This window comes from Aythya fuligula, chromosome 15, assembly GCF_009819795.1.
Source record: "Aythya fuligula isolate bAytFul2 chromosome 15, bAytFul2.pri, whole genome shotgun sequence".
NCBI lineage: Eukaryota > Metazoa > Chordata > Aves > Anseriformes > Anatidae > Aythya > Aythya fuligula.
In genome coordinates, this window is record NC_045573.1 from 387363 (window position 1) to 529975 (window position 142613).

Below are 142613 nucleotides of genomic sequence, written 5' to 3' on the forward strand. Positions count from 1 at the left end.
TCTATTCTTCAGGGCTTTACTAATACAAGTTAACTGAAAAGGAAATGCTTGCTGCCAAACCATCTTTGCTTCCAACCTCTTTTATCATCAGATTTGCTGTTTATCTCACAGGCAGCAATCATGCAAGTTCTTTTTCCATCTTAGATTAATTTAATGAGCTTTTTATTATTGTTTTTTTTTTTTTTTTTTTTTTTTTTTTTTTCTTTTCCAATAGCATCCACTTGTCTGCTAAGAGAACTTTGACTCTATTACCTCATGGCTTACATGCTGGGATGACTTCAATAGCTGTAAGCCACAAATATGGATCTTACTTTGACCTGTGCACCTGGTAGGTGACAGTATGCTTCTGGATTCCAGGAGCAGGCAAACCAGTTCCCCAGTTCCTTGCAACTTAGCAGAGGAACACCAGGGGCATTGTGTGTGTAGGGTGCTTTTTTTTTTTTTTTTTTTTTTTTTTTTTTTTTTTTTTTTTTTTAGAAAAGAAAATTGAGCAATAAACATCCAGAGAAATGAGACATTTAAACATTCAAAGTAATTGATATCAGGAAAAAAATATGATGGGATGAAATCTATTCCTGCAATAAACTGTCCATTAGTTGGGCCATCAGCATAACCCTAATCTAAAGTTACGAGGATCCATTACAGATATAATCAAATACAATTTTCTATATTCCATGAATCAAAAGCACCATATGTATTAAGAGCCTAGTTTGTCTTTTTGTTCCTGCTTTCTCCTGGAACAGCATATATCTGATTTCTTGTGTTATATTGCTCTGATGTCTGCTAAGGGCACCATGCCCTAGAAATTCACATTAAATAACTGAGAGCGAGCACTAGAAATGAAAAAAGTGAAATACTATCTAGACAGCTGGAAGTAAAAATATGAAAAGTGTTGCACTTACAGAAGGAAAAAAAGCCTATTTTTATGACTTGAATAGACAGTTTGGTATAAAGAGAAATTCCTCACCCAAGATCAGACATACAGCTGAGCTGCAGCAGGCAGACTGAAATCTTGTAATCCACAATATGCCAAGATACAGTAGAGATCTTGACTTCAAAGAGCAGGCTAGAATGTGGCACAGTTGTATGGCATGCAGAAGCACAGAGGTTTCCTTGCTTGCTGGGCTGATGACTGCTGCCAACCCAGGATGAGTTTTGGCTTCAGAGGCGGGCAGATGGGGTGAGAGGCTGCAGCCAGACGTGGTCTGCAGGCTGTGGACACATGCTCACTGACACCAAGGGATGCTCCTTTCACTCTTGACGGCCTGGCTTCCAACTTTTCCTTTCCCTCCCTTTGTTTTGTAAATTTTTGCTTTCTGTAAGGGCTCACACTTTCCATCTGGAAGCTCACCATGTCTTCATGTGGGCCCTAACACAGAGTGTTAGGGATGGGCAGCAGTCAGCAGGAGCCTGTGGTATGGAGCAGTCTTCCTGTCTTCGCTACCACATCAATTCTCCATTTTTTAATTGCATCTGGGAATAATATAGCTCTTCTACCTTCCTGACCTATCCTACCAATGTATCTCTGACTCAGTTCTTCCCAAGGGCTGTCTGTCTGCGAGAAGAGATGCTTTAACTGATTCATTACACAGGACTTTTGCACTATTTCCACCAGTATTATACACGTATTTCCACCACTGACCTGCGTTATTTAGCTCTATAGAACATCTTGGGCAGCCGCCAGCAGGGCAGCCACTCTCCAGAGGAGCAGTCTGACACGATGTTACTGCTGGAGCTTGGTGGGGTTTTCAGCGAGCTTCGGCTCCATCCATTTGGCTGACTCCAAAGGGTGTGGGTCGCTGTCCTTGCTCCGGGGAGCTGCCTCACGCCTGACTCGGCTCTTGCCCTCTGCTGTGCTTCGCCTTGCAGCATGCTGCCAGTGGCCGCGGGCTCCCTGAGGCGGGTGCCCCTTTACACTGGCCTGGCCTCGCCCTGAGTGCAGCCCGTGGGGCGTTCTCTCAAGTCAGGCAGGAGCAGCAGCAGTGGGTCTTGCAAGCCAGTGCAGGGATCAGCTTTCAGGGCTTGTTGCGGGCTTGCTGCTAAGTTCTAGGGAGAGGAGCAAAAGGTTATAAGAGGATAATATTCTGCTGTTAATTAGGGCACGTGTTAGTGGCCCTGTAATCAGCACGAGTAATGGATGTGAGATGCTGTGAGAGTCCCACTGTGCTCAGTGCAGGGGAAGGAAAGTGAAAGCCTGCTGAGGGCATTGGGTGGGAGACGGATCCTGTCTCTTGACTGAGCAGGATGATATGAGCAGCAAAGATGAGAAATACAGAAGTAAAAAAGAATGAAATCTGGTTTTGGGTTTCCTTCCTCAGAGATGGGGATCAGCCAGATAATGAGGCAGCAAGTTCTGAGGGCAAAGGAAGAGCTCAGGACATGGTTAGCTGCTCATTAGCGGCTAGAGACATGTTAGCTCTCAACACAGTTGGTAACTCTTTGGTCTGGCCAAGTCTTTGAATGTCCCTGGAAGGAGGGCTTGCACAGTGCGCCCTGCTGCAGCTGCTTCCAGCAGCACCGGCTGCTCACAAGCAGGCAGAACAGCAGCTCTGATGATGCTGTGCTAAAGGCTTGAGAAATTAATTTTGCCTGTCAGAGATTCAGGTGTAAGTGCGTGAACTGAGGTTCAGCAAGGTAAGCTGACCCACCTGGCTGCGGTCCAGGCCCAGGAATGCTGCTCACAACAGGGAAGGGAAGACAAGCAGTACCTGCCTGTGTAAACTGGTATTGTCTTCCACATAAAACATGCCCTTAATTAATAGCTAGGATGAACCTAAGCCACTATCTCTGTTATCAATTTGTGGATGTGGTTGGATTGTCTGTCTCCCAGGACAGTAATATCCCTTCATCTTATTGCAAATTGCTCGCAGCATCCTTCTATTACACAGGCTTAATGCTTGAAAAATAGAGATTTAATACTCCACCATATCAGACTAAGTGAGGTCAAAGCAATTCATATTCACGATCCCACAGAGCTCCCTGATAGTGTTTCCTCTGAGAAATATGTATGTGGAGGAAACAAACTAGGGAAGACCTGCCCTCTGCTTCACGCTGTCCCACACCAACAAGCACTGCACCAGTCACCCTGTGGCTGAAACCTTTGGATACTTCTCTTGGACAGACAGCAGGCAGCTCTGGGTGCTCCCAGAGGATGGGGAGTAGTTGTGGGCCCTGTGGTGAGGCTCTGCCATCCACACCAGTGCTCCTCTTTTCACCTCCTGGCCCAGCAGCTCCTGCATTACAGTGGTAGCTTTCAAAGCGTTGTCATTCTGCAGTGGTTTGCTAGATCAGAGTGGCACCAGCATGCGTGTTTTGTGTGTGATGTTATCATAGTGCACTGTGCATGTTTCTAGGGTGCTAACTCTTCCCAGGTGCTGGATGTTTTATGTGTGTTTAATAAGTGGCTTGCAAGGAAGTTGGGTGCAAGTTTTTCAGGAACTGTAAGTTGTCTGTTGCTTCCTGACCAGAAAGTAATAGCACGTCATGTATTTACATGTTTGTTTGTGTCCTGAAATGTATGTGTTTTGAGAGAAATTCATAGCAGGTGTGTATGAGCCTTGAGGATTTCCTCCCCAGCAAAGACAGATTTGTCTCCAGGAATGATACCTTATATAGCTGGGACATGTTCCTTCTGCATTGCTTTTATGTGGATGCCAGGACATGGATTTCACCTGCGACTCACGAGGAAGTATCTAAGCTCGTAAAATAAATGGGAGGTTTAAGTTTGGAGGGATTTATGTGCAGAAATTAAAACATGGGTTAGAAGAAATATTCCTTTGCTTTGCACAAAAACAATGTAACATGTAATTCTCCTGTTGTGAGCTGAATAGACCTGGAGCTACCTCCTTCCCCAAACTGCAAGAAAATAGTGGGCTGATAAACAGCCTTGCTGGCTGTATCTCACCATTATGAGGATCTTGCCTGGAGGCATAGTTACAAAAAACAGCCTTTGATGGCACAAAACGGGGTGGTCTGTGAAACGTGTGGAGGCTTTGTATGACCGTTCGGACCATACAGAAAGACTTGACACAGATAAAGTAGGATTTGGGAATCTCAGAAATAATGAGACTCTTTGTAATAGAGCTGGAGGACTGTCATGAAAAGAAGAGACCTGAACATCTGTCAGGAATGTGCCAGACAGGCAGCGTGGCTCTCTCCATTCTGTCCACAAAGGAATGGGTCCTATTGGGAAGCATCAGTGCTGCCATGCCAGAGCAAGCAGTGGGCTTATGCATGGACAGTGCTCAGCAGCAGCACTATCAGGAAAAAAAAAAAAAAAGGCAGTGATTGTAAAAAAAAAAAAAAAAAAAAAAAAAAAAAAAAAAAAAAGGATTTCATTTATTTCCAGTTTTGCAGAATTCTTAAATTGGAACCACTGGACTAAAATTAACTGGGTTAGTTTGCTTGTGAGGTCTATGAAAATACCTTAATTACAGAAGGAGAGGTGGCTACAGAGAGCAACTGAGGTTTTTCCTGCTGGGAGCATTCTGCTGGTGGCAGCAGGTTACACCAACATGATTGCGAATGGCACCTATGCAGCAAATGCTTCCAGTAAGGGAACTGTCAGGAATGTGTGGTGTCTTCTGTAGCACCATGACACATTGATGAGCTCTGACGGATGGCTAATTGCTCAGGGTACTCTGACATAATGGAGCAGTTCCGAGAGCACCTCAGCTGCAGAGGTCAGTAGTGACTCAGAAGGCATAATTTTTCATAGCGTGCTCCTTGTATCCTAGAACTCCTCCTGTAATGGACTAGCAAATTACCACACTATTTAAAAGGTAACAATTTATAACATTTTGATAACTGCATGCTCCTGAGGCTATATTATCTGTGCCTGGGGAGAGAATGAATGAGATAGCTGCCCTTCCTACAACATGGATGCTTGCATTTAGAAATACAAACATGTGTGCCTCTCTGCCATCCCAGCACCTTCCCTCCAGCACAGACCCAAGGATGATCAGGCAGGATCCTGCGGAAGACCTCTCCCTCTTTGGCACATTTGTCTCTCTTCCATTCCTGCTCCTTTCAATATATGTCTGGTTTGGTGAAGAGGGTAAGGTTCCAATGCCTACCTAGTCTTACCATATTCTAGCTCAACTCCCCGGAGTTCACGTGGGCTATACTCATCTAGGTGCATTTGGCAGCTCTCCTGTATGCAGTCTTACATCAAAAGATAATTTAATTCCCAAGAGGTGTCAAGGTAACTGCTCCCATAGAGAAACTGGAATCGTGACAAAGTGGCAGGGCTCATTGAACCATGAGAACCCTATTCACAAAGCCCCAGAGCCAGCAAGCAAATTTTTTTAAGATCTTTTCTTAGCTGTTTCTTAGCTGTTGTTGGGAACATACCTTGGGGCTCCATCCCATGCACAGCAGCCGTGGTATCTGTGTGCTGACTGCAAATGCACTGTGACCACCATGCACACATTGAGATGTCCCTTTCACCATATTTTACATATACGCTGCCCTTCTACTGCTGCTGCTCATCACCGATGTCTCCTTTGCTGCATGGGAAGCATCACTCTTCATTTCTTGTCGAGAAGAATCTGAAGAACTGAGTGCCTGAAGAATTTGCATGGAAGCATTCATCCCTCTCAAGTAAATAAAATCTCACCCCCAGGTCATGGCAGCAGGTCAGCTCTTTCTGCACAAATTGGGCCCTGTGCAGTTTCCTTCACTGAAGCCTTTGCTTTCAGCAGAACTGCCAGGCTCTGTACCCAAGGAGGAAGGGAAGCAGAAGGATCAGAGCCCACTGGTGTGACGTCCAGGCAACTGGCAAGTTGCCCTGTCACACAGTGGTAATTAGCAGAGCACAGGGACAAGACATCCAGCCACACAAAGGCAGCAGTGCTTGGTGTGTGTGATGGAATGCCCGTTTGTTGGCTCCAGTCAGTGCAAGGGCTTTGTTACCCCGTGCAGAGCTGCCTGGGAGTTGTGGGGCAAGGGACTAAAGTCCCAGGAAGCAAAGAAAATTGGATGATAGCACTGGACTTGAAGGACTTCTTCTGGAGTTGTTGATGCTGCAAAACATGCAAGCCTGCAGCAATTCATCCTTTCCAAGAACGGATATGTGTTTGCCTGCTAGGTGTGCTTAACTACGTGTGTGTAGGTAAAACCATGCATCTGTGCTTGAGTAGACAATTCGTAATAAACGTGCATGTAAGCGTACGTGCTTGATAGCAAAGTGTTCCTGCATTAGTACCACAACAACACTTTTTATTAACTGTCTGCTTTCCCTCTGGAGTGATGTAATTCTGTTCAATGCAGTAGAGAGGGGTCCAATTAATCGGATGGATAAAAGCGGTTAATGCACCTTGGAGAAACGTAATTTAATTGAAATGGTTATTACGTGCTGCTCCAATGTAAAGAATATGAGAATCGGCACAAATGACTCTGTTATGAACATGACTTTTAATTGCTGTATGGTTCTGTGATTTAAGTCTTTCTCTGGATACGCTTTTGTTTCCCAGAGATTTCAGTTGGGATGCTGATTGCAATGACACGCTGGGGACAAGCAAGACACATTCCAGCGAGTTGGGGCTGTCAATCCTGTTTGTGCTGATTCTCAGATGGAAGTAGAATTGCTGATTTGCCTTTGAAATCTGCAGAGGTTGGCTCTGCACTGTGCCAAGAACTCCTCAGAAGCAGTGTTCTTGGCTAGTGGCATGAGCCCACACCCTGCCTCCTTGCTGACTGCTGATTCCCTAGTTCCCCCTTTGCCCGAGGTGTGCTTTCTAGCAGTTCTGCCCACTGGGGCAAAAGCTGCTCTCTGCTGCGCTGTTTGCCTTGTGGGTTGGCATTGCCTTTCACACCACGTCTCTGATGATTCAAATGTAATCTGTAGGACAGTGCTCCTTCCCACACTGTGTGCAAACTGTGTTACAGCAGCATGAGCAGTTAGGCTGTGCCGAGTTGAACATGCGCTAGAGGCAGTTGTCTGTTACTCTCCCATGGGTTGTGGTTGCCATGAGATTAAAGCTGGTGAAGTTGGTAGTATTAACCAAACTCCTGTACCTCCCCTTGCCATAGTACAAATTGTGTGCAGGAACATTCACCCATGGAGCCAATAAGCAACAACTGGATGAAAGATGGAAAATTAAGCCTGTCTAACCTGCAAAGAACATAGCAAGCCAAAGAAGGGGAACTTTCTTCCCCACAGAACTGTGAAATGTTCCCAGTTCACAAGTCACTTGTGTCTTTTACAGCCCCTCAGATTTTGCTGCAGCACATGAATGGTGCTTACATGGATGGTGAAGATATGTTTTTGTGAAGGCATAGAAAATGTCTATGAGTAGGCAAGATATCAGGCTGTCATCAGCACAAAGGTACTGTGCATTGTTTTCCTGTTTTTCCAGGCTCCCAGACAAATGCCACTACAACTAACAATTTTCCTGGCTTTTTTTCCCTTGCCCCTCTTTCCCAGCAGGAACAGAATGCACCACTGGGTATAGAGCTAATAAAATTGTGATTTGGGATCTCTGTTGGATTTAGTGAATGCCCACTGAGATCTCTGCGTTCCCCCTTCCCTGTGCCCAGGGGCTGGGGAGGAGCTCAGCAGCATGAGGAGTTAGGGCGCTGTGCACAGCCACCTGCTCCCCTGCTCCACTGCATCAAGTCCTGGGCAAAGGTGGGGAAAGCAACGCGTGTCTGGGACAGCCCTCGCTTTCCTTTCTCGGCTGCCTGGGATGGAGTCCCATACAGGGATTAAAACTAGCACCAAGTGCTGCAGGCTGAGCCTGGGTCATAGTAGGAGCACGCAGCCAGTACTGGGAACCACTGTCCAGTGGCTTTGTCTTTCCATTTTGTCCTCCCATGTGGAACAAAGAAGAGGTAAATGTAAAGGGGGGGTAAGAACATGCCATTGCAGGTTTTCCTTGTAGGAAAGTTCTACAATTTTCTATAGAATTGTTTTATTCACTAGAGTAAAACACACATTTTAGAGAGAGAAGAGACATTCATTTTTTTCTGCATCGGGGCAGGCAGAGGGAAGAGGCAGCAGGGGAGCACAGAGGTGACCAGGCTGGTGCGGCTGCCCCCTGGGACGTGGGTGCCTCAGCGGAACTGCTGGGAATCTTGCATGTTGCCTGGCGTGCTTATATCCAGTGCTTTTAGGCTCTGTTTAGGAGCACTACATTTGTTCATAGATCTGAAAGGAAACAAGAGGTGCTCCTTTAAAATAAAAATGCCATTCACGGGTTCTACACTACTTACTCTATTTGAACCCATTTTAAAAAGTGACCTTTAGGTGTTTAGTTCACTCACTCAGAAGTTAGATAAAGTTCTCTCAAATAAATCTTATTTTAGCTGTTGCTTTAAATTAAGAAAATTTTACACCTTCAGGGCTGCTGGCCAGTGGACACATCTTGCAGAGATTCCTGAATTGTTCAGTGGAAGTGTGATGTGCTGATCTGTGAATTTCAGCCACCAGCTCTGAGCTTAGCTGTGAGATGAACCCTGACATCCTGGCGTGTTTGCTTTGTTATTCAAACTCAGATCCATCTTCCATGGGAAGGTGATTTGCTTTGGCCATGTGAGAAGTGTTCTGCATTATCTCCTAAATATGTGCAGGTCTTCCCACAGAGCTTTAATTGATTTTGCTTTAATCACTTTAATTGATTTCAAATTGTTAAAAAATCATAATCAATAGTGGAGCTGCGGTCCTTATAAACATGATGTAGGCAAGCAGGTAGTGGTTTTGCTACTGAATCCAGAAACATCAAGGCTTTGCAAGAAGTGTTTCTTAATTGTTTCTTCTATATTATTTCTTAAAGATGGAGTTGTATATTGCTGAAGAGACAAAGGACATAGCTCATCTGTTCCTGTACCTAAAAAGTGACAAACATGACATATGGAGAGCCAGTGCTTCCAAAGTGCAATGAGACTTGGTCAAAAGGACTGCACTTGGAAAGGTACTCGGGAGAGGAACATGCCACAGCTGAAATAAAATCAGGAACATGGGATTTGTCTAAGCAGAAGGTGGAGAGGCTCCATCTGGAGGCAGTTGCAGACCTCAAGGCCAGGGCACTTCAGAATCGTGCTCCTGGATGCTCACCCCTTGAGCTTGCTGGGTTCCTCTGGAATCTCCTGATTGTCATCCCAAGGGCTTGTTTCTTGTCCTTTGGCAGCACAGTAAAGGCAAGAAACTTATTAGCTCTGATTCAGGGTCCCTTCTTTGACTCTTAAGATGCTCGGGGCAGCCCTTTCCCTTGGCCAGGCTCCCAGCTGTTGACATTATCCTCTTTGCTGGGCTGATGTAATTATGCCCACATCTGTTGATGAATGCACAGTGATGATCAGTGAAGAAAGAACATGCTGAGATGCATGAACACCCGTTATCACCCAGCATGGGGTGGCAGCACCAGGCAAAGGGAGAAGGAGGCTGCTGCTCCTGGGAAAGAAGAGGAAGGGCTCTCCTTGTCCGTATGTCACAGTGGCACATGTGCTGCGGCACTAATGCTGCCACTTGCAAACAGGCTCTGCCCACGCAAGGCAGGAGTAATAAGTAACAGGTAACGACCTAAGGAGAAGGTTGCACCAGCAGGGTACTTCTGTGCTTACATTTCAGATTTGTGCATTGCGAATGGTTCAGTACAGAGGGGAGAGGGAAGGACAGAGAGATGCCCAGAGATGGTGTATCTGAACTGGTCCCTGGCTTTGTATTCGTGCCCCCTCTCCTGCCATTCCCTGTCTGGCATGTTCTCTGAGAAAGGACCTGTGCAGAGGAATTATGGAAGACACAGCCCATAAATAAGAAAGCACAGGGTGTCCTGCATGGATTTAAGCACAAGATGGAAAAAGTCAGTGTGGGCTCACCATTTGCCTTGACAGTCTCTGCTCTGCACCTTGAATTTCATAAGCCATTTTTTTTCCTCACTAGTACTGATGTACAACAGAGGCAGAACAAGCAGGCTCCTTGGGATCACAGGCAGCTCTCAAAGCAGCATCTTTGCCATGCATAATCAAAACCCAGCTCTTGTTATTTATTCACCACAAAGAAAAAAGACTTCTGAACCACTGTGAGGAAAAAAGCATGTGCATGCCTGCGTGTTCGTGCCTGTACGTGCATGACTGCATGCAACCACCTGTGCGTGCACAAGAGCTGGGAGCCATCTGCAGCCGTAGTCCCTGTGCTGCCCAGCAGAGCCTCCAAACACGTGCGGAGCCCCCAGCACTGACAGGGAGCCCAGGCAGCTCCAGGAGCTGTGGCTTACTGTCCTCTGTGCAGCCCGGCTCCAGCCCGAGGAGCTGGTTATTTATTTAAGTGCATTTGAAATGTGCACAGGAGTTGTCTGCCCAGAGCCCTGCCAGGCGGTGCCTGTGGGGGGGCAGCCGAGCACGGTGCAGGCTCTGCCCCTCCATGACATGCTGGGGCTGAGGCTCTAGGGCTGCTCGTCCAGCACAGGACACATGACAGTGTTGGGGGTGGCTGTGCCCCCCCCGCAGGGCACTGCTCTCCCCTGCTCCTGCTGGGTGCCCAGGTGATGCTGTGGTGGGCTCATCCCCCTGCCTGCTGGGCAGTGCTCCCTCCCGGCGGGCTCCAGAAGGCTGTGGTCTGGGCTGCTCTGTGATGCCACTAACACCTCCTCTGTCCCTTTATTTCCATATTTTTGCTTTTGGCTTAAATTAAAGCTAGAAACTGATGATAGATGTGTAAACTAAGCAAGCCAGCCTGCAAAGACACTGCAGCCCCTGCTGGAGGTTTAACTTAAGCGCAACAGATCTGATCTTCCAAGCCTTCCCTCTAATTGCGCTCTCCACCTGCTGTCCATGGTGCAACAACTTCTGAAGCCACCCTCAGCATAAGAGAAAGCTTTGGGCTCTTGCACCTCGGTGGTGACAGGAGACTCAAATGCAGCTGGCCCATGGCTCTGGCTGCAGGCTGAGGCTTGCAGATGCTTGGTTTCCTCTTGCCTCTCAAAATCACAGGCTGGGCAGCAGGAGGCCCGTTCTGTGCAGCCCGTTTTGTTTCCAGCATTAGGTGAGAGTGAGTGCCAGGCACCTGGCTGCAGTGACAGCATCGATCGCTGCCCTTGGGACCACGTGCAAATAAAGACAGAGGGGAAGGAGGCAGCTGCAGAGCATGTTTTCATTCTGCTCTCGTGGACGCTGAGGGAGGAAGGTGGACAGGCTAGACAGTCACAGCGGTGTGGGGTTTACAGAGGGACACAGCTAATTGTGTCTCCAGGTCTGCCTCTTTCCCAGTGGGCGCCCGGAGCTTTCCTGCTGCACTCCCTCTCAACACAAAATCCTTTTAAAACCTGTTTCAGGAGCCCATGCAGGGAAGCTGTAACCTCGGGCAGTGCAAGCCAGCTAGCGTGAAAAGTCTTTGGTCCTGCAGCTAGGGGAGGCATCAGGAGGCTGGCTGGGGCTGGGGCAGGGGCAGGAGAAACGCAGCTGTGGCTCCTCCAGACCTGCCAGCAAAGGGTGCAGGGCAGCAGCGATGCTCCTCTGAGTACACTTGTGAACTGAGCTGATTTAATAAACAACAGGAGTGTTTTCCCAGACCACATGCTGAGCTGTATTCAAAATACATTTGTACGAACATCAATTTTTAATGCAATTTATGCCAAATGTTGTTGCAAAAGGCAGCCGTTAACATGACATTAATTCAATCACTGGAAATACAGTACGTGCTGCTAAATGAAAACATGTTATTAGTCAATTAAATTAACTAGATGTAACTCTTCCAAATGCAATGTATTATGGTTTGTATATGGTTAATTACGTTGTACAAATTACATGGCAATAAGGGTTAGCACCGGACACACATGCAATTAATACATATGCAGAAAAAAAACAGCTTGCAATTCGCAGTTGAGATCTGTCAAAATTATATAAAATATAAATATAGTGCAAGCTTGAAATAAAGAGGTAGAATTATTCTGGTATTATAAAGTGAACAGGGCAATTTCTATAAGAGCCAGGAAAATCTTTGCTGTGAGATCACAGCTGTTCACGGTTGCTTTCATAATGAGTTTTAATCTGCTTTAAAAAGACCATTTTAATTTTAAACAGAAATTCTCCTGGCCCTGGTGTAGTCCCTCCCTATGCAGGAATCTCTCGGTGCCCACACAAGCGATGACTGCGCTACCTCCTCCTTTGTTTGTGTTTTAGGATGAATTTGTGCCCACTTGCAAGGAATCGTGCCAGACTTTGGCACCAAGAACGGGCATTGAGCCTGACAACAGTGCGACACGCCGCAGGCACTACAAACCCACTGCACAGCATATGTGCCACCGTAAACACTGCCGGGGGCGGCGGCAGGCGGGCAGGCTCTGGCTCGGGCTCTTGGCTGTTTACAGCGCCCTGCAGCTCTGGAGCCGCTCGTTCCAGAAGTGCCCCACGCTGAGGCCCCTGGAGACAGGAGGCTGTTTTCCTGGGGAGGATGTGCTCTCCAGGGGCTTGACGGGCTGGGTGGTTGGGCTGTGCCAGGAGCTGGGGGCTGGCTCCTGGGGGACTGCACGCCCCAGCTGGGCAGCCCAGAGCAGAGCTGGGAGTCCTCAGCCTGGTCGGGGTGCTGGGTGGCTGCAGCTCTGTGAGAGCACCAGTGAGAACAAGGGCAGAGCAGAGTGAGGCTCTTGGAAAACAGAAACACAGCACGGAGCACTATGGAATGAGAAAAACACCACTCTAGCTCCTGCTTGATGGCAAGAGTCACCCATAGCTGCTTGAGTATCTCCACTGGTCAGGGAGTGGGCCCTGATTTTCTTGGACAGGGCAGGGATAAGCCTCGCCTCGCCTCCCCTCCCCAAGCTGGCAGCCTGAGTCACAGCAGTCCCTTTGCAGAGGCCACCAGCAGTGGTCGGTCCCATCCCAAATGAGTGTGAACATGCAGCTCGTGGCACTCTGGAGATGTATTTTTATTGCTATTGTTGCAATAATTACCACAGTTCATGTAAATACAATTTTTTCTCTGATATTTAGTCCATAATCTCAACAGTGCAGCAGGCAGGTGCTCCAAAGGGCGGGAGAGCAGCAGTCGAGCAGGCTGCATGTGGGGTGTGCTCTGCCCAGGCATTGGTGCCTGTCGCTGAAACACCCCTCTGCTGCTGGGCCGGTGAGGATGGGTAAATGTAAGTAAGGGGAAGAAAGGAGAAGTAGAGTGATGGGTAAATAAAATATGAGGTACAACACGTGGCTGTTTCCAGTTTGTAAGAGGTGTGCAGCACTACATGAGAAGGATGGAGCAATCCTCATTGTCTCCGGGTACCTTTGTGGCAGTGAGTCTCTTGAGCAAAACCAGAGGCGCTGCACAGAGCAGAGTGTCAGGTGAGACGCTTGGGTGCCCCTAGGTGTGATGGGCAGCAGTTCAGTGGTGCCTGTCCCAGATCAGCCTGTGCCAAGAGTGCAGTTCTTGTGTTAGGCAGGCATGCCGTGGCACAAAGGGGTGGCTGAGGCAGAGGTGTGCGCTCACCTGGACAGGGTGTGAGAAACCTCCTCACCCCCAGAAGAGCACATTCACTTCCACGCAAACAGCTCCCACGGGCAGAAGCGCCGGTGGGCTCGGACCCCTACAGCCATGCTGGAGGGAGGTGGCTGCAGGCAGACGATGGGCAGCGCCCTGTGGGCCGCGGCTCCCCGTGGCTCCACTGGGCCGGCAGCTGCAGCCCCCTGCAGCTCCCCACCGCCTCCTGCCAGGCCTGTGCCCCCCCGTGCCCTCCCTGGGGGGCAGAGGCTTTGCTTCAGTATTGGAAGGCTGCTGGTGAGGGGGTGAGATTTAATTTGACATAACCACAGGGCACGGCTGGGGAGCCGAGGCGAGGCAGTGGAGTATGGCTTATTGGTTTCACCGGGAGCGGAGAACGATTTGAGCAACCTCTGTGCTCTCCGGTCCAGACACACACCACCGCACTGTTGACTTAGCAGCAGCCGCTGACAGAGAGAAGTGATAAAGCTCTTTGAGATATTCCTGTCTCATCTGTCTCGTGTAAATCAGAGGAAGGCTGGAGACATCAGAACAGACAAAATGCAAAAGCAATAAAAACCTCCTGACTCTGACCGAAGGCAGAATCTGGTCTGACATGACCACTGGCAACAGAAAGATTTCATATGAGCAGGGAGTTGCTTACTTGAGGAATTGTTGATTATTTAGTGGCTGCTTAAGGGGCTGGGAAAAAAAAAATAAAATCAAAGCTCCTGCTGCTTGCAGGTTGATGGAAGGACTGCATGCTGCCCCTCTGTAGCCCTTGTTTACCACCAGCTTTACCTGCTTAAAGTAGTCAGAGAGATTTCTGACTGCTTGCTCAGAAATAAAAGGAGTCCAAGAATCAATCGTTTGTTTACATTGTATAACTTGTTGAAAATCAATTGGCTCCACATGTTGCAGATCTGATTGCATTTTGTTAGTGGTCACAGGGAATGGTTTTCCCTTGACATGCCTATATTCGTGGTTTCTTCAATGCATCAGTTGTACCCAGCTTTTAGGATAATTGAGACTGAGCAACAATCCCCTTTATAAATATTAACTCTGATATGCTTGGGAAACTCTGCCTCTCTTGGATGAATTTTTAACTAGCTTTTTAATCTATTGCTTCTTGTTAGAAAAGCAATAACACTTCTTGGTGCTTGTTTGTGCACCTCCAGCTCCCATGTCCCTGCCCTCCCATGGGCACACTTAGGCACTGCTGCATGGGGATGTGTCTCCCCTGCCACCAGCAGGGAGGTGGCTACAGGCGGTCGGAGATGCTCAGCAATCCCCGTCCCTGCCGACTGGCTTCTCCTAGAGATGGCTGGAGGCAGGGACAAGTACCCCTGCAGTTCTTTGGAAAATGCCTTAGGTGGTTCGTGGGGAAAGCAGCGTCCAGCAGACCGGGAAATCTTTGGGAAGGGGCTGACAAAATCTGTAGTCACCTGTCTCTTTGTTCCTTTCCCAGGCCCATTGCAACTGAGCCTTGTGAGCAGTGTAACCTCACTGCCTGTATCAGCAGTGTAGCTGTGCCCAGCGCTGGATGTGACAACAGCTGATTTCTGAGCACGGAGTAGGGGGGTCCAGCTGGCAGAGCCCACCCCACATGCCTGCTGCTGCCCTCCTCTTGTGCTGCTTTTTCTGCAAAGCATCACAGTCCTTTTGCAACCTCATGTGTCTGTATTTCCGTATCTGACTTCAGCAGACAACTGCGCTGTGTTGCTCAGTGGTTGGTGATCTTCCTGCATGCTGGACATCAGCTCAGACTTGGGGAAGCACTGCCAGCCCCTGCCCCTGTCTGCCCTTCTCAAGGGACACATCCCAGCGCACCGCAGCACCCTGACCTGGGCCTGGTGGCAGGCCTTCTGCAGAACCATGGCTGTGGAGGGGACAAGGGTTCGTGCTGCTGCAGGCTTCAGTGGGGAAGCTGGAAGTACCTCCCCCTATTGGAAAAATGTGAAAAACTCTGCTGCAACCATTGGACACCGTGGGGACACCCCTCGGAGCCAGAGGAGGGGTGTCCACTGGGAACACAAGCTGCTGGTGGTCAGTGGGAACTGGCCCAGCGCCACAGGCAGGGGGTGTTCTGCAGACCTGCGGGCAAAAGGAGAGCAGCGGGAAGCATCCTGGAGCACCCAGCCCCAACCGAGTTTGGGAAGTGTGGGGAGGGCTGTGGTGGTTTTGTGCCTCTCTGGCAGAGGATGCAGCTGCAGCGCAGCACCATCGGTCTTTGCATAACCACCTGCCTTCGTCTGCTGGCTTCTACAAAGCAGCAGGTCGGGGTCAAACAGTGCTAGCCCGGCTCAATTAAACTGTTTCTTTTCCCACACAATCAGATTATGCCTTCTTTAATATCATCTGAACGTCTGTCAAACTGTGTATTTTCTTGTGAAACCTCTCTATAGAAAAAGACAAAAGGAATAAGGGATGCTGTTAAAATGAAAGCCCTGCTTTACATTTCAAATACTTTAAAAGATTTTTCTCTCTCTCTCTCTTTTTTTTTTTTTTTTTTTTTCTTGGATCTTTAATAAAAGCTTTTAAAAGAACTTTATTATTATTATTATTATTATTATTATTATTATTATTATTATTATTATTATTATTATTATTATTATTATTATTATTATTATTATTATTATTTTCGTGGTGATTGCTTGCCAAGGGATGAGTCTATGAGGACATGGGGAAGACATTGCAGTCAGAGGTCGCACAAGTCACTGCCCCAAACTGCTCAACTTTCCGGGCTGGTGCTTGCCTGTTCCAGCCCAGCGGCTGCACATGTGCTTGTGGGGGAGGCCAGAGGAATTGCCTGGAGAACCGAGGCACTGCGGCTGCAAGCATTTGCCTAATAGGCGCCTCAGGAGTGCATCCTGGGAGCTGTGCCTCTTTCCTGAGCGGCAGCTGTTTCTCTCCAGTAACTACGCAAATCCCAGCACTTTCCCAAATTCCTTGAGGTTTCTTTCAGGCTCTGGAGGCTGCACACTGCATGGAGGCTGGGAGACCCCAGAGTAAAGTGGTGCACCACAGTGTGAGCAGCACTGGGTGAAATAACTGTTCCTGGCATTAACCCGTATTTTAAATAAACTGTATCATGCTATGAATATTATTAAAAATGTTCTACCAATCAGTAAAATCACAGCTTACTCTGAACAGTATGCAGAAGTTTAAGAGCCAGCAAAACATTTAATGTTATTGTGGACTATGCTGGGGAAAGTGGGTGTTCACCGGACGGAGAGACAGACTCCTGCACAGCTCTGCTGCAGGCTGTGCTCTGCCATGCTGCTGGGAACACAAGCGGCTGCTAGGGCCGGAAAGATGCTGTGTGAAGGTGCTGGCACACACCCTGCTGCATTTGATCAATTCCTGATGTGGTGTGAAGACATCTGCGTGGAGGTGGGTGCCAGCCGTGCACATGGTGCCGTGGCTGTAGCTGGAGGGCTGGCGCTGGCAGGAGCGGTGTGGTGGCTGCGTGCTGCTGCCGGGTGCTGCTGCCCAGCTTGCGGCAGGGAGGAGGGGGCACTGCAGCTCTGCAGCAGCCATAACTCTTGGAGCTCCAGAGCCCTGGGGCTGGGGCTGCTGGTGGCTCCATGGATGGGCTGCGGAGGTTGTGCTGTCAGCAAGGGGACTGAGAAGCAGCCCTCATGTGCTGCAAGGCGGCTTATATAGACCACTCTCCCAGAGGGTCTCCAACTCCACAAAACATGTATGGGACCATGTGCAGGAGAGGGGCTGTGGTCCGAGCAGGTGCTGTGGCTCTGGGGTGCAGCCTGAGCCTGCAAGCTTGGCTGGGAGGGGATTGTTCAGCTCGGCTGGACAAAGCCTGGCTGCACTGCACAGCTGCCCCACATGCGCTGCCTGCTGGAAACCTCTCCTGCTCCACAGGGATGCTCCCAGCCCTCTGCCATGCCCCTGCGTGGAGACTGGGGAGGGGGCATCTCCTGTGAGGGGATGGAGAGGTGCAGGGGGAAATGTCATTCCTGACCAAATGAGGGCTGAAGGCCGGTCTGTGTGCTGTTCCTCAGCTCAGCTGCAGCCAGGCAGGACAGACAAGCTGCTCTCCGGCTGCCACCTAGGCCAGTCCGATCCATATTTCAGCATTTGGGAGGGCAGGTTATTTCCTGGCTGCTTGACATGGTTGCAAAATTTACTGGAAAAGCTAAAACAAACAGACTGTAGAGTGTCACATTCTGTTAGCGCTGCATGGAGAAGGGTTGTCAAACCAGCAAACAAGACATGGGAGAAGCCTGAAATCAACACAAACACCAATGTCTATCTCCATTGAAATTGTTCTGCAGTGAGCGGGAGTCAAAGCAGGCACTGGAACACCTTTGCTTGCTGCCAAACATAATGCTAAAGTCTGGAGCACTAACCAAAGCTGATGTAAGTGTATTTATATAAATTGTCAAGATAAATTAACTTTTAAAGCCACAATGAAAAAGTCTTAAAACTCTGTACTGCAAATCAGGGGCATGAATATTCAGGCACATGCACTGATTGAATTAGTTTGTTGCAAACATATTTGGAGGCAGCTGTTCATTTAATAATCAGGGATAATCACAGAAATAGACGACCAGTTACTCCATCTAAATTGCATGGTTAAAATTATAATTTTATAACTATATCTCAGCAATTAGATTTAATAGCCATGAAAATCCTGCAAAACCCAGTTAAAGGAAAGCTGTTATTCTTTTAATGCAGAAAAGCCAAGGTCAGATTTGGGCTGCTGCTACATGTAACCAGCAGCGGACTCCCCAATGTCTCCTCTGTTTCCTGCACAGCTCTGAAGTTCTGGACCAAACAGCCTAATGCTAACACTGGTCCAGGCAAGGGTTACTTTTTTGTTTGGCATTTCCTGTCTTCATTACAATATTTGTCCCAAGAACAGATTAATTCCTCTCATTCTTCCTGCCTTTCCAGCCTTTTGTCACGGGAATGCATTTCACAGGACTGTAATGTTTGATACTTGCTCTGAGTTATAGCTGTGCCGTATGCTGTAAAAATTTGACTCTCTCAGTATTGTACATTTTGATTCTACCCCTGCAGGCTATAAACAACCCAAATTACCTCTTTCTTTAGCTTCCAAGAGGACTAATCCTCTGTCTAGTGCTTTATCAGTCAGTTGAGAAAGAGTGAGACCAACCTGCCAATCCAAACAGAATATATTGAAAAAATCATATTACCACAATGCAGAACCTTGCTGTAATTCACCTAACAGCTCAGCTGGTGAAAGCCTAGCACTGTGTCCACCTCTTTTACTGTAATGAGATGAGCAACAGATGCAATATCCCTCCATCCATCCACCCACCCTTTACGCACTGTTAACCTCTTCTAAAACACTGTACTGAGCAAGGAGGGTCTGTGGATGGCATGAGCGGCTGCAGACTGCCACCTGGGACCCCTTTTAGCATGGCAAACCCTGTTCTGATGATGGACGCTGTGCTGCTAGTGGCTCTTGCAGTGCAGCCTGCCCACATCTTGCAGCCACTGCATGCCACAGGAGTGCGGGCTGGTGCAGGCGACGGGGCTGCACAGGGATGTGCCGGGGGGAGCATGCAGCTCTCTGAGCTGCTTCACACCCTCTGTTTTACTCAGCTTGCTTTTGGTTCCCCTGCCCTGGTGAGCTGGACAAAGTGAGCCCCTTGCTGAGCAGGAATGCCTCAGCACTCGGCCTGGTTTTCTCTACCTTGCCAGCCTGAGCCTCCCCAGCAGCCCAGCTGAGGGATGGGGACAGGGGCAGCTGCCACCTGGGTATGGGGCTCTCCTTGGACAGGGAATTAGAACTAATCATTGCTGTGCTGGGAGGGCGGTGCTGGCCCAGAAAGGTGTGCTCCAGCCAGCGGCAAGTGGCTCATCAGCTCGGCTGAAACTCAAGCACCACAGCCAGTGTGGCTTGCTTCAAGGTTTAACGCTTTATTAGAAAATGAGAGGTTAGCGCATGTTCCAGAGGAGAAGGAAATTTATTGTTGCCCTGGCCCTGCAGCAAAGCAGAACTCAAATAACCCAGGCGCAGGAAGGGCTATAAATCCCCCAATGGCAATCGTGCTGTGAAAAGGACGGTGACAGCAACAGCAAAGTTTGGCCAGTTAATATTTCTCTCATCTGAGTGAGAAAATAGCAACATTTAAAATGAAATCTCTGCTGAATTATGCAAGGAGAGAAAAAGTGAAAGCTGTGAGCCCTTTGCAGACTCCTCAGTTGACATGGTGCAGCAGGAGGCGCAGGTCTGCAGAGGTGCTCCCCATGAGCAGCCAGGGCTCTCCTGGGCTTCCTACACATCACACTCCTCTCTTGCAGGATGCCAAGGTGCCTCCAAGCAGTTCTGGGCAGGTAGAGGCTTTCTGTCCAGCCTGCCCTCACGAGATTTCCTGCCTTGCACAGGGTGAAGCAACTCAGCCTACTCTGCATGCTTTGTGAACGTGAAAAACAAAGGGAGAGTGGGCTTAGGAGTGGAACAGAGGAAGAGGGAGCTCTCTGACAAACCCCAGGCAGGTGGTTAAAGCTCTCGAAGGGTGTGAGAAGATGCCAACACCCCGGTGTGAGCGAGGCAGCTGAGCTCTCAGAGCAGCACGAGCTGGAGCCTTCCTCACCACCCAGGTCTGTCCTGGCAAGCACTCTTGTGCTGCCACGGGAGCTGCCTGCAGGCACCTTTCTTTCCAGTACTGCCACTACCTCTGCAGCAGGATGGAGAGGTTCGCTCTCATCCTGAGAGCTCTGCCTAGCTCTTTTTCCATTTAAAGACCAATTAATTGTGAAAAACTTTTGTTAATTTTTATTTTTTGGTAGTAGTAGTTTTGAATTTATACTTGCCCTCACATTAAAATTAAAGGTTCTTGTCTGATAGTCCTGGGAACTGTAGGGAACACGTAGCACAAGGAAACATTTCAGCTCAAAGGACCCTGTAAATTTCCAGAATATATTTTTGTTTTAAGCTTCAGGTGAAGGGAGCAGGAGTAATCAATTCTCCCTCCTGGCTGGCCCTGAACTGCTGATGCTGTGGGCAGACTAGGCAGCATCTACGCATGACACTGCTGGTGGTACTGGAGGTCAGTTAGACATCCTGGGCCATTTTGGTCTGACAGGTTTGCCCTTAAAAACTGATTTTTCATGGGCACAAAATACAAGCCAGTGGGAGCATACCAAGGGGAGAAATCTAGATCTTTCTGGTCTGGCATCTGAAATGACTAGCTGTTAACCTTTGAAATGTGGCCAGTGCTGGGGATGGGGATGGTTCACATGCCCCTGTTACTCCCTGTGCCTGCCTGCTCCGTGTAGCAGCAGCACAATTTAAAAGCCTTCACATCTGTGTCATTAGCCCGTTAATCCAACACCTTCCTCCAGCCTGGTACCACAGTGAGGATTTATGGTTCTTACAGACCAATTTTGCTATCCCAGGGGGAAAATCAGCATCTTGTTATGGATAAAATGACAATAAATGAAACGGCCATTAATTTACGATCTTGCCACACAGTGGCACTCAAACAGATTCCTATTAATGGTTTGTTATTACCACCATCCCATACAGGGCTAATAGCAGCTCGTGGGAAAAACTGTGTCTGAGTCCAGAGACAGCGCTGGCAGCTGGGGCTGCGCAGGGCATAGCCACGTCCCCTGGGATGGCCCCAGCAGGAGCTGGGAAGGGGCTCGGTATCCAAGGGCAGGCTGGAGCTGGCCACTGTGCTACAGGCCCAGGGGCTCCCCTGACCCCTCCGGACACCTCCTGGGGGGCGACCTGGGGGTGGCAGGGTCCCAGGGCTGCCCGGGCTCTGCCCCATTTCCTAGTGCTCAGGGCCTGGCCTTGGCAAGGACCCCTTTGCTTTCTCAGGGAAGAAACACCTCAGCACAGCTCATGAAGCTGTCCTTCCCTACACAATTTGTAATTCAGAATCTTCCTTATGCAAAGGCAAAGCAAAAAGAAGCTGAGCCAGCTGCATCCTCCCCAGGGGCAAATGGAGCCAGAAATGCACTTGTAAAGATGCGTGGTGGACCGGCAGGGAAACCTCGTACCTCTCTGCTCTGCTTCCCTTCACACCGTAGACAATCCCAGGGGATTACTGCCTGCTAACAAGTAGCTCTGTTGGGCAGCAGCTTGATTTCTGATGCATTTTATCCCACTCATGGTAAATGAATTTGTGGAATGTTGCAGGCGGACAGGAGTGATTCCTGCCCAGTGGAAAGACGAGGCCCGGGGCTCCTCCTGCCAGCCCTGTTGTTGCGAGCCTGGCCTCCTGCACATTCAGTGATGGTGCTGTTAGCATTGGGGCAGTCTAAGTGGAGCTGGAAGCCACACTTCGGTGGATGCAGAGCTGAGGAACTGCTCTAACAAAGATCAATAGGCCAAGGATGGAGGCTGCCATATAGAAAGCAGAGGAAAAGAGGGCTGGCTGCTGGCTGGGAGTGTTCCAGAGGAGCAGCGCAAGCAGCTGATTTTTCTGTTTGCTTGCAGCTCAAAAAGCCCAGGAACATTGGCTTGGCATTAAAGAACTGTTCAAAAACTTCAGCAAAGAAAAAGCATTGTAAAAAACTCAAAGGCTAACCTTTCTATGTGGTCAAAGTGCTTAATTTGGTCCAGAATAAAGAACAAAGTTTCCTCACTGAATGTACTTTTTAAGAACATTAAGTTGCTTCAGATGGACACCCCCTCAAAACTTCTGCCTAGAATACTGTCCTTTTTAAAGGCAAATGAATTGTCAAAACCAGACTCAATCTGTGAGAAGTTTCACTTCATTTCTTTGCCAGAAAATACTTCATTTGAAGACCATCTCCCGGCTGTTTTCTTGTGCCTGTATGGCTCCCTGTAGTAAGAGCTTGCCCGGACAGAAAGGTGCCAGCTGGACTCGGAGCTGCAGAGCTGCCCCCTGCTTCCCACAGGGCCCCGAAGGCAATGGGGGGGGCCTGGTGCTGGGCTGGGCTGAGGTCCCCGACTCAGGACCCCTGCACCATGGCGGGGCTCGGCGTGTGCCCCTGGGGCCGAGGCAGAGCTGTGCTGTGCTGGTGGCAGTGGCTTTGCACCCCCAGCCCAAATCCAGTGCTCCTGCTCCTGCTGCGTTATGTTTAATGCTCAGTTTGCCAACCAGCTTTCTTCACGACAAGGAAACGTGCTAGGAACTGGTCTTCATAAACACACTTTTGCAGTAATAGAATGGAATAAATAAATGCTCCACTATATCTCCCACTGCCACCTTTATTTACATTTTAAGTGACCTGTTATTGCTGACCCCTCTGCCATAAACGCCTAATTGAGAGGAGGCCACTGAGCAAGCAGGGCCGATGTGAAAGTGCATTATGCTAAATAATTCATAACGAGCCCTGTGGTTGTTTCAGTGATATATGTAAATAGGGGAACCTTATTTTTTAACTCACCGTCTATGTTGGTTTATGAATTTTAAAAGGAGGAAATCTTAATTCTGTAGTTCAGTACTGAAGAGTTTCTTTCTCCCTGAAGTTGCGTCCCCAGTAGCCAGCTCCCAGCTGTGAGACAGGAAAAATGTGCTCACAGACCTCTTTCTGCTTGAGCACATTTTAAATCTATTTATTCCTGTGTTTTATCTGTGACTCAGTGACAGTCCCTGCGGGTGCCACCAGCAGATCCAGAGGATAGAAACTGGCACCTGGGCTGGGAACACAGCATCTACACGCTGGGGCACCTGCAGAACACCCTTCCCTGGCTTCTGGCTGCAGAGATCACAGCCCTAAAATCCCGAGTACAGGTTTCTCTCTGGTTCAGGATGGATGCCTTTCCTGCAGAAAGGGGGCCATAAATGAGCTCAACGTGAAAGAAAAAGAAATGCCAGCCACTCCAGAAGCAGACAAGGTTAAGCACCTCTCTGCCATGATGGAGGACCTGAGTCAGGTCCCCAGACGCCCTTCACTATGTCCTGGGCCTGCAGACCATGTGGGAGCACCTGCTGCACGGTCAAAGGATACGCAGAATACTGCTGGAATTAGTTTTGTCTCCTGACATCAATGCCTGTGTTGGACAGGCCTGAACACGTGCGAGTGGACCCCCCCAAATATACCAGCCTCAGTTGTTGCAGTTCCCTTCTCCACACAGGAAAGTTTCTTTCCTTACAGGGGACACTGTCCTGGTGTCCCCAAGCTTAGAGCTCTCTGGCTGCATAGTGCAGCTTGTTCAGATGCCTCTACAGGATTGTGCAGGTGATCAGGGCAGAGACACAACACTAACACAATGCTTTTGGATAAGCAGCCCAAAAAGAGGCGATTGCTGATGTGCCAGAGTCTGCTGTGCCTTGCTTCCCTGCCCTGCTCTGCTCCCTGCTGTGTCTAACAGGGAAACCACAGCACAATGGCTGGTGCGTGCCGCTGTGCTTTACAGACAAGCAATCCCACCTGCCAAGGCAGCCAGCAGCATATTGCCTACACAAGGTGAAAGTCAAACCAGTTCGGAGGCTGGACAAAAGCCACGTGAGGTTCCCTTGTTCTCCCCCAACAGCCCCCAGGTGGGGAAGCACTCTGCACATTTTGGGCAATGCAGAGCAGCCCCATGGAGCACACCTGGGCTTTGCACTGGGACCTTGTGCAGTGCTGAGACCTACCCACTTGTTACAGCTCACATAAGAAAAGTAATTCCCTTTTATCACCCTTTTATTCCACCTTTTAATTCAAAATCATGTTTCCTCTTCGTTATGTGAATGGGATAAGAGGAGCTCCCAGACTGTCTTTTCAAGACCATTCATTATTTATTCATTCTTTTTACATTGTTTTTCTGTCTGTCCTTATTTGATTTTTTTTTTTTAACCCTTGGTATTATTCTTGTCCCTCTCTAGTTGTCATCTATTCCTACAATACCCTCTAGAGATAGAGTAATCACTCCAAGAAAATTGACTTACATTCAAAGGCAAAAAAAAAAAAAAAAAACACAAAAACAGTTAAGGTTCCCAAAGGTACCTTCCATTCCTCAAAAATATTCAGCAAAACTGGTACTTTCCACAACACGAACTGAGGAGTAATGGTGCCACCCAGGCAGGGCTGCAATAGCCCTGTGCAGGTGGACACAGTCCCTGAACCCGACCGCTCTGCAAAGCACGTGGCTGGTAACTTTATTCCAGCAGCGCAGGATGCTGCGCACAAGCCTGGCAGCTCCATGGCCCTCGGGGCCGTCCAGCCAGGCAGCTGCAGGGAGAAGCGCTGCCTCCTGGCCAGGGCTGAAGGGTGCTGTCCCGGGGAGGCTGTGCTCACCCCTGTGGGGCTGCTCTGCTACTGCCAGCCTCGACTGGTGTCTGCACGTTTTGTACATTGCTGCTCGCCCTCCCTGCCCTTTACAGCTCATTAACACGTTTGTTAACAAACAAGACCAACTGCAGAGCTGACACCACAGCTGCCAACACTCAGCGAGGTGTGGATGGATGCTGCCTCCTGCCGCAGCTGCTCCATGGCCAGCTAGGGCTGCTGGTGGGAAGCCTTGTGCCTGCCCGTGCAGAGCGGGGCAGGAGGGCTGGGCCGGGGCTGCCGGCCCCCAGCACCGCTCAGCCTTCAGGGCTGAGCAGTGCTTGTGCTTGGCACAGGGAAGCAGAGGTGCAGAAGCACTTATCCACAGCCCTGAAAGAGGCTGCAGGCACAGTGAGCGTGGATCTGGTGCTTGGCCTTGTGCGGCAACCTCTTGTGCTGGCCTCGTTTTCAGCAAAACCCCCTCTGGGCTGGGAGGCAGCTGCCTGTGGTGCAGAGGGTGGGAGCCACAGCTGGCTGGGACCCTGGGGCAGCGTGATGCTGCTGCACAGGAGACAGAGAGGGGCAACTGGGAAGGGAACTACCCCCCTGCTTCTGCTGTCTGGAAGTTTTCCTCGGCTTAAAGTAACACCAGACCATCACCAGATCATGTCTCTGTGCCAGTAGTGAAGTGCTCCCCTCCCTGCAAGCATGGCAAAAAAAAAAAAAAAAAAAAAAAAAAAAAAAGTGGTGACAATCAGGCTGTGCATCATTTAGATACAACAAATGCTTTTATAAATGTCAATAACAGCATAATCGAAGTGTCCAGCCTGGCCTTGCCACTTCTGCTTGCCTTACTGGAGGCAGAGGCCGCTTGTCTGGCAGGGGAGCAGCTCCAGAGGGGCCGCAGCTGCTGCCTGGCAGGGCTCAGGGGCTGCAGCTGCTGGGCAGCTCACAAAGGGAAGGGGCCAGGGCCGGGTGCTGCTGAGGGTTGTGCCCTGCCCGTTCTGGAGGCTAATGGTGCTGGGGCTTGTTCTCCAGGTGGGTGCTGAGGGTGTGCTGCCATGGGTCCTTCCCTGGCATGGGGTGGGGGTCCTGCTCGTGGTACACACTGAGAGCGGTGCTACCAGCTACCTCTGATTGCTGTTGGTGGCACTGGACTGTGCAGCTTGCTTGCCTTGCTCCAAAACAGAGCAAAAACTGATATTACGTAAGTGGTGTGGGCTCTGCAATTGATGCTTTGCACACTCTGAAATGAGGATGCACTGGGAAGAAAAGAGTGTCTGTGTGTAGTGTGGCCCAGGAATGGTGAGGCAGGAAAACTTACCTTAAAATAACTTAGAAAGTCAGTCTCTTTCCTCCTACGGCAGAGGAGTAATTACTACTTTGTAAAGCTTTTAATTTTTTTTTAACACTGCATATAAATACTGCTGCTCAAGAGTTCAGAGGCAGGCATTTTAAATCTAATCCACATTTAACAAGGCTATTAAAGAAAATGTTTAAGCTGCCAGAACTTAACTGATTACAATATTTAATAAATCTTACAAAAAAAAAAAAAAAAAAGTCTTTTTAAAAAAAAGGCAGCAAGGAGCCAAGATCACATGGCTTTTATATATGCACTACTGAGAATGCTTTAATGGGAAATGGAAACCCAAAAGATGCAATAATCCTGCCAAAAAGGCCCGCAAATGTATTATAAAAATGTTTAAAGCTCCATTTAAGTTTTTCTAATTAACTTGATAATGACACCAGCATCCCCTCTCTATCAGCCTCCTGGCAGATCAGATGCATCTTGATTGTTAGAGCAATCTTAAGAGTGTGAGAAAAGTGAGATTTTTTTCCCCTTTCCTCCAGGAGCCTAGGGCAATGCTTGCAGCTGTCCTGCGGCACTCGGATTGTGTTGGCTGCAGTTGCTTGGCTCAGGGTGGGAAGGTTTGCTCTGGGGAGCAGCTGGTGCCCTGGGCAGGGGGTGCCCTGCTTGCCTGCTGCCTCCAGCAGCTGAGGTCTTTCTGCTGGTAGTCAGCAGAAGGCAATGGCCAAAAGCTGCTGCTGTCGGGTGCTCAGGGCAGGGGCTGCGGAGCTCCGTACAGCTCTGGTCTCCAGAGGGCTGCAGGGCTCTGCTTCCTGGGGATCTCAGGTGGAGCAGGACTCCGCCAGGCAGCCACCCGTCCGCCGGAGTTCTTGGCCCACTTCTGTAGGCCATGCCCCATTCTCATGGACAGCAGGGGCCCTGAGGGGTCACTGCCACTGTCCTCAGAGAATCAGGCATAGGCTTTAACAGCATCTGTGCCTGGTTGGGCTGCTGGGGTCAACCCAGCATGTGGATGGGGCAAGGGGAATCTGGTCTCTGTCAAGAGGTGTCAGCCCCAGGGGAGCTTTGCTGCTGCCCTTGCCAGAGCAAGCCTGTTTCTGGTCTTGGTGCTGAGAGAGGGGAAAGGTATTTGAGAAAGGCATCCCAGTGAATTAGTGTAGGCATGTTTTGAGACTGCATTTCTTGTTGGCTGAGTCAGAGAAATGGCCCTGAGCTGCAGTATATATTCTGCAGGAGATATTAACTGTAGAAAATCAGAGGTCAAGGCAGAGTCATATAATTTCATGGTTGAAGACTCGTCTGTAGCAGAAACCTTGCTGATCAGGTGTTCGGTGTTGTGGGGGAGTGCCCCTGAAGGAGCACTGACTGCATTTGGGGCTGGGGTGTGGTACCAAACACCCAGTGAGCTCTGACCCTGGCAGGAGCTGAGGGCGGGGGGCATACCTGCTGCCCTGCAAATCCCATTTCAGGCCTCCCAGATCCCCGCATCTGGGCATAGATGTGCATTGCTGCTGCTCCTGGTGCCTGTGCCAGGGGAGGTGTGCTCTTGCTCTCAGCCCGGGCAGAAAATGAGGGTACAGAAGCAGTGCTGAATCTCTTCAGATGCGCCCTGGAATGGACCTGAGGTCAATAGCTGACTTCCAGGGCTCCTGCTGCCATTTGCTGCCTGGGGCCAGTCTGATCCAGGCTTTTCAGTAGCAGGTGTTCTCCTGAGCTTTTCATCTATATTCTTTGTCTCTCGTTCCCTCTCTGCAGCTTTCACATCTCAGGGCAGCACAGGAGAACAGCTGTGGTATCCTGCGGAGTCCCCCCAGAGCTGCAGGGGGAAATCCTCCTCTGCTGGTGACGGTGCCTCTGTTTGCACACCAGCCTGCCTGGCCGCCACCTCACGCTGGGACCTGCTGCCATGCTGCTTGTCACCGTGTCCCAGGTGCTTTTTCAGGCTGCTGCCCGGCAGGCGCAGCTTCTGGAGGAGCTGTGTGTGCCCGGGCCCTGCTGCCTCTTGCCCCACGCCTGCTGCAGCCGCCGGCCCCAGCAGCGCCCTGGGGAGCAGCACCCTGGTGGGGATTCCTCACCGACAGGAGATTCGGCCGCTGCTGCATCTGTTCAGTGCGGGCTCTTGCAGAGCACGGTATTTCGATTGGAATGGCACGTGATATGGAGCCAAACAACTCGCGAAGTCTGTTACATCAATGTAATTGCCTTAATCAGCCAAACTTGTGATCTCTGCAGAAGGAGGTAGGGACTGCTTGACAAGACCTATTTTCTATTGCTCCGTGTGAACTGGACTTATCCCCACCTGTTAAATCTTTATGGGTCCCCCCCCCCAGATTTTCCTATTATTTTTCCCTTGAGACTGTGGTTACTCCCCAGTAGTTTATAAAATATCTCTGACTCCCCTAAGGGCAGATCTTCTGTTCATCCTTTCTAAATATCAAGGTCCTTGTTAGTCTCCTTATTTTCCAAAACACTAATTTATTTCCCCTTGACTCCAAACCTGAATAGAAACAAGCAATGGGGCTAGGCGCTTTGCTTCTACCTCTTCCAACGTTTCATGGAAGTGAATTTTTCAGGCACGGGATATTGTAAAAATTATCACTATTTCTGTGACAGCCTCAGCTAGTAACTGATTGCACGCACTTATCTGGGTGTGATAAATGAGCATAATGGTTCTGAGTACTGACAAAAGTAACTGCTGGATGTGTGGAGGAGGTGCACACAAATCATGTATGTACATTTGCTGTGCCACTGGAAATAAGACGTGCCATCGCTGGAGTTCTTGTCACCAAAAGTCTGTAATCTCCTTTTCTTGAACCCTATGAGGATATGTTCTGCTATCCTATACCCTTTGTCTGCTTCCTAGATCTCATCTGCTTCCTAGATTTCCTGTCTTTGCTTGCACAGGTGGTGATTTCTTTCCCTCCCATCTGTGTATACACCTCTATACCCAGTTGCACTCTCCGCATCCCTGTGAGACACACACTGTGTCTCAGTTGCACTGTGAGAGTGCAACTGGGTATAGAGGTGTACACACCTTTCAACCAATGTTATTGTTTTCTGCCTCTCCAGCCACCTGCTAGCCAGCCCAAGCACAACTGGACCAGGGCTGTGAAGGGGAGAGAATATGTATGGGGTGTTGGGACTGCATGTCCTCACTGCATGCTCTGTGGTGACAGCAGCACGTTGCTTGTGTGCCTTCGCTATTTACATAGCTTGCCTGCAGAAAGTGATGGATGTGCTTGTAATAGATGTGGGGCCTGCCAGATGCGTGGTCACAGCACTCCTGTATGCCTTTAGAGTGACAAGTACTCAGATGCTTTCTCGTACTGTACAAATTGTCTAACACTTAGATCTGTCAGACACAAATTCATTAGCCAGGTATGTTCTGAAGATATGATCTCCAGGGCTGACCCACGCTGTCTGTAGACTCTCAGGCAGTGATGATGCTGGCCTGTGGGATTCTGCTGCTCTCATGTGCTGCTGCTGAGCACAAGCTCACCCAGCCTGCCTGTTGCCTCCTGATGGGGTTTTATTTCTTCTTTCTCCTCCAGCTCAGCACAATTCGATTTGCTCTGCCACACCTCACAGCAATGTTAATCTGCGTTATTTAAACTGAGATTTACTACTACTTCAAGTTTTAATTTGGAAACTCTTTCTAGGACTATAGATTTGTTTTCTTGCTATTTTTCAACACTTCATTCCAGCAGCGATATCTTACAGTGCCGTGTGCTCATCTTAGGCTTCATGCAACAGCTCTTTGCAGTGTGGTGTGCCTGTGCCCTGGGCTTGGCTGCATGAGCTTGGAGAGCAGGGGTAGGTTTGGTCCTATTCAATCTCTCATTGCTCAGCATACTCTTCCTCAAAAGACAACTTTGTGTGTGATGAGCAGGATGGCTTGGTTTTGTGTTGTGAAGGGTTTGCTGGCTCCACAGCCATCCAGACTCTGGGTGTTTCTAAAGTGGCTTTGGAGGCACCTTTGCAACATCTCTGCAGCCACTTGAATGTACCTTCAAAAAGCCCAGAAAAATGAATGTGGGTCTGCAGCATGTGTTGCTGTAGGCTTTGGGTGAGATGCTGTCAGTGCAGGATTAGTGCTGAAAAGAGGGGAGAAAATGACTGCTGTTTATGAGTATCTGCTGTCCCTGGTCTGGGCAATGTAAAGCAGCTCTGACAGCACGTGGCTGACTTGACAACCATTGAGGTATTCGCCTAATGCAGCAATTCCACAACTTCAGTGGAATTCATAAAATGTGCCTCAACAGATTCCCTGAATCATCGCAGCAGGATGCCTAACCCCCATGGAGAGCGGGAGCGCAGGCATTCCCGTTACAATAATAATTGTATTGCTGAAGCATGTCTCTCCTGCCAAGGGCCTAGCAGAGGCGATTTTGGAAGGAGGACCTAAGGAGGAGATGCTGCAGCCAGACCGGGTGGCGTGGGGGAGTGCCCTGCTGCAGCTGCACCCCTGCTGCTTCTGGAGGGGGGCTGCTGGGTCGAGGTGCTGAGGGGACTAGGAGCTGAGGGGATCACTGTTCTGGTGTATGGGGAACTGGGGGCATCCTGCTCAACAGCCCTGCCCCAAACGCCTGTTGGAGCTGCAGCTGGGAACGAGTCAGTGCCCCACGGAGCCTGGGGAGCACCAGGGCTGTGGTCACAGGGGCCGGTCGGATGTCTCTGTGTGTTCTCAGGCACTGGCCTCACATGGAGGAAAGCTCCGTTAGCCACTTCTCCGGGAAGAGAAATAAGCCTTCTTAGAGATCTACAAAATGCTGTCAGTTTATACAGAGTGGATGGTGATGTGGCTGTGCACATCTCCCCATGCTGATACTGATGCTCTGGAAGTGGCAGCTCATGACACAGAAGGGTTTTTCCTGCTGGGATCAACCCACAAGCTGGGGAATGAGTACGTTTATTTCATGGGCATCCATGAGATCCACTGCTGCTGATTTTCCCGCTACTGCTACAGGTTAATCATTTTGCAGAAGCAACTTGCTGCTCTGAGACAAAGATTTTTTGCTGAAAACCAATAGAAGACCAAAAGAGGAAAAAATCTTTTTATTTTAACTAAGTTCTGATGCCAGGCTGCACTTGCTTGTTGACCAGCATCTCTGTGGGGCTGGCTCCTCTGGATGAGCCCTGTGGCACTGGGGTCTGGGCACCCCCAGGGCTTCCCGCTGCTCCCTGTGCTGCTGTGCAGTCTACACCCCCAGGCCTCCTGCACCTGCAGGGGCACTTGTGCTGCTCAGGCTTTGTTAGTGGCACTTCTAGTCTCGGTATGACCTGGGTGGTGGTGATGGGGTTCCAGCCATGCCTACATTTGTTAAAGAGGCTTCATGTATCATATGGGGTAGATACTTCGAAAAACAAGAGATCAATGTGAGTGTTGAGCTACTTTATTGGCTCGTTCACTTATTAGTGAATGTGGCTCCCTCCTTGCTGTTTGTGCTCAGAATGGATTTTTATTGCTTAATTCTCTGTAAGTGAAGTGCTAGCAAATTGTAAAATCCTATTGCTTAACATGTAGCATTAAGTATTGAACTAGCAAAAGAATCAATTACAGGTTCGGTCACTGATTAGCTTGACTTTTTATGGAATTTAACGTCAAGTCTCATTATAATTCTGCTCTTTAATTCAGCAAATACAGCACGTGTTGGAGGGATAATGGCTCGGAGTGGCTCTGCTCCAGCTCTCCTGCTGCAGTGTGCCAGCGAGATGCTCAGCACCCAGCTTCAGAGCAGCCCTGTGAAGCCCCAGGTGGGGAGACAGCAGCTGAGCCGTGCTGCTGGGCCGCCTGCTCGGGGCTCTCTGTAAGGACAGGGCTGACCCTGAGCCAGCAGCTGCTCCCTGCCCCTGGGGGCTTGCAGGTTCCCCAGCCCTGCAGGAGACACGTCCCAGCCTGAGTCTTGTTCTCCATTTCTCTGCCCTTATTTTCTTGTCTGTGGAGGAACCAGGGTCTGTCTGCAGGGTTCAGGCTGCTTGCACCATGCGCCCTCCTGCACACTTCTCCTGCTCACTCGACTCCTGGTTCCCTGCAAGCTGGTGAGAGGGGGAGCTGCTGAGTGAGCAGCTTCTTCGCTGAGGCTTTGTAGTGTGCTCTGCAAGCATGGACCAGCACCCTGCCACACGCACCGGAGAAGAGCCCACATGGTGTACTCTGCTGCAGTCAGACTTGTGGGTATTGCATTATGGTCAAAGGCTGGATACAAAGTAATGTACATTTGGAATCTGAAATACTGATGAGCCCCCTGAGCTTCTTGTCCTTTGGGAAATGTGCAAGGAATGGCTGTGAGTAGTTTACAGGAACCTTTCAACAAAGGGCAGGGCTGGTGCCATGTGGCAGGAGACACGGGCACATCTGCAGAGTCCATCAAAGACCTTAAATCTGTCTGGCTGCTGGTAAAATATCAGCGTAATGACTCAGGGCAAGCGAGGTATGAGGAGGTATCTGAGTCCAAATTAAAAATCCTAGCAGAAACATTTGAATCAATTGTAATCGGAGTGCAGTCTCTGCTAGAAGAACTCCAAGGAGGGAGCTGCAGGAATGCTGCGGTGCGCTCTGGCACAGGGGGCTCGTTGCAGCTGCCCAGCAGAGGGCTGAGCCATGAGGGGACAGCCCCCTCGTCCCTCTGCAGCCCTCAAGCTGCAGGTGGAGGTGACGGAGAGCTGCTCTGCCCTGCACACTGCTTGTCCTGTGTACAGCTCCTGCCCTGCTGCCACTTTGGGAACGTGTCCCTGTCCTAGGGCTCCTTCTGGCCCTGCAGGTCGGGGCCCCCTGGGGCCAAGACACCCCTCCCCCTGTGCTGCCCTTGTAGAGGGACAAGTGCAATTGGATTTCCAAATTACACCAGCTCTGATTAGATTCAATATCCCTTTTCTCTAGCCAGACAGCCCTTTAATTCCTTTTCTTTCGATTGTGCAGGGACCCTTCTACACACCTCAGACCCTTCGGCAGGAAATCTTTGCTGTGCAGAGGCTGCTGCGTGCTGCCGCTGCAATAAACGGGAGACACGGCTCCAGCACAAGCAGAGGAACAGAAGCAGGTTTTCCCTTCCAGCACTGAGGTTTTTGGAGGCTCCTTCTCGTCTGGATGAGCTTATCCCCCTTCCAGGAGAAGCTCCTCTAGCATACTAATTTATATCGTACTCATGCAATCCCCTTGCATCCTGAATGAGGATGGTTTGGGAAATTAAATTTTGTATGAAATGCATCAAAAATCCGATGTCCTCAAGCAAGACATCTGTTTTTTCATCCACCAAAAGGGAAGGCATAACCAACCGGAGCAGCTCTGGGGTCAGCAGAGGGAGAAGGAAGCACCCCTTTGCTGCAGGTGCAGGGGCCGTGGTGCTCACGTCCCAGCGAGGACAAGGTTTGGTCGGTGTCCAGCATCCATCGGAGCACGGCGCCTGCCCGGGAGCAGTGGTGGCCTGTGGCCATGTTGCACAGTGCCTGCGCGGTGCTTGGCACGTTCGTGGTTCTCGGCAAGTAATAAATAACAATAATGATTATGAAAGCATTGTGCATGTGCCCCTAGGGCTCTGCAAAAAAAAAAAAAAAAAAAAAAAAAAAAAAAAAAAACTTTTACATTGAAAGCCAAATGTAACATTTTCCCCCTTGTCTAATTCACAAAATATGCCCATAAAAACAATAATTTATATGTACAAGGGCAATTCCCTAGGTATTAAACCAAAGATTGATAGCTCTTGACTACCCTGTACTAGTAGAGAGTGAGACCCAGTGGAATTCCCTGGAACTTCGCATGAGTGCAGAAGCTTTTGGTGTTTGCATACACAAAAATCATTAAATGCAATGGTATTTCCTGCCTGGGATTAAACTCTGGGACAGGTCTGGTGCCACACCCAGCTGCATTCTCCGAGCGTGTTCATGTCTTCCCCAGGCTCAGGGACTGTCTTACCCCCAGATTTTCAGGAAAGAGCTGAGAGCAATCGCTTCTTCCTTTCTTCAGGCTTGACTTTCACATCATAGCTTTTCAATGTACTTAAATCCGTGTGGTGTTTAAAATTCAGCTATGTTTGTCGGAATTCAATTACCCCTGAAGATTACACAAAGATTATCAAAGTTGTAAACAGCAGAATATGCTCAGAGATCAATGAAGCGCAACAAAGACCATATTTAACAGGAGAAATAAAAGTAAGGGCATGCTGGCAAACTCTGACAGTGGAGTGTAATGTTGCATCATCGCGCTGAAGGTTGGAAAGTAATTGAAATCTATGTTATAGCACAATATATCCCTGCACAGATTTGCAGTCATGGAGCACAATTTCAGCTCTAATATTCAAGCAATTCATTTGGTTTAAGCAGACACAGGATCTGAGTTGTTCTTGTTAAGTGTCGGCGTGGAACATCCGTGCAGGTTGCTCGGCGGCAGCAGTGCTGCTGCCCACACGCATCCCGAATTTCCCTTCGGCCTGGCAGCCACCCCAGGGCACAGCGGGTGCCTCTGATCCCACACAGGCAGCTCCCCTGCCCTGGGTGCTGCCCTGCTGCTGCCACAGGAGCTGCTGCCAGAGGAGCCTGCCGTGGCTGTGAAGCAGCAGGTGGATGTGATGCAGGAGCCTGGCTGCCAGCCCCTCTTCCCGGCAACGCTGCGCTCTCGTAAGAGGGATTTGTTTGCTCCAGGGGCCGTGGCCCTGCTCCATGGGGACTCCTTCCTTGTCAGCACCCTTCCTGGCCACGCCAGCTGCCTCGGAGCCCCCCGCAGAGATCTCCTCCAGCCAGCCGCACCTCCTTTGTGTTCTGTGGCTTTCCATTGTCATTCTGGATGCAACGCGGCCAGCTGATTTTTCTTCGCCTTAATATATTGCCACTATAATACCAAGTCTAGCAGAACAATGAACTCTAGAGGATGGAGATACCTTCCTCCTGTTTTGCAAACTAAACATAATTTTTATTTGTGCTCAGATTTGTGGCTCCTGCAGGCGGAGCACGTGGGGCAGGAGGAGGGACCCACAGGGCAGGGAGCTGGGGCCGAACCACTGCTGCCGCCTGTCCCCGTGGTCCTCAGCAGCATTGACATTCAGAGGAGGATGCATCCTTTTGTCAAACACTACGGGGGGTTCAGAAGAAACCCTTCAACCCAGATTAATTACTGTTATCTGTACCCGCTGGGGCCCGGTCCACCTGCCTTCCTCTCGTCTGCTGCAGCCAGAACATACCGAAATTCTCATTCCCTTTCTGCTTTTCTTTCTCTCTCTCTCTCTTTCTCTCCCTCTCTCTCTCTCTTTTTTTTTCCTATTTACTTCTGCTTTAATCTGCATATTATCATCAGTGCAAAGACCTCTGAAATAACATCTGACAAATGATGCCTATTAAAAAAACCTCTGCACTGTCCTCTTTCACCGCCTTCCAATTTGGACTAGCACTATAACTATGCATCAATAGACAAGCAATATTATGTTAAGAACATGATAAAATACCAGCAGCTTCATAATGGCAGCAGCCAAATGGTAATTTCTGCTTCAGAAATTGGTCATTTATTTTGCTGGTCTGTTCTTACGTTCAAATTAGATGAAGTTTAATATACTGTAAAATTGAATGTATTCTATCCTTTTCAACAAATATGACATGTATGAAATGATTTATGGGTCTTACAAACCTTAAAATGTTAAATAATCTCCTTTTTCCTGTGCCTTAAGTCAGTGATGCCAAATACTTTAAGTACAGAGAAGCAAAACTTTATTAGCTCCCATCCTGATCATCACTTTATTTTGCTGCATTTACAGAGGCAGGAACAGTATTTAACATATTAGACTGAGTTTAGAAGCAGCCATATTAATTGGTACATTAATTTTACCCCATTAACTGTAATTGGTAGGAAAGCGATTCTTCCTGGGTGAATGTTGTAATTTTTGTTCTAAATTTTTAATAAAGTCACGATGGCTCTGCAGATGCCTAAGTGAGGCTGCTCCATGGACCCAACCCTTGCGCACCGTCGGCCTCTCCCCGGGAGGCACGGGGCTGCCCCCACGGTGCTGGCATCTCCCCAGGGTGGGAAGTTTGTCCTAGTCTGAGCTGAATTTAATCTCTGAGTTGCTTGCAGCACAGACAGGAGTAGGGGCTCCTTAAAAGCATGAAGGAGAAGGGAGACAAACACACCCTGGCTGGCAACACCCTCCACAGGTCCGTCCGGTGTCCCTGGTGCCGTGTGGGAGCCTGCAGCAAGGTCCCTGCAGCACTGCAGAGTCTGAACGAGCCCGGCTCTGACCCCCTTGGCCCACCAGTGAGCTGCTCCCCCAGCAGGTGTGAAACCAGGGTTAACTGTCTGGATGGCTTCTGTAGAAAATTACTGACAATATACAAATCCCACCTTGATTTGAAAATAGGCATTTATACCTGTTAAACTTGGTGTGTTCAAGTGTCTCGTGGTGTCCGAGGCTTGTGGCATTCAGCTTCAGACAAGGCTGGTGACAGCAGCTTCTCCAAAACATGGGGAGGCTGGTTAGATGGAGGCAGCCCTGCCCTGCCGGGTGTCTTAGCTACAGGGCAGGGAGCAATTCACCCTCTGCAGCCTGCAGCACATTAAACCTTCTCCTAAGGTCTGGCCCCAGATCCCAGGGAAGCTGCCGGGGCGGCTGCCCTGGCTGTGCGGTGGGGTGACGGAGGATGTAGGAGCAGCTGAAGGGCAGGATGAGGGTGACATCCTCCTGGCTTACAGGAATTTAGAAGCAACTTGTCTCCTTGCCCTTAGCCCCTTCTTTTTTTCCTGATCAGCAGTTTGTCCCTGAGTGTAAGCCCAGAGCAATACAGGCTCCTGCAGTCCGTTGGAGCTGCAGCCCTGTGCACCAGGATAATAGAGAAGCCTTTTATTCTGTTTATTTGCTCTATATAATTTTTCCTGCTCTTGCTGACCCTTCTGGGAAGCGTTCCACCCTTCAGTCTCTCTGCTGGGTGCCAGAATTGTTCAGCTTAGGCTATATTTGCATTTCATATCCTATTTAAACCAACATCATCAAGGTCAGAGCATACTGTCGAATCAGAATAGGCTAGAAGACAGCAGTACCTCTCCATGGCACTCGCAGGTTTCCAGGAGCAGTACAGAAACACCACTGCCTGGAGAGTGCTGTGCCTTTACCACAGCTGCTGTCTGCAAAGAGTCTGAGCCAAGCACTGCACACACACACACACACACACCACACCCGTGCCCTGGGGCTAGAGAACACACAACAGGCTCTTCCTTGCCTTACATCCCCTTGTGCTATGACAAGGCTCACTCCCAGCCAGACCCTTGACAGAGACACTGGCCCAGCCCTGGCAGCTTGCTGTTTGGCTCCTAGGTCCAAGAGCAGAGCCCTTCAGCCAGCCACCTGCTTCCTGGGCAAGATGTGGGGATTTTAAGGCAGCGACAGGGACAGACTGCCCGGTGCTCTCCTTGGAAAGGCTGGCAGCTCCGGGAGCAGCTGCTCTGCAGGATGCTGGGTGGCCTGGTCGGATGGCTGCTGGGGACAGCAGGCCAGAGGGCACACGGCACGGCCGGGCCTGGCAGCCAGCCGGGCAGGGAGGCTCACCCGTGCTGCACCCAACCCGTCCCACACGGCGCCAGTGCTGCCAAGTGGGTGCTGCACATCACGCCTGGCCCTGGCCACAGGGGGCTGTGCCCACAGAGGGGGCACAGAGCCCATGTTTGACTCCTCTGTTAAAGTGTCAGGGGAAATTGAATGACAGAGGGAATTCCAAAAAATGGAGTAACCCACCTGCCCCCAGAAGGCAGCTGCATTTATGCCCCATCTCAGAGCATTACCTCAATGCAGAGGCGAATGTGCATCTCCATGTGTGCATGTGTGTTTGTACAAGCATACAGCAGTATGCTGTACAGAGAGCTAAAATATAATGATTTTTGCATCCATGCACAAACAGACTGCTTTTCCTTTCATTAAGGAACATTTCAGATGGAAAAGTAGCTGGATTTCTCATGTGAAAAAACAATTCTGCTGAAGACTGAGAGCTGTTTAGAATAAACGCCAGACACTGTGTGATGGAGACATTGCATGGAGACTTAATGCTGGTCACATCTCTCTTCTCTGCCAGTAAGTCAAGGATGTGTCTTTGCTATTGTATTTGGTGACTCATCTTTCAAATAATCATCTCTAGGAGAATTTTGTGCCAAGATGAAAAAATGCCAGGATCCCAGAAGCATGTGTGTGTGTGTGTGCGCGTTTTCCTCTGAGCACACCCTAGGAGGGAGCTATGGGGCAGCTCTGCTCTTTCTTCCCCACTGCAGGCAAGGTGGAGGGGGCATTGTCCAGTTGCTGGGCAGCCCCTGGTTTGGGCACAGGATGGGGAGCAAACAAACACAAATTCTGGCAGAATGCATTGCTGCTTCTCAGTGGTCCCACTTACCAAGGTTTGAATCAAAAAGGGGGTCAGGCAGCCCAGGGCACCTGCAGAGCCCGTGGGCATGGGGCAGCTGGTGACACACCTGCCATGTGTGTGCATGCCCACCTGCCTCAGGGCTGGAGCTGTGACTGCAGCGAGCATCCAGCAGCACCTGGAGGCTTCCCTCAGCTGAGGAGCAAAATATGCAGATTAGCTGAGTAAGTGAAGTGCAGTATGCTAATTAATTCAACAGACTCACTGTTCCATAACATCAAACCTACACAAGGAGGATGTGCTTGAATTAGCTTCCCCTGGAAAACATTTGCTTGCTGCTTAACAAAAAGTTACACAAACTTATTAAACACTTAACAAGAATGTGAATATGAAAGAAACTGTAGGTGCTGTGTGGGCTAAATCCAAGCAGCTGTCCCCAGAGGCAGAGCAGGATTCCTCAGTGGTACCGCAAAGGCTTCAGCAGCAGAGATGTGCCTGTGATCCTGAGATGTGCCAATAGCGTTTTGTTTGTGACCTGGAAGAAACCCGTAGTGTAAATGGCCAGGAAAACAGAAGCCGGGCACCACGGGCTGCGAGCACCACCTCTGTCCTCTCCCTGTCTCACCGGAGTGGTAGCCGCATGCAAAGGTCACAGGGGTGCCAGACACGTCCTTCTCCAGGAAGCTTTAGAAGCTAGTGCACAACCTGCTTCTCCTAAAGTACACGTGTGAAGTGCACTCACATCTAAAATGAAAACCAGCCCCGAATCACACCTGCTTGGGCTGCTCTGTGATTTATCAGAGATAAAGCAGACCTTAATGTGAGACGAGATAAGGGTGTGTATCCATGGTGGCAGTGCACTCAAACACAGCTGTGTGTGAGCACCACCCTGGGGCACTGCTTCTCTCCACGGCCTTCCAGCCATGCAGCCTCTTCCTCCTGTTCCATCTCTGCTGGGCTACCAGCTGACACTTCCATAGCACACAGTCTGGGTCTGTCTGGACCCAGACTGTTCAATGCTTGCCCAGAGAATACAAAGAGAACTGCAGATATCACCTGAGAGCACTACCAAAATGACTGATGGGGCTTTCCAGAGCACAAAACAGTAAAGCCCCGCAGCAGGAGCATTTGCTATCACCTGGGTACAGCCGAGAAGAGTGGATGGAAGAGACAGCTTCAAAAACAGGAAGAAAAAAGCTTTAGCAGAAAGGATTTGACAGCTGCAATCAGACCGGGAACTTAAGGAGCTGAGGAAAGAAAGATGCAGTTGGGCAGAGGAGGAAGGGGAGAAAGCAGTGCACCACTTCCAAAGGCATCCTCTGCACAAGCACATAAATCTATATCTCCAGAAGACCCGTGCTCCAACAGCGACCACTGGAGCACCGTGAGCATGGAGTCGTGAGTCCGTTATTTGGTATGACTCTTGGTATTTCTCAGAGGGACCAGCATCAAAGGAATTGTCACGTGAACCTGGTAAGGCCAGGCTGGATGGGGCTTTGAGCAAACTGGTCTAGTGGACGGTGACCCCCTCGTAGCAGGGGGGTGAAATTAGATGATCTTTAAAGTTCCTTCCAACCCAAACTATTCTATGGTTCTATGATTCTGTGATTCTATGATTCTGTAATTCTGCGATCGTATGAATGGAAAGATTCCCTGAAAAAAATGAATGTCTCAGAGGACTTGCTCTTAGCTGCTTATTCTGCTCAGACAAAATCTTTCAAGAGGGGAGCATGGTCACCCTCAGTGACCTGCATATTCCTTGCTCCTTTCATTAGCTGCAACTTATTCTGAGGATAGATTTCTGAGATAAAAGTGAAATTCACCCATTAGCTTTTCCTCATTAAACCAGAGTCAAGCCTCTGCTGCCTGGACCGTGCAAGGTCCTGGAAGTGCCACGAGGCCGGGGGCTGAGCACAGTCCTCAGGGAGGGCCTGGCCTGGCTGGGGATGGTGTTGGACATGGGCAGGGACGGTCACAGCCAGCACGGTCCCCCACTGGGGCCAGGCCGGCAGCTTCCACGGGCAGCGGAGCCGCAGAGCTGAGCTGAAGCCCTTGCGGGGCCATCAGAACCACCCTGGAGGTGCAGCCCCGCACGTGTACGGCTTTGCAGCGCCTTGTATCCTCTGGGAAATGACTCCTGCTGCCCCTGCCGTGCATGGCTTTGCCTCTGCCAGTGCCGGGAGGCAGGCCTGACTGCTCTGTGCTACCTGCTGCTGGGGCGCCCAGCCAGAGCCCCTGCGTGCTCGCTGCGTGGCTGGCCCCATGAGCCCTGCAGACGGGCTTTGAAGGATGCTTACCTTATTAATGGGGTATTTTTATAACTGTTTATCTCTGTCCGTTGGGTGGAAAATTGCCAGATGTGTTGCTTGCCTTCATTACACAGACATCTCTCTTGTTGTCTGGATCAGTGCTTTTGAGCAGTGTGTTACCACAGAAAAGCGCATTTCTTCTGTACGACATTGATATTTGTAGGATCTGCCTTACAGCAGTATGGAAAGCAACACCCATGGAGACAAGTCCCCATAAAGTACAAATCTCTGTCCCCTGCTACTCTGGTTATTAATCTGGTGGGAGGAAAAGTGAGTAGCAGAGCTGAGAGCTTCCCAATTGGGGGTGCAGCAGGGTTGTTGTCATGGTCTGTAGCCCTGCCAGCCTCGTGCAGGGCCCCAGGGGGCTGGAATCAAGGAGCCCCCAGGACCCAGGATGCACTGACCCGAGGGAGCGTCTGCGGCTGCCTCGGCCCAGGGCCCAGGAGCACTCCAACACCGCCTTGGGGCCTCACACACAGCTTGTAACGCCTGTTGTGGCTTAGTGTTATAGGATTCATTATGCTCTGGGACAGCTGTAAATCTGAAATGGATGTAACTGCATATAGCAGCAATATGACAGCTCCTGTAATTGTTTCCTGGAAGCTAATACCATATCCCTGCTTTGGAAGTGTCAGGAAAACCCACTGTCAGGAAAACCCTCCATCAGAAAAACCCACCATGCTGGCAGAGCACGGCTCACTGGCTGGCCTCAGGATTGGGTTGGGACCTCCAGGCTGACTGCAATGTCCTGGGAAGCACAGAAACCCCACATGCAGAAGAGGCTCGAGAGTCCTGCAGACGTCCCTTCTCATGCAGAACCAAGGAGAATGGCAAAGAATGGATTTAATAGAAAAAAAAAAAAAAAAAAAAACACGTCTCTAAGTAAAATGTTTTTCCTTGTTTCCCATGAAGCAGTGAAATTTCTTTATGGACAAATAGTCAGAGTGGAGTCCATTACACTCCATGCTTTTTGCCTTGAAACATAAATAGCTGCATATCATATAAGTGTTTGTTATGAGGAAATGTGTATTCTAGTATGCTAGAAAAAGTTGGACATTAAACCATTATCTCATGCAGAAAGCTATTGCTAAAGGGAGAGGATTACTTACTATATTAATTCTGTCCTTCACACTCCCATACATCTCTCTGCACATAATGACTTCAGTCACAAAGCGTTGTGTTGCAGGATCTGTGTTCTCTTCAGCTCCTGGTCCTTGGGAGTGGTGCGTGGCACCCCCTCCAGCCCTGCTGCCGGGCCCAGCCCAGGGGCAGTGGCTGTCGGGGGGTTCTTTGTGAAAAGGCTGCCTGTTCCCTCAGAGGGCGTAACTGCATCCTTGCTTGCAACTGCTGCTCTTTGAATTCAGTTTGCTTGGTGGCCAAACGTTCACACCAAAGGTTTGCTGGTGCCAGAAGCCCATCTGCAAAGTCTTCGTCTCTGATGAAAACCTTGTCCCAGGGTGAGCCTGCAGTCACATTTGCATTTTGCTATAGCTGTGCTGTGCTACAATGGCCCAGTATCTTTCTCTTCCACCATCCTAGTGCATCACCAGGTTATAGCAGAAATTTCTGTTAATTTGTATGTAAACCTTTATATGGAAAAGCCTTCTGATCTGGCAGTCTCTATCTCTGTACAAGGTGCCTATGGGAATGCCTGTGGGAAATGCTCGTATCTATTTGGCTAGTAGACCTTGTGTTGCAACTAACACTACACAAATATTCCTGTTAGTGTTTTAAAGCAACAGTGAAGTGATTCTCAGGTTACCTGAAGTTGGAAGAGCTTCTTAAAAGGCAGCAAGAATTTTCTAATCAGATTTTTTTTTTTTTTTTTTTTTTCAGTGAGTATCTCATAGGGGGATAGTTTCGGAGGTCAGCAAAAAGGGGAAAAAAAAGCAAGCAGAAAGCACTGTGAAAGCTGTGGAAGTGAGAACATCAGTTTACTTCAATGTGTCTGCCTGGAAGAAGCAGGGAGTGAACCCAGTTGGCACAGGGTGCCGGGATGCCTTCATGCCAGACCTGCTGTGCTGCACAGGTGTGGAGGTTACAGGCACCTGGCAGCCATGCCAAGCAGGCAGCGGCACAGGGCAGGGGGCTGGAAAAAGCAGTTTATTCATGCCAGCAAAGTTATAACAGGTCATTTCTGGCTTGCAACCTGGCTATCAAAATAACCCTTGCATTGCTCTCTTCCCAGGCTCGGTTATTAGAGAAAAGCTCTGTTCCAGTATGTGAGAGCTAAAGGGTGGAGTGCTTGCCTGATGCTCTGATTTTGTCTGGTTGCTGATGTAAGTGCAGAAACCTCAGTGCTACACACAGGATAGAGTAAAGCAGTAAGCAACAGGGTCTTATATCATCATCTTGTATGTTATCCTTATTCAAAGGGCTCTGTTTGAAACCTGGCACCGACATATACAGAACATGTTGCATCTTTGCTGGTACCTCTTCAATCTGGTTTGCAAGACATCCTGGAGGATGTGACCTTGGAAGGCAGGCAGAATATCGAACCTGCATAATAAGAGCATCTCTGCATCAGTGGCAGCCTGTTGGGTACAGGGCAGTTAATAAATAATGAGGATGTCAAAGATAACAGCAGGAAAGTGGGATCAGGTAGCAGCTTTGCAGCCAGCTTTCTGACAGCCTCCTGGCAACGTCCAATTAAGAGGCACGCCTGCACTCAGCCCAGTGCAGAGCTCGTCCGGTGCGGGCTTTGGGGCACGGGGATGCCGGCACGCAGCGCACCCTGCAGCAGGCTGTTTTGCAGCACGTGCCCAAGGAAGGTGGCAGGGAGCGTCCAAACCCTTTGCAGAGCTATGTAGGTCTCCCACGAGCCTCTCCCTCAGGGAAGTGAAGGTCTGGGCTCACCTTCTCGGGGCTTGTGGAGAGAAGCAGCAGGTGGCTCCTGGGCCCGTGCCGAGGCGTGGAGCCGCCTGCTCGGGATTGCCGCCCACGGGCAAGCAGGTGTTTGTTTCAAGGGGTGGGTTTTATGGACCCACAATTCAGATATTAGGAATCTGGCTACACTTCAGGTGTAATTGATCTACTGATGGCTTTTTAGACATCTGGTAAGATGGGACTGGCTTCCAAACATCAAAATCTGCACCAAAATGATCTTGATTTGAATAATAAGTATTCCATCATTGTTTGGTAAATATACCCAGTGTTAATGGTGCTTAATGGTGCCTGTAATTGGTGTCTAAAGTTATTTAAAAGTAAATTTACTAGAAAATAATTAGCAATTTTATAGTTCACTACTTCCTAATTTTGTTGATAAAAGTTTTTCAGTGGTTTTATCAGATGACACAATAAGACCATGCTGTCAAATAGCTTTTTGCAAGCTAACAGGAAATTGTGCACACAAAATAAGATAAAAAAATTTTCCCCCTAATTTATTTGCCTGGCAGCCAGCCCTCTCTCTGCCTTTATTATAAACTGATTTATCCTTAAGCAGTGGCGAGCAGAACTTCACAGGCACTGCTGGGGCATCTGTTCCTTGTGACCTTGGCAATGAACCCTGAGCTGCGAGGCCAGCGAGTAGGGCTGCCCTCCTCTTACCCCTCACAGGACACGTCCTGCTGTCCCCAGCTGAGGCTGCACACTTTGGGGCCATCTCCCTTCCCAGGTGTCTCCTGCGGCAGTGAGAGCAGTGGCTGGCACCGTGCCTGGCCTGACCCTAACGCCCCATGGTGCCTTTCCCATGGCCTGTTTGGCATCAGGGATCCACATCCCCAGGGGTGGGGTCATGGCTGGCATCCCCCTGGGCTCTGCCACCCACGCTGGGCTTGTGCTGCTGCGGGGCCAAGGAGGGACGGAGCAGAGAAATGCAGCTGCTACAACGTTTTATTGTTTAGAGTTGTGGGTTCAAGTGTGAGGTTCAAGATGTTCATATTGTTCAGGTACAGAATGACACAGACAGACAGAGACGTATTTGGGACGAGGTGACAGCACAGCAGTGGGGTTTCAGAAAAGACTAACTCTCCATTTTCAGTCTCTGAACCATAAAGTACCAGCTTTTCCAGAACAATGAATCACCCAGTCTGTGTATAAAATTAAATATAATTTATGCTTTGCTAATTGAAATCAAATACAAAATTCAATTTCCTGTGTATTATAATGCTGACATTTGAATAGTTGAAAAAAAAAAAAAAAAAAAAAAAGGAAGTATTATTAACCCGACTCTCTCTTTTGGCAGGCCACTCTCTGGCCAGATAGAAAATAATTCCTCTGTCAAAGTGCTGCATTAGCAATGCAGACACAGCCCCTCACGTGGCAGACAAGGGCCACAGGTGGGGTTATATCTCAGAAAACAGAACAAAACCCCACACCCCAGGGAGCCCTCCCTGTGCCACTTGTAATCCCAGCTGCTCACATGCAGGGAGTGGGGCTGCTCCTGGCTGTTTAGCATCTCTGCTCAAGCTTGAGATTGCAGCAATATAAAAAATAAACCTCTGCATATATGGCAAAAAGAATGAGGATCCAGAACAGGGGCAGGAACGTGTGGTGGGGCATGGTTCATTGCAGCACCACCTGCTCCCTGCCCCACTCCCCTTGGTGAGCCCTCGCTGTGTCAGGGAAAGGGCACAGAGCTCAGCTGTGCCCTGTGCTGGGGCTTCTCGCAGCTCTGGAAAACTCACCAAGTGATGGGGGTGATTGTCCTTCATCCGAGTGCAAAATGGAAGCTCCTCGCAGGCCCAGCCACAAGCCAGATGAATTCCCTAACTGGGTGCTTCATTGGGTCATAATTCTCAGGCAAACACACATTTTCAGATCTCCTTTCCCTCCAGCAACAGGCATGATGAGAGGTGTGATGGCAGCTCGGTGGCAATCGGGCCAGAAGCCTGTTCCTGAAAGAAGCCAGTCTGAGCTGCCCTGGAGCCACGGGGCCACGGCACAATGCCAAGGGCCGGGGTGTGCAGGAAACCTGGTGGGTTGGGTTCAGTGTTCCCAGGGGCTCGCACAAACTCAAAAAGACCTCACTCAGAGACCTTGCTCCAGATGAAGCTGCAGATGGGGCTGAGAGAGTCCAAGCTTTGGCCACGGGGCAGATGCGCGGTGCTGTGCCATTAGCCACTAGCAGCCACGGTTACGAACAGCCACCAACCCGTACAGCCGATGCAGTGAGCGGGACCACGGTGCGCAGCAGCCTCCAGCAGCAGCGAGGACCGCCAGCCCAGCTGGGTGCTGGGCCACGAGAGCTGCTGAAAGACTCCACTCACGCCATCAGCCTGCACCCGCCCTGGCTTCAAGGTTGCAGCGCAGCAGGAAGAGGGGAAATTTCTGGCTGCTGGGCCTCAAAATAAAGCCCTAGTCCTCCAGCTGAATTCACCGGTCAGCTTGCAGCAAATCGTGTTACAGCAGCTTTCACTTAGGAGATGACATGGCATCTTAATACATGTGAAATACCGTAAAGTTATTCCTATTATATACTTCCAATTTTCATGTAACAATCTGGGGATTTGAGGATCTGTAAAAAAAAAAAGTTATGTCAGGAACTGTTTTTAAATCTAATTGGGGTGATAGGAACTGATATCAATTTAGCAGGGAGTTTTGTGATGCCCCTCCAGAACAGGCCATGGTGTAAATTTTCAAAACGAATTCAACTCTTTCTTCACTCAGTCCAAGGCACCAGCACCACTTTATAGTGCAATGAACCACGTGACAGAACGTGAAACCCAAAGCAGGTTCAGCTCATTACCTAATGTAACAATAATTTCATTTGGTTGGTTGGATCAATAGGGTTTTCTCCCCACCTTTACCAAAATTGAGTCTTGGTCCTCCTAAAGCAACCTCATACTGCATCTCTGCTGCTTCCGAACAGCCAGGGACCTGGCATCTGTGAGGCAGTGGGAGATGCACAACAACCACGCTTGTCCTAAGGCCACTTGTAAAAAGAGAGTAGCTAGCAATATTTGAGTGGCCTTAGTAATCACCCATACAAAGGGAACACTTCCACAATGGTAGCTCTGCAGTTTTTTTGTTCCCTCTCTGTTTTTTTTTTCTCTCAATAATGGACACGGAAAACAGTGGCTGCTTTGAAGTGCTGTTGTCTTGCTCTCCACTGTTCCCAGCATGCAGCTTGCATCACATTGCTGGAGGATTCACTTGTGATACAGGTTTATTTTATAGTTGCTACCAGGACTTGCAAATTTGGTTGAGCATATGACTCGGTCATTTCCATTAGAAAACACACATATGTTGTTCAGAGCAGTGCTCACCCTGGGAATTAATTGCTTTTTTGTAACAGATTCTGAAGTAGAGATGAAGGCTGCTTCAGGATTATGCAAACCCCATTGTCAGCAGCAAGCAGCAGGGATCTGATGTGCAAGGTGCAAAAGTACCGCAGTCCCTGGGCCCCGATGGCCAGACCTGTGCTGTGATGACAAAGCCGTCCCCAGCACCTGTGCCCTGCAGTGACAGCCTGGGATCCCACTGGGAGCACCAAACCACTGGCCGGGACACCACACAGCGCCCACAGCCCAGCCAGCAGGTGCTCTGTGAATGACCTCAGGATGTGGTTTGGCAGAGAAGAACAGGGGCAGGGAGAAGGCCCCGATTCTGATCTTACTGAGCATCCCCATAAATCAGAACAAGTCTCTTCTGCCAGTGGAGTTACAGCCATCAGTGAGAGGAGAATCGGGCCCAGGATTTTGTGGCACTTGGTAAATACTAGTTTTAGTGCAACAAGTAATTGGAACATCTGGTGCAAATGAAGTTTCTGTACATAGTTCCTTTGCAGCATAACTGGCTTTATTCCTTCCCCACACAAATACCAGTGTGCATGTGAATGCACATCCTGAATTTACCAGATCTCATGCTGCTGCTTGACCAAAATCTTAAGCCAGGGCAGGAGAAATTGAATCTATTGGTTTGTCTTGTTGCTGCTGGATTTTATGTACCACCTTCATGCTCAGCAAGTGGCAGCGGGACGTGCTGGTCCCGCCTGCCTGGCCACAAGGAACACGCCAGCAGCAGAACGTGGACATGAAGCATCCCATCACCTCAAGGAGCTTTGCTCTCTCCACCTTCTCCTCCTCCCACCCACTCCCTGATCCCCCAGGAGGGGAGAGCCCAGGCCTAAATGCAACCTGGAGGTGATATGTCACTGACGTTTCAGACCTGGAAATGCTGTTCACCTCTGGCTGCAACCTTAACCACGCAAAACTCTTGCGCTTATGAGACTGAGCCTTTAGCCCCGGGTGAGTTTTGGGTCTCTAATGATGATTCACATCTCAAAACAGAAGAGCTTTTCTCCTGATTTCTTGGTTCTACTTATCACTTTCTTCCTGCTCCCACTTGAAATCTTGGCCTGTCATTTGGTAAAACATGACATTGAATGGTTTGTAAAACTTCCGCAGTCTGTGGATGACGTCAGGGTCTATTTTGGGGTGAGTTCGACCCTTGGACTTGCCCAAGCACCGGGGAGCACTACTGTCCTCTGGCTTCTTTAGACAGGGGAACCCCTTGGTTTTATTAAAATAAAAGTGTTTCTCTGTCACAATCCTCTTGAGGCCTAAGAAATCCTGGACCTTGGCCATCTCCCCAGCTGGGTCAGTGATGAGCCTCTCGCCACTGACAAAGAGGATCTGGGACAGAGGGAAATATTGGAGCCAGTTCTCCAGGTGCAGTGCATAGATGCCAATGCGGATGGCACTCCAGGAGGCATCGATCAGCCCCAGGGTCCGGTTCTTGAAGGCCAGCACCTCAAAGGTGGGGATCTCTGGCTTCTTGGAGAGCGTCTGCGTGTAGTCCGAGATGGCGCGGGTGACCGGGTTCCTCACCACCACAATCAGCTTCGTGTCCTTGGCCATGGAGTGAATGCGCCGAGGTGCCTCGTTGGTCACGAAATAGCTGGGGGTCTTCTCCATGGTGATCTGCCCATCCAGGGTCTTGGGCATCACGTTCCTGCACAGAAGCACAGGGAGGAGCGGTTAAGCAGCGGCCAGGCATGGGCAGACACCTGGGGTCCCCTCCTGCCCTGTGCAGGTATGGGCAGGACATTCAGGAGGAGGAACACTGCAGGCCCCAGGGACCAAAGCACTTGTGGTTTTGTTTCTCCTCAGCCCCCAGACACGGTGGGCACCTGAAGTGTTAAATTAGCCTTGGTAACACATTATACAGTCAATTCGCCATAGGCAAATGTAGACAAAAGTTAATTGACAATAAACCTGTACAATACCTGTCTGTTCAGCAAGCCATCTGCTTCCATTTGCTCAATTAAGTCTATTCACTTCAGAGCCTTGTACCGGAGTGGTGCAGTTAGGATTACACAAGACCTTTTTGTTATGATGACATGCTTTTAAATGTCTCAGCTAATAAAACTTAATACAGAGTAAGATCCCCTGCTTCTAGTACAATAATTAAATTTATTTACTATCTTGTGTGTGAGAAAGAATGACTTTTCTTTTATCTCTAATTCACATGCTCTGTCAATAATTAATTGCTGCTGGGTTTTGAGCTTCCTGTGCAAGCACTTTTATTAGCCAAAAGGAATTTGCCTACTGGATAAATTAGCATGTAGCAAGACTTTCCTGGATAGCATATTACCATATTGTAAAATGAAAATCCAGCGAGATAGCATTTATATCTAAGAAAATGAAGAGGTAAATGCTTGTCCCAACTGCCCCCAGTTGAAGATTATCATAGCAAGCCGGAAGGTATTAAGAGATGTCCCCTGCAAGTGCACTATAGCCTCTTTTGAGCCTCACGAGCTGCCGGGTGCCAAGGTAGCTGGTGGCAGAGCGGCAGTGAGGGCGGCCCACGGGGCGTGCTGCAGCAGTGAGCAGCGGGGGCTCCCGGCGGCCGAGCCCCATCCCACAGGGCAGCCTGGCACAGCACCCCGCAGATCGTGGCACAGCACCCTCTGCACCGAGCGCATGGGGCTTGGGTACAGCACCAGGTGATGGGGCAGCAGCCGCAGCACCCGCACATACACCCGTGTCTGGGAGCGCTTGCTGTGCTGTGTGAGCATTTGATACTGCAGTGTGTGTGTTTAAAGGCTTTACAGGCACAGTATTGACTGCTTTCTAAGTGCGTTCTAACAATATTTTTATCTAAATCTTTTCAAATACTTGTGCATATGCACACCCACATGAAGTATAGTTTGTTTAACCTTTTGTTTGCTAATTTGTCCTACGTGCCCACTGCCTTGTGGGGCTGCTGGGCCGGAGACGCAGCAGGATGGGGGGATTCAGCCTGCTCCTGCCCTGGGCTGCGCAACCCTGCAGTGCCTGTGGCATTCAGCAGGGTCTGTGGCAATGGAATGGAGGGAGGTGCTCCGGGCCTTGAAGGATTTTCCCTTTGCATTCTCACTATTTTTAGTTCAAACATATGCTGAGGAAACAAAGTGAATGGCTGGAAATGGTTCTGTGAGAGCAACTTGGGCACCAGCGACCGCAGCAATGCTGACGTCAAACAGCAGAGCACTCGGAAGCAGTCATTTCATGGAATAACACAGCTGAAGACTGTAAGCAGAAGTGTCTGTCAGACGAGGCCCAGCTAAATTTGCCTGTCACTGTGCCTTGTATTTGTGACTGCTAAATGCTACTGGTCGCTTCAAACCTCTCCATTATTTGTGTATTTACAGCTGGTGTAATCCATCCAACTGGGCTTGTTGTGTGAGGTGCTGCAGGAGGCAGTGGGAGTCTCCTGACAGGACAGGAGGAGGTTCTGGGGCTGCCAGCAGCTCGTCCCCTCTGCCGCGGTGCCCGGCACGGAGCTGCCTGTGTCTGCAGCCCTGACTGCTGCCAGCCTGCCCAGAGGGGTTCTGTGCTTCGCCCCTGCCTTGCCTGAGAAGCAGCGGTTTGCTAGAAGTAGGGATTAGTCAAGAACAATGCATCTTGAGGTATTTTTCCTTTAAGAAAAGCCTGAACAGATCGAGAGGGAAGCAAGTGGTAGGGGACTGTAGATGCTGCAGAATCACAGAGGGGCTTTCCTGTGGGGGATCCAGCACCCAGACTAAGCAGCCCTGTAGGAAGGGAGCGTCTTTTACAGCTGTGCACATCACACCAAGGCCCACGGCATGGGCAGGGGCTGACTGCTGCACAAACAGGGGGCCCACCTGCAGAGCTGAAGCCACGGGCAGTGCGGTTCTGTGCGGCCGCTCTCACTGGGCCTGGCTGCGGAGGCAGTGATCCTCCTCCTGCGAGGATGAAGGCTGTGCTCATGGGGCACCCAAGCTCAGCAGTGGCACTGCACACACCAGCAGAGCTTGAGCCCAAGCCTGAGCCAGCAGCTGACACGGCAAGCTGGGCCATCCTAAAATCTGCTCAGAGAACAGCACTGAAGAGCACGCCAGCAAGCACCTATGAGCAATGGCTCCATTTCCCTATTACAAGAGTCACCCTGCAGGTCAGGACTTTTCCCCAAAGGCATTCAGCTGCAGGGACCTCGTTGCTTTCCGTCATTACCGCCCTCCGCAGCACTGCTCCGCTGCCAGCGAGCGATGCTGGTGAGGCACCAGCTGATGCAGCACGGCGAGCGGCGGTGGCCAGTGCTCCTGCCCATGTCTGACCCAGCCTCGCTCTTACGGGGGTGGCTGAGGAGCTGCTCTGTGCTCTTTAATCTGAGGGTGCTGCTGGAGGCCCCATGGTGCCCAGGAATGCAGGCTGCTTCTGTCTAACGGGGGGAGTTGGGCGAGCAGTGCTGAGCTAACACAGAGCTGCTCGATGCCTGTTGTGCACAGATCCTGCAGCAAGGTTGTTCACCTTGATGTCTGAAGTGCCTGCACTTTACTATGGCCTCATGTCAAGTTTTGCATCAGTCCTGATCCTCAGACAAGAAGAAATGCTCACGCAGGTGTGAAACTGTCAGTTGCACATATAATACCATAGATGTTCTATTTTTATCCTTCTGTGTAGTTTTCTTGTGTTGTAAGATAAGGCAAATATTTGCTTTGGCTACTTAAATATTTCTTATCTATTGCTGAAAATTGAAGCACTTGTAATTCAGTAATTGAACTGATGAAGGCAACAGGAAGTTCTGGACACCACCACAGTCAATAGGCTAGCCCAAATAAGAAAGATTTCCACTCATCTTCATCCCTTGTTCCTGTAGCAGCAACCTGTGCCCGTCACTCTGCACACTGCTGCTGCTGGACAGGGCCAAAGGCAGGGCAAGTGCTGGGCCCGCTTGAGGTCTTGGGCACCGGCAGCACTGGTGTCAGGAGAACAGGTGAATGCGGTCATTTTCTCCGGCACTGCACAGCACAGCTCCATGTCACCGCAGTGCTGTGGGCAGTCCCTGTTGGCCCTTGGGCAACTGAAGCAAATGGAGGAACCCCTTAGGCAGTTCTCTCGGGAATGCAGTGTGGGCTAACCGGCCTGCAAGGAGCCTGCAAGGAGCCTGCAAGGAGCTGAAGCAGCCAAACCATGCAGGACTGGGTGGCTGTGGCTGTGCCAGGAGCCGTGAGCAGCCTCGGCAAGCAGGGCGGAGGAGTGAGAAACGAACCAGGGAATAAAGGCTCTTCCAACCCTGTGACTTTGCCCAGGGCGTTCCCAGAACAGATTTCTATTGAACCATTAATTACCAAAATCAATGTGTTACTCTTCTGTTCCTTGCTCTACAAAATAGTTATTTTATCATCATTTATAGCTAGCAATCTCTATACAATTCCTTTTTAACTGATACAATGACAGTTTAACTACAGCCCACTTCTCACCCTGCTGCTTGCTGGCCTGTGCTACACACAGAGCACCTCAGGTGATTGGGGGGCAGCTGAACTGTCAGCCCCTGGGGACAGTGGCACCGCAGCCTGGGTGATGGCTGGGAGCTTTCCTGCCAGGTCCCCCAGCTTTGACACCAGTCAGTAATCGGAGAAGTAGCAGTGTGCAAGTCTTCTTACCTTGCAAATGGTGATGGACTGCCAGGCAAGCAGCAAACACCATTACCCCGTGGTGTTCAATTACCTTGACACCGGCGCAGAAGCATGGCACACTTGTTTATGCTTTCTCGGACAGGATAAGCTGTTTTCCTATGCAATTGTCTGAGCATAAGGAGGGACCAGCCCAGGCAAAATTGGCTGGTGTATGCTCCTCTGAGTCAGACACCCTGGCAGCAAGCAGCAGGCTGTCAAATGTCAAAATGTGGTGATTATGAGATGCTAAAAGCTCTATTGGTCTACCAGCGATGGATGCGCAGACAATAGGGCTCCAGGGGACCCTTGCCATTGTCTGGTCTGACCCTCTGCACGGCATGGGCAGAGAGCTGCCCTGCACACCCTGGTGGGCACAGCACCAGCACATCTGCTCTGCAGCACGGAGCTTGTGGGGCTACACAGCCCCCGGGGGGGCTCCTGGGGCTGGTTCATGTCGCTCGCAACTACTTGGCACCTCTGCTGCAGCGTGAATCGGTCTGGCCACAGCCACTAGACTGTTGTTTTACAGTAATATATCTTTGTATCTCGTCTCCTATCTGACAAGACGCTGTTCTGCAAATGCCTGTGGATGCTGAAACTAACAGCTCAGAGAAATGAGGGCTGCCTGGGCCCCTGCACCTTGTGTTGATGCTGTACCATCAGGCTGCAGGGGGCTGCTGACAGCAGCTGCACTGCATTTGCTCCAACACCACGAGCATTTGCAGCCCCTGGGATGTTTGGCCAGGCTATGGCGTAAGGCATTAGGGACTTAGTGCTTGCACAAGCTTTTGATTGCTTTGTATTATGGATTGTGACTGTGATTTGTGGGTTCTTAGATGACATTGCTTTAAAAGAGATGAAAATTAATCTGAATTCAGAGGAAGTATTGCTGCCGTCCTTCACCCACACTCACTCCTGTGCATCCCGACAGCTGACAAGGCTGGGAGTCAGCCAGGAGTGGAGTTTCCCTCTCCTTCCAGGCACTGAGGTGCAGTGGCAATAGCCCCTTCATAGGCAGTTCTGTAAACAAGGATTTTGCTCCCCTCTGTTCCAGGGTCAAGGGGGAGACTTTAATATTATACTTACTTAGCTTTTGTTTTAAATTATGGTTTCAATAAACTGTTGCAAAACACACACACACCAAAAAAAAAAAAAAAAAAAAAAAAAAAAAAAGGCTTCTAAGCTTTTTCTTTGCAGTGGGGACACTTCAGACAATATACTGGAAGCAAGTTATAGTGGCTGATGTTCAAGTATAAAACCAGCACACCAGGGGGTTCTGAAAGAACCACATACAAACTATTAATTACAACAGCCCCTTCAGATGATGTTATCACAATAAACAGCAGCCAAGAAATTGCAGAGCTAATAATTTGAAAGTGTTGTCACATTTAAGGTCTGTGTTTAATTCCGTGCACAATAAAGACAAATGGGTAGATAGGTTGGTACTAAGGAGAGACAGCAGGGTAGTAGCGATCAAGGAAAAGAGGAAGAAAAGCAGATTCAGCTTTTGCCATGCAGTTTTAAGGATAACATAGGAAACTGCAGTGTGCAGTGAGAAGCATCCTTCCCTGAGACTCCTGGCCCTACAGAGCACCAGACTACTGCAGCTTTGGGACTCACGCGCAGAAATGCTTTCTCCTGACCTCTGCCTCCTTTCAGAGTTATTTCCTAGGTGCTGCCTTTCCTGGGCAGGCATACTGGCTGCCTTGCTGGGCACCCACAGTGCAAATGCAGCTGTGAAGGAGCTGGAGCATGTCAGCCCGAGGAGCCAACGCGTCCCACACACATCCTGCTGCATGTGAGAGCTGCTGGCAGGGGTGCAGCACAGAACATGGCATGGCACCGTCTGGCAGGCGTTACTGAAAATAACAGGGCTGTTGAATGTCAAGCCCCTGGCACTGCAGCGGGTCCTCAGAACAGAAAACCTTCACAGAGCTGCTGCCACGAGCTCTGCCCTAACTGCACACACACAGAACCGTGACCAACCACTCGCTTGGGCAGCATGCGGGGCCCTGGATTACTCTCCTCAGCTGCTGCTGCAGAGCTCTTCGCAATGCTTTGCTCCTGGGAAGGACTGTATGGCCTCTTGAGTGGTCTTTGGCTCTTCTTGCACTGTTTTTTTACTTTCAATGCCAGGCCAGTTAATGAAGAAGCAGCTGATGACCACACCTGGCACACCAAGGCAGAGCAGCCTAAGGGACAGTGTCTGCCCTCAGCTCTGCCACTGGTCTCTGCTCACCTCCCCGGCCCTTTTCCACCTCCACTGTTACCTGCCTGAAGAAGCCAGGCAATGACAATGAGCCATGTCCCTTCGGAAGGTGCTCTACCGCCATCCAGCAGCAATGAAGCCGTCACTCAGGTTCGGGGGGGGAGCATCCAGCCCTTCATCATGCCTGTAGGTAGCAGCATCTCGGTGATGCGCAATGTCAAGATGAAACTTTTATTACCATTCCTGGGCTTGGATCCAGGAATTACCTGGTCCTCCCGGCAGACGATCAAATATGTATTATTGGGTGCTTGCTTGGGCTTTTGATATTTCTCTCCTCTCACATTCATTCCCCAGTGCTGTGGCTAGGATACTAAGGGAGGGCAAGGCTGCTCTGTGTCCCCACCACCACCCTGAATGCTCCTGTGGCTCTGCAGTCAGGAAGGGGACTCTGCCATCACCTCTGCCAGCTGTTTGCTCTGTGCATAAAAATGCCCTTCAACTGCTGTGCGGTGTGGGCAGTAAGAACCCTTTCTTCCCTCTCCCCTCTGGTTGGTGGCAAAAGCCAGCTCTCAGCCCTCACTGGAAAAATGTGCTGTAGTAATTGTTCTTAACTGCTGGCTTCAGACAAGCTCTTTATTTTCAAAGGATACATTTTATAAATTTGTGAATTTGCATGTTGCCAAAATCCCCTTGTGGTTTATTTAAATCCAGATTATCTTGTTTATTCCTTCAGTCACAGCTGTCATTTATCTCTGTGTAGGCAGCTTGTTCACGATGTTGCAGGTTTCCTGCAATCCCACTCAAAAGGAGTCTTTGTTAACTGTATTTTCACGTTCGCAACGAGAGAAAAAAAGTTCACAGCAACTCCCAGGGCTCAGAGGACCACTGAGAAGGACATTGATCTGCACAACTGCTATCTGAATGAGGCAATGGCCACAGGCTGCAACAGTGACACCTGCACATGGAGCTCGTCTCTGCAGCTCCTCAGTGTGGAGCAAACATCTGCTTTTGTCTTCAGAAAAGACAAACATGAAGCCATTTTCCATTTTATTATTAACACATTCTGGTATAATTGGTTGAGCTGTCAACTGTGACCTGCCAGTAATTCAGCAGGCGTGGGACTTTCAAGGGGAGAACAGCATTGCAACCGAAGGCTGCTATACGCATTAAAAGCAGAACCTATTTGCTGTAAGCCCCCAAGTCAAATCTCGTGTTGAATTTGTTCAAACATAAATTTACAGCTGAATTTACATAGGTTTAATGTTTTATAATCTTTTTGGTCTGTGAATCTATATTCAAGACTGAGTGCATTAGCTTAGAAATACTGTGCTTAACACTGAAAATAATTTTAATCTCTCCAAAGTCCAATCCTTTGCACATCACTAAACCTCAGAATCCAATCCCTTCTAATAAGAGACACAAAACTTGCATCTGTCGCTGCCTAATAGATTCATACTGCTCTAATTCAAATGGCTTGCACATGTGTTTTAATAAAAAAACATTAAACAAATTGCAAGGCACTTTCAGAAAAGCGTGTGCCAGTTCAGACTGGAGCTAAAGGGAAACAAAACGCCCCTGGGAGGCTCGTGGAGCAGCTTCACGGCGTGGAAGCTGGTGTGACCCTGCCTGGCTGTGGCTGGAGGGGGGGAATGCCCCATCCCCGTGTCTGGCTGCTCTGCTCTTGCAGGATTTAATGCCCTTAAATTAAAGGATGCTTGGGACTGTTTTTTTCCCTTTCCAAGACAAGAAGATTTTGTTTGTCCCAAAGTTTGTCAAGCCATTTGGTGCCTGTGCCAAATGTTCTCAGGAGTGGCAGTCTGAGAGCACCCAAGCAGACTTACTTGCACTTCCAAGTGCAAGGACACTGGCTCCGTGCCCGCCGCCTTCCCCGCCAAGCTTCTCCCCAACATCTCCTGGGTTCTCAGGAGCCCAGGGCAGGCAGCAGAGTGGCGGCACCTCCGGCTTCAGCCGCAGCCAGGCCAGCAAGCAGCCCCGGGGCCGGGAGCACCCGCTGCCTGCTGCCCGTCCGGCCGCGCTCGCCTCCCTGGGGTGCCGGCGGAGCGGTGCGGAGCGGGCCTGCGTTGCCATAACGACGGAGGTGCTAGCGCCGTGTTGACTAACTGCAGGCTGATCTGATCAGAGAATGGAAGTATCGAGTTGCTACGGTAACTGAAATGCCAAATCTGAAATTGTGTCAATAGCGAAGTTATCAAAAAGGAAGCAAACACACGCAGCGGGGTACAGGGGCCTGAGCCCGGCCCAAGATCGCTGCTCGCAGCAGGGCACCACAGCTCCTGCCTCCCGGCCGGGGAGCAGCCCCCAGATGCCACCGGGACCCGCACCCCAGGGGGCCAGGCACAGCACCCTGTGCCCCCAGCAGAGGCCGTGCCTCAGCACAACCACTGCCCTGAAGGACGGGGCAGGTAGGGCAGGCGCCTGGAGGAAGGGCGCTGCCAGCATCATCCCAGCCACGCTCCCAGAAGCGGGGAAGATGCCTTGGGAGCACAGTCTGTTTCTAATGCCATTGTTCACCATCGAGCCCAGTTAGAGTCCAACAATTGCAAAGAAACAGATTCTGTGTCTCCACAAAATGCAAAATCTTTAACAGCTCATTGGCATGTGCTTGAGTTGGCCTGGATAAGAAGTTACTCCTGAGAGTCCACTATTGATTCTGTCAGGGATTCAGAGGTTTTATAGGCATCGTTCAGGATCTCTTTAGTACTTGTACCTTCTTAATGGCTCTCATCACCGATAGAACTGAAGATATCCCTGTGCACACTGGGAAGTGGCTGAATCCATGCCAGGAGACAGCATTTTGCTTCTGCCGCAGAGAGCGTGGCTGCCCTCCAGGCGGGCAGGCAACCCTTCCAGGCAGCCCTGGGAAAGAAGGCTCTCCTGTTTCCTCTGACACGCTTCAGGAAGCAGAGGGAGACGTCGCGCCTATGGGAAGAGGTGTGTGAACTTCACCCAGGAAGGCTCCTCTCCTCCTACCACTATGCAACAAAATCAGTGGGCAGCTGGCTGAGTAGCAGACAAAAATATAAATATACTCTGATTTCACTGGGACCATCTGGCTCATGCATGATAGGCGGGTAAGAATGCTATAATCACGGAGCAGAGAACTAAGCTGATCCATTAAAGTCTTTTAGCAGAAGCAACCATGGAACCCATATTAATCCAGCAACGCTTTGTGAACAGACATCACAAGGTTAGATCCATTCAGTTGCAATTAAAAATAACCCTCACTGTTCAGGCTGGCTTGGATAGCTATTACTGCCTTGTGTTCCCCAAAGGCTCTCATGTATATAGATTGTTGATGTGAGCACAATGTAATCTGAAATTATGATCTTAATGCCAAATCTTGCTTTCTTCTGTTCTTTCCTCAAGTGGGTCTCCTTGGGAATATGTCTGTTACCTTGTGCTGAAATCCCTTGCCCATCTGACAGCACAGCTCACACAGAAATTAGAAAGTTTCAGATAGTGTCGCCATGATTTCATTGCCTTCCTAAAGGAGAGTGCCCTTAGCTACTGACCTCACCAGCAGCCATGGCAAAAGGCTAGGGGTCTGCTAACTGCAGGAGCCACCTGGCTTGGACCAGCAACTCACCTGTGATGAGGCCCTGAAACCCTGTAAGCTCCTGGCAGGTGACTTGCAGAACCACAGCCCTCAGCATCACCCAGCTTCGACTCTGCACAGCAGTCTCAGTTCTGTGGATGAAGATGCATATTCAGCATGACATTGTTTTACCAAGGATGAATTTGGCGTGATCTCTCCAGTTTTAATGTATGACTTACTATTGGTCACCACTCAGGAATGAAACAAGTAGTGAAAAAGCCCTGAAATGCGTATTTTGAACTCTACTGCAGTCAAAATTGTTTTGACTTAATTTCACTACTGTTCTCTACAGATGTGCTGTACTACTATTTGCTGGGAATATCCCAGTGTTGTCTAACAGATTTAATCACTGTATAAATCACAGCCATAGCAAAGAAACACCAGTCTGAATGCCTTCTCTAGCACATGTGCTATGAACATAGACTCATGGACAGGGGTGGTGAGTGCTGTAACTCTTGACTGCGGAATTTCAAATCAAGGCCGTCTGCTGTTCTGAGTCTGGCTCGCTGCTTTCTCTGTCAGATCCAGGCTTCCCTCCAGTGTACGGATACAAGTCCCTCACATGCTACCTCGTCCACTGCCACGTGAAGAAGGGAAAAGGCCTGGATGTCCATGACTTGCTGTAAACCCCATGACTGGGAAGAAAAGCAGCGAAACAGGGAAGGAAGCATGCCCGCCTTGAGGACTCTGTGCAGCAGTGTCAACAGAGGCACCTGTGTGATGAAGTTTCACACTTGGGCTTGAAGGAGAGTTTCAGATGCTTTGTGCAGACTACAGTTCCTGAAAAAGCCTGTTTGATATGGTTAAATAAATAAATAAATAAAAAGAAAATCACACAGCTGAGGAAGTGAGCTATAGGCACAGTCCAAGCCACTCTGAATATTGATGCAACTAAACTGAGTAATTTAGACCATTCCCATTTCCCTGAGATGGGCCTTTCCTGAGAAGAAAGATCATGGAAGTAGAACATTAAGATGTAGCAAGTATGAATTTACACACTTTGAGGAGTCCTGTTTCATCTTCCAGAAAATTTACTTCTAACAGGAAAAAAAATCCTGAAAATAATGGCTGCCTAAGTGCAAGCACTGCTGCTATATCATGCTAAAAGCTTTTCAGGAAGAAAAAAAAAAAAAAAGAAAAAAAACAGTAAATAAATTCCACTCTTCAGATGTATCTGGATGTTATCCTAACACGGTGCCAGAGTAATAGGAGAGTCATCAACAACTAAAAGGATGGGAATTGTTATGTAAGGACAACATAGGAGCGATATCTGCAGAAGAGGTTGAATAACAAAAGTAATTGTATACATCCTGCTTCTGAGCTCTTGCATTGCTGATGAGACACGTGGTAACAAGGACTCCCACTCCACTGATACAGAAAGGTTTTGACACAAAAAAGCTGGTAAACGCTGTCATAGGAGCATCTGGCTGTTCAAAGGCAGGCGGGCAGAAGCATCTAAGTCTGTGTAATTACTTGTTTTATTTCTAGTTTTAGACAAGATTGGTCAGTGCAGACCTACTGGTGCTGAACGCACTGGTTGGTTCGAGAGGATGACAGGCTCTTGCAGTGGGGTGACCCAGGTGACAGCAGACACTGGAAGAAACAGAGCCAGTCCCAGACCCTTCCACTTCAACACCGAGTGGCCAGACCTTCCCTTTGGCATTAACCTCTTCCCTGCTCCAAAACAAACACGATGTTCCACTCATTAACCTGCATGGCTCTGCAGAGCGCACACACACCACATCCAGAGCCCTGCCACCCCCACCCTGACCCCACCATGCAGTGAGGAGCGCCAGTGCCCCATCCCTCTGGGCACCAGGTGCCACGCATCCCCCTGGGGCAGCAAGGGGAGAGCCTGTGGGGACTGAGCCTTCCTCAGAAGGGCTGCCAAAGACTGCACAGACCCGGGACTTCTCTGTTCTCATCCAGGAGCTGCTCTTCTGACCCAGATAAAAACAACACCAGCCAGGCTGCGGCTGAGTGCACAGCTATTTATTATTTGCTTGTGTTGATTATTTTGGGGTTTAAGTTCATTTATTATGTATGCAAAAATGGTAATACACTGGCATCTGAATGTCTTTTAGGCATACAATATCCTTATTATTCAAAATGTTTTTTTCCTACATAATTGAATGGTTTACCTTATTATTACTTTATGTTAATGACCCAGCATTTCCATTTTTCTATAGGATGCTTAATTGTAAGCAAAGTGCAATCAGAATCAGAGATGCCATCTGTAATTGACAGCATCATAATAACAGACAGCATTGCAGGAACAAAGTACCAAAATAAATGGAAGTAGGGAGAAAGCTGCCTCCAAAAATACCCAGGAAGCTGTTCTAGGCCAGGACAGAAAGCCCAGTCCACATAGTATCTTCTCCCGAGGCAGTGACAGTTTGGGCATTAACGCAGATAGAGTGCTATTTATATCAGTTTGTACATTTAATCAGTTTTTTGCAGTTTTCAGCGAGATGTGAACTATATCCCTGTCCAAGGCATTTGGTTCAAATCAGTTGAGACAGAGAATAATCAAGATTTATGATTCTCATTCTGACTCGGATCACACAGTCAGTGTAATTGGTACAGCAGAGCTTCCCTGAGCCTGAGTGACATCCCTTCACTCTCCCTCGCAGAAGCGATTTAATGTCCATCTCGAGAACTGTCAGAACGCTGCTGCAGCTCGAGATAACGGTGACTCCGGGCTTTCCCTCCTGCCCTGCCACCGCGCAGGCGTGCGCAGACCCTCCCAGGCGAGCGGCACTGGAGGGGCACTGCAACCAGGTTAGAGCTCATTTGGCAGAAATCGATAAAATAGCACTTTGCAAAATAAAAGCGATTTCATCTTGTTCTGCCTCTCAGCACAGCTTAGAGCAACAAGGAGAATGAATCGTCTGTGGTGCATCTGACCTTCCTGGTAAAAAGTATCTTTGCTGGGGGAAGAGCACTGCAGGTTCTGCACATGCCACCGCTGTCTATAAATCACACCCACCCTGCTGTGAGGTATTCAGAAACAGAGGCACGCTGGGTCTGCAGCAAGGAAGGACCCTGGGAAGGGCTCAGGAGGCAGCTTCCAGCTGTGGTCAGGGTTGTCAGCATTTCCAAGAGATGGCTCTTTTTCAGGGGCTTAGCAGTGCTCCAGGAAGCCAGAGCTGTGCTGTCCAAGACCTCAGCTGGGAAGCAAATGTTTAGATAAAAATTAAATGATCCAAAAGCAACTGCATTAAAAAAGAGCCAGGTGACAGGAACAAAACGTTGGTAAGGCTGCCCCTCTCCAAACAGCCTGCGACAGCAGCCAGGCTGCGTGCACACAGGCTGGCCATGGCCATGCTCCCGGGATGCTCCAGCGGGCTCTTCCCCAGCACCTGCTCTCAGCATCACAAGGCAGACACGACCCTGGGCCAGGCAGCTCTGCAGCAGCCACAGGAGCACCTTCTGCTGCATCACACGAACCTGCAGCCAGACAACCCATGCCTGAGAGAGACCCCCTGAGCTGCAGGAGCCCTCCTAGGGCAGCACAGCAGAGCTGGGCTCTAGAGTGTTACCTGATAAAGCCCAGCTCCTGTTTCTGGTTCATGAAAACAGAGTGCTCTGACCCTGGTGACGGGAAGTTGACTGCATCTGTGGATTCCCCTGATAAACAGGACGATGCGGAGCTCTGTCTTAATTGTAGGAGGCAGTGAGTTAGAAAGGGGAGCCCAGGCTCATCTTACCTTTTGCATGCCTTTGAAATGAAAGCAGAGAAATATGCCAGCCATGAAGAGAAAATAAATACCATTTACTTGCAATACACATACATGCTTTGTCAGTTCAGGTACATGTTAATGTTTTGTTTTCTTCAGGGCTTGTTTAGCCATTTCTTCCCCATACGCACCACGTGCAGTACAGCTCAGGTTTAGCCAGGATTCTGTCTGGAATTAACACACGCCGTATAACATTCAAGTAGGTGAAAAAACAGACTGATTCCACTCCAGTCAATAGAGTAAACAACTCCTAGTTTGGATAAACAGAATTACTAGTGCTGAAGAGCCCTGGGCAGCACTGCACACTCTGATTAGTGTAAATGCTAAACACAAGCCAATTAACACTCTAAGTCTGCTTATCTCGTGTCACTTAGTGCTAAAATAAAGCCTAACACTAAACACACATATTGATTTAGCCATTAAATCTGGCATCACTCAAAATAACTCATTATATTATTGAGGAAAAAAAAATAAAGTCACCTTAATTTTCAGAAGCTATTGTATTATGAATAGTGACTTAACTCTTCTACCCAGCACCAGGAAGCTACTGCTGATACTGAGAACAGACTAATACTACTTAACTAAGAATCAAACTAAGAATCAGAGGCACCACGAGCACATCTCTGTGCCACCTAAGCTGACTTCGCTGTGGAAACACTTGGCCCACCAGCCTTGTGCTGTGCTGTCAGGTTACAGATCCAGGTCATAAACTCTGGCATTATCGATAGAAGCATTGCTGTTCTGGTATCAGACAAGTCACATACGTTAACTGTCTCCTCTAAGAGTACAAGATTACCACATTGTCCCAGCAAACGCCACTACCTGATGGCACCCTCTCCTGAGGTACAGCTAGGGGAAACCAGCCCTCACAAAATACTGATCCCAGTCTTTGAAGAACCAAACCCCCACTTATTTTTGTTTGTTTGTTTGTTTTATAAGTCTGTTTATTTAAAAACTATTGGAAGCTCGTGTGTGGAACGTTAATGCTGAGAAAAACCCAGCTGGAGGTGGTCTACCCTAACAAGCACCAGGAGAAGGCAGGGACAAGACACGTGGATGTTAGCAGGCAGTGTGTGGTGTTTACATTCTTAATTACAAGAGCTAATTCTTTGGTTTGGCCAGGTGTCCCTTCTGCAGACAAGGTTAATAGGATGTGAGAGGCCACAGCTGCCACAGAACCAAGTGAGGAGGACAGGCGAGGGACAGCAGCATTAATCAGCCAGGAGCAATGCAGAAATGGTTATCTCAAGCTGTTTGGAGGCACGGATTAAAAATAAATCTTCCCGAGTTTAATATTCTGCCAGTCAGCTCCTTTTTGTAGGTGGAATCTATTAAAAATTATCTTTCTGCTAAAATGCTAAAGTATTTTTGACATTTAACAGCTTGCTTCAAGCAAAAAAGTGCAATAAATACACGGGATAGCTAATTGGCTCCAGCACACCAGCATCCGGCCCCTCCTGGGTAAGCAGAGCCGTGCCAGCTTACTGGCGGCTTGAGCGGACCCTTGAAAGCCTCTTCCTGATCAATGGCGCATCTGCTCCAGCCTCTCCTGTTAACGCAGCATAACTGGGAAGTTCCCATCATGATCCAGCAGCAGAGCAAAAGCAGCCGCAAAGCGAATCTTTAGGTTCAGTGGGTACCAGAGAGGGAGGCACGTGCTGTAATTTTGTTGCGCTGAAGTCTGTACTTTTGAGGTACTTAGTTTGCTGTAAGATGGAGAAGGAACTGCTTGGCAGTGTAGTCTTCTCAATAAAAATTAATGTGTTAACAAGAAGCCAAATAGCTACAGCTAATGTACTTCTGAATGAGATCTAAATTTTATTCATAAGCATCAGTGTCAGGACTAAAATAACAGTTTTATGGACACCATGAGCATAAACAGCTCTGCTGATTCAAAAACAGAAACTGCACTTCTGAATGAATCAACTCATTCACTTGGAACAAAAGCATCCGTTTTAAATACATGCCTCAAATAAAAGAGAAAGCCAGAGACAATATTCTTCTCGTGTGCCTGCTTCCAAGAAATGCAATGCAGAAGAGAAGGGAGACTAGTTCCTGGCAAGGGGATGGTGGTGAGGAATGTGCTGGCAAGAAAGAGCAGAGCTCATGCAGTAGCTGCCTGGGATGTGGCTGGAGGTGGGGTGGGATAGGTCTCTCCTCCTGTATCCTGCATCATCCATGTGTGGGAAAGAATCACGGATGTGAAAGAAGGGTGCTGTACTGCTATGGAAATCCCTGCTGAGCTCCAGCATTCAGGACTTGCTGGCTGTGGTGCATGTTGAAGTGGCCTTCAATTATCTGGAATGGATTGCAAATTGTTTAGATACTTTTTCGAGACTCCTGAGTACTGGGTGTTGAGAAATAAGAAGAAACTTAAAGCAAAACAAAATGTCGTTACTGTGGACATCGATCCCTGATGTCCCCAAACCTCTGAATGTGTGCTTCCACGTGGATTTGCATCTGTATCCCTGAGGCCATCCTAAGGGATGCAGCAATGTATGATATGGCAGGAACTGCAAAAAATCTGCGTCTCTGGAGAAAAATAATAGAAAGGAGATGACCCTATTTCTTGCAAATGTTCCCAGTCATTGCCAATCCCTAGTCTTTGCACTCTACCACTGCTGGTGCTGTTCCCCTGCTCTCTCCCAGTGCAGCACCGCAGCAGCAGTGCTCGGCCCCCCTTCCCTCCCGCAGCTGACTGTGGTTGCACCTGGTGGGGGCTGCTCCTGCTGCCACGGGGGACGCTGGGCACCAGCCACGCTCCAGCAGCTGCTGCCCACGGGGCCAGGCGGGCGGCAGCCCCAGGGCCAGCGTCTCCACGTGCCTGTGTGCAGGGCCCCGCACTGGCTCACCGGTCTCTTCCTAGACGTGCTGTCACTGGTGCTGGCCTGAGACGGGCCCTGCAATACGCTGCGTGAAGGACTCTTGAGGAGCTTAGATGGATTTTGATGTGAATATTGTTAGCACACTGATATCCATTGCTAGACCAACAAAGAAGTCACAAATACTTCAAAGGCGCAAGTTAAAAATACTCATGAAATTGGAAAATGTGGAGAGCCGTGAAGCTAACAACTAACAGATAAAAGATTTTTAGAAAAATATGTCTCGGAGAATGTGCTCATTATACACAGAAAAGTCAGAAAGATGTCAGAAAACAGCAGCATAAAGAAAACTTCATAGACATGTATGACCAGACAAGAAAATGACAGCATTTGGAACTGGTGGCAGTTCTTGAGCTTCAAGGCCTGAAACAACGAGCTGCACGGCTCGGCCAGCTGTGGTGCTCCCACAGAGAAAGGCCGAGAAGGCCAGGGCCATGGAGGAGCTGCTGCCTGGGAATGCCTGCAGGGAGGATCTGCTGGGCACGGGAGACAGAGCAGGGGCAGTGATGCAGGAGACGGGAGACCTTGGGGCTCACTGGGCCAAGGCTGTGTGTCTGGACCCCCCATTCCCTGGGGTGCGTCAATGGGCAGCTTTGCAGTCAGGGCTCTGGCTGGCTGACAGCCACGGCCAGCTTCATCAGCCTCCACCAAGGCTGGGACAGGCGTCGGGCCAGGTCTCCCCCGCAGGGCAGCAGTGCCTTTGCAGAGGATGCTGAGTGCATCCCCCCTCCTGCTGGCTGCACCGTGCTATGTGTGTGTGGCCATGGTGGGACTGCCAGCCAGAAAGACTCCAGAGAAAAGCCAAAGTCAGGTTGAAAAACACACTGCATATTCAGGGAAACCAAAATATCTGACCTGAGATACTCTGAGCCACATCCAGAACAGCCCGCAGGGAGAAGAGCAAGTAGGTGCTAAAGAGCACATGGCTCAGCCAGGCGCTGCCTTTTGCCCGAGAAAACATTCTCAGCTCAGGCACTTCTTGACAGAAGACAGCCAGATGTGCACCCTGGGGTACTGGACAATCTGCTCTCTGGGTTATTTAACGATGTTTTGGGGCTCTTTCAAGATAGGCTGAATTCATTGCTTCTGTTCTATGAAAACAAGTCAGGGAGTAATTGATCTTCTCCTAAAGACCCTCGGCAGTGGGACACAGCTGGTAATAAGGCCTTTGGGTGCCGTTCCAAGCAGGCGTGCAGAGCACGGCCCCCAGCAGTGTTGCCCTGGTAAAGGCCTGGCCCAGGCCCCATACCGCAGCTGCGCATGGTCCCAGCCCCAGCGCCCTTCATCACTGCCGTGTGCCGGCCGTGTCCCCGCAGGCCGTGGCCGCTCCCTGCCCTGTCTCCTCCCAGTCCCGACGGGGCTGTGCTGTGCATGGTGCCACGCGTTCCTCCCCTCTGGCACCTTGCAGGCCTGCAGCGCAGCCACACACTTGCCGAGGGGACGTTGCTCCTGGGGCTCCGCTCAATCCAGGTGCTGCTGCTGGAATTTTCTACGTGCCGGCTAGCTGCATGTTCTGGAGAAAGCTGAGCATCTCCCTGCCAGACGGCAGAGTCACAGGGTGAGCGTGCTGCAGGCATGCCCTGAAACATCTCCTGGGGGGGCTGGCCAGCCCTGGCCCCCTCGGCTGCGCTGCCCGCGGCCTCGCAGAAGCCCCCAGTTCCACCGCACTCCAGCCCAGGACCAGTCTGCTAGGCAGCCTGGCTGCTAGTGAAACTTAGCAGGCACTGGATGGCTTGTTTATTTTGCAAGGCCAATTAGGGACTGCTCAAGAGGAAAATCACCAGCTCCCAGCACCCCCCAGCGCTCACAAGTTTTCTGCAAGTGGAAACAGGACCAAGCAATTGGGAGCCATACTGAAGTGCTACAAACGAGATGACTAACCCAGCCCTGCGCAGCCAGAGCTGCTTGCTGGGGCAAGTCCGAGCACGGAGCCCTGTATGCACCTGGCAATCCCCAGAATCTCCTGACAAAACACAATTAACTTGGAGGTGCTCCCAGGCAGCTCTTTTTGCTCACAGCAGGTCTGTGAGCAGAGGCTGCTGTGCTCCTGCCACTGCTGAATTTCCTGTAACGGGGGTAATATATCTGTGGCCACAAATGAAAGATCAATATTTATTTAACACACACACTACCCTTTAGAGGCCCTTAATTGTAAATTAATCATCATTAACTGACAGTAATTGAACATGCTGAAAGCTACAGTCACGGCTTTCCCCTGCTTTGGGAGACACTGGGGTGGCCCTGCAGTGGCAGCAATGCGGCAGAGTGGGGAAACTCAGCCCCGCTGCCTGCCCTGCCGGGGATGCCAGTGTGCTGCGGCACCACAGCAGCTCAGGCGGCTGGATAGGACTCCTAGCAGGCCGTGACAAGGAGGGAGTCACCCCAGGAGCATGCAGGGCACCCCTTGCCACCATGCAGCCCCAGAGAGCCTTTGTCAAGACATGGTTGTGCCCTTGTCTCACATCTTGAGGCAGAATCCTTAAGACTGGACAGACCACACATGGCCCTTGTGTCCAACATAACAAGCTGCTGTGACACAGGACAAGTAATGAAAAGTCACAGAAACTACTTGTTCACTGGTACTGCTTGACAGAAAGGGCTGGCATGCAGCACGGAGTTACGCAGGACAACTGCAGGCTGTCACCACGGGTGACTTCTGCCACTGTGCACCACTCTGGATTCCCGGTCTGGTCCTGGGAGACAACAATGATGGGTCTGCATGCTAGGGACGTTGCTGCCACTGGCAAGATCTCTGCATTTGCAGCAGTGGAATCAGCTTGTTGCGGGGCTGAATCTGTGCCAAAATTGCAGAGGACTGAACAGAACAAAATGTTAGGTGAGAAGGGACTGTCCCAGGAGGAACGCAGCCCTCCTGTGGTTCATGGGCTCACATGCTGGTCGCCAGAGGCACAGCTCTGAGCCAGGGGATGCTGCTCCTTTGGGAGGGAGAAGCTGCAGCTTTTTTCTTTATGCATTTTACAGAAACACAGAACAGAAGTGGAAGTGCCAGTTCTTCTGCCTTTCGTTCCTGATCAAATTGGTTGCGAGTCTGTCGGCCGCTTTGAGTATGGTGGGAGAGCAGCCGGGAGGAGAGGGGGGACACATAGCCACCAGCAGAGCTGCTCTGGGGACTTTCACGTTTTAAAGAAACATGCCCATTGAAGGGCTTTTGATGTATTCATGGGCTCTGCATTTCTGCTGTTACAGTGATTAAGAAATAAAATGTAACTCGCTCCATGGTGGGGAGTGCAGGAGTGTGCAGCTGATCTCCAGTGGCAGCAGGCTGTGCAGAGTGAGCTGGCAAGAAGAAATGCAAATTCTCTTTCTATAAGGACAACAGAGGCACGAATGCTGACTTTATTAAAATGCAGAATTATTTCAGGTCCCTTTGTTTAGCTCAGAGCCTGTAGGTAATTTATGCGCAAGGATGGAGCAGTGAGGGCTGTGCTCAGCTGCCTGGTGCTGCCAGCATTTCTTGGCTCGTGCTCAGGTGTGAAGGCTTTCCAGCTCTGGAAGGAAAGTCTGGGAAGCCCAGAGCCTCCTTGCTTGTTCTTGTTTAAGAGGTTTTCTTGTCCCTACAGTTCCTACATACAGCTCCCGTGGACTGGGCCTTCAACAGAGGCTAATTAAGTGCTCACTCATCAAGGAGGCCGGTCTACTGCTGCTCTGCACCCGAGGCTCTCCCTCTCAGCCTGCCGCTCTCCCTGCTGCCCTGAGAACAGCAGCCTGACTGCACCGAGGGCCTCGAAGCTGCTGCACGGGACATGTCACCTCCAGGTGTGGATGCAGAGCGTCCTCGCACACCATCCCGATGGTTCTCTTAGAAAGGAGACCAGAGCATTGCCCCACCACAGCCTGACGAGAAGCCTTTGAGTGGCGGTGAGGAGGAGGACAGCCACTCTGCCCCTGCTTGGCTGTGGCTCTCTCACCCCGGGATTCCAGGTGCTGCATGGCTGGGGATCTGGCCTGGGTGCCTTCAGATCATGGACTTCCCAGCTTCTGAATTCTCGTTGGTTTTGGAGACTTGGACCTGGCAATATGAGCCAGTGCAAGCTCTGATCAAAATCTGGGACCTGTTCATCTCCTGTGCTGCTTTGGCCTCTATCAATACAGGCAGGGAGGACGGCAGGAGTTGGCTGAAGAAATGCCAGTGCCTGGCACAGAGACAGCAATTAGTGTCTTATCATGAAATATTAAAACTCAGAAGGTTGCGGCCAAGCAGTTCATTCGGCCAGGTCAAAACCCCCGCGTGCCTCGGAGTAACCATCCAGGTACCTGGCTGGGGTCCTGGGAGGGACCTGAGGGCACAGAGGGGGCTTCCCACAAGCCAGCAGACAGGAGATGCTGCCCGAGGGCTCTGAAACGCAGGCACCAGGCGAGCTGGCTCAGCTGGGAGAGGATGCGGCCGTCGTGATGGTGGTCTGGCAGAGCCGGCAGAGGTTGGGGCTGACCCGCTTCAGAGCAGGCTGCAGGGGCGCGGGGTGGAGGCGGCACAGCCCTGACCACAGCAAGGACGTGGGGCAGGGGCCAGACCTGGCAGTGCCACACAAACGGCAGTGCCACACAAATGGCGGTGTCACACAGACATCCCAGCCTGGCCTGGGGACACAAGCAGGACGCCCAGTGGAGCCGCCCCGGCAGGAAGCCTGGTGAAGGTGAGCATCAGACGCCTCACAGACCTCACATCTGCCCGAACCAATTGCTAAAGCAAACAAAGGCTCCTGGAATTTGTTGACAGTGAGGTTTATTGAGATGAAATCTTTGCATCAGGTTATGTGTTCTTGTTTTTGAGGAGCTTAAACTATGTCCGAGATCATGCTAGATTAAATCCTTGACTTCCAGTGCCATCCAGGAAGCCTTATCTAGGCCGATTTGCATTTTCATCTGCATACTAACGCTACACTTATAATCATCAAGAAAACATTCTCAGCTCATTGGTCCAAATGTAAATGTCTGCAATGGAAAGTAAACACAGGAGAAACCTCCCTGCCATTGTGATGCTCTGAACAAAAGCTTACCTGTGCCTGCACTTAGAGGATTTGCTGCATCCTGACTGACAGAACATTACGGGCTCTGCCACGTAATCCCAAAATCTGTACGTTTGGCATTAGGATGCACACTGCTGAGGCTGTGTTTTGAGAATATTACAGTGTGTTTGACACGAAGTCTACCTTCACTGAGCCAGGTTTATTATCTGATAAAAGCTAATACACCCAGGTGTAATAGTCAAAGCAGAGGGCCTGCTATAAACAAGGGGAAGGAGCAGGTTAATAAATCTGTGCCTTCTGCTTTCATGCAAGTGGGCTGTAGATTTAGGCTGAGGGATAAGAACTGTGCTCTCAGTCTGACTCCTGGGTGTAAATTACACCAAATCACTGCATGCATTGATCACGGTCCCATCACAGCATCTGGTAAAAAGCTGCAGATTTGGAAGAGTCAGAGGGAGAAATAGGGGTGCTATAAATGTGTGAAAGAGGGAGGATGGAAACCAGTCACCCCTCTGAAGACAGACACTATTCTTAGGTGGGTATTTTGAATGCAGTTCAGAGAAAACCTGCCTTTTAACATTTAAATTCCTCTCCCTGTCATGGCATGATGACAGAATCCTTCCCGTATGGCGCCGTGGGAGTGAAAGCTTCCGCCTGCCATTGTCTGCGGTGGATACCAAACGGCACGTTGAACGCGTGCCACCAGTGCCGTGCTGGCAGCCCTGCGGGGCGCTGTCTGCCTGGCAGCAGGGCCAAGCGCCCGCCCGCCGAGCGCCCAGCCCCAGGAGCAAACGGAGCGCATCCCACAGGCAGCCACAGGATGAGGACCCTGACTTTGAGGCACTTAAACACAGTTTAGCTTCCACAAATGCTCTGCCTCACTAAACCTCTTCATTCCAGTTCCTCTGCATTTTGATCTCTTCACCACACATGCAGCCAATTACTATGCAAAATAATCAAGTTAATTCCTAACTCCGTTAGCAAACAGCCAATAAAATCTCCTGCATTTGCCAAGAGAAGGAGGGCTCAGCACTGGAGAGATGAGGTGCATTTCTGCACCTTGGAGAGGGCTCGGCTCACTGTGCCAGGGGAGAACAAGGGGAAGGAGCACAAGTCCTGAAGCTGCATGGAAGGAAAACCACGGCCTCAGCAGAAAATTAATTCTGTACAGTGAGCGGCTTCATTCAAACCGAGAAAGCACCACAACGTGCCCGTGGGCACGCATGCCCATTGCTGCCCCTGCACGATGCAGACACCTCGGAGCCACTGCAGAAGGGTGGCACCATGTCCCGCTGGCTCCTGCTGCCTCCACAAAGCAGTGCAGCCAGACCCCTGCCCCACCCGCAGACCCCCACCCCACCTGATTCAATGTCCGCCCTGCCCACCCGAAAGCTGGAGCCACATTCTCATGGGTCTCAAACTTCTGTAGAGGAAACATTTCCCTTCTTAAAAGTACTTAAAAGTTCCCTGAAAGTTTCCAGCAAATTGGGGTTACAACAAAACATGGTTGGGGTCAGCTTGTCCTGTGCCAGAGGTAGACGTTCAGCCCAGCCATAGCACGCAGTGATACAAGAAAATTAATCACCTTGGTTAAGCTTCTTTCCTACCGCTGTATCACAGACACACAGCCCTAATTGTGCTTGTTAAGTGGAGTGTCTTTCTTGAACTTGGTCGGGGCTGGTGCTATTTCAGATAACACAGAGTCTGAATCAATTTTGTTTGGCAGGTGATGCACTTCAAGCCAGCCTGTTCCTGGTGCCTCGGGGCACTGCTGAATATTTGAAGTACCCAACTTCTGTGTTGAGAACACAGAGCGAGTGCTCCTGCTTAGCAATGAGGGCATTTTTTCCAAAGCCAAATTACCCAAATGTCACTGCTGCTCCACGGAAAGGGGACATCCTCGGCCCTACAGGGCTAGAGCAGCTCTGCGCTTGCCCTGCTGACATTGCTTATCTGCACCACGCTTCCCATGCAGCTTCTGCTGGGAATTCGCCAGCATCCCAGGGGAACTTGTTCTCATTGCCAGGGAAGATAAACCTTGACACTGGCCCCAGCCCTTCCAGAAAGGCCATTATTTCTGTTTGATTCCCTGTCCTCTGAGAGGCTTTGCCACAGAGGACTCTTGGCAGCAGTGCCCTTTTGTTGCTGTGCTCAGCATGGGACAAAGCTGCCTGCACATTTAACACTTATGGCATCACAGGTAATCCCATTAGATGTTTCTGTGTTATCTGACCAGTTGAAAATGCACTTCTGTACAGATAAGGTGCCTTTGCTAGCTCAGGGTAGGAATGCCCAGTGTGAACCTGCAGCCTTGCCAACCCAGCAGCCTGGTGGTGCTGGGCTTGGGATAGTGAGGGACTGGTGAGCCACAGCCTGTCGGAGCACACCTATGGGCAGGCCAGGCCCCTTGAGACCCAGTGGGGCAGGGGCCCTTTCCCAAACCCACAGCAGCCCCGGGTAGTGACTGACCCCACTGCTGAGTGTCTCCTGAGATGCCTGGTCCCACCAGCAGCACAAGCACTGCAGTGCTGGAGGACCGCAGCTCCCTGATGAGCCATGAGCTGGTGTTTTCCCAAATCCCAGGTTTTGTGCTGTGTCACTCTGAGGCTCCCAGTGTTTGATGGAGGCACTGTGACAACTTTCTTGAACACGACAGAGCTAGGGCACAGCAGGCTCTGCCGGCTCTGATCTGCTTGGCTGCCAGGCACTGTGAGGACGCTCAGCAGCGCTGCCCTGTGCAGACGCATCTCAGACTACATGGCTTCTCCAGTCTGGGAGTGCCTGGGGACCAGTGGTGATGGATGGTGGTGGTGGCTGCCCTGGGCAACCTCATGCTTGTTCAGCAAGTACCCCTCTTCCTACCTGAGAAGAAACAAAGCCGTAATCTGCCCCAGCTGCTGCTTTGATTCTCTTATCCACCGTACCAGCAACTTGTTTCTACCTGGCTGGGGCCTGTTCGTGCTCCAGTAGTGCAGGAGCAGTGGGGCAGCTGCAGAAAAGTGGTGGGAGCACCTGGCGTGTGTCCCCTGCTCCATCCCTGCAGCAGGATGAGTCCTGCCAGCCAAAGGCAAAGGTGCATGCCTGGGGCAGGGCTCAGCATGATCCCACATACCTGGGGGGTGGCAGAGCTCCAGGAGGGCTCCTGGAGAGGGAGAGCAGACTGGAGGAGTTGGCATGGCAACAGCATCACTGACTGCTGTGCTCAGGGACAGCCTGGGAGGCGATGCCGGGGCAGGAGGGAACTGCTCGCGCTTCTTGTTTGCCGGGCACAGCCCACACTGGGGGCAGGAACCAGCCCACGGGGGTTGGAGAGGCCAAGGCAGGCGAGTGGGGTCTGCAGCAGTGCTGGCCCTGCTGCACGCCAAGGCACCAGAACCAAACTCCACAGCTACTTCTCTTCTTTGTAAATCAAACCTGGGACAACACACAACGCAATACCTTTCTCTAGATTATCTCCAGAGATGGTACCACCTTTGGGAAAGTTCAGTGCTTTCCTGTACATCTAAAAATTGTTGTGTGTTACTGTTATCAGAAATGCTGTGCTCAGCTTTCTGAATCTCAGTGTATGTGCTTACTATATCCATCACATCTCCTGTGGGGTTAAACCATAATCCTGAGCCTGTGAAATGGTGCAGCTGCGCCTGGCATAGCTGTAGGGTCTGGGCATGCCAAAGGGGTTGTGCATCAACCTCCTGACTTCCAGACACACAGGCGGATACACGCCACCCCAAAGGAGCAGTAAACCATTTTGATATGGGGGTGAAGTTTTAGAAATCTCATCTCACAGCGGGGGAAATATGGTCCTGCATTTGTTTGCATATCTCCGTATATCTCCACGTCTGATTACAGAGCAAACAGCCTGGCAGCTGGCAGGTGCTGAAGGAGGCATGCAGTGAGAGTGCCCACAAAGAAGTGTGTCCAGCTTCAGAAGAGCCTCTCCTTGGGCCTCACTTCCTCCCCTGCCCTCTGCTGCGGTGCAGAGCTGCCACCTCCCTCTTCCTCAGCTGGTGTGAGGGGTGCCCGGCAGGCCCCGAGTGCTGGGACCCTTCCTGACTCGATCAGCGCCACTGATTTCGGGAGAGCAACAGCCCTGGCAGATGTGTCCGTGTTGGGCCTGGCACCCATGGGCAGTGAGGCGGCTCTGCATGGCGCTGCTGCCCCATGCCCCTTCAGGTCCCGTGTCCCTTCAGGCCTGGTGCCCCTTCAGTGCAGCCTCCGGGGGTGCTCCTCAGCTGCCAGGACATGGCCTGTGGCAGGAATGAGCCCTTGGGTGTGCAGAGCACCCAGGCACCCAGTGTGCCTCCCACACACCTCCTATTTACAGACATAAATCCTTCACATACTGTAAGAAAAGGTTCAGCTTTGCCAGCCAAATTTGTAAACCACTCTACAGTAGCCCTGGTTTTTGACACGGAAGTGTTAATGTTTCAGGTGTTAGACCCACACAAGCCCTTCAGCATGTACTTAGGGACCCTTCCTGGTGGATCCTTGCTGATGCAGCTGGTGGGTCTTGAAGCTGCACTGGACCAGGATTCCCATCTGAGCCCCAGATTTGCTGCCTGCTCCCAGGAGAGCAGTAGAGAGAAGCTCAGGGAAAGGAAACATCACCTTTTTAGAAGTCAATTAGCTCTCTGTCAATTAGCTTACACTGGAGAAGGTAATTACCTTATCACCTACAGTACTCCTGTACTCCTGGAGAAAGCAAACATTCCTCCTCTCTCATGCCACAAACGATCTGCCTGCACTTCACACCCAGCCTCACCGTCATATCTGTTCAGGCTCAATGGCCAATGCCATTTATTTCCATGACCCCCGGAGCTGTGGGCTGCCCCAGACCGAGCACAGCTTGGACGTAACCAAAACCTGCGCTATTTCCAGGCTGATCGGATTTTCATAGCTAACTTGCACTGACAGGGAGTGGGAGTCAGGACCACAGAGCTCTCTGCTCTGCTCCGCGGTGACCGCGCCAGCCTGGGCCAGGCCTGGGGGGCTGCTCAGAGCTTCTGTCTCCCTGGCCACGCACTGCTCTGCGCCGTCACCTTCCTCCCCTGCTTCCACAGCGCTCCGTGTCTGGCCGGCCCTCGGGCAGGCTGTGCCACGCAGCTCCACGCAGAGCTCTGCGAGCACAGCAGGCGGACACGATGCTCCCAGGCACAGCTGGACGCAACGCGTTACCCTGGTCTGCATGGTCTGCTGAGCAGTTCCTTGGCACGTGGCAGACGCTGCTGTTCCCCAGGCATTACTCCCTTCAGTGATGGCTTATCAAACTCATCACAGAAACGGTCCCAAGCTCGTGAGCTCCATCTCCAGAGGAATGCAGTCTCCTAAAGGCGGGCTTGCCTTGCAGCGTGTGCAGTGAAGCAGTGCATCACAGGCATATTAGGGCAGAAAATCTCCATTAAAAATCTCCATAAAAAATAAAACAAAATAAAAAGGTTCCACTGTAATCCTATTAATGCATCTTCACACAGGTTGGTATCTCCTGAAGAACACTTCCCATTAAAGAAATCAATTTAGTATTCGACTTTCTTCCTGTGGTGCATATTGAAGTGGGATTTGACAATGATGGAAAACAGATTTGTGTTAAATACTGCCAATAATGTCTCATAGCTCAAGGTTACAGCTTCTTGTGAGCGACAGACGCTCGTAATCCAACACGTTGAAAATACTGCACTCCACTATCAATTATCTGGAGTTATTAGGTTTTAAAATAAACTGCACATCCGGACTCCAGGCCACACGTTTATTTTACATTTTTCCTTGCAGTTGCTTTGCTCTGCTGCGGCTTTTCTGATGCCACCCGCTGCAAGCTGCTGCGGAGAGCGGGGCTGCTGTGTGCCCCCGCCGCGTGCACCCCAGCCTGCGCCCACCCCAGTGCCTGCTCCTGGCGGCAGCTCTGTCTTCATGCTCTGGGCCGGCCACTTTCAGATCTGAACTGAGCTCCACACTTCAGAGGGACTTGCAGCAGACAGGTAATTTATTTGGCCTCTTCTGTTCGGCTAAACACAAATTGCAGGTTTTGGATTTACCAGTTTAGTTGGGAATTTCAAACAACTGCTTTTCTTCCTCTGGTTCCTCAGAAGTCCACAGCAAAGCAGTTTGCTTTGTGTCCTAAATCCCAGCTTTGATGCCTGACAAAAGCTTCCTTTTCTCTGATAAACAGAAATTAAGCTAAACATTAATGAGTCCTTTTCATTCGCACTTCAGAAGGCCGAGTTGCAGGGGAGTCTGAAGACCTTCCTGAGCATCTTTTCATTTCGAGGCTATGCAAGTGTCAGCTGAGGCAGCTTCTGCCCCTGCAAGCTCCCTCTGCCAAGGAAATGCCCGTACAGAAACACTAAATGACACCGACATCGCGGCTGTCAGGTGCCAGCATCACGCATCTGCTTCACAGGGTGTGCAGGGAATCTGACAACAACGATTCTGTGAGGACAAGTGGGACATTCTGGGAAACGCGCACAGGGCTGGGCCTCAGCCCCGTGTGGGGTGCGCGGTACTGGGTGCCTGCGGGGGAGGCACTGCTGAGTGCCCAGGAGCTAGAGCAGCAGCCATCCCTGGGGAGAGAGACCTAATGGGCTCGTCGGACAGGGGAGAAGTGCAAAACGCACACCTGCTTGGGAAAGCGGGGCCAAGGAGTCTGGATGCCCATCCACTTGCTGCTAAACATCTTCTCACTGATTCGTTTAGGCTTACTTGCAAGTCAGCAAAGCCACACAGAAACCCTGCCCCATTTCTGGATTGTGCTTCTGAAGCAGAGTTCCCTGGGAGAAGGAATCTGTGGTGTGAGTCATTACAGACATCGTTCTGCCCAAGAACCGGCAGCAGAGCTAACCAGCTGTGGAAAAGAGCTACAAGAGTGATCAAAAGGCTTGAATTAGCCCAGTCTGGCCAAGAGGTGATCATAATCTGGGGCATATCTGAATCTTTTGCAGACTACAAAGACATCTACTGGTCCTACGAAACCCAGGGTAATAGCGAGTATTCTTGACTTCTATCAGCAGTTTATTAAGCAATTACAGATCTACAGACATTCCTCTTCTGTAAAGTGTTCCGGCATCAATGGCAACAGCCTGCAAATATTCTAGAGGCATAAACAGAGTAATTAATCAGGGTGCTGTAATGGCAAGAAATTAACATACAGAAAACACAGACTGAATATCTGAGAAAGTTTTCTGGCAGCAGACCGTGTTAATCAGAGAATTGTCATCCTAGGGAAAGGGGGAAACTCCACGGCTCCAGATCAGAGATCCCTGGCAAATGTCCCAGCGGGAGCACACAATGCTGGCTCATGAGATGGACAGGATGACCCAAGACATGACTTGCTCTTCCTGGTATCAATCACTAAGTGCTTTCTAACGATGATTCACTGTTCTGAGTAAAGGCTCGTTCATTCATGGTTTTCATGGCAAGGCAGCAATGTACTCACGGGTGTTTTCCCTCATTTGTGAGAGCGTCTGCTCTCCAGGTGCTTCTGTGCTGCCTGTGGTCGCTGTGCACGTGCCTTTGCCACGCCGGCTCCCCAGGTGGGCAGGAGCAGCCACTGCTGGCCCCTTCACCGAGCCCGCCCTGTGGGGGGCTGCCAGGTCTGCCCACGCTGGGCACGACAAATCTTTCTGTAACTGAGCACGGGCGCTTGCACCCCTTGCAAGACTCCAGATCTCCACAGGAATGTGCACAGTGCCCTCAAGGACCACGCTGCAGAAGGCGCTGGCCAGGAGCGCACTGCCAGTGTCTGCGGTGGGTCCTAGGAATCACCAGTGCTCCAGAACAAACACAGTTTAACAGCTTTAATCGCTCTTCGCATATTTGTTAGCATTTCAAGGCAGAAACAGGCATATTTGCAATTCCATGGAGGAGCTGCAGCTGCAGCCTTGCCTAGGAGCAGAGGCTCACAGAAGGTGAGGCAGAAAGGACTGGTTCCAGCCAAGCTGCGTCTGCCTGACAGCTACCTGGAGCATCCCGCAGCTCCGCACCACAGGCCTGCTCCTGCACAGCAGCTGCGAGCAAGAGTGCTGGGCTTCAGCCAGCCTCTGAAAGAGAAAAAACTGCAAGGTGAAGGAACACAATTACCACAAGTCGTAAATTCTACTTTAACAGCAGCTTTTCCAGAAATTTGGACTCACAGTAAAGAGTTCAGGAGCTCTGCTGTGCCTGCACTGACCTCCCCTTAGGAGACACCAGGAGACACAGTGAACCCTCGCTACTGACCTCGCATTTCTCAGCTCGCTGTAGTACCGCGTCTCTTCCCCACGTGTGGCACCTGCAGCATTTCCGACCACACTGTGCAGGGCCTGCTTGCTACATGCCACCATGCAGCTTGTGCTTTTTTCAAGGTTACAAAATATGTCCAGTGTTACTCCCAGACTTCCTTTAATCATGGAAACCCAGCCACCCTCAGCTGCAGTGCCAGTACAGGGGAGAGCTAGAGCTCTCCGTGTCCAGGTGTGCTCCGCAACCATGCAAACTGAAAAAGCCCTTCACAACTGTGGCAAGGAAATTAATCCAAAGGGCTGGGACTTACTCAGCTTCTGCCAGCTATTCCCTCCATGCATCCAGAAGGCTGTGCCCTACCTCTCTCGATGCTGGAGGTTGAAAGCAGAGAAGACACTGTCTGATTTTACAGAAAATGCCAGGAACTCAGTGTAGTAACAAGTGTCACTAACACTGTCTTGGCGTGCGACTTGTGCAGCTGCAATACATGGCAAGGTTACCTCTACCTGCCATCGCAGGGGAGGCAGCCGCTTGTAGGACGTGTCCCCTCGAACACTGACAGATCATTTGCTCTGAGCGTCCTGTTGCAAACAGATGTCTCTGTGCAACAGAGCAGCCACCCGAATGCTAAAGCAGTTTGTTCCCGGCGCTCCATAAAGATGTTATATTTGTTCCCAGAAGTTAATCTTTAAAGATTTTTAGAGCGATCAATAACCAGCGGATGTATGCAGAGCAGCCTGCAGCCGCATCCAGGGGCACCTCCCAGCCAGCAAGCACCCGTCTGAGCACGGTGCTGGGTGCTGGTGACAGTCCCTGCTGGGCTGGGCTGCAGCACGGCACTGCAGGGCTCGGGGGGCCGGGGTGCTGAGCCCCAGTGATGGCACTGGGGCACCACCAGGCCAGGCCACCACCAGGGGTTCCCTGGATGCACGAGGTCCCATTGGCACGGGGCTGCGGCTTGGGGCTGAGCCCCAGCAGTACTGGAGCTCCCGTGTGCCCACAGCGGCCTCGGGCTCTGCTCCCAGCCCCACGCCGCCCAAGGGAGCACGAACGTCAGCGAGGAGCACAGGAAGCTTAGCTTCAATCTAGCAGGCAGATTAGTACGGAGCAGAGTGCTCAGTGCCGAGAAATTGGAAAGCCACTTCATTTGCATTGGGCAGGCAGCGTGATGCCAGGCTGTGCTGCTGCTGGGGACGCGTGCTGAACGCAACGTGCCTCTCTCCGCAGACCACAAGGTGCATTACGGCCCCACAGGGCTGGCTGGGAGACCAGGTGCCTTTCCCCAGCCAGGTCAGCACTAGCTGCCCTCACAGAGCAAATCCAGGCACTGCCCTTCAGCCCCTGCTTGCCCCTGGGGAAGGAAGCGGCCCGGCTGTCCCTCGGCCTCTCCTCCAGCACCGCGCTGCTCCCCCAGAGCCGCTGAGCGCTGGGGCCAGGAGCTGCTCCGGGGGCTGTTGGACACGATCCACGCATTGCTTCGGCACATGGCTGGAAGAAAGCCGGGATGTAAACGGTTCAGGAAAACACCCTGGGTCACAGCAAAGCCCACTCCTACCCTTCAAGAATAATTTACATATTCATGAGTCTTATCATTCCCCTCAAGCTGCTGCGTAAATGCAAGCAATTCAAAAAAGCAGCACCAAACAAAGACAGATTTTGAAGCCGTTGGGGAATCAGTAATATAGTTTCTCAAAGACTCTCTCGCCCTGCGGCTGTCCTGCCTGATTTAAGCTTCTGCTCCAGCACTGCAAGTCCCAAGGCAATGACTGAGTCCCAGCAAGACCGGCACAGGTCTGGCGTCCCTGGTGGTGCTGTGTGTGTAGTGGCTGGCACCAGGACAAATCCTTGCACTATCTGCCCTGTGGCACTTGGGCTTTCTGCATGCAAAGTATCTGCGAGAGCCAGCTCCTTGCTAAAATGAGGGTGGGAGAAGGTAGGCTTTTGCTGAGCAGTGGCTGCCAGCACGCACGCCGGGTGAGGCAGCACTAAGGCAAACTTCCCGGCTGCTGCACCAGTGCTGTGGCCAGCCAGAAGCCACCGCAGTCAGCTGGGGCCCATGACCGGCCTGCCTGGGCAGCGCCGTCGCTGGGGTGGCCACACAGCCTTGGCTGGCTGTGACTTTCAGCTGTGCCGGAGTGTTGCGTTTAGCATTTTATTAAATAGACCCATTATCATTTGAAAAAACATCCCAGACTTTGCCAGTGCTTATCCTTGTCTGACTCCACAAAGCTTGTTCACATGTTTATCTTCTGCAGACTAGATTACACAGTGCCATGGAGCTCGCCGGCGTGCCAGGAGCACCGATCCCCAGCAGCAGCCTCTGCAAGGGCTGCGCTGCCCGGCCACCTTCCCCATGCATGCCTATGGAGGGGCAGCCCAAGGGGGCTCAGTGTGTGCCCACTCACGTGCCTCAGCCCTAGGCAGCGGCAGCAGACACCTCATCCTACTGGTGTCACTGATGGAGAAGATGACCCAGGAAACAGCGAGACAGAGATGAGCTGTCAGCCCTCTCTGATCAGTGCTTGCAGCTCTTATTTTGAGGAAAGGGAAGTGATAAGCAAAGAAAGTGAATTTACAGCCAGCACGGTGTAATGAGCAGGTGTTTCCAACAGGCAGCTGCAGTCAGCAGGATGTGCAGAGGCAGGCACTGGGGCAAGAGACAGGCCACGGAGGAAGAGGCTGAAGCACCCGACCCTGCCCTGGGGTACTGCAGCTTTATCAGTGCAAACCCAGTGAAGCAAAGCAGAAATGCTCGCAGCCAACAGGTTCATTTTGGCACACTGCAGTCAGTCTATCTAAGCTCGCCTGGCTCCCCCCGCTACTTATCTGAACTCTTCCCAGATGGCTTTTATCTTTAAACTACTGTACAGCAACACAAAAAAGACAACAATAATTTAAGATCCTCTTTGACTGCAGACTAATACCAATTCGCTCTGTTTGCCAAAGGATGGTACTTTCTCTTCTTTATACAGCCTCTGTGAATTTTTCCGCATATGCAGATAATCTCATGCTCCTCATAAATGCAGCCATAAACTTCCCTCCCTCTGCCCCCTCCGAAGTGTGTAAAACCTGCAGAATAACCGGCAGCAAACCCAGGAGGCCCCTCCAAGGCGGCAGCCAGCAGCCAGGCAGGTCCCAGGCCAGCCCCACACCGGCCCTGGTCACCGTGCCCTTCTACAAGCCAGAGCAGAGACGGCAGGGATTCGCGCACAACAAGGGACCGTGAATTTCCCTAGTGCACGGGTGCTGCGTGCTGGCAGCCCCCAAGCCCCTCGCTTGGCAGAGCCTGGCTGTGGGTCCGGCGGGTGGCGCAGGCAGCGTGCAGTGCCGGGTGCCAGCGGGGACGTGGCGCGGGGCAGCTCGCCCATCTCCATGGGGTCTCAGCACCCCTGAGGCTGGACGTCGGTGCCCGTCCCCTCTGCCTCGGGCACGGCCCAGGCGGCTGCAGGTCTCCAGGGGCAGAGGCATTTGGTCGGCTCCTCAGCTGTAAAGCTCTTGTCAACAAGAGCTCTCGGTGTAAATTTCCAGGCTCTTTCAATCGCTAGGTGTATTTCCAGCCTGGCTCTCTGCAACTGCGACTGCCGTCTGGGAAGGTCTCCATGGGCAACGCTCCTGGCTGGGTCTGTGCCGGGGAGCATGTGGCCTCCCAATACGTGGGACTGGCTGGCTTCAAATCAGTTCCTTCTCTTTCTATTTCGGAGCCTGCCCAGCTTGTACTGCTGCTTCTCAGAGGCTGTCTGGAAGGAAGGCCTGGTTCCAACAAGGAGCGGTGTTCATCTCTTGAAGAGATTTTGAAACATAAAAGTTCTTCCCATGTTGAGAAAAACCAGCATCCTGGAAAATGTTACCAGCTCTCAGTGAATTGTTTGGGGTCTATAGAAACGCAGCCGTGCCAGATTTCAGCCCTACTGGCTTGGTCTTTTTCACATTCTACATCTGAAGTACCTAAACCTGCAAATTTTGACCATCATTTTCAGACCTATTCACTAGAGCAGCTGAAAGGTGTTCTGTCAACAATGAAACTTTTACCCCAATACCTTTAAAATCTGAACATTCATCAAAAGCAACTTCAGTTTGTGAACTGTTCCGGCTTTGACTTAGCAACTGCATTTTTATTTATTTTTTTTCTTTTTTTTTTGGGGGGGGAGGAATTGGGGGCAGGTGGTAGGGAAGCACAAGAATAGCTAAGAACCATTCCCAGGCATTTCTGCTGAAGATTCTGGGAGAGTAAGGGGGCTGGCACACATCGCTGATCCCGAGCCAATTTCTCCAGTACCGGATTATAAGCATCCTTCTTCCTCTTGTTGGAGTGCAGACAAAAACGGCATGTTCTTGTAAAAGCCTCCAACTATTAAGAAGACAAAATGATATCATGTTCAGCACCGTGTGGCCTCCTGGCTGTGGCTCTGTGTTCTTGGGGTTACACCCTGGCAACTCGGGCTGTTGCTGGCCCCCATTGCTCTCAGACACTCCTGACACGGAAATACATCTCTGGCTGAGCAGCAGGCAGGTGCCGCTGTGGAAAGCTGTGCGCATGGTCCTCAGACACCAACAGATCTTTCCGTGTGAGCAACGTGATGAAAGCAGCTTCCTTGTCAGCAGAAATCTCTGCTGGTTGCTCTTTCTCAATTCTTTGAGAGCGAGAATGAAGATGAGCACTTACGTGTACATTTCCCCTGGCCTCTCTCACTGAGACTGCCAGAAGCACGGACACCTTGCCCTGGTGGAAGGGTGCAGATACGCAGGGGCCCTGGGCTCACTGCAGGGCACGGCACCGAGATGCACGTGATGTTTTGACAGTGAGACTGCAGGTTCTTTAAATGCTCTTGCAAATGCCACGCTTTACCTTCCTGTCCCTGGAGCTGCACGTTATCCGTAGTTTCAGTGCTGCACACGCAGCTCCTTCAGCAAGCCTTTCCCAGTTTGCTCCCACACAACCAGCAGCACCTAGTTTTTCCAGGAGTCGTCTCACTCGTTGCAGGTGCCTCCATCCTGCAGCTGACAAATCACTTCCTGAAAGTATGGGCTGCACAGCATGTCTCTGGTTGAGTTGAGATTTCACCCAGAACCACATCCCCAAGAGTTATTATCAGTTTCATTAGATTAATGATTGCAGAACCACCGACAGCATAGCAGATGAGGCATTTACTTCTGCATTCGCGTACAGTAGCAACCAGTTGCATGGTTTTGCTTAAATCAGGACAAGAGACTGACTGGAGACTGACACAGTGAGGCGTGATTTCTTGCTGGCTTTAGCAGCGAGAAGGCAGATTTATGATGCTTAAAAAATACAGACTGGACTGGGAAACAGACAGAAATCTTCTTGGTCTGTGTATAACGACACAAAATCTTTAACCCCTTGCATACTACAAACATCTTACAGGTCTTTTCAGATCAGACTGTTGGTAGAATGCCCCTAAAATAATGGGGTGGGAAAAGTAAATTAGAAAACATCCTCTCGCTGCCTAGTCTGTCATCTGTGCTGTTAAGCGTCACGTGTAGACCACACGGTGGGCATGCTGGGTTAAAAGGAGGCTGAGAGATTGTTTGTACTGTTAATACATCTCATGATAAATGATGTGTAAAGTTTTACTGCAAGGTCTTAAGGAGGCCGTGAGCAGGAAACACCATCTGAGGGAATGCCAATTCAGCGAAACGATCAGAAGGCGAACGTGGAGAGGCTGGGGAAGGGCTGGGAGCACCCGAACCCAGAGAAGACGGGGAGGGAAGGTTTATCCTGTCTCCTCCTGGTCTGTGTGACACTCCCAAACCAGCTGCAAGGCACTGAGATGGCAGACCTGATGGAGGCCAGGTGAAGGAGGCTGGGGGCATCACAACCACAGCGAGGCGGTGAAGCTGAGGACTCCTGCTATAGCGGAGGCTAATCCTGGTAGCTCGATATGATCTTAGTGGGCTTTCTTGCTTTATCATTTTAAACTTTTTCCGATCCTATAAGCCAGTGTTCAATGGAATAAAGTTGTTTTTTGTTCCCAAACCTTTCCCGAGGTCTCTGAGAGAGCTGACACGCTCGGACCCTCTCTCCCACGGGGAGCGGGGAATTGCCGGCTGGCACATGGGGAGCCCTCCGCAGCGTGAGCGCTCAGCTCCTGGCGTGGGCAGGACAGGCAATGTCCCTGCCGGTGCCTGCCGCCCGTCTGCAAACGTTTCTGAGCAGGGGCAGCTGTGTGGCAGCAGGGAAAGAGATGCTGACACCGCCTAGGTTTCTGTGCCCATTCAGGCTAAATCTCTGGGTCCTCGTCCTTTGCTCGTGGCTGATGAGAAGCAAATGGAAGGCAGCAAAGCTGTGCAGGCCACCTCGGCACAGCAGCGGTGCGTTGGCGTGAGCTGGGCTCTGTGCATCTGGCCAAGCCCATGTTTGAGCCTCCCAGCACTGCTCCTGGAACAACCTGAGGATCCCTGGGAAGCAGCCACCCACCTACATCTGTTTCTTCTTGCCGAGATCCTCCTGTGCAGGCCCTGATGTGGGCAGGGAGGCCTGTGAGCGGTGACACCGTGAGCCCCTCTCCCCAGCTGTGGCTCTGTGAGATTCCCACAGCAGAGAATTAATGCTCCGGCTATCTCACGAACCCCAGACAAACATGAAGAGAATTGAGCAAGTGATAAAATAGAGATGAATTTTTGGGAGCAGGGAGATTGAATAAAGAAACAAAGCATCAAAATATGCAGTTTACACTCAGGAAAGATATATCTTGACAAGGACTAATATTTCATGTGGAGCCAATAACTCGCTGGTAACAGATATGCGCATTTATAAAAGTGCTCTTAGGATGAAAGTCCTGGTTCCCCTGCTCCTCGTCGGAGCCCCCAGCCAGTACAACCCCCTGCCCCGCACTCAGCACTGCCCTGTACGTAAGCACTCCTCATTCCTGCCCTCCCCTGTCCCCAGCAGGAGCCTGGCGTGCCGCAGCCGCTCATCACCAGCCCCTGAACGTGGAGCAGTGCCCTGCGATGGGCGACACAGCCCCGTGGGCAGACCGGGGGCAGCGTGACCGGCACACGTGCTCTGATCGCCCCTCACACCTGCTGCTGGGCTGTGCCGCTGCCCCCCGCCAGCAGGGAGGGTCTCCCTGAACAGAGACGGTTCTCAGCCCAGCACTGTCAGTATGCATGCTCGCGGGGTTAACACACACTTGAGACCGTTCGAGTCCACCCCAGAGGAACAGGGCACGCTGCGGGACTCGCGGAACCCACGAAGAATGAAGGCAGGACCCAACGTGCCGTGTGCCCGGGAGCCAGGACTCCCGTTACGCTCACCTTCACGTCGTTAAAGGACTTTGCCACGAGGCAGTCAGGATGCCTTTTAGAGAGCGCGCTGCAGCAGGCTCCCAGCGTGCGTTCTGTGCCAGACCATCTGTCTGTGCTCCCCATCTCTCCTTGCCACAGCCAGAGATTTGCACAATCGAACACATTTAACTGTCACTGGAATCTTCCTACCTGCAATGAGGGCTGTAAGCCTTATCTGCATTTAGGAATTGCGCTAAGCCAGCAGATCCCCTGCATATTTGCTCTTTGAAACCATGCTATGAAAAGCTCTGGCAGCAGGGCCACATAAAAGGAAAGCCCTACATCTCCAGCCTGCAGATAAAGCTTTGCACCATACAAGACATTTTGATATTTTATGCTAGAATTTGGCATTGCACCAGAAGAGCTCTGAGAGTTATCTTAAGCTTCGTAAATGCAGAGATAAAGCATTAACGGGGGAAATGTTCCTAAGTCAAGGGTTAGAGGCACACGACAAAAAGGTTCTTATGGGGTACTCTCCCAGCAGCTTTGGTGGGATAAGTGCATGCTTACACCTCCGGGAAACCGCAACACACTCGCCAGCATTTAGCTAAAGGGCTTACGGAAAAACTACAGCAAATCAATTTGTCCAAGCTCCTAAGTATGCAAAAGCATCAAAAAGTAAAAACGTATTTCATACTATGGCGATTAATTAGGATGAAGGACAGGACACAGATCTGGTTACATTGATTCCTTTGCACAAATGCAAAAGCTGCTCAGAGTGGAGGAGTCCAAGATGTTCAGAACAAAATGTTGCTCTGGCTTGCACAGTGACGGGGAGCTGCAGGAGGTGAGGCTGTGCTACCGAGAACACGCAGGAGGATTACCTCAGTGGCTCCGTGTCCCCATTAACACAGTTAGAAAGGTGGCAAGGAAATCAGCTCTGCCTTCATGCCCACCCTGGGTTGCCCATTTCTGCAGGAGCTGAACAGCTAAAATAGGCAGTCCTGAAATAATCTTGAAGGAGAGAAGCGAGGCAGCTGCTCAAAGCCTTGTGCCAGCCTGGAGCTGAATCTCACTCAAGGAAAGGTGCCGCAGCAAAGGAGACCCTGCGTCTGATCAGGGAGCTCAGTCAAGAGCTGGAGTGTTTAAACAGCAATAGCAAAGGAACCTGGAAACAGAAAACAGGAAAGAGCAAAAGGCTTTTAAACAGTGGAAATGTTCTGCTATGGAGGAGGAGGAGGACTGAAGAGGGAGGATTAGCCATCTATAAATACAAGCAGCACTGAGTTAAAAGGCTAATTAGAATAGCAAAAAGAAATACAGCAGCACATTTCAGAGACTATTTCAACTAACAAAGAGTTTTTCAAATCTGTTTGCAAGAGTGAATATGAAAGAGAAAATTGGATCCCTATGAAATGATTTCGAGAATTGGAGGAGAAAAAGGTAATGGCAGATCCCTCAAACAGCTAGTCAGCTCCCTGACGTCTTCATCTGCTGCAAGGTAGAGCGGAGGACAATAGGCCCCAGTTCTCACGTGCTGTGGGGAAAAAAGATCTGCTAACAGCGGATCGGTCTGTGAAGACACGGGGTGCAAAGGAGCAGGCCCGGCACGCGTCCCCGAGCAGCCGCAGGGGAGCAGGAACGCGCTGCTTCAGGCTCAGCTGGAAGGGGGCAAGCCGCAGGAGCCACTCCCCGGCAGGGACGTGGGTGCACTGACGGTGGCTGCCGCAGGGCGACGGCTCTGCAGCCCCGACACCGGCCCCACAGAGCCTCAACGGGCAGCGAACAAGCACGGTGCAAAGCACCTCCTGTGGAAGGGAACCTCCGAGCCTCCGGTCAGTTGTGACCCACAGCCTCAGCATACGTCACACGTCGCTTCTGGCTTCCCCAAAAGGTGGAGCAGATGGTCCTCGAGTTCCTAACCTACCAAATACACACACGGACACACGCATGTATCTGCATACATCCACACACGGCTGACTGTGCACCCCTGGCCTGTCTCAGCCTGTAAGCCCGAGTGGCTGGGCTGCAGTGCTGAGGAGCAGCGCCGCGAGCTGCTTCGCTCACCAGCAAGGCAGGAGCGGGACCCTTCCTGTGTGACAGACGGCTCTAAACGCTCCCAAAACCGGACTGCGCTTCTGCGGAGGCAGGATGCACACTGGTTTGCAGTCTCGTAACCAGCTGTGGTTTTATGGCAACAAGCGTGGTCCCCACATGGCACCTCCTGCAGCTTTCCCTGCACTCAAGAGGATGCCAGAGTGGCTGTGAGGGAACGCCTGCCCTTTGATCTGCACGGTACACCCTGATTGTCCCCAGTTTTGGGGACATGGGAGCAGGGCAGCCCTGCAAGGAGCTAGCCTGAGACAGAGCTCGTCCCACATGTCTGCTGGCAAGAGGCAGTGTGTAAAAGGGAGACTGTCATGGGAGCAGGGACTAGTTCGTGTTCACATCAACAACGTGGGCTCCTGATAGTTCCGACTGGCACAAGGCTGTCATCCACATCCCGCCTGCAGTTGGAGAAGAAGGACTGGAATCCCCAGAGCTCACATTAAGGTAAACAGCTGAGGTTAAAAGGGATGGCTTCCATTCCGCAACTGTTCGTGAGATCACTGGTGGCTGCTGAGACCAGAGCCACAGGTCACGATGACATCAGGCCCTTAATGGGACAGGAGGGTGACAACTGGGGATGATTCAGGAGCCAGGGACAGGGCCGGGGGGAAGAGGTGGTCGCGAGGAGCAGACGCGGGCTGTGGCTGTCTCCTCGCTGCTAGACAGCGCGAGCCGGCTGTCCGTAAGCGTGCGCGCAGCAGCAGGCAGACGTTGACAGCATGGTAGCTGGGGAAAGGGCTGTCTGTCTGGGAACTTTCTGATATTAAACTAATTGCATTGCCTAGCAAATCATAACAGCAGCTATGATACTTTGCTCTTCTCCAAGGATGTAGAGTGGCTTTATGAGCGTTAATTAACTCAGCCTTGTACAACACGCCTGCAAGGCAGGTACAATTAGATCCTGGAGAGGGAAGTCGGTAGCTCTGGGTCCCACGACGTGGCAGCGCAGAGGCAGCGCATGCAACCTGGGCGATCTCACGGGACCCACAGGAGCAGCTCCTCCCCGGGGTGCGATTACAGCCCAGGAGTTCCCCCTCCCAGGGCTCTTCTCTAATTACCCATCCTAGCTCCATGCACACTTGCATCCATATTCATCATGACTTCCTGGAACAAATATATGGCAAAATCACAAGGAGGAGTTTTGCTGATCAGCAGCCACCAGCGGCAGTCCCCTGTCTCACCCTGGTCACATCTGTAGTCTTCTCTTGATTCCCCCAGTGTGTCCATGCCTCTGTTCCTGCCTTGTGCACCCAGCCTGAGCAGCCAACGGGGCCCCCAGGCCGCACATCAGACAATTCCCAGCACGTGGTGTGCTCTGGGCACTGGGCAGCCTTGCGGAGGTAGGAGATGGCATGTGGGTCCTGGCTGCTCTGTGCCACTTTGGACATGTCTGTGTCCCCGTCCTCGCTGCACTGACACCTACAATTCCTTCCAGCCAGGCACCTGCTTTCCAGGTGGTGTTCTCTGTGGTATGGAACAAGGAGGAGAAATAGAAAAATTCACAGACATGCACCTAAATAATTTTTTAAGTGACTTTCCCATGAGCTGTCAGCAGCTCCTTAATATTACGCTGCCTTTGCTGGCTGATGATGTCGCTGCAGCTGCCTTAAAAAGCAGGGTGATAGCAGCGTCTCCTCTCTCCTGGAGACTCGCGCTAGCTGATCCTCAAGCACCATTCTTGGTTCTAGGAAAGAATGGCTTCTTGCAGTGGGCAGCAGGATGGCAGCAAGGGGCCGGCAGCAACCATGCACAGCCACCGACTGCTGCCCTGTCCCCAGCAGAGGGTGGAGCTGCAGGCTCCAGCCACAGGGTGTGCAGGATATTGCTCAGAAATTAAGAGCTGGTCTCAAAGGAGAGGAAATGGATGCAGCCTTCTGCGCCACGCCATCCCTCCAGCCCTGCCCAGCCACCAGGCTGGGACGGCTGCCCTGTCCCCAGAGATCCCTCCCTCCCTCCTCCAACAGCCAGCAGGAAGCAAACGATAAAAGCCACGCAGCTGCTCACAGCCCTGCACTGGGTCCCTAGCTGGTCACTGTCCCAATCCTTCAGCTGAGGATGTTTGGAGATTATGAGGAAAAAACACCGGGCATGCTTGCCCTGCCCTGTCCTGCCCTCCCCAGGGCATCTGCCCGCAGCCACGGCCCGGAGCAGGATACCGGGCGCAGTGACCCAGCCCCACAGTGACGGCTCGTGCGGTGCCATGCTCTCCATGCTGCTGTGGTCACGGCTGTCACGCTGGCAGGTGGGAGGATTTTGTACAGTGCGGGTGACTGCTGCGAATGTCAGCTTTAATAGCACATTTCACCTTAGCTGGACAAAAAACCTCTTTGCCCTGTGGCAAAGCCACTGCGGCCGAGGTGCATACGCTCACCAGGTCAAACCTGGCCATTTGCAATTTGCGCTTTCATAGCACGGGGAAGAAATAGTTATTTCCCCTAATTACATGTTAAATGCCAAATAAATGCCCTATCCTGTATGGTAATTGCAATGTCACTGTGTGATTAATGCCTGCTCTACAAGCTGAGAATCTGTACAACATTTGCAAACTGTAATAACCCAGCTCCCCCAAGCCACGAGGCTCTGCCTGGCCTTTCTGCCACTGGCCGTTTGCTGGGGCCTGGTGAGCCAACACGCAGGGAGCCTTCCAGACCTGCCAGAGAACGTCTGCAGCAGGGCCCAAGCTTACGACACGTCTGTTCTGCACCAGCGTCAGAGCTGCGGCTGTGCCCGGCTCCAGGCCTACCTGAGCACTGTCCCTTGGGCAGTGGCCCTGGGGCTGCATGGCCCCGGCCACGCAGCAAGGAGGGTGAGGAGGGCAGCGAGGAGGGCAGCGCTGGGGCGGCCCCGCTCCCACGGCCCCCGGTGCTGCGCTGGGGCTGGGGCCGGGTCTGGAGCTCGGTGCAGGCGCTGGCTGCTGTGCTGGCCCCACGGCCACTTCGCACCCTTGGGGTGTCCCAGGGCAGGTGCTCCTTGAAGCTGCTCCTGCCACTGTCAAGTGACCCATCACTGCGCCGATCGATACGAGGCTGAACATTAAAATTGATTCTCCAGACGATCTCACATTCCGGTAACGAGCTGCGCCCTCGCCGTGATGATTTCTGCAGACTTTCCATTATTATTTGTAAACAACGCCGTGGCACCACGAACACGGAGGGTCAGGCCTCCTCGCATCAAAACAGCCAGCCATGACGGCCGGCAGCCACGGGAAACGGGGGGCTGAGCCGCGCTCCCCTGCCCACTGCTGCTTCTGAGGAGGGCAGCTACTGGGGAGAAGAAAAGGCTTTCAAGTTTAGTTTCATATGTATATGAGGGTCTCAAATGGTGACACTTGCTAATTACATTTTAGAAAATAACAAAAGGAAATTCTAGAGAAAAGCTCAGCGTTTAGCCTTCCTCCCCACATCTACGCTGTTTTTTTCCGCTTTTTTAAAGAAATAATCTTTTAAGCGCTAAAAAAACTCCCCAGTGCAGCTGGTACAAATGCAGCATAACCTTGAATTATACGTAGCAGGGCTGGCTTTCATTATTTATTAGCAAGATCAATTAGAATATTCTGTTTGCAGAAGAATATAATCCAATATGTACTTCAAGCACTAACAGCTAAATATATGCTTATTTAAAAATCAATCTAAAAGTCAAGGTTTCCTTTGTAAATTCTTACTACAGATTTAAAAAAAAAAAAGCTTTGAGTGTTACCACCTGCTGAATACCATAGTCTCAAGGAGACAGCTATACATTTTAAAACATCTCAGATGGGAATCGATTGTAAAAGGCAAACAGTTGCTGCAAACGGCATGGAAGAGCTGCAGGGCGAGGAGCCCAGCGCCCCGCGGGTGGGCAGCAGGAGAAGCCCCAGCAGCGTGCCAGGCGTGCCGAGCGGCTCGCCCCCGGCACACAGCATCCCGGCACAGCCTTCTTCTTCATTGACTCGCCTGGGCTGACGCAGAGCCAAAGCACCAGCCTGGAAAGCTGGGGCTGCGAGCGCCGCAGTGTCCTCTCCTTTCTCCCCCAAACAGCAGGTTTCTAAGATTAATTGTCATGTATTATTTATTGACCTCGGCCGTGACCTTGGTCCGGAGCTGGCTGCTCACAGAGCACGCCCACCCTGCGGCGGTGCACGGGGAGGCCGCGGGGACAGGAGCAGAGCCGGGCACGGGCGCTGCCCAGCCCCGCCGGCTCCTCTCGCACCCGCGGGTCCCCCAGCTGCGCGAGCACTGCCTTTAATCTCTCCCCTGCCGTAAGCCCGGAGCGGGTGTGCTCAGCGAGCTGCCAGGTTCTCCTTCTTCCTTAAGCTCTTTCTTTTTCGTCTTTCATTTCTAAATCTTATCTCCAGGTAAAGAGGGTATTTGATGGGATCAAAAGGTGACCTTTAACAAGGTTAGCAGAGCCTCAAATAATATCCTGCAAGTTCACGCACACTCGAGCATTAAAGGGAATGCTTTTCTGATCTCATGTTCCTCAGTGGAAAAGTTGTTTCACAAAGATCTCTGCTAAAAGTCCATGCAGAGCACTGAGGAAACTTTCTCAAAAAAACAACACCTAGAGTTAGGCACAGATTGTCCTCCAGCTTCTGAGAAGGTAATCATTAAAAACTTCTGAGGTATTTCTCTGCTAACATTTCCTAGCTTCTTGCCAATTTCCTGGGTCTAGACAGCTGAACATCCCGCATCTCTCACTTATCCAAACAAAATCACTCAAATGCATCTTAAGAGAAGCGTGGCTGTCACAGACAGGGGTCAGGCAGAAGCAATCAGGACCCTTGGAGGCGATCAGCGGACTGGAAATGCATCCAAACGGAGCCAGATGGGGACAGCTGCTGCAGGAGGCGGTGGCGGCACGGAGCCCCCCCAGCGCGGTGCCTACCCACGGCCAGGAGGATGGGGCTGGGGGAGCCCATGTGGGCCTCCAAACGAGGCTGGTGGTGGCGAGGCCCTTCCCCAGGAGACCGGGTCCCAGCTGATCGCTGCCCCCTTGCCACGACAAGCACCGTTTGGAGACGCTGCAAGCCAGCGGTGGTAGGACCCCGTGCCACCGGCACGGTGAGGGGCTGTGCACGGGCTGCCGGTCCATGCCGGAGCTGGCCAGCGCCTCCACATGTGGCAGGGCGCCCAAAGCGAAGCGAACAGACGGGGGTGGTAGGCGGATGGGGATGATTACCGGCGTTAATCATTTCCGTGCCGCCGTACACGAGCACAGCAGCGCAGCCCGGTCCGCTCTGCTGCCAAGCGCCGCACACGGGCGTCGTGGCAGACCAGGGCTTGGCGACTGCCCGCAAGCTGCCCCCTCAGCACGGCTCGGCCCACCCGCAGCCAGACCCCCGTGTCCCTGCACTAGGGCGAGGGACGGGGGAGGCTGACTCCCACAGCCAGCCTTGTCCCGCACACGCATCCCCCAGGAATGCCAGGGCCACCCCAGGACGGCCAGTAGGCAAGGGGCTGAAACGCCTTACTGCTCCTTTGAGACCCGGGCTCCACTTGTTTGCAGACTGAATTCCCAGAAGCCGAGGCTTTTTACTAGTGGATCTGCTGTAGAACCATGTTATTATAGATTGCAAGTTCCTTAAAGGTCAGATAACACAATACAATTGAATCATATTAGCGAGCATACCGACTTGGTATTTTACTAAGAAAACCCATAAAGCAGATTGTTTGTTGCAGAGAAACACAGGTTGTATAATAAAGTCAGCGTAATTGTCTCCAGAAACAAACAATCAGTTTACAAGAAAAAAAACTCCCTGTAATTGTGGGTCCTCTGTGCAGCTGCTGTCAGAGCAAGGCACTGGGAGGATATCGAGTGCAGATATTGCAAGTATGTATTTTACAATTTAGGTTACAGTACCTAAATGCATTGCAGAAGACCTAGTAGGGAAATAAACAATTTCCAAGTGTATTGTTGAGAGACAAATATTCAATACTTCATTTAATGTATGGTTTGCAGTTAGTGGTTAATCTAAGACAATGCAGAGCGAGCCATGTTTCACACTGCTATTAAGGAAATGCAGAATTGATTGTGAGAATGATTGAAGATTTCTAAAGAGCACAATTCCCAAGTCAGTGATGACCCCTCCTTTTTTTTTTTTCCTAATTTGTGTGTAATCTACTCAGACAAATGCTTTTATCGCATTTATTTCCTTTCCAAGTTACAACCTGTGTGATTAATTACTTAACTGTGCAGTCCTGGTTACCCTGCTGTACTGTCTAATTTTTCTTCCTTTTAAAAAGGTTTTCTACCCCAAACAGACATATTTCCTTTTTAAGCTCCTTTACTTCATTCCATTCAGACTTGCTGTTAATAACCTATCATATCAGCGAAAACCTACAGCAGTGAGATTTCCCCGCGACCTGCCCAAGAGCCGCCAGTGCTGCCCTTTGATTCCGCAGGTACTGCTGGCGGTGGTGGGCACAATTAGTCACCTCGTGTCCTGCTCAAGAATGGTGCAGACCTTCTCCGTGGTGAGACACGAGCCTTGGGGGAGGACAAGCACAAACCTCTCTCCAAAGCTCCCGGCGCTGGTACAGCTCCCCGTTCACGCAGCTCTTCTCAGCCGTCCACGGGCCTGGAAATTCTCATTTGGTTCTAGATTTAATCTCATAATGAAAAAGGAATTGGAACCAGTGCAACTGTTTTAAACTACCCTAGTCACAGAAAGAAGAGGAAAAGTCATTTTTTAAAAAAATTGAATACACAAAGCCACGTCGCCTTTCATCCATCTTTAATACCAGCGTCTGCTGTTAACAATCTGGATGGAGGCGATGGGGAACGCTCTGCGAGTCTGCCAGCCTCCTCCGTGCAGGGCCTAATCTCCCTTCCTGCAGCATGCCATTGTGTTCCAGCCAAACAGCAGCAAAATGCACATGAAAAAGCAATTAGATTTAAATCTGGTTTCCTCTTTCTACCTTGCCTTTCTCTTTTCTCTACTTAGATGCTCTTCAGTGTTGTAACTAATATGATTTGTGTATAGCACAGTGTGAAACAAAGATGATTTATAGGTCTGTTAGCACTACACAGCTACCTGACACCAGCACAGACCCCTGAAAGGGCACTCCAAGAGCAGATTGCTAAGAGAATTCTAGCATTCTGTATAATTATTTATGAGCTCAGCCCACATAATCACTGCTATTCCAACTCTCACAACACTTGCATGCTTTCTTTATGCCATGTTGTGCATTTTTGGGTGAAAATGCAACTACTGTCCTTGACCAAGCTCCAACGCCCTGAACACCACACATCCAGCCACTGCCAAATGCCAGCTCTATAAACTGGTGCTTAATTCAATACATTGATGTTTCAGCTCAAATTAACTTGTGTCTAAGCTAAAATAAACGTGGGTATAGTTTCTGCCTTTCATTACCAACAGCTAATGAAGGGCTCTGAGTGCTTAGGAACCATCATAAAAGACTCTATCAACAGTTTCAAAAGGCCAGCATTTTCAAGGCCACCTAGGCGACTTGGGTGCCAAAGTCATCTTTGACTGGTCAAATTTTACCTGTAGCTTCGAGACCGGCTGTGTCAATGAGGATCTGCACTAGCAAATGCCCTTCATTAATTCTTAATGCTGCCCCAAGTATATCCAGTGTCCTCATCACTTGGCAGCCCTCTCCCAGCAGAGGGGGCAGGCTGGGAGTAGAGCCTCCTCCCTTCCTTCAACATATAACAAGAAGCCAAATGAAATAATGAAACAAACTCATTTTAATGCCACAGAGGGAATTGTTTTATTGCTAAAGCAGCAAATAGAACTAATTGAATCTGCTGGAAAAAAAAAACGGAGAGAAGGAAAAGAAAGGATAGGTACAGTGCACAGACAGAAAGGGCGAATTGGGGTCTGAATATTCATAGACCTGGAAACTGCAAATCCTTGAATGCAAAATATCTTCATAACTGATAACACTGCCACAGGCGATGCATGCACAGCGCCTGGAGAGAGGAAGTCTGCAATGTTTGCTTTTACCTTTTTTTTTTTTTTTTGAATTAATATTATGGAAGAAATCCTCTGGTTCATTAAGCCACTTTGTACCCCCTTCATAAAACACAACATGCTGAGAGCGAGCACTGCGGGCTGGTGCCGCTGCCCGTCCATGGCTGGGCTGGAGCTGCTCTTCCCAAATCACTTCCAAATCCACACATAGTCGGCTGAACCTGCCACACGCTTTTAAACTCGCTGTTTTCAGCAAACCTTAATTTTCGGTAGCAACATATATATTAATGTAGGGGGTTCGCATTTTAATTAAGGCAGCGTACGTGTTCTTCAGTACAACACTAAGTCATCCAGCAAGAAACACGAAGGATATAAATCCTGTTAATGAAGAAGGAACTACATATTCTGAGCTGTACATTTAAGCACCAACATACCAAATGACTGTTACACAAAGTGCAAGGGAGTACTCTAGGAGGAAGACTGGGCTAGAAATGCAATTTATGTTCCGGAGGGCCACACAGCACTCATATGGCATCATTGCAACTGCAGGCCACAAATCTGCATCCCAAAGGATCAGCAAACTAGCCTGCTGTGCCTCTACTTCTTTGCAGAGTGCCCTGGCTTGTCCTGTGCTCCCCAGCGCCCGTGAGCACCGAATGGCAGCTGCAGGACTCCTTGGAGCCACTCCTGCTGTGGGAGCCTCCTGAGCCATCCTGCATCTTGTTCGGGAACAAAGCCACTGAGCTGAACCTCCTCTGCAGAGCCACTCAGCCCCTTCCCTACCCCCAGCATTCCAAACCGCTGCCCTCTGGATGCAGAAAGAAATACATTCACTTGCCAGCCTGTGACGTGCTCCAAGAATTAGCAAAAGTTAATGGGGGGCACTAGCAGAGCCACACTGCAAAGCACCTTGTCGGCAACCCTGGGCAAGAACCTTGAGCCAGGCAGCAGACGTGCATCTGCTGTGGCACGCTGAGGTGCCCCGCAGGAGCCCTGGCCAGCAGAAATCCTGGCTCCTGAACACATTACCCTGATGGCATTCAGCAGGTTTAAACTTAAACATTAATAAGTGAGCTCCTTGAGCACTCTTGCAATGAGAAAACATTTTCTCTCCATTGACTGTATCAAAAAAAATGGCTGAAGAATTTCTGTTCAAATTTTCCAAATTACCCAGTCCATGGCAGAGACATGGATGATCTCCTGCAGAGACGACCACATCTCAAGATGAGAGTGTTTGAGAATATCATGTGGGAATGGGGTAATAATAAAGCACCTTGATGTAACTTTACCAGCAGTGGCTCTAGCAGAAAAGACTGTAATGATCTAATAACACATTTCCCCTGCTGCCATTCCAGCCTCAAGAAATCCAGAGTAGTTCGAGCCTTAAATCCATCCCAGTCTTCCTTTGTCATTAATTGTTAGGCTATTTGTATTATGCATTTTCCATACTGAGTAGACTCCAATTTCATGGTGGACTAGATTGCAGGAATGCCTCTTTTAATCTTTTTAATTCTAAAGTAGTATAGAACTTTAATATTTTCTAATCGAGTGTGCATTTACTCACATCTAACAATATCACCACAATTTAGGAGCAATAAAAGTCAAGCTACTGTCAGTATGATAAGCTTGCTGCTTTATTTCCAAAGTTCAATCAGTTAACCTAGGAGAGCAATAGCTTTCCTACAATGAGTAACGATGCAGAATAATATTTAGACAGAGATAAACCCTTTTTGCATAGGAAATTGCATTACGAGCTGCCGGGTCTTAGAAATTTTCAGCTAGCTGCGTTAGTTTACCAAGGAAGTTATTGCCTCAGGCATTTTTCTACTGTGCTTTGATTTTTTGGGGGGTTTCTGGAGGATTTGGAGCCGAGTAAGGAACTTTTATTGTTCTTGATCTAGGCATGTGTAGCACACCCAGCAGCACAGCAGCGCTTCCTCCTCCCACGCCGGCTCACATGCAGCGGGCACGGAGCAGCGGATGGGCAGAGCGGCACACGCAGCGGCCACGGCAAGGGACCAGACCCGGGCTGCGGTGGGGATGGCACAGACCGTGGCAGGGTGCCCATGGCAGAGCCCCACGCTACTCCCCGGAACCCCCCAGCGGCTGAGGAGCTGGGATTAATGTGGTTCAGATCAGCAGCCAAGAAACCAGCTGGTAGCGCTGACAGCGCAGGCGATGCCCGCGACCCCTGGGGGAAGACCAAGCAGGGATGAAACAAAGGCCACATAAAGACCTCTGGCAGCAACGACTTCAGGACCCACGGTCAGCCACCAGCAGTTCATGAGTCATCACTCTGGATGTGAAAGGCCTGGCATGTGTTTAAACAGGTGGGACTGGAGCTAAGGAAATCATAATTAGTAACTTGCCCTGATGAGGCGGCCCCTGTAGCCCCAGGCCAGCCAGGAGGCACCTCCCCGACGCGAGCTCTCAGGAGGAGGCCCTGAATGTGGGGGTGACAGCCGAGCAGCCCAGGGGAGCTGATGGCACACCACTGAGCCCTGACTCCTTTCGGAGCTATTGCCTCCTCGTAGCTGGCATTACACAGATCGTATGTTTTTGTCTTTTCCTTGACTGGGTGATCGCAGCTTGTGCTGTCAGCTGCTGAATCCAAATGCGAATTTAACACACGCTTCTGACTCTGACGTTTGCTTTCCGTGAGCGTGCTCGCCTGCTCAGCTTAATTATATGAATGTCCATCAAGAACAAATACAGAAAGGGCAGAGCTGAGGCTGAAATAAAGTTATTTGCAGATGTGGATGAACACTAATAGAAAGTATATTATATTACTGTACCCATCTCCATGCAAGATGAAAGCATCTATGTTCTAAAACAAAGGAGAGCTCTGAACTCAGGCTACCAGAGCATCGCTGCTCTACTTGGAACCAAAATGATTGCCCGCTAATAAAGGAAGGGGCCGAGTCCACTCCAGACTGGCTCTGGAGGGAATGGAAATCAGATTTTAAGCTCGAGATGTGCTACAGCAATCTCCGTAATACAAAATAAAGTCTGGCAGATAGAGTTATTTTTACCCAAAGTCAGTGCTGTTTAGGAGGTTCATGGCTTTAACTGATGTCCCCCTACTATTTCCTCTTCCCCCAGGCCTCCCTTCCTCAGTTTCTCCAAGGTACTGACGAGATTGGACCAGACAGACTCGGGGATATTTTGGGAGGATCCTATGTTACTTAGCTGTGAAATCAATTGTGAATTTTGCATCCACCCTCAGCGTTTGGCCTGTTTATATTGCCAAATAAATTCTTTAAAGAAGTACTGTACTTCACAGGAGAGCTTGTCAAGGTAAATACCTTCATTTACATAAAATGTGACTAGCAATTGAAATGTTAAAGCCATAAAGAGCAAGTTTATGATCCATCCTTGATGCTTGGATGTATAATATGACAAGGGGGAAAATAGTGTGCCTTGCAACATTTACTAAATTGGTATGTTGACTCTGGGGATGGAAATGGGAAATTTGAAAAAAATAGGTATTTTTCCCCATAAATATGAATCCTTTCCACAGCCTTCAGATACTTGCCTTTTGAATACCCTCGCTCAGCTTGGGAACAGCAGCTACCCAAACAAGCAAGCAGGCGGGAGCGTGTCGGCAGCAGCCACAGCCCCCAGGCACCCCCACACACCAGGGTCCCAGACCAAAGCACCAGGGACCAAAGCCCCATGCTGTCCCCCTGGCCCCTCCGCCTCCCTTCTGCTCACTCCAAGACACCGTGCCGTGTTTCAGTTCGCTGGGGCAGGTCCCGATACTCTGGGAGCGCTGGGATGCCGTCGGTGCCATGCTGCCCTTGCACACTGAAGCCACCGCGCCATCAGCCCCCTGAAGTCTGAGGAAGGCGGCCCCCACACACAATTATTGTTAAAGCAGAGATCCGAGGAGTAATTCCCACAACACCTCTCTTGTGGCTGGCTTCACCCCCACCTGGCTGAGAAACCCATGGGGCAGATCCTGCCCAGGGCTTTCTGCCTCCGTACCCCAGGAGCAAAAGCAGCAGAGTCACTGAGTCACCGAGTCACCACGCTCTGCTGCGGGTGAGCCTGTGCGGCTGATCTAAACAGTAATTCCTCTCTGAGATTGAAAAGACTCTTATAATTTAGGGTTTTGTTTTCAACTTTTAAAAAGGGACTGGGAACCAATTTAAACCACTTCAAACCCTAAATAATACTTTTAAAAATGTGAATTAAAGGGTAAAATGGACTGCTGCCTACTTACATACCACGGTGAAATTATAATATCCACACTTAATGCTCTGGAAAGTTTGATAGTGTACGTTCTTCACCTGAACTCAGCACTAACATTTCAGCCATTCATTCACACTCTTACCCTTCTCAATTCATTGAAACTACTTCAAGCAAAAATCATTTGAAAGAAATTACCTCTGTGTATTACACCATGAGCAGTGAGAAACGTCCCACATGAGCCTCTCCAGCCCCCAAAGCAATAAAATTTCTGCTGAAGTGCATGATATAATAACTCAGGGAAAAGAAGTCCCCATGACAACAAGAGGTAAGAGAAATCCATGAAAAGCAAAAGATTCAAACCTCTCTCAACACAAGGTGTCACCAATTTGTACTGGAATTTGCACTTTGAAAATCAAAGGCTTTGTCCATAACTTTCTCTGAGAACCTGTTGTTCCTTCACCACTAGTCTGTGCTTCTAACAGAACAGAACAAGCCTCTCTAAATCAAAAAAAAAAAAAAAAAAAAAAAAGCAAAGCAGGGGTCAGACTCCTCATTTAAAGCCATGAATGCAACCAGCTGACTCTTTGCCTTTCTCTTTTCCAAGGCAGCTGTTTTTCCCCAAGGCCTATTTTTGGATTTTCTGTAGTATCTACGTGCTTGAGTGATACTGCCTTCACACACTGAGTGAAGCTCACCAACTTTGACACTACAAATAATATTTAAACTATTAGAGGCAAAGTACTGTGGCATTTACGTAAGTGGGTTATTGAGCAAAATCCTAGAGAAACCCTACATCTTGAAGGCACAGTGCAATAGTAAGATTATTTCAGGCCTGGAGACACGCTGTGGTTCCCCCTGTGCCCTGAGGAATGCTCCAAGAGCCATCGCAAGCCTCACCTCTGCCTGGCTCGGCTGTTTTTCTGAGCCTTGGTTTCCCTCCAGGCCTTCTGAGCCTTGGCGTCCCTGCCCTGGGAAGTGCCGAGCTGCCCCAGCCGCAGGGTCCCTGCCCACCACGAAGGAACAGGAGCGAGCGGCGGGGGAACACGGCCCCCAGCCTCCAGGCTGCCCCCGAGCTGCAGGCTCTGAGCAGGGCGGGCAGGCTGCGGCAGGCGCCCGGCTGCAGGCGAGCACCTTGCAGCAGGACACCTTGCAGCAGGAGGCAGGAGCAGCCAGCCGGCAGCTGTCCCCTGCCAGCGCGTTGTCCCTCGCACTTATCTCGAGCTCTTTGCGAGAAGGAGCGAGCGCAGCGTGGCGAGGCTGGGTGCTGAAAGCCGCTGCCATTCCCATGGCTACAATCAAGTAGCCTGTGGTTAGCCATCATCAGGTGATAAAACACTGCAAAGAGGCCTGATTTATTTCCGCATCCCATCCCTAGATCTGAAACAGAGCAGAAAAGCTTGGAGAAACTGCTGACAAACACGGGTGGCGAGCGGGCTCCCCTGGCACAGGGAAGGGGCAGAGGCCGGGTGCTGGCACACGGTGGGTTCACCCTGGTAGCTCTGGGTGCAGAAGAAAATCCAAGCCAATGATGCCGGCCTTTCTCCAGCCTCCAGAAGGGTGAACTGCAGGGACAGAGTAACGGGCAGCCTGGCCCTCTTCTCACAGCTGCCAGCCCACAAGTGAGGACAGCACCATCAGCTCTGCTGAGAGCTGGGTGCCGGCTCTGCCAGGGCTTAGCAGATGTGAAATGGACAAAGTACTGAAAGAGCTATGTTACATGGAAATACTGGTGCAGTCTTCAACCCTGATAAATCTCAATATATTGGATCCCCAGAGGTGGGAGGGCAGCTGAGTCACTACATTTCAGCAAAAGCCAACTCACAGCAGGTCCCAGACAGAAAAAAAAAAGTTAAAAAAAAAAAAAATCGATACACTTTCCCTAAGTTACCAGAAGTGCAGAGGGCACAGTACACCAGGAAGGCCTTTTACTGAGAAACACAGCAGCTGCCAGGCATCTGCAGTGGTGCCCGTCATTAGAAGCAAACCCCAATCTATCCTGCCACTGTAGGTGTTCCTGGAGTGCCCATCAGCGCAGAATGGCAGCACTGATGGAAGCGGTTTGATTTTCTGAATATCCTGAACGGATCAGAGTGGCATGAGTATTACCCAGCAACACAATTACATCTCACAGCAAGGCTTACACTGCATGAGGCCACGGCCAAAACGGCCCCGAGCTACTGCTGTCCAACAGCTGCTAAGGGATGCTGGAAGGGGGTCTCATCGCACATCCTTGGGCGCTTCCAGTGCCATTTCTGCCGGCAGCTGTGGCGGCGAGGGCACAGCACTCTGCAGCAGGATCAGCTCCTGTACAGCCTCCACAGAGGAAGCTGTGCCACACCAGCATCCAGATGACAGCAGGAGGGAGATGAGACCGCAGGCAGCGCCCCGGGAGGAGCGGAGCCTGTTACAGGGATAACCATGCATGACAGCAGCTTCCCAAATACAGATGAGTTTAATGTCCACAGGGACATGACAGAGCGTTGGCTCCCCAGCCACAGCCAGCTGCTTCTTGAAACTGCTGGCTCAAGAACACGTTTATTCTTGGGAAAAGAGCTCCCTGTCATGGTATTCATCATTTGTATGAGGGTAGTTGCTTACAGAGTAACACACCGGCCTGACTGTTATGGAGAACACAAAAAAAAAAAAAAAAAAAAAAAAAAAAAAACACCATACAAAACAGACAGGCAATGAAAATAGCATTAGACATGCAAACCATTTCATTGCTTGTCATGGTGACTGCTCCCTGCAGTGGCTGCAATGGGACTACTCCACGCATAAAGCTACACCCCGTATAACTGCTTAGCATGTGGAAGCCTGGGGCAGAGTAACAGGAACGTGGTCTAATTACAGAGACTTTGCCGCAGCTTCTTGGGGAAGGCTCCACTGAGAGGGAGGCAACGAGCAGAGCAACGTGCATGTACACAAAGAATTTAACTCCTGAGGTGAGGTTTTGGAATAACCTTCAAATCAGTGAACCTCAGAACTCCAAATGTAAGTTAACCACTATCAGACATTCTCTTTGCTTTATGGACATCATATTTTTGTTGAAACTACAAAATTGACTGTTATGAATCCTCAATTTTCTGCTAAACATTGGATGTCCAGATAGCCTTCAAAATGCAAACGGAAGGAATTGAACCATCTCCCATTCCTGAGCCTGCAGGCTGACGGAGCTGGTGGTCTGAGTCCTGGACTGTCCTATTCAGTGAGCCTGGGAGATGCTGAAAGTGCTAAGATCTTCTCTTTTGGTCATTCACACAAGCAGAGCAACCCAGCTAAGCACCGTCTGTTCAGGATACTTCTCCCTCCCCATGCACTGCGAGCCTCAGCCCCATGTTCCCTGACACCTCCAGACTGCAGGTGTAAAGCGATCCCAGGGCTCACACAGCTGGCAGAGGGCAGGGCTGTGCGAAGCCAGCAGGACCAGGATCACCTCCTGCTTCCCTCCAGTTAAAGCTGCCCAGGACCACGCTGACCAGCGGGGCTCTGCTGCAGCCTCCAGGTCCTGCCCTCACTTACGCTGCCTCTCCAAGCTGGCTCAGCACACACCAAACTGAGGCTTCCAGCACTACAAGGTGACAAATCTGTCCAAGGGTCAGACACCGTGGGCAGCTGGCAGTTCCCTTTATCCACAAAATCCTCTTGTGCTCATTTGCAGTTTTTTCTTGGCCAGGCAAGGAACTCGGGCATATCCTGGATGCTGCTTCAGTTGGTAATGAGCATTTGTAGGTGTAAGCTAACTTCCTTTACTGCTCAGAGGCCTCTAAGAGCTTCCCCCTTGTTCTGGTGCCCTTACTGCACTCTCAGACAAGTCCCTCAATTCGTTTCCAACCACAGGACAGCTCAGGGCAGAGCTCACAGCGTGGGAGGTGCCCATGGAGGCAGGAACATCGCGCTGGGGAGCACTTTCCCCACGCAAGCACCAAGGGCTTGCCCGGTGCCTGGGCTGAAGGGGCAGCGGGCACAGCCCTGGGCGTGCTGGGGGCACACAGACACGCAGGCACTGACTAAATCCAACTGCAGTTTGACAGGGAACAACGGCACATCCTGTGCTTTAGAAGGAAGGAGAGCGTGGTAGTCACCAGTGACTTCCCAAGGAAAGGCAGATAAACTTGCCAGAACCTGACATGTCCACAGTGGGACAGACTTGTGGTGTGCCATAAGGACAGTGTCAGCCTCCATTGCCCAAGGTGGTACTTACTGCCAGCTAACGGGGTCCCAGACTTGAAAGAGAACTGAAGATATGCAAGGAATACATACACCAGATATAAGTAATGCCACACTGTTAACAAAAGAAATGGTTAAAAGTCACTTCCACCTACCCTTCTACCTTTAATAGCAGTCAAGTTAATTTAATAGTAGTCAAATTAAAATCTACATTAAGAAAAAAAAAACAAACGAGGTTATCAACAAAAGTTAATGCACATCAGGTATTAGGTGCAGCTTAAAGAAAGTTCAATCACTGAGCTGTGCTTCAGACAGACAAACATTAAGATGTATAGAGTCACAAATTGGAGTCACACAAACAATGCTGGCAGCATAGCACAAAACAACCGAAACAAGCCTTGAACTCAGTTTGCAACAGTACATGTGTAGGAAGACCGGTTCTGTAATTTCTACATAAACTTTGACTGCAAAGTTAAAGCAATGACAAACAGCACAGCTTTTCCTAAAGGTTACCAGGAAAACAGAACAGACTGCAGAGAGCTGGTGTAACAGGCTTCCCAACACCGCACCATCCAACACACAGAAAGCTGTATTTTGCACTAACTTCAGCCTCTGAACACTGTCCTGAGACAGATCCTGGACACAGTGCTTACGGTTGACCTCAAGGCAGAAAAAACCCAAATACGTTGGACACACACAACAGAACTGGTAGCCTTTAGGTACCATCTCCATTTCACACATGGAAAAACTAAGGTGAGGAAGTTGCTGCAAGACCAGCCCTTAGCTGTATTAACAGCGGTTGGACTAAATGATAAGCCTCTCTTCCCAACCCTGCTGGACTACCCAAAGCCATTCTCAGAATGGAATGAGAAAGCAAGGAACACTGAGACGGATATTTCCTTATTTCATTACACATGAAAAATGAAACTCAACCATATTAAAAACTAACAGCTTATAGTTCATAAAAGGAAGTGTTATATGTGTAATGTAAACAATTGATAAAAGTCACTGTAAGGAGATGCTGGTATAAACACTTCAATAGCTGTCTTTTTTTTTTTTTTTTTTTTTTTTTTTTTTTAATAATATGCATTTCCATTGAAAGGAAAAGTCTCCAGTTACTCTACCTGGTACACAGCTGCAAGCAGTCAGCCTTCTTAGTGCACCCAGTTAATATCAGAGAGGGTCAGGAAGAAATTCTTGCGAATGTGGGTGGCGATCCCCCCCCCATGCTCTGCAGCTCTGTACAGCATGGAGCAGGGCAGCCTCCTGATCTGCCACAACGCGACCCACTAGCACAGCTCAAGGCGAAGGCAGCCTGTGGCTCCTGAGGGCCGGTGACACCGTCACCTGCTACCTTGTTCCAGCAAGGCTGAAAAACTTTTACAAGGAGAATGGAAAACAATGCTGTCTGTGAAGATGGGATCGGGTTAAATAATCAGGGCAAATGCTCAGGGCCACAGTGACAATTAAAGCAGCCAAGTCATTTATTTATCCCCTGACCAGAGAATCCATCCTCCAGCCCTGCCAAGGAAGCTCGCAAACCAGCTCTGACCCACTCTTTTCATCTCACACCTCTCTACCAGAGCAGCACATCACTAGCGCTGGAAATCAGCTAAGCAGACCATAGAGCTACTGCAGAGATGAAAAATTTCAATGCTTTCTGTAAGCGAAAACATGTGTGCACCGTATACTCCAGGAGAGGAGTTGCACCCACACTCTAGCCCTTTTCTTGTAGCACGATTTTAAAGATGAAAAAGCAGCTGCTTGCCATATTCTGTGCTTGATCTTCTTCTACCGATTTTGAATAAAACCAAACCCATCTATATGCAAGTCTCTAGCCTCTTCCAGCAAATTTTCTACACGTATTTTTCAAGGCAAAGCTTTCCTGCAGAAAAACAAACAGTAAAAAGAAAAAAGACCACGTCTGAAATTACTGTATTAATATAAATAAAATGACGTTAGTCAACCTTTTATTCTTTCCCCATGTTGGTACAGAATACTAAAAACACTCTCAGAAACTAACGTACTTTCAGAGTGCTGATCTCCACTTTACTGAAGTCCCTCAAGAAAATCCCTCAGCATTTTAACAAAGCCAAGTGGATGCTACACCAAGGATTATGAGGACTTGGCTTCCACAATTTCTGTAAAAAGTTGCCTAGAGTTCCTCAGATTTGCATGCAGTTCTCATGAAAACTGTGTACACTAATGAAGAGCATCCAGGTAACCCATGCAGTAACCAACTTGCAGCCCTGGTATAATTCCTTCTTGATTTTCAGAACACACATGCAGCAAAGATGCAGAACTTCATCTGCTTAACCACAGACTGCTTCTTGGAAAGAAATTAGTATGGGTTTCTTTTGACCATAAACTGGAGAACCACGGTAATTCGCAAGCTACACTAACATGCTACATTCTTTTTAGCTTAAGACTAAAAAGAAAAAAAAAGGAAAAAAAAAAAAAAAGCCGGGGGGGGAAGAGAAAACCAAAACACAAGCAACAAAACCCCGAGCCCTCACAATTCATTGATTTGCTAAACCTGCCAAGGCAATTAACGCTTCCTTACTGCAGTTCAGGGTTTTCTAGTAGTCAGAACTTTTAAGATTCCCTAAAAACGTTACGCTATCAACATTCAGAGGTTTTTTCACGAATAGAATTAAACCTTGTCAACGGAAAACAACTTTCTGACGTGGAACTTGTTGAATAAAGAGTACATCTCATTTGCGAGGTGCAGCATGCAGCGCGCACCAAAGCGGGCATCCCCGTCCACTTCAGCACCCGCAGCAGCCGCCGGCACAGCTCCCGCTCCTCTTCCTTTCGGCAGCTCCGGACCCGTTCCGACGTGCCCAGCACCGGGTGCTGCGCTGTGCCCCCGGGCAGGGCCGCGACACCTCCCGCGGCTCCCGCCCCTCGGCCACGGCCCCGCACCGAGGGAGCTGCAGCCGCGCGCCCCTCGCCCGCCGGGACCCTCGGGGGCCCCGGGACCTCCCGTCCCGGCCCTCACCTGTACCACTCGAGCCCCTTCTCGTAGTTCCTGTCGAAGAAGTGCGGCTCGGTGCCCACGGCGCGCACGTCGGGGTGCGCGCGGATGGCCTCCAGCAGCGCCCGCGTGCCGCCCTTCTTCACCCCGATGATGAGGGCTTGCGGCAGCCGCTTCTCGCCGTAGTCCGGCGTGGTGCTGCCGCCGCCGCCGCGGCTGCCCGGGCTGCCGGCCCGGCTCAGCTCCTCGTCCGTGGTGCTGGACTCCTGCGGGTCCCTCTCGAAGGCTCCGCTCTGCGCCGCGATCGCCTCCCCGGGGGCCAGCGGCGTCCGCGGCCAGGCGCCCGCCGCCGCCGCTTCCCGGCTGCCGTTGGCGGCTCGCGTCGGGGCGGCGGAGGCGGCGGGGGCTCCGGTGCCGGCCGGAGGGCTGCCGGCGGAGCGCGGGGCCGCCGAGCCGGGCGGCGCGGCCGGGGAGCGCGGGGCCGCGGGGGCCGCCGTGCCGGGCAGCGCGGCCGGGGAGCGCAGGGCGGCCGGGCCGGCGCCCCCCATGAGGCTGTAGCACAGGTAGGTGAGGCAGAGCGAGAGGCTGCACATGCAGAGCAGCTTCCGCGCCGGGGGCACCTTAGAGCCGCGCCCGCCCGGCACCCCCGGCTGGGCGGGGGGGGACATGGCTGCTCCCCGCTCCTCGCCCCGGGCACCGGGCGCACATGGTGTCAGCCGCCGCCCGGCCGCCCCGGCCGCATGGGGCGCCGCCGCCCTCCCGCCCCGCCGCCGCCGCCGCGGGGGGGGAGCCCCGCATGGCACGCTCGCCGCCGGCCCCCGCCGGGCACCGGGGCGCCGGGACTCAGCGCGGCCGCGCGCCGCCGCCGGCCCCGCACTGTTGCCGCCGAGTTGCGGCCGCGAAACTTTGTGCCGGGTGGGCGGCGAGATGCGCGCTCCCGCGCCGGGAGGGGAGGGGACGGCCCGCCCCCGGCCCCGCCGCCGCGCCGGGAGCGCGCCCGGCCCCGCCGAGCCGGGGGGGGGGGGGCAGCGGCCGCTCGGCACCGGGGGCGCCGCCTCGGGCAGTTCGGTGGGTTCCCCCCCCTCCCCGGCTGGCAGCCGGCATCCCCCGGAGTCCCCGCCGCGTGCCTGCGCCCCCGGCCCCGCGGGGGGTGCGTGCCGCCGGCCGGGAGGTAGCGCTGCTGTGCGCGCCCCCCTTGGCCTCGGCAGAGCCACGCCGCAGCCCCTGGCCCCTGCGTGCATCCCAGCGGGCCCCCCAAAACGCACTCCGTAGTGGCAGCCCCTCGGCCCGGTGCCCCCAGCCCACGGCCCCTGCCCGAGTCTTCCGGCTCCCCCACGGCTCCTCCGGGAAGCGCCTCTCCCGCACAGCCCCTCGCAGCTGGCCGCGTCCCCGGGCCCCGTCCCTCCGGGCAGAGCGCGGGGGCTCCGCGGGGACGGCTGCTGGCACCCGGGGAGAGGCGAGGGGAGGTGAGAGCCCACGTCAAGGGGCAGGCAGCAGCTGGTGTGCGGGTGCAGCAGAGCCGAGGGCCCTGGGGAACACGAAGGACCCACGGTTTAGGTGCCAGGAGCTGCACCGCCCGGCGAGGCTGGCCGCTGCGCTCAGCCAGGTGTCCCCAGCCTTGGTGGCACAGGATGGGCCCGACAGAGCCTCCCTCCTCACAGCTTTTCCGGATCTGCCACCGTCTCTTCCCAGCTGAGCATTTCAGCACTTCCCACCTCCAGTTCTCAGCTTTGGCTTCAGCAAGGATTTTGTGAGGGGAAGAAATGCATTAATGTCTTTCAGCCCCCTCCTGCCCCTCATTCTGGGGTCTTCTGGGTGTCTCCCTCACAGGTATTGCACTAGGGCATTGGGCACCTTGCAGCTCTTGATGTGTGGACCATCTCGGCCCCTCTCCGCAGGGCAGTGCTGGTATTGCCATGGTACAGAGGTCAATGGAGGTACCCGGTCATTTGCTAAAGCCCTCACAGGTGAACGAGCAGAAATGTAACCCCTTGCACACGCTGTCCCCAAAGCACCAGCACCATCTGGATGCTGCAGATTACCAGCAGAGCCAGCACCTGATCTGGGTGACAAAAGCTGTGGAGATGCTGCATGTTAACCCTCCTACACGAGGGCCACAGCTGGGCTTCTGAGCAAGTGTTAGGGAACTGCAGACTCCAGCAGGGTACATTTCTAGCCTCATGTGGCTGTGAGTTCTGGGTACCTCATCCTGCCAGCGAGCAGAAGGCGTGCTTGGAGGCAGTGACCCTTCTCCACCCATCTCCATGTGGGGATCTGCAGAGCTGCGCGTCCCGCCGTGCAGGGGAGCTCTGGGCACGGGCAGGCTGGGCTAGAGCTGGCTGAACTCCCTTGTGCTTCCCCAGCTGATGAGCTGTGGCCTGGATTTTGCAGGGGAAGTCCAGGGTTTGCTCCAAATCTTGCTGTTGCTTTGTGAAGCTCAGCAGGGAACACCTCAGAGCAACACACCATTGGAGTCTCAGCTGTGCTTGATCTCATGGCAAAAGCAACATTTGAAAAAAAATATTGAGTGCCAATATTAACTAGATACTGAGTGCTGGGAAAAAATATTCATCAAATAAGATGAAGAGCAGACTTTCCCCATAATGAACAAAAGCTCAATGCTGCTCTCAGCTGGACATGTGTTCTCTCTGTGCAGTTCCAGTTCCGATAGAGATTATTCCTTTATAATATATTTTTTATGGTACACATGAGACCTCTGAAATGCAGCGTCTTGTGTCCTGTAAATCATTTCCTGTAACTAGTGGATTCCTTTTCAACTGCATTACAGTAATGTGAATGTTAAGGGACTAACCTGAGCTGGCAGCAGCAAAGTCTCACATCCCCCCCTCCCAACCTCCTCCCCTCGTACTGCCAGGTAGCCAGCGGCTGGTGCCCTGGGCTGCCCCCGAGCTCCATGGAGCCAAGTGGGGAGGCACACGGTCCCCACCTGGGACAGGCAGAGCCCACGGAAAGGTTCCTGTGAATTTAATGATCAGACGTGAACCTGAAGTGAGAACCCAGAGTAACTGCAGCTAGGGTCGCTGGGCAGGGGAGCATGTGCTGCAGCACTGGGGACAGGCTCGTGTTCTCAGGAAGCCCTGGGCAGCACGGGTTCACTCTGCTGCTCTCTTCAGCTCATCTGTATGTTCTATATGTCACATGGCTGTTATAAATATAGATCCACCCTGAGAGGAATCCTCCTCATACAGGAGATACATTTGTTTGGAATTGGAGAATCCACCGAGCATCTAGTGAAGTCAGTAAAGCTGCTCTCAAGCTTGCCAATTCATGCTAATGCCATTAGCCCTGCAGATTCAGGACTTTCCTTTATGACAACACATCTGTGTGAAAAACACACCAAACAACATTGGCTAACAGTAGATAACAAACCAGTTCAGTGGGGTGACCTATTCTCACTATGCAAGAGTGTTTCCCTTCCCTCTTTCCCTTCTTCTCCTAAAAAAAAAAAAAAAAAAGCAACAACAAAAAACCTTTTCAATTCCAAAAATATAAGATGAACCTCAAAACAGACACCATTTAATGAAGTCACAGTGCTTTGGTCTTTCTTGTACCAAGCACACATCTAAAACACAGTGCTTAGCAATATGCCCTGGTCTGACATCCTAGCGTCTCTTCTCCTGTGATGTGCTGCACAGAAGACTAATAGGATTTGCAGGCAAATCATACGTAACAGAAAGAATATTTCTTCTTGGGCACCAGCTTCCAGCCCAGAGGAAATTTTACAACCAGAATGTAAAGCCCTCTAAAACAAGTGGTTTAGCCTTAAATACCTGCTGCCTGGGCTCTGGCTCTTTTTATTCATCATAAAATGTGTATTTCTCCAGCATGGATGTCAAACGCATCCATGAGCAGATCTGAGTGTTATCCAAGCGTCTGCTGGTGTTTGGTGAGTGGATGCAATAGGAGCTGATGGAGTGTAACACTTTATTTGACAGTTCTGTTTTTAAAGGCTCATGTATTTACACTGCATACCTGCACACTTCCATTCACATTCGTTAGCCGCAGGAGTGTTTCCCAAGCGTTCAGAAGCATCCAGTCCAGCTGCTGCTGTTGGCCCCACCTGGGAGTCGCCAGGACAGGTCAGCATCCACCTAGTTCCCTCCCCATATTATGGCAGGGATTGAGACTGGTTGCTTTGGAGGCAGGTGGAGGAATCTGGTGGGTGGCCATGGAGCAGCCTCTGCTCAGGTGCGGTTTCCTTTCAGCCCCCCCGACAGGCTTTGTGTGACTCGTGGCTGCCCCAGCCTGTGGGACCTGCCTGTGGCATTCACCTCCAGAGGCTGAGCGGCGCTGGGACTCATGCTGAGCTCTGGGTTGTGGGGACGTGTGGCAAGAAGTCCTGGCAGGCAGCTGGGAACGCTTCCCTGCACCAGCTGGGAGGGCTTGACTCTGCACGTACTAAAGGCAAGACTCTAAGCAGAGCGTTTTTTCCCCACATAATAGACTGGGAAGCCCCTTTGGAGGTGTTGCTGTGTCTGCCGTCAGCACAAGGGACTCGCGCCTGGTGGGTACCATGCAAGGCTGATGCCTGGCTCGTGAAGGGGAAGCAGGGAGTTTTGAGGAGCACTCCGAGGCAGGAAAGGGTGAGGTCTGGCTGGTGGTTAGTGTGGAATTGTCTACTATTCTCATCACTTCTTCTCCAGGAAGATAAATCGGGAGTGGGATAGGGGAGAGCCAGACCCCAGGGACAACCTCCAGACCGAAGAGCCTGTGCGAGGGACCTGGGCACACTTAGCCATGTGAAAGGAAGGCTGGGGAGCATATGCCTGCTGTCTGAGTGCAGTGCACAAGCAGATGAACACCGAGGAAGGAGGAAAATGGCCTCAGATAACAGGCGGTGCTGGCACAAAAACAAATAGGTATGAATTGGCACAAATACATTTTGGCTGGAAATTAAATAGTTTCTAACTGTGGGAGAAATGTTGTTCTGGAACAGATTCCTGAGAGGAGTATTGGGGGCAAGACATGCAATTAGTTTTAAGATTGAGTTTGAAATGGACTTTATAACATGGTTGCCAGCAATTGCAGGGAAATGGGATTTGATGGCCCAAGCTGTCCCTTCCAGTTCTACGCTCCTGTTGTGATTCACAAGCCGAGAAGAAGACCTCTGACAAGAAAGGGCTCTTTAATCTATCAGATAAAGGCTTAACAAGGCTTGTTGATGGGAGGCTGGATGTAGACACATCTGAGTGAAGTGAGAAGCGTGCATTTTTAACAAGGACGGTAATTTACTTTTGTTATAATTTGTGAAGGGATATGGCAATTACCTGCCTTGGAATACTTCATTCTGAGGCTGGAAGAACTTTAAAGGAAATGATCCTGCTGGACCAAGCTATAAACTGGGGATGTGGTTCCTGCAGGAAAGTCTCTGGCCTGTGAATCTCTACATGCTGCTATCCCAGTTACCGCTTCTGTTAATAAGTAAGCTTTTACAGATTATCACCTTTACTTCCAGGCTTTTGCAAACATTTTTTCAATATAATAATTCCTAGAAATATATTTTTCAGAACACCTCAAAACTTCCATGATTTTTCTTCATTATTTACCTGTCAGCAGAAGCAGTGGAACACCTTGAAATGAGGTAGATTAATTCATACGGAGCTTTACCTCCCTCAGGGAATGAATGAAGTCTGTAAATATATACTGAATAGAAAATAAACAGTAAAAATGCAATGTCATTTAAACTCTAGTCCAAGAAGGCACTCAAGATGTTTTTCGGTGGCATTCCACAATGTCAAAGCATTTTTCCATTCATGGAGACAGCTTCAGGTTTAGACTAAATGCCTGTTCTGACAGCATTTAGCACTTGCTCCTGTGGTCTAAACTGTAGATCCTAGGAACCTACATCCACCTTTGCCACCTACAGTTAACAAAAGGTGGAAGAACAGCATCTCTGAGCAAGGTGCTCGGAAACCAAATCCCCCGTTTTACTGATGCATCATTACAGCTGCTATAAAAAAGGGAACACGCTGGAGCTCTCTCAGACTTGGAAAAGTGTATGTGCAGTGAATACGTGGCCTGTGATTTATACAGTGAATAGTTCTGAAAAGGCTGAAGCCAGAGGGAGAGCCATTTTGTCTGAGAGGTGTATGCTGGCAGGAGGCAAGAGAAGAGGTTAGACAAGGGACAGTCACAGGTGACATGTGCACAGGAAGGAACTAGATGTCCCTTCAAGGTCCCACCAGCCCTTAAAGCCTCTTTCTGTACACTCTGTAGGGCCAAAGATTGTAAACCCCCAAGGCCCTGCCTGTATGTGTGATCGGACGGGTGGTGGCAAACAGCTGGGGGAAGCAGGGGCTTCTGTCCGTTTTAGTTTCTGCTGTAGCTGTTTTGATAAACCTGCCCTTCGGAAACAGCTGTGAAAAGACTGAAGCCGGGAGTTTTCCTTCCATTTCTAAATACCTGAATTACTTATCCACTCCCTCCAATCCTTCCTGGGCATGCAGTGGTGGGGCTCTCCACTCCTCCCCCTTGCTTTTCCTACAAGTCTGCCCTTGCTCGTCTCCACCGAGCAGCCTGCTGGCTGCCTGGATCTGCGCAGCATGTGAGCAGAGCCGGCCTTGCTTCTCTTCGGCGGAGAGCTGGTGTGCAGGAGGCAGGGATGGAGAAACACGGCAGCTGCGGACACCGGGCTTGCAGCATGCCCAGCCCTGGGGCCTCTGCCACCTGCGTCACCAGTGCCGCAGTTTGGAGGAAAAGCATGTGCCAAGTGCTGGCAGAGCCCCCTGGAGACACGGCCCAATGCTGTGAGCTGCAAGGTGCACGTCAAAGTCCTCCTCTGCCATGGCCAGAGGCTCAGACCTCCCACTGCTCCTGAGCAGCCCCTTCTCGTCCCACAAGCCCCAGCTATTGCTCGGGGCTGAAGCTCCCAGGTCGCCTCTCAGTTGCCCTTGGTCTCCCTGGCAAGCACAGGAGCAGGCTGTTGTCCATTTAGGAAGGGCATCGTGGGACCCATCCCATCTGTCAGGTACTTACTCAGAGTAAGTAGGTGAGTGGCATTATCTGCACATTATCAGGAGATAATCTCTTGCTCTAATCTCGTTTTTTGCAGAATTAGTGCCAGGGTTTGCAAAGGAAGCCCTTTGCTGATCACACGACAGGACGACATGGTAAAGCCACGCTGAACACAAGTGTCAACTGGCTGTCTCCAACCTGTGCCAACGTAGCAGTGATGGTAGGAAAGGGAAAGGCAGCAGTGGCAAAGAAGTCATCTCAGATTGCAAGGTGTCCGAGTACATAATCACTCATCTAGAGAAAGGAAAACCAAGGCAGGAAGGGAGCAAGAGGTTTGCCTGTTGTCACCGAGCAGCTTTGACCCCAGCTGTGATGCGCTCTCATCCCAATGCTCAGGGCTGGAGGCTCGCAGAGGCCGGTGATGCCTCACACAAGAGCTGGTCCTGGTGGTCAGGACACAGGGCTGCCTGCAGGGCACCTGGGGCTGAGCAGCAAGCTGCCAGGATGAGCACAGCCTGCGGCTGACGTGGAGCACACGCTGCTGACTGCAGTCACCTCGCTCTAAGCCATGTCACGCAGTCAGCTGGCCAAGGACACGATCAGCAGGACAGCCAGGAGACTGCCTGGCATCTCCCCATTGACATCTGAGCACCTCGACCAACGCTGCTGGTGCTCCACTCACCTGGTGCTGGAAGAGCCTCTGGCTGCTGCATCGCCGGGATGAGCCCCAGGCTGGGAGCGGTGGCACAAACAGCACGGAGCCCAGGGCCTTGGTTGTGGCTCATCTGCAGTGCAGCCTGCTGCCAGCATTGCATCAGGAGGCTGGATCAGAAGTGTTTTGCCAACGTACTTTGCGCTTTCTAAAATGCCCTTCACCAGCTGCAGCCTGCTCCAGGAGAAAAGCGCCCTGGCCAGGCGGCTGGGCTGCCCGAGACGTGTGCTGGGCCGCGGTGCTGCACCGTCCTCCCCATGCAGGGCACCCCTGGCGCACACCCGGAGCTGATTGTCCATGGCAAGATGCCACCGAATCAGCACAGTCGTGCCAGCCTCCCCGATCTACCTCGGGTAGCTTGGCTCACGCTGCTCTCTGAGGTTCTCGTCATGGGACTGTTTCCATAGCAATCCGAGAGGCTGCCTGGAGATGAAGCGGCCAGCCCAGCCTCCGCAGCGGTGTCCAGAGGGATGCGTCACCCCCAGGGCCCCAGCCCAGAGCTCTGCCAGCCGAGGGGTTCTCCCCGTCCGCTGCACGCTGAGGCCTGGCCCGCAGAGCACTGGCAGCCTCACCTCACCCGCTTCAGCCCCGCTCTGTGGAAGAACTTCTGCTGGCCAGCCGTGCTGCCAGCCCCAGGACCTGCCTCTGCTTTGGCACCTGCAACTCGCCCCTGCTCCACCAGCGCCTTTGCAGAACTTCACTCCACTGGGCAAGGCTTTGCCTGGCAGAGGACCCCTCCATGCCTGTGAACGAGTGTTACCCAAGCACAAGCAACGAGCAGCAGCCCCGGAGAGACTTTTGCTTGGCCGCCCTGGTCTGCACAGCCACGAGGCGAGGGGCTGCAGATGCTGCTGAGAGGAGGGAAGGCACCACAGAGGGACCCACCCGGCTGGATGGTGACTGGGCAGCAAACGCCTGCTTAGCTGCTAGCACAGAAGGCCTCAACCATAAACCAAGAAGATTTGCTTCATATCCAATTCTTTAAAAATCATAATTTATTCATTCCTAATGAGCCGCAGATCAAAACAGAGCAGCAGAGAGAGGGCATTTGGTGCCAGTGGAGGCGCAGAGCAGAGCAGACCTGCGTTTCCCTGCTCTGTGAGCACATCTCGTTTCCAGGACACTGGCGTGGGACAGCCTCAGTCGAGGATCCGCACCCTCGGTACTGGCCTGGGCCTGTGCAGTGTGCTGGGGAACCGGGCGGCTCCTGCCCACGTTCGTAGTCGGGGTGTTGGGCTGCCCATGGCTACAGAGCGGCTGGGAAGGATGAGGGAGGCGGGGGTTTAAGCACTGTGCTGGAAGCGTGTGCATGCTCAGTGGCCGCTACCGAGCCATTGCACAGTGTGCTCACAGCTGCCCCAGGCTATAAAAGATTTCTACTTCAAAGCTCCTCTGCTTCCTGCCAGGCTGTGCAATCCTCCCCTCTCAGCCTTCCCAATGCCGGCATTGCCTGGACGAGGCTCAGCGCCCAACGTCCTTCATCTCACAGTGAGGGACGGCTGCAGCGGCCTCCTCACGGCTCGTGCTGCCCATCGCCGCGTGCCACAGCCCTGGCAGCAGCTGGGTGCTCTCCGGGAGGGCTTTTAGACTACTGCCAGGGCACGGAGTTGCCCCCGCTGAATGGGCATCAGGTGTTACAGGGATGCAGCCACAAGGCTTCCCGGGACCAGCCCACGATCTCCTTCCCTCCGCTGGCAGCAGCAATGCCCAGCGTGGATCCCTGGAAACCATCCCTGCTCTTACTCAGGCGTTCCTTCCTCCCGCACAGTTCCTCCTCCCCTCCTCACCTGCCACTCAGTCAAACCCTGCCAACTTCAGTAATTTAATCTGTTCTCATTAGATAGATCCTCCACCTCCCTCATCATTTCTGTAGCTCTTCCGTGAGCTGCCTAATTTATCACTCTCTGCCTGGTAACGAGGTACCCAGTGTGCTAAGATTTATTCTTCAGAAACACCCATGCCACCTCCTACATGGGGCTCTGCTCTCTTGACTGCTCAGGGACTCTTTTAGGATTTTGAATGATCTTCCTTGGGATTGAAATAGGATTGATGGATGATTATGACTATTCACTTACCAGGTTTCGATACCATGGCTGCCTTCCTCGGTTCAGGTATCCTCTATCGTCTAGAAAAGAAACCTCTGCTGATGTATCCCTAACCCACTGTGACACAAACAATACCTGAATTTCAAGCGGGGAAATGAACTATGCTCCGAGCCTTAAGTGGCCAGCTAGACAGCAGCCTCTGAGCAAGACAGCAGTTAATGTAGCCTGGGATGACATTTAGCGAGGTCTGAAGTCATTTCTTTTCCATCAGAAAGGAGAAGTTCTTGTTTCCTCCTGTTAGAAATATCGTTGAGGTGTTAAATTTTATGAGCCTGGCTGTTCCAGCATTACCTGGCTACCAGCTCGCTGCCATGTGGCCTCGGGACCCGGCCAGCAGCACCACAGGCACAGCCCGAGAGCCGCCGGGAGCTCGCTGCGAGGCACAGCCGCCTGCTGCCACCCGGCCCCTCTGCTGCGGGCCCAGGGAGAGCCGAGGCTGGAGGGGGGATGCAGCCCCCCAGCATCCCTCAGAGGGGGGCAACTGCGGCACCTCCCAGCGGAGGTCTCAGAGAACATCTGAGCCTTTGATAGAGGCAACATGAGAGAGAAAGCAGGCAGGGAACAAAAGCTTTGGGGGCAGTTTAGCTCACAGTAAAGCCTCAGAGCCCGCTGGTGGTCAGGGCTCCTGCCTCTGAAAGCGTTCCCTCGCCACAGCAGCTTATATCCCGCTGCTGCACAGGGTGGAGCAGCCCTGCTCCGGCATGCCACAGCGTCAAGGGAATCAGAAAAGGGCCAGGAAACAGAACGGGTGTTATCACCCATTCACCAAGGTGCATGCAACCCTCTCCGATAAATTTTGCAATCTGAGCCTGTCCTCTGCTGTGCTGGAATACAGTACACGTATCCAGCCTGCAATTTAGTCCAGCCGTAGGTGTGATTTCTAGGTAGAGTTGGCTCGTGTAAAACATTTGCCTTCGTCTGAGCACAGAAAAGCCCTGCAGTGTGCCAGGTGAGCACCTTTTGTGCGCTTGTGTCACTGAGCCAGGACAGGGCACTCTTGCTGCAGCACCAGCCCAATTTCTGGGGCCCCCAAATCTCCAGGCTGCGTTTGGGGTGCTCCTGGGCTGGGCCAGACTGGAGACAGTGGCTAAGAAGGAAAGGCTCTGGCTACATGGGAAAGGGCAGAGGAGGAAACTGATGATGCTCGTGCCAGCATCACTGTGACCCTTCTGCTGTGAGGATTTTCCTCCCTGCTCTCCTCATCCCTGCCCTCTGGATCTCAGGAACTGCCCTGGTGACCGGCTCTGGCGCCTGCCTTCCCTTGACTTATCTCCTCCATTTCCACATTTCTAGCTTTGCAGCCTTGTGTCACAGCTGAGCAATGTCACCAGTCCTGGCCAGGCTCCATTTTCCTTCTGTGGTTTGGGAAGTGGCAGCTCATAAACTTGAAAGAGTATCTGAAATGTAAGCGGAAAGGGAAAGCGACCCCCTCCCCCCCCACCAACACGATTGAGAGGGGACTGGCTGGGTTTGGATGTCTGGCACTCTGCGATTCAGAAATCCACCATGCAGTGAACTGAAAACAAAGTGACTGCCGACCTGGCTACTTAAGCAAACTTCAGATTAATCTGCACGGGGTTCCTACAGGCTCAGATATAAAGGTCGAACAGTCCTTGCCACTCCATAAGCCTCTTTTAAAGCAAAGAATCAGCTATGGCCCTCGTTATGGAAAACAGTCAAAATAATACAGCGATGCTACCTTCAAGAGAAAATAGATAGTGCAAGTTATTCCATCTTCCCTTTCAGCGATATCAGTTTAGAAAAAGCTAGGCTATTTACAGAGAGCATTTTGCTTCCAGTACTTTTTGAAGTAAGTGAATTTTGAATTAGTTTAAATGCAGGATAAATCAGTGAAATAGGAAGATCTTTACACTCCAATAAGATGCTATTACTCATAAGCATATTGTGCTGTAGCTTGTGGACTAAAACTAGCAGTGCATGACAGGACACCAAGGGCATGAAACACAGGGGATCCATGAAAATTAGCAAAGCATCTTCTGTATGAAGAGGTAATTCGGGATATCGATTGGTGATGATGACAGTCCAATGCTGAGATAATCTGACCAGATCCTGTGAACCTAGGTGCTTGAGATGACTGTGAAAGCTCCAAAAACCCTTCCAAGAGCAATCTATATTTCTTCGGATTTTGCATCAGCATCTTAAGCAGGAACACAGAATTAAATGCTGTGCTGCTCAGGGCACTGCGCCCACCATGACTCTCGTTAACAACACCCATCAGACCTGCATGGAAGATCCACAAGCAGGACCTCGGCCCCTTCCAGGGCACATTGGACACACGTCTCATCACAGGGTCTCTTTAATGAGTTTCCAATCTGGGTTAGAGCAGGATGCTCGGGATGGCCGAATGCACAAACAGAGGTGGAGAGGAAGGGTGGAGCGGAGCTACTGCAGACAAAAACTGAGCATTGCCACAGGACGTTTGAGGAAATAATTCTTTTTTTTATACCTTCATACTCACTGACAATTCAGAACAAAGCCTTTGGATTTTGCAGTGACGCAGAGGAAAGGTCTATCGACAGGTGCCAGAGAAAGCGCAGGACTGGGCTAGAGCAAGCAGTATGCGGGCAGCCACAGCTGGCCAGAGCAAAACTGTGCAAAGGAAAGCCCATGCCCCTCTCCCCACTACACAGGTCTTTCTGAGGAAGAAGAAAGGAAAATCTGAGCTGAAGACACTTCCACACCTTGGGTATCGCTTCCTGCCTGTGATGTAGCCGTGCTATAGCAAAGCTCAGCTCCTGATGTGTTTTGTGCTGAGATTTCCAGTGGGTTCCCAGGCGCTTTCCAAAGACAAGCTGGGAGACCTTCCCTTGGGCTCATAGCTGGCTCCTGTGTCTCCAGCTCTGCAGCAGAGGTGTTGGAGACCTCCCTGAGAAACAAAACACAGCCATATACTGGATGCAGAGCAGCACAGAGAATCCCTCTCTGCTCCCTTGACATCTTTCACCCTACTCCTCACAAGCTGCTTGGATTTTGTGTCAAGAGGGTGATTCTGCAAATTAAATCGGTTCTTGTCTCCTCTTTGTTGGCATGGCAACCCAGGAGGATAGACGGCACAGCCTTGCTACAGCTCTCGTGGCTCTTGTCCCATCTGCATGCAGCGCGGCTCGGCTGGGGCTCAGCCCAGCTCCGTCATGTGGCGCTCCTGCTGGTTCCAGCAGAAAACCCAAACTGGTCCCCAGGGTGTTGGGCCTCAGGGGCCAAGCCCAGCCCAGGACGAGGCCGGTGCAAAGCTACACAGAAAACTCGCACCTGGGCCAGCGCAGGCATGGGAGCCTTCGTAAACCAGCAAAAACAGCTACCCATCAGCAGTCACCTCCCGGCTCATGGACCCCCCAGGCTTTGGCAGGACTCTGGATTTCCCTGCTGTCTCGATAAATGAATTTAAGCATTTTCTAGCTCAGCAACTAGAGCCTTTGCAAGTCTTGCATTTGTGTTTGATTAATGAGATAGCCAGTAATTTAAACATCTCTTGAGGTCTCTGTCTTTCCTGAGTAATTCTGAAGTTATTGCTGTTTACATAGAAGAAAATCATATTGCCTCGCAGAGAGCATTACTGTGCTGATAAGAGTGGAAATTGATCCTCAAGGAGCAGAGGCAATGGCACTTCCAAGGAGCCTTGGTGAATGCTCATCGTTTCCCACAAGGGAGCCCCCGCTGGCTGCGGGCTCAGAGCTGCCCACCCCCTGCTGCTTTCTGCCCCCCCCGGGGCTGCTCGGCCCCATGGATCCCAAATCCCACACGTGCACCGCTCGCGCCTGCTGCGTCCTCCTGGGAGGCGCTGACAAACCAAGGGGACAGGACTCAGCCTGGCTGGGGTGAGAGCCCCTGACTTGGTATCCCCGCAGGCTGGGGCTGGGAGGATTAATTTTGGTGTGCAGACTGGTTGTCAGACCCATTTGAGATAAATCGGTTTGCAAAATTATCATGTTAAAAGGTTTTAATTATTAGGGACATGTTAGGAAGACAGCTGGGATTTGCCTTCTGTTGTTCCCACCAGGCCTGATCAGTCCTGTTTTTTCTCACATCCCAGCACAAATGTGGAATAATCCTCTAGGTCAGAGGAGCCAGGCTGCTGTCAAGGCAAAACCTGGCCAGGGAAGAGGGCACAGACGGTGGTGATTTGGGGGATACTTTTACAAAACCAGGGCTTGCTCCTGAGCAGCAGACATGGGATTACTACTTACAGTAAGCCAGGCAGATTTCTGTGTAACCTTGAAGCTGCTTTGTCTTTGAGGATGGTGCTGCAGCCAAGTGTTGCACGCAGCACCCCAGCCTGGCTGGTTTTCCACGGAGAACTTGGAGCCCGCTCAGATCCCGAGGCCTGGTAGCAAGAGCTGTCGTCCTGCCTCACTGCCGCCCATCACGGCCCTTCCCCGGGCTGCAGGAACCGCTCGGGACAAGTCCTGAACAGGCGCCCACCCGCAGCTGCTTCGGCTCCTCGGCACAGCGCCCAGCGCCACCAACGCCACCAGCCCCAGTGCCACCAGCCCCAGCCCGGCAGTGGTGGCGAGGGGCATGCAGTGGGAGCCCACCCGGGGCGTTGCAGGGCAGAGGGCTGGGCAGGGGCTGGCAGCCATCTCACCCCCCTCTCTCCTGCTGGGGTGGGTGTGAGGCCAAACTTTGCCAGCAATGCAGGGTTTTAATACCTCCTTGCTCTCCAGAAGAGCTTTTCTCAGGCGCTCTCTCGTGGCCCTGTATGAAATAATTTCAATTTAATGAGCTCAGTTAGCTGCAGATTAATCGAAAACAATTTAGCGCAGGTTCCTTCTTCATTATAAAAACATTCGGGTCCGTCTTCTCATTTCTCAAACTGTCTCTCTGTGGTCATCTTCTTTCTTCTCCCCACTCACCTCATGCTGCTTATACAAATTACCCTCCCCTACGTGTGCTGGCCTGGAGACCAAAAGCCTCGGAAACTCCTCAACGCCTGCACCTTCCTGGGCAGCTCCTCCCTGCGTGCGCGGCGTGTCCCGGGAGAGGTGCTTACAGACCCTGCCATGGCACGAGGCAGCAGCCGCTGTAAACCAGCGCTGTGAACACCTCCCTGTGTGCTGCAGTGGGGCAGAGCTGGCAGCAGCGAGGGGAGGGGTGGGAGGGCCACTGCCCAGCCGCTCCTCTGGCCCCTCACATCCCCCTGTGTGCCCAGACACCTGGGCAGGTGAGATGCCCACAGCCCCCTTCATTTCCATTCCCCTATATCCAGCAGGTTCTGAGCTTTCTCTTTTGCAGTGCTCACTCTGCTGGAGTTTTTGTCCTCATAAAGCTCAGCTGCAGAGCTTTGAAGTCTCCTAGTGCATTTGATGTGCGCGTTGTAAGAAGAATGTCTGTGCGATCCCACTGCAAAGCTCCAGCCATCCGGAGAGTCCCTCACTCACAAACTTTCATCCAGGCCCCCAAATTGCAGTCTTTCTGCTGCCAGCCTCATTGCTGGTCCTCAGGAAGCTGCAGCAGGCACTGAGCTGACAGATCTGCAGCCCGAGGGTGCCCGGTGCCTGCACCGTGGAGCTGTCTCCTTGCTTGGTGAAGGGAGCTGAGGAATTCCTTTTCTAACGCCAGGCTTCCACCCTAGAAAGGGTTGAGCCTAGCAAGGGCACGCTTGCTTGCTGTGGGAACACCGGCACAGGCAGCAGATGGAGTTTTGTGTGTGATTTTTGGATGCTCCAGGGGAATGCCCTGGTGGCAGAGCTCTGCAAGAGCCACGCGCTCCCTGCAGGTGTCGGCTGCTAACCCATAAGGAAAATTCCCTGGACATTCCCCTGCAGCACTATAGGAATCCCTGTGACAGCACAGTTATATTTCAGGCATAAAGGAAATATTAATTATCTTCATTATCTCCCAAGCAAATTAGCCAGTGTCTAACATAAACAACTTGGAGGCCTCCAGCTGCAGCGGGGGGTCTGGAGCCAGGCAGGGCTCAGGGCTCAGCTCGCTCTGTGCTGCAGGGCAGGGGGAGCAACTCGGTGCCAGCCCCGCTGCTGCCATCCCGTGCGGCCGGCCCAGGCACTGCCATGTCCCCCGGGCACTGCCCCGTCCCCAGCACCGCCACAGCCCTCGGGCATCGCTGCGGCCCCTTCCCGTGCCAGGCAGCCCGTGCCATGCTGCAGGCTGAGAGAGGAGCAGCTGTGGTGGGTGAATGACTGCCTCCTCTGCCGGGCCCTGAGAGACTCCCCAAACTGCAGCCGAAATGCAATTCATCTCGTAGCCTTATCGCCTGGTGGTGTTTGAACCTGATTTACTGTTATTGGCAGTCAGCAACCTTTGCCATTTATATTCAATGCCAAGCTTCAATTTACAGTATACTTTCTGCTTCAACTCACCCCAGCCTCTATCTCCACCTTACACATTAATGCAGGATATGCATGGAATTCATCTTGGAATTTATTTTAAAAATGTCAGCCACGCTGCCTTTAATATGTTCCTTCATCAAAGCAGCACAAAGCCCGATTTAAATGAAAACTAGCAAATTACGGGCTGTTTTCTGAGCCCGCTCCCAGTTTGGCCAGGCAAGGGCGAGAAGGACAAGGGCCTCGTCGGTGCCCCCAGCGAGGGCGCGTTGCCGGCTGCCACTGCTGCAAGGAGCAGAGGGAAGGCACAGAGCGTTTTTAATAGCTATAAAATATTAACCTCTGAGGAAGCTTTCCCTCCCGGGGGAAGAGCAGTTCCCAGAACAGTGCTGCCATGCGGGAGCTGGGGATCCTGTTACCAAACTGCTTTTAGTTTAGAGCGAGGGCAAGGAGCTGCGGCTGGGCACGTGGGGGAAAGCAATAACCATTAATTAGGATAAAAGGAAGGGAGCTCTGCAGCTCCCTTCGGCTGCCTGCTTCTGTCTTTGGGAAGGGAGAGGGTGAAGGGTTGTACTGTGCTCGGGTCTTCCTTGCAGCATCGTGTTTGAGCTGGTGGCCTTGCTGCCTTGTGCTCCAGCTGCCGGAGTATGCTGGGGGGGGGGTTTGGGATTTGGGGTAGGAGGCTGTCTGTGAAGACCACAGCTTGCCTTTTGTGGCTATAAATATTTCCAGGTATAGACTTACTCTCATGGTGGTTCCAGTCTTAATAGGAGACTCAGTCAAGCCTGTGCTAAAAAAATTGATCTAAGCAACAACAATTTTGGGGAAGAGAAAAACTACAATAGAAACACTTTGTAGGGAGCTCTCCCCTTGGTTTTATCAGGCTTTAGGGAAGAAGATCCACCCTTAAAGTCAGCAGAGCTGCCGTGTCCTCGCGTGAGGGTGCTCACCTCGGATCGGAGGAGACCTGACCTGACTCCAGCACAAACCTGGTAGCAGCAGCTCTGTCCTGGCTGCGGCTTTACTTGAAAGAGAGTAGAAAATGGGTTTATCGCCAAAAAAGAAGTCTAAATACTGAAGTGAAAACCTGATGGTGAACAGCACATAATCCCCCTGCAGAATAAGCAGAGCTGAAAAGCTGAAAGCAAAAATGAGTGTAAACAGAAAACCATAACTGTTTTGCAGGCTTCGCTGTCCCGGGGCCGTTCCGAAATCCCTGCGAGACCCAGGAGCCCTCTGAGCGCGTCCTTCTTGGCGCTGGGCTGGGGCTGTGGACCGGGGGGCTCCTGCCTGGCGGGGAGGGGGGCACTGGTGTCCTTGGGTGACCCCGAAGCGCAGTCGGAGCCCATCGGCCTCCCCTGCCCCGGGCTGGCCTGCGAAGGACCGAAGGGTGCAGGGTCAGGGGAGCAGAGATCGTGCCCGCGGGCTGCTGGCAGCCCAGCGAAGGTCTCTGGTGGGCAGCTCCGTGGGCTGCGGGGACGCGAAGGCTCCTGGGCACTGCGGCAGCTGCAGCATTCCCATGGGCACGAGATGGGGGCTGCCGGGGGGGGGTCTGGGCAGCATGTCAGAAGCAAATAATAAATATTGTTGCAGAAAAATGCTGTTTCCCACACTTTGCAGCAATTAATATTCTTTTGGAGAGCTAACCATTGCTCCTTTGAGAAGGGGACAAAAGAAATATCATTGACAAGTTTTTCAGCCTCATTACAATATTCAGTACATCAAATGTGCCCAGTGTACCAGAAAATACAGATGTTGCAGCTGTCATTTGGGATAACCTGATTATCCTTTTATTTCTAGCTTTGTTCAAAATAAATTAGCTGTGGTAGTCTGTTCGGAGAGATAATTAGAGTTGGGCTAAACACCAGAATGCAAGGAACCTTCCCTAAGTCACAGGCTCACCCGAGGCTGACGCGGGCTGCAGACCCAGCCCCGCATGCAGGTATGCACATCTCTGCGCTGGGGACCCTTCCCCTTTTCCCTCCCTCCCCGCCTGAGCCCTCCTACAGCTCCTCAAGAGTAACGAAGAAATGCACGTGGGGGACGTGCTGCTGCGTGCTGCTGCTTCCGCACGTGGCAGGGCCCCGGGCAGGGGCTGCTGTGCAGAGCGCCCAGCGGGGCAGCCCTCGCACAAAGCAGCGTGCGGGCAGCAGGGCGCTGAGCAGGGGCTGAGCTGCGGGGTGATCCCAGCCCTGTGCCACTGAGGAGCCCGGGGAGGGCTCTGCGGGGGGCTTCTCCCTGCGCTGCGACTGCCGGGGGGAAAGCTCGGGAATGCTCTGAGCCCGGGTGCACTGGCTCTAGCCTCGAGTCCTGAGTATTCTGGCTGAGCACAGGATTGTTTCTAAGGCCCGATCTGCAGCCTAATTAACAAATAGATTCAGTACACTCTGTGCACCAATTAAATGCTTTCATTCCAGTTACTAACTCTACTCATTTTTTTTTTTTTTTTTAACAATTATAAAACAGTGAAGACACTTTCTTGAAGGCTGATGTTATTCTGGCAGCTGCTGAACACGTCAGTCTTACCAGAAGCTGTTTAATTCTCCTAAACTAGGCGATAGTCAAACATCTAACTCCAGATATTTAAGGCTCAAATGATTAGATAATCCAGAATACAAATGAATAAAGCCTGAGGAAAAGGAAAAACAAGCCCCTTTAGTGAGGTCCCATTCCATATGCTCTGACAAAATAATGCAAATAAATGCAGACGTAGATGTGTGGCAAAAGACAAGCATGTAACCTTATGGCAGTTATTACAAAATGTTGTTCTGTCTGTGCTCGTTGCATTGCTTTTTTAAACGCTCTGTTTGCCCCCTTTAAAAGGGATTCCTTTCAGCCGTGCAGGCACTGCCTGCTCCGGGCACATTCAAATACAAGCTGGGAAGTGGCAAATTCAGTAAAATTGCAAGGAGCCAGATGCCATTAATTAGTCTCTCCCCTCAGTGCCAGGAACCCCTGCTGCATGTTATTAACGTGACCCGTGGCTCCGGGCGCTCCCTGCCCGCCGCCAGCTCCGCCGTGTGGATGGAGATCGGTCCCGGCCGGCTCCGCACCCTGCAGCTGCCCGGTGGGGAGCCGCTGCCGCCCCGTGCCTAATGAAATTACAGGTCATAATATTTTCTGTCTTACAAATCAATACTAAACGCACACCGAGCCTTTCCAAGGAGCGTGGCTAATGCATTTGCCAAGGACAGGCTGGGCAGGGATGCAGCCAAGGTGAGTGGCGTGCAGCCTCACGGCCTGGAGGTGCCGAGCTGCTGGGGGCTCCCCTCCTGTGGATGGGGGTGGAAAAGCTGCCCAGGAGAGGTGAAACGCTCCTGACCAGCACCAGCCTGAACCAGCACGTGCAACGGGCATGGGTCTCGCAGGGTTTTGTTGGCACACTGTGGGTGTGCTCAGGGCGAAGCACTGCAGTTCAGGGTAAGCAGCCGGGTGCAGCCGGGCTGTCCGTGTGCCACAAGCCCACTGCCCGTGTGCCACAGGCCCACTCCTTCCTGCAGGAGCGGGAGCAGCCAGGTGCCAGGTTTTGCATGGCTGCTTGTGCTGTGCTTGCAATTTTTTGACACACAGAGGCAAGAGAGCCCCAAGATTTACTTCTCAGAGGAGGCGCGTCTCGGCCGCTGAGCAGGAGTGTTGGCACTGTGCACAGCAATTAAAGGCAGGCACTGGGGGTTTGCAAGGAGGCCTCCTTTGGCACGTTTAAAGTCGCCGTGCTTTATTGCAGCAGGGAAGGAGCTGTGCCCGTGGCTCGGGGGCGACGCCGTACGTGGCGGCTCCGGCACTCGGTGGCCACTGCGGAGTGGAGCCGGGCGCCCGCAGGGTCATAAATATTCTCAGCGCGGGCAAGGCTGGCTGGGCTTTGATCGCGGTCTTGCTGGAGAGCTTTTGCCGGGATCTTTATCATTCAGTGTCTGTGTAAAACACTTTCCAGAGTCTAAATTCTGCTATGGAAAAACTATTTATCACACTCCCCCCCATTCTGCTGATACACCGAGCAGAAGTTGCCAGCACGCTCTGACAGCCGGCTGAAGGCAATATGATAGATATGTGGCTAATAATCAATCAATACTTTTGTTTAGGCTTCTGTCTATCAGTCTGGCATTGTGTGAACTAATTAGATGATAAAATGTGATGAATGTGTATTAAAGTCAGCTTCCTCCTGTTAGCACTCCAGGGACCCTTTCCATTTTCTAGCTGACCTTTTAGATCTCAGCTTTATTGTACGTGAATGCAATTAAATCAATTTGTCAGATATTTGCATTGCTCCTGCTAGTTCAGAATTCAATTAGTCAGTGTCACTTTACTGTCCTTGCGAGCCTCTGCACCAGTTCATTTCAAAAAGGAAAAAAAAAAAAAAAAGGAAAAAGCACGTGAACACCAAAACAAATTCTGCCAAGATTCAGCTCCTCTTCCCTTGGCTCATTTCTTTTGTGGCTCACAGCAGTTCCTGCGGGTGCTCCCAACATCGCTGCCGTCAGTGGGTGGGAGCTGCACGCGTGGGGCTGCCCCTGGCTGGAGCACGTGAATCACTTTGGTCTATATGGGGCAATTAGTGAGCACCCCTCGTTACCTTTTGGTCCCACCGCACTGAGCAGAAATCTCACACAGCGGAATTATTCACACAAGGAGAATGAAACTGCAACAGTCATCTCCATGCTACAAGGATTTTAAACAATATTCAAATGAGAGCCAACCTTGGCAATTATTTTTCTTCCTGCTGTTATAAAGTGATGGCTCCTTTATCCATATTTTATCAGGCAGCGAGGAGCTCTGATAGTTAAGATTCTGTTGCTTGCTTAGATCCACAAGAGCACATCCTGAAAGTCTGTTTGAAATTAGCATACGGGGATGTGCCTGCCGAGCCAGGACTTGGTTCCTCGCCCTCCACGCTCCGATTTCGGGTCACTCCGTGGGGGCCCAGCAGTGGGGGCAGTGTTTGGGTGGGGGCGAGGCGGTGCCAGGGTGGTGCGGGGTGGTCGGCAGGGGGCTGGCGCGGGACTGCTGCTTGTGTGCTGTGGCAAGGAGCACTTCGTGGCGTGCAAGGAAAGCACAGCTGGCCTTTGGGAGTGTGCATGCACTGGGGCAGTCGAATCAGGTGTAAAAACCGCCACTGCCTGCACTAAAGTTTACAGCTCCTCTGCACAGCAAGAGCCCTCCAGCTTGGGGAAGTAAAATAAAGTTAACAGCGAATCCATTAAACGTGTTTATAGCGCAGGTTTAATCTAAGGACCGGGTGCCCTGGGGCCCCTGCTGGGCAGCCTCTGGGCCCCAGGGCCGTGGGGCTCCTCACAGAGCGGCCGCATCCAGCCGGGACGGGCGCCTGTGGGGCTGTGCGCTCCCTGCGGGGCAGCCAGAAGGCTCTGGGCTGGGGCAAGAGCCCGACCAGCAAACCTCACCTGGAGGCACGATTCGTGCTCCGGCTCCTGCAGCCGGGTGTAGGTGGCTCCGGGGAGCACCCAGCAGGGGCGTGTTGCAGAGCTGGGCTGCGGGGGGCAGAGCAGCAGGGGAAGGGCAGCTGCTGCGCTGTGCACCTTGCAGGCACACGCAGCCTTCAAGCAGCAGCCGAGAGAGAAGAGACAGAGGCTTTCCTGGATCTAAATGTTTGGATGACAAGAGTTTTGCTTGCACAAGCTCACCTTCCCCCTATGAATATCTGAACCATGGCAGGTATAATTAACAGATGGAACCAGCTAATTATGTCCTTTGCATGTGAGCAGAAGACGCAACTGTTAATTGCTATTTGCACATTTATTATTCCAAGCCTTGGGACTGCTGGCATTTACTGTGACATGTGCCCTGTTTAAAAACAAACAAACTGCACTCCTGTCTGTGCTGTGGTACAATTTAAGGCCTAATTAATATAAGCTGCTATGGTGCCCTATTGCTTTGACGGTGCACGAGGAGGGAGTGTGCCGGTGGCAGCGGTGGCCCCCAGGCCCCGGTGGTGTTGGAGCCCGGCAGCCCCGCTGGGGGATGGCGCCGCAAGCTGCACAAGAGCAGGCGTGCAGGGCTGCTCGCTAGGAGTGAGCCACTGCCCCCTCGCCAGCATTCACAGGGCCACAAGTGCTCCTGATGAGCCCCAGTGACCTGCTGTGGGGGACACAACGCCTTCCTGGGCAGCTCTTAGGGCTTTGCCTTCTGAGTGGCAAACTCACCTCTGATGCCTTTTGCCTCTCATTTTTGTCTTCTGCTCTCCGCTGGCTGAGAGCATCTCACGAGGGGAGGAGTGATTTGATGTGGCTTTCCTGCAGGGCTGCGTGGTCAGGGTGCGCGAGCACAGCCGTCTGCGCTGGGCACGTCACTGGAGCACACCCGCAGCAGATCCCAGTCTCTGAAAAAGCAGCTCTAAAGCCTCTGCCTCTCTCTCTAGAATATAATAAGAAAAATAACAACTGTGTTTTCAAAAGTAATGATTAAATCTCTAGTCTTGAATAAGTATTTGTTTGAGATCAGTACTCAGCCTGTGCCTTAGCTCTGCGGTTAGTTATATAAATACCGGAGATGAATGGCAGAGGAATTTTTACCTTTTCTATTAAAGAGTTGAGATGGATTTCAACGACCACACTTACATCAGGGGGCCTGAGCTAATATTCTCTAGGTGAAGGCTTTCCTTTGTGATGGGAGAAATCGGTTTCTGAGCTGCTGTTATTCCTTAGTGAAGCAGGACATACTGCACCAGCCTCAGCTCTGCTGTCAGCGCGAGGTGAGAGCATCCCACCTGCCACTGCTCACAGACACAGGAGGGATCCAAAGCAGTCCAGGGGGGCGTGCTGCCCCTGCCCCTGCTCGTTGCTCTGCCCTGTCCCTGCTGCCACCGCTCCCCGCTGTGTTGGCAGCCCCCAGCTCCCTCCAGCCGAGGTGCCTGGGCAACGGCAGAGCGAGAGCAAATGACTCCATCAAAACGTGACCTCGGGAGGAAAGCATCCATTGACCTCGGGACCCTTCCTGGCTAATTCTGAGAAAGCTCTTTGCAGTTGAACACATTTCTGGGCTCATTAGCGGGGGAAACAAACTGGACTGAATAAGCCTCTAGATAATAGACTGCAGAGAAGTGCCTGGTGCTGCCAAAAAGCGGACAGGGCCATTTCTCCACCTCCACTACGTCACCCTGGTGCTTCCTGCCATGCAAATGAAACGGCCAAAGGCGGACAGACTCGTGGGCATTGCCCTGAAGGAGCAGGAAACGACGCAGCCTCGAGACCCCCTCTGGGAACCGTGGTAGCCCTGGTGCCTCTGGGCTGCGCTGCTGGGGGCGCTTTGTGGTGAGCGGCGTGACCAGCACGGAGCCACCTCCAGCAGAGGTGTGGCAGAGGGCCGGTGGGCAGGCTTTCACTGGAGGCTTGGCAACGAAGGGGCCTTGGGGTGCCGCCTGCAGCTCCTGGTGGGCGAGGGCGGGTGGCCAGCCCTTCCCTTGGACACGGCAGGGCTGTGGGGAAGCTCGTCATTGGGAAAGCCAGGCACTGCTTGTGGAACAGGAGCTGCAAATTATTGCCATCTGGCTTCCCTTCCCTTTAGTGTAATGAGCTGCGGTGCTAATATTCAGATGCTTGTGCTGATAATTGAAATATCTGAGGAAGGTCATGAGATGAGCAGCACAAATGCTCATCCAAAGCACTCCAGCATCTATGATCATCCCTCCTTGGTGCCCCTGTTCCCCCAGGGCATGCCTGGTGCCAGTGGTCCCCAGGACCCCATCAGGACGGGGCACCTTGTGTGCTCACAGGGCAGGCACCCAGGGAGCCCCCGCCTTGCTGCACAAAGGTGGCACCACAAGGGAGAAATTAGAGCATGATTTCTGAATAGTTAGGCAACCACCACCTACAGATCCCTAGCCTAGACACAGAGCATTCAGAACATCGGGTTAATGGGGAAATACAGCCACAGAGCAAAGTCCAAAGCCTGAGGCAAGATGCATCACATGTGATGAATTCCAGCTGCTGCGGCTCAGCTCACCAAAGAGCTGCCCTGCCAGCGCTGCCCTCCTGCTGCCCTGGCTCTGCCTGCTGCTGGCAGCGGGAGTCAGGAGTGACACTTGTTCAGGAGGCCCCCTCCTTGCACACATGAGCACACAACAGGCTGCAGAACCAAGTGCTGCTGCATTGTGCATGTTGCAGGCAATGTGCTCCTGAATGGGGCTGGGAAAAAAACAATGCTGTGACACATTTATAGTTACAGTTTAAAAAAAAATCTGCAGAACATTAACCATCAGTTGAGCAGATGTGTGTAAGTGTTGTCCTGAGCAGACTGGCATTTGGAAACCCTCCAGGGTAATAGCAGCCTGGCTACTAGAACAAAAAGGAATATACACAGGTATAAATGTATTTCTGCTGGGTACAGAGAAGGGTTATGGAGCCGGATAGCTGTAGGTACCTCAAAGCAAATTAGTCGTATGTAATCTGATAACTTGTTTGGTGCTGGAGAAAGATCTGTGCCTCTCCCTGCCAGCCCCAGAGGCGCACAGATAAATGCAGGCACCGAGGTCGGGTGCTGTTCCGCTCTGTGCTGCCCTGCCCGAGCAGCATTTCCAAGACCTGCAGCATTGCGGGGGCTGCACACGTGGCCATGTGTGTGCTGAGCACGGGCAGGCAGAGCCCACTCCAGCAGTGACTGCTGCCCCCGCTCCCGCTGCCCCCGCGCCTGGTGGGGCGCGATGGGGAGATGCCGGGGGCACCCCGGGGGGATCCTGGGCCGGAGGCGCTGCCTGCCGCCGCTGGGCTGGAAGGAGGGAAGCAAGGGGAATGCAGCCAGGGCCCCTCTGGCATGCAGCACAAGGCAGAGATCCTCCAAGGCCTGGGACGGGTCCGGGGGCGTCAGGGGCAGCACGCCTGGGAGAGCTCCCGCGCAGCGTGCCGACCCACATGCGGATGATGAGCCCCCCTGGGGCAGAGTGGGCAAGGCAACAAGCAGGTTTAATGCTGTGTTGCTTTGGAAAAGGGGCTGAGAATGAGGGAGCAAGTGAAATATTTATAAGGATGTAAGAGATTCTTACATTATACACAAGCCAACAGGCCACACAGCCTCCGAGCAAATCTCTTGAGCGTGACTCTTTGAAGTGAACTCTGCAGAGACGGTGTGTATACAGCTAATAGTTAATGCATGATTCCTCACAAACGAAATGCCACGCTCTGCCTCTGCATTGTACATATTTGTCCTTGGTGCTCGCAGTGGCGTGCCTTCCCCGGCGCTCCAAAGCTGCGCCTTAGCAAACAGCACGCGAGGAGCGCCCTGCCGCTGCGTGCCGCGTGCCACGTGCTGTGTGCTGCTGCCACAGCCCCGGCCAGGGCTCCCAGCAGCCCCACGGGGCAGCGGCACCCCACAGGACAGCAGCAGCCCCACGGGGCAGCAGCAGCCCCACGGGCACAGCCCTGGCCCCACGTCCCGCAGCTGCTGCAGCACAAGGCTGCTGCACAGTGTGCTCGGCACAGCGGGAGCAGGTGGCCAGGCGAGGGAGGAGCTGGTTTGTGGAAAAGACGGGGGCAGAGGACAGCAGAGAAATGAGGCCTCTTATTGCAGGCACTCAGGCAAGGCCTGGGGCCGGGTTCTCCTCGCAGAGCCCCTGAGGAAGAGCCGCTCTTCCCTGCCTGCCCTGCCCATCGCTGCGAGCCCGGGGGCAGCACCAGGCCCCCAAACAGACCCCAAGAGTGGCTGTTTGCTTTGATGAGGTTTCTGCTGGAAGTAAATACCAAAATGTATATTATTTTTTTTGTGTTTAATTGTTTGTGTCAAGGAGCCGGGCTTTTTGAAACTAAGCCAACACCTGCGGACAGCTAACGAGTCTGTTCCACGTACGACCGCAGCGTGTGCTGTTAAAGAGATGCTGGGGAGTTCTGGGCACTGACGTACCCGCGCGTTTAGGAAATACATCAGAAGTGTCCGCATGAAGCATGGGGGGCCACAGGTGTCAAAAGCAATCTCTTCAACCCTAGCTCAACAGTAACGTTATGGATTGACAATCAAAACAAGCTAGGAAAAGCAGAAGTTGAGTTTTTAATGCTGATGTTGACTCAGACCCAATTGGATTTAACCTTGCATAATATATCTTGATGCACACTTTGTCATGAAACTCAAAATAGGAAATATTTACAATATTTACTGTGTGCTATATGATGAATATTGTGTTCCTGTTACAAATTTTGCATACTTTTGACTGATGACTGTTAGAGTGCAGTCTGAGTGTTGTGATGTTGTTTTGTGTTTTCAGAGCAGAAAAATGGAGTGGTGGCATGCAAAAGAAGAAAGAAAACCAAACAAACGACTTGAGCATTAAAACTTGATTCAGAGGTCATATTTAATTTCCATCTGGGCAAGTTTTCCACAGCTGAGGGCTGATGGGGTGGCCACAGAACCTGGCCCTGGGGCAGCCCTACAAGGCAGTGGCCGTGGCTGATAGGCCACAGCCGCAGCACTTCTGGGGGCGTTAGGGAGATTCTCTTCCAGGACAGTTCAAGTCCAGAGGTGGCCAACTGCAACAAGCAGGAGCTGCAGGGCTGGCGGTCAGAGAGCAGCAAAGAGCCAGGCCCAGAGCTGGGGCATTGTTCATTATGGAATGGGTAAATGGGTATCCTTTTTCTCAGGGAATTGCAGTTGTCTCAAAGATGTGTTCTCCCAAATGCTCTACTTTTTTTTTTTTTTTTTTTTTTAAATAATCTAAAGTTGATCCTGGGCATTTAAGAACACGTCAGCACCAGCATGGTGATTTGGGTGACACAACCACGGAGCGAGGTGGTGCCAGGAGGACTTTGCTGATGGTCGCAGGGTCTGTGGCCACGAGCTGGGGAAGATCCTGGAGCGCTCTGGGGAGAAGCAAGGGGGCTCCCCTGGGGCCAGGAGGCTGCGGGTGCTGGTCCTGGGGGCCACCCACCCCACAGTGGACACCACGTTCCCTTCAGCCCTGGGGGTGGGAGCGGGGGCAGGAGCTGGGGGGGGCTTGGGCAGGGTGTCCTGGCCCTGTGCAGGATCATCTGGGCAGCTTCGTTTGCTGCCTGCCCCCCGGACACGGCCCGTGCACCTGCCTGCAGAAAGCCGTTTGTTACTCTAGCTGGTCCTGCTGTGATAAACAAATGTTTTCTTGAGGTCAGGTCTAAATTTCCCTTTGCAGGGCTTGCTCCTGTTTATCCCTCCCTGCACCACTCTCAGCAGCTCTTTACAGCGCCGTGAAGAATTACAATTCTGCACCACAAAAGCAGGAAACAGAGCTATTAATTTCCTTGCAAGTCTGCAGGGCACTTATGGAATGGATGCCGCCTTAAGTAAATTTTACCCATTTCAGGACAGGAAGCAAGATGCATCGCGGGGGCCGGAGGCACCCAGCAGCACGCTGCACTGCGCCTGGGAGAGACCTTGTGGGGGCCACGAAAATGTGCCCAGGAAAGACACGTCCACGGAGGGGTGAGCTGAGCAGCTGGAAAAAAGCCTGCTCACAGCTGGGGGCCTGGGGTGCGAAGGAATTTCACGCCTGACAACCTCAGAAGCCAGACATGGGGAAAGGGTGAAAGCAGGATGGGCGGAATTGTCTAAACACCCCAATTCTTATAATTGAAGCAATTGTGAATCATTCGAAATGCCAAAATCTTGACAGGATAACAAGTTAAATCCGAGAGTGTGAATTCAATTACGGCTCCGGGTGCTGCTGCCAGGAGCTGCCGTGGTGCGCGCAGGGGCGCAGGGGAGCGGAGCTGCAGGACAGGGGGAGCGGGGGGGCTCCCCTGGGTGGGCAGGCCGGGTGCTGGCGGTGCTCTGCCACCCCTCATCCCCTCACACTGCAGCCGGGGCAGCACCCAGCCAGGGCAGCACCCCACTGGGACAGCACCCAGCTGGGGCAGCACCCTGTCAGGGCAGCTGGGCCATGCGGCACACAAGAGGAGCGCAGGATCCCCCAGCCCAGCCGAGTCCCTCTCCTGTCAGCTCTTGGCTGGCCTGTGCTGGGGGCAGGACATGGTCTGCTGGGACCAGGGGGTGCTCAGCGCTGGCCCCTGTGCCTGCAAACACCCAGGGAGGAGGCGCTGGTCCTGCTGCCTGCCCCTGCCGGCGGCAGGGCTGCTGCTCCCCAGCCCTGTGGGACCCCATTACACCACCTCTGCGCTGCCTGCAGTGGCCGCGGCTTTGCATACAGCTGGGTTATTAGGGCTGTTTTGTGGGAGCAGAGGATGTGCAGGGCATTAGTCATTCAGTCAGTCGTGCTGGCAGAAAATATGTTCACAACTTTCCCTCTCCTCCAGCACTGCCCCTTCCAGCCCGCGCACCCGAGGCTTATCCATAATTGCCTTGGATGTCTGGCTGGAACAATGGAAAGCATGCCATTAAAATGGGGATGGATCGGCTGTCAGGGTTCACAGGAGGGACACCTAATGAACAGAGCCCAGCCATTAATCTCCCTGAGAAGCCCTGGCTGGAGGGAGCCTCCAGGATGGCAGAAGCCTTGGCTCAAACGCCGTTTAAATCAGGGATTGGCTTGTGTGACAGGCACACAGGAGGGGAGAGGGGACAAGCTGGGCAGCCTGGGGGACTACGGGGCAGCGGTTGTGAAGGGGGCTCTCTGGGTGTGATGGCAGCAGCCCCCCTGCCCCTCCTACAGAGATGCCCCTGGATGTCCACATGAGCTTGCAGTGGTGAGACCTGCTGCTGCTTTTTGGCATCCTGGGAAAGATCTCGGCACCCACACCTGCCGTCAGCTTGGCTGGGGTTCGCCGCAGGACTTCTCATTGCCCTGCCCAGACAGTGTCCCTGAGTCGCACAGTCCCTGCACTTGTGAATGGACAAAACCTGCTGCTTTGACAGCGTCTTCAGCGATGTCCCCCGAGCATTTCTAAACAAAGCTGCCACGGCCCTGGAGCGTGCTGTGGTGCGGCGGGGTTATCACTGCCCCAGCACCCCCAGCTGCAGGAGGCAGTGTCGGAGCCCCTGCAGTGCTGCCCTGGGTGCCAGCCCCGCTGCAGGATGTCTGTGTGCCACGTGTGAGTGAGGTCGGGCTGGTCTGAAGGGCTTTCCTGTCACCCGCTGCCTTCTTGCTGGTCGGATTTGCATGAATTTTCCGCCTGAAAGCCTTCACCCTTGCTTCCCAGGATGTGCAGTGTCCCACGGGCTTTGGTACCTGAAGACACTGCAAGCTTTAAAATAGAGATGGCTTCTGAGATGATGGATTTCGGTGTCTCTCTGCTACAGCTTATTGAACAGGCTGAATTGTTGTGGACATCTCTTTCCTCTCCTCATCGCTATTCATCCGAGTGTCTCCAGAGCGCAGGCAGCTGGAGGAGCACAAGAACAGGGGACGTCAAACTGGGGCTGGCCCAAGGGGAGAAGGAAGTTGCCGTCCTCCTCCACTCGGGCTGTGTGCGTGCACACACACACACCCCTGCACACACGTCCTGGCCGCCGTAGCAGTGCCAGGGCCGGCGGCACCATGCAGGAAGGAGGCTTCCACTGCCACTGGCATTGCCACTGGCGAGATGCTGTTAATGTGGTGAGGGACTGGGCTCCGTCCTCCCAGCTGCCGTGGGAAATGCTCCACCGAGAAGGTGGGCAGGAGGGAGGAGGCCAGGAAAGCTGCCCCGGCTGCCCCCTGGGAGAGGCGCCCACTTGCTGCAGTGGGAGGTGAGGGAGCTGTGCTCTGCCTGTGCCTGGGGACACCGGCGGCCCACAGGAGAGCACGAGCCCTGCTGCACGACCCCTCTGTGCCGGGTGCCGGAGCAGCACCACCCGCACCCTGCTGCTCAGGGCCAGCTGCCAGGCGCTGCATGGCAGACACCAGGCCCCTCGTCCAGCTGCCCCCTGCTGTACAGCCACAAAGACTGTCTGCCAAACGAGTCAATACAAATCAGTCAATGTTTCTGCCCTCTCAATAGCTCTATTACGCCCTCAAGGACAGATCTAAAGCACCCAAGATGCGTCTGGAGCTGCTACTTTGCTGCCAGAATAGCAGGCGCTCAGGAGGCTGTAAATCATGCAACATTAATGCTGTCACTGACAATGAGAATCCGGGTATCTCTGCATCTACCTGTGACTGGTGGCCTTCAGATTGTGCTTAATAAGCACCCAGGCTCCTGCACCTGCAACAGCGATTGGGTGAGAAGGGCCCTGAGCAGGCTGGGGCTGTGCTGCCTTTGCCAGGCAGCTGAGAGCCCGGTGCGTGGGGCTAGGCAGGGTTTAGGAAGCTCACACAGCACCGATCACCCGCTGTTCCTGGGGGCTTTGTGTTGACATCCCTCTGGCTATCTGCAAAAAGCTTTTCTGACATTTTAAAGAGTAAAGAGCCTTTTGCCCCATCTCCAACACCCTGTGCTGCCCCGGGCTCCCAGCCAGACTGAAGGCACTGGGCATGGCAGTGCTGAGGTGTCAGGAATCTGCAGGGCACACAAAGACAGGGGAGGAGGAGGAGGAAAGGGCACGGTGTCTGCAGGGAGCTGCCGGGGACATGCACCCGCATCTGCAGCCTCTGGCAGAGGGGGGGGGGGGGGGGCTGATTGATGCAGCGCTGAAGCGCGGAGCTGCACGGGAGGGAGTTATTTAAGGTGCTGGAGAGGCTCATCGCAGAGGGAGAGCCTGCATTGTAAGCAGGGCCATTTGCTCTCCATCAGATATTATGCAAAGTGCCTGGCTGTAAGATTGATTGGGACACGCGGGGACCTGCTGACGGAGGCGGCTGAGCCCAGGCCCTGGGGACCCGGGGATGAGATGGAGCACTTAGGAGGAGGGCAGGGAGGAGCAGGCAGAGGCTGCCTGGCCCGGGGGAGCGCGCCCTGCCCACGGGCCGGAGAGCCAGCTGCCCGTGGCAGCACTGCCTGCTCTTAAGTGCTCCTCTCGGCCGTGCAAATGCAGCCTCCTGCGGGCACAGCAGCCCCCGCCTGCCGGAGGGATCCCACAGTGGGACGGGCAGGAGAGGTGCTGCCTGCGCTCCTTGGATGTGCAAGAAGCTATTAGAGCAGCAGCTCCACAGCCAGCCCAGCAGGGACCCAAAGGTCAGAAGACTTTCTGTCTCTTGTAAATAAATAATAATAAATTACCATGTTTGAGCACACTCAGGAATGCTTCTGTGTGCAGAAACATCAGGCTGGATTAGTGCTGCTGCGGCAGACCCACCGCGGCGCCGCTCGCTGTCACGAGATGGGCCGGCACAGCAGCCCCGCTCCTCCTGGATGTGTGTGGGGTGCCAGCCACAGCCCGTGGGGGTCCCAGGACACGCCGTGTCCCCACGTGTGCTGGCTGCCACCTGCAGCAGGGGAGCCCCCACCACCCATGGGTCCCGGGAGGCCAGCGGGGCCCTGCAGCGGCGTGCAGGGCTCCTCCAGCCCCAGCCCCAGGCAAGGGGCCTGGCGGGGAAGGGGGGCCCTTCAGACCCTGCAGGTCCCAACGTTTAGCACACAAAGCTCAGTGCATCTTTTTCCCTCAGCCCATAGATTGCCTCAGCACTTGGAAGCTGTTCCATCTACCGTGTCTGTCTGTTTGGGGTCTATACGAGCATTCATATGGAAAAGATCTGTTCCTTTGAGTCATTTTTCATTAGTGGCAATACTACTGAGCAAAGCAGGGCTGGTTTTGTAAATTAAAATGGGTTGCAGTTCAATACAGAATACTTCATTTGCAGCCAAGTTAAATAAGAGAATTGACATAAATATAATGCAATTACTTTTGGTACTTTCATAATGCCGTTATGAGGAAGATAACCATCCCCATGAATGCATTATCCCACAGTATCTCCTGCATCAGTTCTGGACTTAACTCTTTTGAGCAGTGTCAGAAGAATGGATACATTTAATTAAGTATCTTATTTTAGAAGTTAATTTTATGATGATCAGGAAGCAGTATCTTTAATTTTCGGTCACAGGATAGGCTTTCCTCTTGTCTCTAGACTGATGTAAATTTAAGGACCTGATCGTGAAGACAGCCACTAGACACACGTGTCTTGCAGGAGGAGCTCTGAGGTCCGAGCACCCCTCCACGGCTGCAAGCAGGAGCGGTGCCAGCGTGCAGATCGCCTCTGTGTCCCCAGCCTCGCACAGCCCTGGGGCAGGGGCTCTCCTGCCCACGCTGCAGGGTCTGGAAAACTCATGGAGAGGCGGCGCTCCAGGCGAGGCCCAGGGACGTGCTCTGCTGGGCTCCCCACAGGGTGCCTGGATGCAGGGCTGTGTGCCCAGGAAGCCACGTGCTGTGCTGTGCTGTGCCGTGCTGTGCCATGCCGTGCCGTACCAAGCGGCCGTGCCATGCCGTGCCGTGCCATGCTGTGCCACTGAGCCCTGCTGAGCTCCAAGGATGGGACATGACAGCAGGGAGGCCAGGGCAGCACTGGGGAGCTGGCGCTTTGCTTTTCTGTCTTGTTACGCTTACTGCGGCTTTTTTACCTTTCTGTTGCCTTTACAATTAATTCTCAAGTGCTCCAGCACGGTTATTACCTGCTGAGCCCCAGCCCACCTCCACCAGCTTCTTTCATTAGCAGTGACTTCTAATCAGCACAGAATTAATTGCAGATTTGCTGGGAGAAGGGTGAGCTTGATAAAGCACATTTCTAAGGGGACCTCTGTGTTTATGTTGCTCTCAGCAAATGTTTCATGTGGGGATCGGGAGGGACAGCAGCGGGACTGGGAGGTGCGATAGCAGCGCAGGGAGCCAAGGGACGGAGCAAAGGCATTTCTCCACCCGTGGGTGCAGGCAGGGCAGGGGAGAGGCAGCAGCAGCAGCCCCAGCCCTGCCCCAGCAGCTCTGCATTCCCTGTGGCTCCTCATGGGTCTCATCCCTGCAGGGCCAGCACCAAGGTGCAGCCTGGTACCAGCAGTGGGGCGCTGGCAGGACAGACGGAGCTGCTGCAGCTGGGAGCAGCAACCCAGGAACAGGGCTTGTGTGTTCACTGTGAAAATCAGTTTTATATCCCAAATAAAAAGCAGGGGCCCAGTGGCATGGGACAAAGCTCGTTTTCTGTCCTTGCCTACACCACATCCGTCCCAGCCCCTGCGGGACCTGGACAGCAAGCGGGGCCTGCGGGGGTGGGATAAATCCCTGCACACGTCATCCTGTCTGACTTCAGTCAGAAAACACAAAGTACGAAGAGGCAGAACAAAATCCTTGAAACTGGACTAAAAGTCTTCTCAAACACTTTTGGTGCCGGAGCAGATGGGATCTGTGTTTCCACCGGGAGGGCGCTTCTGCAGGCACATTTCCTATATTTGCTTTTACATCAGTAGCTATTTTAGACTTGCAATACCATTTCTCTGTGAGCGGCCAATAAAAATATCCTCCTGGAAGCTACACAGTTCTTACCTCTGTATTTAGAGCACGCTGCTTGTGTTGCCTGGAAAGTGCCTGCAGCTCCCCGGGGCAAGCGGCATTCTCCCCAAGCACAGGACAAGCCCCTGATATCGGAGGCATCGGTGGCACCTCCAGAAAGGCTGGCAAAGATGGAAGTGGCTAACAGCTGCCACAGCTGCTGAGGCTTCATGGGCAGAGCGAGGACCCTGCTGCAGTGACCCACCAAGCGGCGGCCATGTGGGGTCCCTCAGCCTCTCCCTGCCTGCGACACAGCGCGCTGAGGCACGGGGAGATGCCGATCTCTGGCAGTGAAGGCAGCTCGCTCTTCCCAGCACGTGGCCCCTGCTCCCCTCGGTGTTCCCGACCGCACCCCCAGGCCCCAGCGTGCAGTGCCCCTCGCGCCCCCCCTGCCCCCTGGGACGGGGTGGCCTGGTGCTCCCTGGCTGCAGGTGCCCTCCGTGGCATGTCAGTGCCACAGCTTTCATCTCAAGGCTGAGCAGCTACGTTTTTAAATATAGAATATTAGTTTTTTATGACAAAATCAAACAACACTTGCTGGAGAATTGATTCTGCCCCCTGTTTCCCTCCTAGCTGGTGCCATGGTATTACTCCTCGGTGAGCAATATATCAGCCCTGCAGCAGCGCAGGGTTTGGTTTTCAGGACGCTCTTATGGCTGGCTTTTCAGTGTGAGGAATAGCAGCCCAGCCACAGATGGGAGGATAAAAAGTCCCTCTAAAATTCCTCCAGCAGATCCATACTCCATTTCTCGTGGTATGAAAACAACTGCACAATTGATTGGTTCTTAAGTCCAAATTTGTGAGTTGCAGAAAGTTGCTGGCTCCAAAGTCACTTAAATTCCCCTGTATGTCCCAGAGGTGCTGTTAGTTCTCAGTGAGCTGAAACCCACGCAGCCAAGCCCCCTCTCCCTCACGCCCATGTTGAGGCAAATCAGTTGAGCCCTGGCGTGCTCACGTAATCTAATTGCCAGGGAACAGATCCCTGCCCTGCAATGGGGCAGCTCCTCTGCGTTTGGTTATGCAAGAGCAGATGAAGAATCCCAATCTTCCCCTTAGTTATTCCTTCCCTACTTTCTCCCTGATTGCTCAGTACAAAAGCTTCAAGCCATCTTTAAACCAAATTGCTTCACAAATGACAAATAACATGAAAATAGGCTTCATAACCAGGAATAATGAAAGAAATCATTCACTCTGATATCAGGAGATGGTCTGTGTTAAAGGAGCCCTTCAGCCTGAATAGCAGAAAAGCACACTGCAATTTTCATGTACTTACTTGTATAAAACATGTGACTCCATGGATGCTGCAGCTGTCATTTTGTGCTGGTCTTTGCACTTTGATTCTGAATTGCATAGGTTATCTTGACACTTGCTGATAAATTTTAAATCACCTCTCTTGCTGTATGTGAGAAGGGGCAGCAAGAGCCTATCTGAATACAAACGTTAAAGATATTTTTAAGCCCTCTCCAGAGGGTTGGCTTAGCCCCGGGGACGGTGTTCAGCGATGTGTTGCTGTCCTCAAGATCTGCCTGGCATATGCCCCGTGCCTGCACCCGAGCACGCTCGTTTGCTCAGGCTCTGCCAAGCAGCAGCAGCCAGGCGTGCAGCGGTGCCCTCGCTGAGGATGGTCCCTGGGACGGCCCTGGGGCGCAGGCTGCCCTCCTGCCCCATCCACCCAGCTCCTCACGGACCAACACAATAATCACAGTGTAATTAAGCAATATTTGAGCAAAAACAATTAATTTTCCAAAGCTTTTATCTCGGCAGCTGTGAAGATAATGACTAAAAATAGGTGTGCCTACCCTGCCTGACAGCTAAAGCATCAGCATTTTGGTTCCGTCACGTTTTAGTGCACAGAGCGCTCTGCTGGGGTGAGATCAGGTTGATGGGGCAAACCTACTCACCAAAATCTGTGTAATACATGTACATGGGGCAATTCAGAAAAGCACCAGCAAGCAGAGCCCGCTAGAGCCCTGCGAGCAGACAAGCCAAGCCAGAGGCAGGCAGGCACCGAGACACCCAGCACTGTGTGGCTGCTGCAGGCTTCAGATGACATGAGGCACTGCTGGAGCACGGCACGGCTCCGATGGGCAGGCAAGCCGTGGCCGCAGGAGTGCTCAGCACTGGTGCTGGGAGAGCTGGGGGGCTCACAGCATCCCTGGGCAGCACTCCTGCTTCTGAAATCCCTTCTACTGCAGTGTTCCCCCTCCTGGTTCGACTGGAGCAGTTGCAGCACCAGCCCTTTTTTCCACCTCGGCAATGCCTTTGCCCCTTCTCCTCCTTTTTCCCCCAGCTCAGACAAAACAGCTCAGGGTACAGAGAGAAGTTTGCCCCAAGGAAGTTCAAGTCTTAGGAAAATCTCTGGTGCAAACAGATTAATTAATCTAATCAGACACGTCTCTCTAGAGGACTTGGATTAGTGGTTTTTGGATAAGGATTGCATTAAGCTGATAAGATAAGTTACAAATGCAAAGAGATGCTGATTTATTGCAAAGAGAGGACTTGATGATTCTCACACTAGATTCCTGATCTCATCCTTTGGGGCTACAGGATGCTACTCAGAAAATAAAACAGCAACGTGTTCCCTTCACAATGTGTCCCCTCACAGTTCCCTTTGACACTGGAGAAACCAGAGAGCCACTCTGTGGCCTGGGA

At 51.6% G+C, this 142613-nt stretch overlaps 1 protein-coding gene across 1 annotated transcript; it reads right to left on the reverse strand.

The window, feature by feature from the left end:
- Nucleotides 1–44329: 44329 nt before the first annotated feature.
- On the reverse strand, nt 44330–107279 carry HS3ST4 (heparan sulfate-glucosamine 3-sulfotransferase 4). The gene is made up of 2 exons (XM_032197727.1): nt 106636–107279; nt 44330–48409 (listed from the first exon to the last, which is right to left on the reverse strand). The coding sequence occupies exons 1-2, from the start codon at nt 107277–107279 to the stop codon at nt 47773–47775; spliced, it is 1281 nt and encodes a 426-aa protein (XP_032053618.1). The 3' UTR covers nt 44330–47772.
- Between the last annotated feature and the right edge of the window lie 35334 nt (nt 107280–142613).

Excerpts from the sequence above, each read along its gene's own strand:
- HS3ST4 (XM_032197727.1), bottom strand. The coding sequence starts at position 107,279 with ATGTCCCCCCCCGCCCAGCCGGGGGTGCCGGGCGGGCGCGGCTCTAAG. Across the intron at positions 48,410-106,635 it reads AAGGGGCTCGAGTGGTACAG|GAACGTGATGCCCAAGACCC; the intron begins GTGAGGGCCGGG and ends GCTTCTGTGCAG.